Source organism: Taudactylus pleione, unplaced genomic scaffold, assembly GCF_031769625.1.
Source record: "Taudactylus pleione unplaced genomic scaffold, aTauple2 ptg000066l, whole genome shotgun sequence".
Taxonomy (NCBI): domain Eukaryota; kingdom Metazoa; phylum Chordata; class Amphibia; order Anura; family Myobatrachidae; genus Taudactylus; species Taudactylus pleione.
In genome coordinates, this window is record NW_028284468.1 from 1036322 (window position 1) to 1180500 (window position 144179).

Here is a 144179-nt window from a genome sequence, read left to right on the forward strand (position 1 = left end):
TTCCCGCTACACTCCCATAAGACGGACCATCTACGTGCACAACCTTAGCCACCTTAGCGCCCAATACATTTTCAAAACATTTCTGTTATTGTGCACCTTTTGTGCGCCTCAATCACAACTGCAACTATGGCCTGTATTCAATATTGGAGCGAAAAGTCAGTGCTGGACTTTTCGCTTCACATCGGAGCTTTTCTGGGGATACAGTATCTGGTGCGTGCCCGCTTTATCCCTGTATTCAATTTGGAGCCGGCGAAAACAGGGGCTGCGGAAAGGTAAGTATCGGGAAAAATATGGGAATTTTTGGGAATTCATCCTGGGACCCCCCTAATGATGTCCAGACATGGGGGATCACTGTGGGTACCCCCATTTAGCCCTGCAGAATGTGTTCTGCATTTTTAAGTAGCCACGCCATGTGCTTTTTCCCGACATTGAAGAAAAGATGCAGAAAAGCACTTAGGTTTTTTTTTTTCATTTTAAAAGTGTTCCCATCAAATTTGGGGTATATGAAAATGGGTACTAGCATATTCTTAAGTCCCTACACTAATTTTTAAAAAATTCAGCAGAAATGCACCTGCCGTTAATAGCCTATTCTAGAAAACACCTGCCACATACTTACAGAATACCCCTGAACCTATTTCGCTATTTTTAAACACTGTTCCCCATTTTTTTTTTACCTTAAAATTAAAATTATTTTTTTTGGGGTGTCCATATTTATATTTTTTACTTTTTTTTACACAGTTCGTTTTTAGGGGCTATTCCCAGGGGTGCAGGCTATTTTTTTAAAGCCTGTACCCCTAAACCCCAATTCTGCACTTTTTTTCGCCATGTAAAACATGGTAAAAAGTTATCCCCGTTTTTTTTCAAAGACTTTTCGAACCTGCAAAAAGTCTTTGAAATTGAATATGGGGATAATTGAAATAGGCAAAAATGATGTCATCTGCGATCAATTATGGCTGATTCCGACTTTTCGCTGCCTAATTGAATACCCCCCTATGCTCATACTCACCGACATCTGAGATTCCCTTCCCAGCAGAAGCAGGTGGGCATTGTTGGGGGCAGGGGCGGACAGGTCACGTCATTAAGCCCCACACCCTCGCTGGAATTTGTTATGAACGCTGCATATTTAATTAAGGGGCTGGGATAAATTACAAGATTCTCATAGAATCATGTCATAAGAATCCGCCGCCTACGCCTGGACCCGCAGATCCCCGGGAATATTCTCCCCATTCTGCCCACTTCACAAGGAAGTGGGCGGAATGTGGGAGAAGTGCCTACACTTCCGGGGGTGCGGGGGTTGGCCGAAAAATCGGGAGACTTCCGCAGGTCCAAGGAGGGTAGGCATGTATGATGCTGCTGCTGGGAGCAGACACAGAGAGAGGACATTGACCCTGATTCAGAGTCGGACGCTCTTTGTGAGCACTCGCTCTGAATCAGGACGGACTGTTTTTTTTTTTTTTGGGCCGGCCTCCAGGCCGCTTGCCAAGCTGTGGGTGACCACCCACAGTTTTAGCAGGCGGCCAGGTGATGGCTGCGATGGTCGCGACCATTGGGCTAGTGACAAGACCCTTGTGGTAGGGTCTCGTCCACCGCAAGCCCCAGTGAGCTTCCTGCTCTAATAGAGCAGGAAGCGCACTACTGACATCACGGGTGATGTCAGTAGGGCCACTCCGTTTGCCCAGCCACCCCCCTGCACACCTAAAAAATGGGGCGAGCTGTCAATCACAATCGACAGCCGCCCTGTCTTGTAGTGAGTCCCGCAGCGAGTGAAAATTCACTCGCTACGGGGCTTGCGTACTGTCCGGCCATCGACCTGCTTGCGAGTGCAATGCACTTGCGAGCCGGTCTGAATCAGGCCCATGGTGTGCTGTCCTGCACTGCAGCAGCAACAGGGCTGACAGCCGTGAAAGTGCCATTATACCTTCTTATTTCTGAGAGCCATTGTGCCGCCTGCCCTCTCATTTGCTGTTCACTACTGTGTATAACGGGAGACAGCAGAGGTAGTGACGTAAAAGTGCTCCACACTTTTACTATGCTTTGACCTTACTATAAGGCAATACTACTGAATGTTTATACCTATTTATTTAAAACAGACCCTGATTATAAAATGTATTTTGATATGCTACTCTCTTAGATATACTGAATACATGCCTTAACTGTAAATAGTGCTAGAAGGCTATACCACTGAATGTTTATACCTATCATAATACTGTCAAATACAAAAAGGGTTTAAACATATATGGAAAAATAAATGCAAATCTAATAAGCTTTTCATTTAAAACAGACCCTGATTATAAAATGTACTGTGATATAAAATCTGGGATATACTTGTCTGTAATATACTTATCTGGGATATACTTATCTGTAAGTATATGAACTCTGGGCCTGTGCACTGCTGATCGCAGACTCCCGATTATCGGGAATCTGCGCATGCGCAGGACCCATTCTGCGAATGTGCAAAATGAGTCCTGTGTTGTCGCATGCATACTCTTCTACGCCTCTGCCTGATTGACAAGCAGAGGCATTTTTAAGGGCCGATGTGGGGGCCGATGTGGGGGCGGAGTCGGCTGGCGTTTCCCAGAAATGGGGGCGTGTCCGTCCTGTTTTCCAGGAGTGTCCAGCCCAGGGACTGCGTCAATGCAATGTCCTGGGCTCGCAAGTCGACCAGCCTTAATAAGTTGAGACTTACTCAGGTGGCTGGCGGCCAGCCACCATCGCGACCATCAAACACTGCTGGACGTGATGGTGATCCCAGCCTCTGTCTCAGTGCTGGGATCGCAATGCAGCAGGGGGTGTCATACTCCTCCTGCTGCATTTGCATAATAGCAAGGACGTAATTGCCTGCGTGCAGCTTTGCAATTGCGATCCTTGCTGAATCACCCCCTCTGTGATTTACCTGTGATGTACTGATGACCCATACTGCTGATTAATTTTTACATGCATACTTTTAGATTTAATAGTGTTTTCAGCAGTGCATGTTCTATTTGAGTAGGTGTTGGTACCCAGTTTTATATTTTGACTGAATAACCAATCCATTTGATTACACCTAATAGTGTTGTCACCAGTGTATACCTGGTTTGTGCTTACATTGATACTGAGTATTATACTTTGACTTCAAATTGCACATGTTTGTGACCCTGGGCTCTATTTATTAAAATGCAGATTGTAGTGTGATATTACCGACTGAGGGCCTGATTCAGACCCACTCGCGAGCGGCTGTCCGCTCTCAAGTGGGTCGATGGTGTGCACTGCGCATGCGCACGATGGAGGGAACTCCGTCGTGCGCATGCGCGAGACGCGACGAGCGAAGGACTTTCCTTCACTCGTTGTGTCTGATCAAAGGGGGCGTGCTGTCCATGTTGATTGACAGCACGCCCCCTTTGGTGGGCGTGCCGGGGTCGTGCCTGCCAGACGGAGGCGTTCCCAAGGGAACGCCTACTGTCAGAAGCCGGCCCCACTGACATCACTAGTGATGTCAGTGGGAGTGATTTTGGCTCTGATTGAGCCAAAATCACTCCTGGCCTTGCGGTTGAGAAACTCAACCGCAGGCTTCTGCTCGCACTGGCGATGGTCGCGATGGTCAAGACCATCGCGACCATCATCCTGCACGCTCGTATAGGCTGTGGGTGGTGACCCACAGCTATACGAGCGTCCTGGAGGACGCTCCATATTTATGGAGGTGGGCCCTGATTCAGAGCGAGCGCTCTGGTCAGAGCGTCCGGCTCTGAATCAGGCCCTGAGTTCGCATTGCGAAATCAGGCAATATCACAGGGATTTATTGCGATAAAGCTCTGTCCCTGCGAATCCCCTCCGCAGCCTTATCACTGTATTTTTCAGAAAAAATACAGTGACAAGGTGTCAGCGCATGCGCCGATCGGCTGCCATTACTTCCCCCCCGCGCGATCGAGGGGGTGGGGGATGGGTGGGTTAGCTTTTCTATTTCCCTATATTTTGTCACTTATATTTTCGCTTTCTTTCACAAATCTCTTCTATTGTCAGAATATTCTGACATTAAGAGAATCCTATTGGTTTTATCTTTTTTAGGGCAATCCGTCCAGGGTTATACTAAGATCCATGTTGATATTTAAATTATTGAATTAACTTTGATTGATAACCCACCAGGGCATATGGTCCTCTTTGTCTCTGTGTTTGTACAGTATGTCATAGGTGTAGTGCCATGTAGGACTAAATGTTTGTAGATGAACTAATACAATGGCTTGGTTTTATCAAGCTATCTGAGACAAACCATTACCCACCATTGTCTGTTACACACTCTACTAGGCATTATACCACAACGCTACTCTGCTAATAGGTTATGGGTCCAGTGCCCAGACTCTCAGCTTTGTTATGTCTATACTCTGCTAACAATAACAACACTGTCAGTATATCAATAAGGCATGTGCACAATAGTGGAGTCTGTCCTGTCTTACAGCTCAGTGCCAATATTGTCAGAACAGTTGTGTAACACTCATCTCTCTCACAATGTTTGATTTCATGGAAACAGACAAAGGGGGAGATGTACTAAGCCAAGGAGAGAGATAAATTACCAACCAATCAGCTCCTAACTGTCATTTTATAGGGTGAGATGTATGAACGAGCAGCTAACAATCGGTAATTGTCTGGACCTGCTTCGCCCATTTTGTGGTGAAACAGGTCCCGACACCGGCGGCATATATTATAATTTGTTTTGCAGAAGAGAGTGTCATTTCATCTGTACGGCAAAGTGCGCTCTCCCTCTTTCGGCTGTGTGGCTGGAGCTTGCATACATTCAGCGCATGTGCCAGTCATTTTTTCCCAGCGGCACCCGCGGCTTTGTTAAAAGAACATACAAAATAACTTTATTGGGTTTTTTTGTATGCGCAATCCATGGCTGTGCAATGAAAGTTGCAGCTGTCGGTACATTCAGTGCCACTGACCGTTCATACATTACCACACCAACTGCCACTTTAATTTACCCTTGTAATTTACCCTTTAATTTACCCACTGCACACTTCAGTTGGGGTCACCATAGTATGTGCATGCTCAGGTTGCCATGGCTATACGCTGCACCTCTGGAAGCAGGTGCTAGGGGATTTTGTATCGTCAGGAAAAGCCATGATCAAACAACTCATACTTTTCATCAAGGTGTGGACATACTTAATTAAATAAACCCCACAGTGTGTTGTGAGGGGTAGGGTATGGGATGCTGGCGCTCGGGATCCCAGCATTCAGAATCCCGATGCCAGCATCCCGACAGGGTTAGGATACCGACACCTGTTGGTCAGTATCCTAACCTTCCCCGTCTCCCTAACCCTAACCCTCCCTTCGTGCTGTCTGTATTATGACCACATCCCGTTGTGAGAGTGTAACCTTTACTCTTCATCTGGAATTTGCTTTCTAGGACCCAAACGAAAAACAGTCAAATTAATAAATGAATTAAATTATTATGCAGATCAATGTGACGTTTATTCAGGCTCCTGTGTATGACAAAAAATAATAGGTAATGATCTTCTATAACACAATATGAACCTTTGCTGAATGGAATTTACACAATGGGACCAAGATGATCCAAATCAATTATACCTAGAGTCGCTGTATGTTCTAATCAGGGGTGATTAGGGAGACTCCCCGTGTTGGCAATCTGGCATCAATTTACTAGATGTCCAAAAGTCCTCTCTGTGTTTTTTGTTATTTTGAGTAGACCTTTTTTTATGCAAAAGATTCACCCAAATTTAGCGATTTGGGATATGGAGTATTACAGTAACATAATAAAACTCAGTGATGTTAAAATGAATGAAAATAAAACTCAGACGTCCGGGAACAAAACAATCAAATGAAAGAAATTATTAGTTTAATTTTGCTCAATTTGATTATAATGCATGAAATCTAAGTGACTTTGGCCCTCATTCAGAGCCACTCGCTAGCGGCAGTACGCTCGTTCCGAGCGATGTTCGCACATCTGCGCATGCGTACGGTTTTTAGTACGCATGCGCGAACCAGTCAGTGCGGCCGAAAATCGTTGGTACGCAATATAGCGAGGGCCTGCTATTTTGAGTGACAGAATGAGGCATATGTGGGTGGTAACAGGGGAAGGTGCTTGAAAACGGGGAGTGGAGATCCGAACGCAGGCGTGCTTAAAGGTCAAAACGGGCGTTTTAAGGGAGTGCATAATTAATACAGCAGCGTCATTGACCACGTCACTTGGTTTTTTTTAACTCAGAACTGCTCGCAAAATAGCGGTTGAAAACACCAACCACAGAATAGCGAGCAGTTCATACGCTGTACGATGTACTCGATTAATCTAATAAATAGCGGACATGACGTATGGTGCGTGCGGCCAGGGGGCGTTTTTATCAAATAAACGAGCGTATGTTTTGCTCGCTTGTTCAGACTTAGAGGTGGGAACAGACTGCAATTTGCGAACGGATCATTTGAATAGCCACCCCTTGTTTTTGAACGAACGACCACAAATAGCGAACGGCTCTGAATCAGGCCCTTTACCTCCCAATACTTTAAAAGTTTCTTAAATTGACACATACGTCACATTGTAAAGTATCTTCTGCCAACTACTGCATTTAGCTGACAGAGGGCCTGATTCAGCAGCGCAGGCAAGTGTACTGCTGAATGCAGATTCTCGATTTTCGGAGACTCTACGTGTGCGCAGGAGCCATTATGTGAGTGTGCACAATGGGTCGTGCTAAGATGCACGAAAGCCCTTGAATGCCTCTGCCTGATTGACAGGCAGAGGCATTTAATGAGCAGTGCGGGAGCGGCTGGCGTTCCGGAAACGGGGAGTGTCCGCCCCATTTTTCGTGAGTGGCCAGCCCAGGGGCTGCATGGACGTACACAGTGTGCTGGGCTCGCAAGCCGGTCAGCCTGAGTAAGCTGAGGCTTACTCAGCTGGCCGCCTGCTCGGCGCCATCCACCATCGCGACCATCGACCACCAATGGTCGCAATGGTGATCCCAGCCTGCCACCTCTGTCATACACCTCCTGCTGCATTTGCATTATTGCGAGGATTGAAATTGCAAAGCTGCCTGTGTGCACTACACACTACAATATAAGCCTGTGTGCACTACACACTACAGTATATGCCTGCATGCACTACACCAGGGCCGCAACTAGGGGGGGCTAGAGGACCTACTGGACCTCTAGTGTCTGTTAGGCCAGCGCAATACACACAGAGTTCCTGGCAACGGGAATGCTGGCGCTGCCGGGAGAAGATGCTGAAAGCTGCATCTTCTCCCGTGAAATCCCCTGGCAACGAGCATAAACCCCCTGGCAACGAGCATAAACCCCCCTGGCTACGAGCATGAAAACCCATAGCAACGAGCATGTAACCCCTGGCAACGAGTATAAACCCCATGGCAACGAACAAGTAACCCCTGGCAATGAGCATAAACCCCCTGGCAACGAGCATGAAACCCCTGGCAACGAGCATTATCTCCATGGCATCGAGCATAAACCCCATGGCAACAAGCATAAACCCCCTGGCAACAAGCATGAAACCCCATGGCAACGAGCATAAACCCCCTGGCAACGAGCATAAACCCCCCTGGCAACGAGCATGAAAACCCATAGCAACGAGCATGAAACCCCATGGCAACGAGCATGTAACCCCTGGCAACGAGTATAAACCCCATGGCAACAAGCATAAACCCCCTGGCAACAAGCATGAAACCCCATGGCAACGAGCATAAACCCCATGGCAATGAGCATAAACCCCCCTGGCAACGAGCATGAAAACCCATAGCAACGAGCATGAAACCCCATGGCAACGAGTATAAACCCCATGGCAACGAGCAAGTAACCCCTGGCAATGAGCATAAACCCCCTGGCAACGAGCATGAAACCCCTGGCAACGAGCATTATCCCCATGGCATCGAGCATAAACCCCATGGCAACAAGCATAAACCCCCTGGCAACAAGCATGAAACCCCATGGCAACGAGCATGCAACCCCTGGCAACGAGCATGGAAATGGTAATGAGCATAAAACCCCTGACAACGAGCAGGTAATTTTAAAGTAATTAAACCTTACTGTGGGGTATAAAATGGTGTCGGGCAAATATGTAAGTGGCACTTTGGTAGTAGGCATTACAGTGTGTGGCAAAATGTGTAACGGGCATTATGGTGTGTGGAATAATGTAAGTCACTATACCAGGGACATCTGAGTAGTGCACTGCCTTATGGAGGAGCAAGGACAAACTCCCGGTACGGGAAGGGAGGGGGTGCAAAATTGCTGCCTTGCACCGGGTGACAGATATCTTAGTTTCGGCCCTGACTACACACTACAGTATATGCCTGCGTGCAGCTTTGCAATTGCAATCCTTGCTGAATCAGACCCAGAGATACAAGTACGTCTTTGGATATGACCTACCTGGAGTAGAGACTGACACTTTTATATCCTCGGCAATAAAGAAATCAATTTCAAAATTATTCTGACGTAGACAATACACCAATCACATCTGAGGTGTCAACCAGCCCCATTACTACTTCAAATCAATACATTTTCACATTTGCTATATGAAGAGACATTTTAAGAGCTGCATAGCAGCATACCCCCATACTATGTCCTTGCATCTCCATATTTCTGGTGATATCACTGGAAAGATGGCGCCCACAGTGGTCGGTCCTAGGTGCAGGGTCCGTTTGCACCGCACACCCTACACTCCTGATAGAATTGACACTGGCTCTATGGGACATTAAAGGTAAATTCTGAAAGTAAAACAATAAAGCCCTGCAGTGCATTTTATAACCTCTTTTTTGCAGCAATCACATTGATCTGCACACAATGGTGACAGCATTATGGACGGATGTCTTAATTTAGCATCTGGAAGTGGGGAGCTGAGTAGATTGAGGCATTCCTAGATAAATAAGGTTTGGGTGCATAAATGTGCCTCAAATTGCCCCCACATGCACATATGTTTACAGGGCCAGTCTCTATGTCGTGAATCACTACAAAGACTCCCTTGCAAAAGGACTGCTGTTTTAGGGGTGCTTTGGGGTGTCTGTAATCACAGGAGCTTGCCCGTACTTTAGGTGGGTCAGCTTCTTATACCACCCAGACACGTTTGATGCAGGTGAGTGCTTTTTCAGCATACAAACCAGGGGTGGTTTAAAGGTGCCTACACACTTAGCGATATTTTACACGATTTGCCCGACACATCGTGATGACAAATCGTGTAAAATATGCCCAAATCGTGAGTATCCACTTACGATCATGATGCCGATGCGCGTCCCCGCAGGTCGTACATCGCATCTTCAGATCGGCCGTGCTGTAAGTCAGATCTGACATACTGTGACAATACACTGGAATAGTTAAGAGGCACAATAGATCGTTTGTCAGATCGGACAGTTTTTAACACCAAATCGTGCCCACGACTGCCGGGGAGCTGCTGGGGAGAGTTCAAGGGGAAATCGGACACAATGTCGGATTGTGAGCACATCGCCAAGTGTGTAGGCACCTTAAGAGAAGAGGGTGCCCGTGTGAAGCTACCTTGCAGGTCCCCTCCTCTCTGGCAGTGCAGTAGACCCTGGCTTTGTGGCAGAGTCTACTGTGCATGCTAAGGTCTCTAGGAACATGGCGTCCACACTGTGGACCTGATTCAGAGACGGACGCTCGCTCTGAATCAGGGCGTTTTTTTTTTTTTTTTTTTGTGCGGCCACCTGGCCGCTTGCATAGCTGTTGCAAGCGGCCAGCGGCACAGCTATTGCAAGCGGCCAGAATGATGGTTGCGATGGTCAAGACCATCGGGGCTTGCGACGAGACCCTTGTGGTACTCCCAGAGAGCTTCTGGCTCTAATAGAGCCGGAAGCTCTCCCACTGACATCACTGGTGATGTCAGTGGGGCCACCCACAAACGGCAGGTGTTCGCATGGGAATGCCTCCGTTTGTGAAGCCACCCCCCCGCCATGCCTACAAAACGGGGCGAGCTGTCGATCAACATCGACAGCTGCCCCTTTTGTAGTGAGCCACGGAGTGAGAGAATTTCTCGCTGTGCCCACCATCGAACCCGCTTGCGAGCGGGTCTGAATCAGGCCCTGTGTTCCTGGAGACTTCTCTACATGCTCTACACAGGAAAAATAGGTGCTGCACCATTTTCCTGATTTCTGTCTGCAGCGCTGGCCAAAGTGGGTGCAGGATGTGGCCGCTCACTATACATACTGTATGTCAAATGATACAAACACTGATGTAGTAAATATAAGAAAATAAAACAGAAGCGTGACAACAAAAACAATGTCCTTATAATCTCTAAAACTTAAATAAGAGTCAGAGAGCATAGAGCAAGCAATACTTTAGTTTTGGATATATTGTAAATTATTATTTTAATAAAGGGACTTGTTCTGTAAAGATAGTAGCCAGACAGGACTTTTTTAAAACTCTTTCCAACATGTGTATTTCCATAGAAGAGATGTGCGCAGACTCCGTGTTTTGATTTTGGTTCTAAATTATCAACATGTTTTAGTTTTGGATTTCTTTAAAAATTTACAAAAACAGCAACTTGGACCTGTTATTGTTCCTACAGTATTAATAACATCAATAACATTAATTTCCAGTCAATTTCGACCACCTCACATCACCTGAAATCACAAAGGAGGGACTGAAATGCAATCCCAAACTCCCAAGATCCGGTTTATACAGTAGATGCGAGTTCCGAACTTGGTGAGAAAGTGATCCAAGCTGGGATTTGGTTTGTCTTTGAACACTAAAGTTTGGGTGTTTTCAGCAAAACCGAACTGCTGATCTCTAATTTCCAGCTACAATCCCACTAAAGCAGGTAGTGAATGTGGGCCTCGTGACGTGATAAATAAGTGCAAATAGAAATATTTTACCCTTTGTTAATGACCTTTATTGATTGCATTACATTTTATATTACACATTCATTCCTAGTCTGGATACAGCAGGACTCCAGAGAAAGATGAGTCATTAAGATTATCTCCATAGATACCACCAAATTCTTCCCCATATATCTGCAGCCAAACCTCATCCCCAATGTCTAGGTGCAGCAAGATGGAGCCGGAGGCCTGGTCCACATTGTTAGTCTGGAACTGATCAAAGGTGAACATGACGGGTTTGTTGTTCTTGTACAATCCAATTTTGACATCCTTCATATAGACAGTGAGGTGGTACGTGAATAGGTAAAGGCCCTTAATGGGGCAGCTGAACTTTCCTGTGGTGTCATCATAATGGCGATATTCATTATAGAAGACCTTGGTGAAGCGTATGGGCACATTAGGGGTTGGAACTCTGGTGAGCATCCCCATACTAAAGGCTGACCGATGCAAGAAGGCTTTCTCCCCTGATGGGCCCTGGGCACCTGGAAAGCCGCGTGGCCCCTCAGGTCCTGGGGGTCCATGTTCACCGAATTCTCCCTTTTGTCCTTTTAAACCTAAGAATATTATTAGAATTCACATTAGTATTTTATGTGATGCTATAGTATATACCGAATTGGTAATGTTCCTATAGGAAAGGAATTGCAAATATATTACACAAATCTTGTTTAGCTGCAATCGTTACAGAGTTTCTTACGTTCAGACATGATGATTTCCTTATTGAAGAAAACCACATTCATATTTTCACTTATTTATATCCCTATTGATAATGAGATCATTTGCAAATGGTAGTTATTCATTGTTCTGCTATTGTCTGCTGGAAGGAAAGCTCATTCATTATTGTTATAATAGAACTTGGAGGCAATCATAGCTTTTTTTAGCTGTAGTATGTTGCTACATAAAATCCCCCCAACACATTTAACCCTCAGGGCCCATTCACAATTGGTACAACAATCAAATGTTTCTCTGTCCTCCTGTGATTACACACGGCTGTTTTCCCAGGATGGGAATCGAGTACAGGTATATGGCTTGGGTAGTTATGAATGACACAAAAAGAGAGGAAGTGATATCATCACTGACAGCAACCATAAACATGGGCCATACTCAATTAGAGGCGAAAAGTCAGAGGCCGGACTTTTCGCCATCATCACCATTTTTCCAGGGGATAAAGTATCAGGCGCGTGCCCGCTTATCCCCGTATTCAGCTAGGAATCGTCGAAAACGGGACCCGGAGGAAAGGTAAATATCGAAAAGTCCTGTCACTTTTTGGGGAAATCAGCCTGTCACCCCCCAAAAAAATGGTCTGACATGGGGGATCACTATGGGTACCCCCGATTTTGGCTTGCTGAAGGTAATTGGGGTTTTTAAACAGCCACGGCAGATGCATAAATGCGTCTTTGAAGAAGTGGTGAAGAATAGAATTTAGCTTTATTTATTTTTTTAGATAACAAATCCCATCAAATTTGGGGTACATAAAAATGGGTGCAAGCAAATATTTAAGTCCCTAAAATGATTTTGAAAAAGTCTTCAAAAATCCACCTGCCGCAACCACCCGCTAGAAAACAGCTGCCGCATACTTGGGGACCCACCCTGAGTCAATTTCGCTAGTTTTTAAGTTTGACCCCCAATTCTTTTTTTTTTTGCCCCCAAAATGAAACCACTTTTTTTGGGGTGTCCTATGCTTATTTTTTTTTTTAATTTACACACAGATTGATTTAAGGGGACATTCTAAAGCCTGCAGGGTACTTTTTTAATTCTACACCCCAAAACCCCAATTCTGCACCTTTTTTTTCACCACCTATGCAGTGAAGAAAACGTATCCCCGTTTTTTCACAAAGACTTCGCACCTGCGAAAAGTCTTTGAAATTGAAAATGGGGATAAGTGAAAATGGCGAAAATGATGATAACTGACTTTTCGCTTCTATTTGAATATGGCCCATAGGATTATTATTTTCTTGGAGAACCTTAAACCTGTACCTGTAATTTGAATGATTGATCAGGGAGCTTCTCCCTACATAGAGAATCTACATCTAGGTTGGGGCACCACGGAATAATGGAAATCAGAATTGTATACACTGAGAGAACAAAGGTATTCCTATAGTAGGTTACACTGGGGTAACCAGAAAACTGTTTACAAATGGACATTTTCTTAGCTAGGCATTAAAACTAAACTGTATTTAAGGAATGTTCCTGGTTTAATGGGAGTTCACAGAGTGTTTACAGCTCCAGAAATAATCTTGATTTCTATATGTTTTCTAGTTGGTTGTGACCAGAGGCCATGATCTGTTACTTTCACTGTGATGTGTTTTGCACCATCCAGTTGCTTTTCATATTGGAAAGAGCATTAATATGCCTCCAAGAAAACAATATATCCAAATGTACAGATAGGACATGAAATGAACACAGTCCTGATGCCTCCCATTATTCTCATGAGTTTGGAGATATATGTATTGCTCCCATAGGCAAACGCAGGGGGGGTTTCCGTCTGCCTGGAAACCCCCCTCCCCAGCCCACACCATGACCACAATAGAAATAGTAATGTAATAGAATTTTACTAGTGCTGCATGTTCTTCACAGTATCACAAGTGAAATAATCATCACCACCTGTGGATCTTTTAAAATGTGTCAGCTAGTAATAAATATACCTGTGCACCAACTAGGACATGTGGAAAACATGCACTGTTAGGGGTGCACTGCTATAGACCATCAATAGGGTTAATTATTAATACTGTATAATAATACACTATCCAGTACATAAGGAGACCAATATGTACATATATGTCCAGGGCAGTGCTAGGTTCTTCTGCTGCTACCCCAGACTCCCAGACTTGCTCCAATGCTCAGGAATGGTGCCCACATCTGAAAAAAAAAAACATCTCAGGCAGGATGGACCTTCTGCCGCATATAATGGTTACTGTGATCGCTGGTCCTGTATATGCTGGAATTATGCAACACAATACACTTTGTATGTAACATATTAAAGCTGGATAAGTGCTCATTATGCCCTCTTCATGGACTGGCCACACTCACTCTAAAATCAGGCATTTGGAAACCCCCCTCTAGAAATCCTGTGTTTGCCACTGGCTCCAACATGCAGTTTAACAGGAGGTCTGATTTTTCCAACAACACTTACTGACCTGGCTCTCCCCGGTCTCCCTTATCTCCATCCTTCCCATCTTTACCATCCCTGCCTGGAAGGCCATTGTGTCCAGGATATCCTGGTGCTCCCCCCATCCAGTTAGCGCAAGGATTCTGCTTGGGTTGTGTTGGGTCATCTTCAGCCAGAGAGCAGATTGGCACCAGTAGGAGGAAAATGCACAGAGAGTGTAGAGGCAGCATTGTCCTATACAACAATTCATAGAATTCATGCATTACTTATAGATGTAACACACATAATACATGCAACACGTAGCACACATATACAGGGCTGCCCATAAAAGGGGACATGACAGGGGGCCCTATCATACCAGGGTATCCTGCTGATTCAGTCATGTTGCTCTTGAAGGAAGGCCTCATGCTTCGTGACCTCATTGTCCTGGTGCTGGTCACGTGACATGTAGACTGTCTACCATTGCTCATTTCTCAAGTGAGAAGAAGACTGCACCACCCCACCATCAATATATAGTTCTGCTACTTAATATTGAAAAGTAAAAACAAAAAAATTCTTATTGGCGCTGAGTATCTAAAGTCACAGCAGCTGTGATCTGGCGTCTGCTCCCACAAACATACGATAAGTAGTGAAATAATATGAAGAGCACAGGGCTTGTGATGAGTGAATATGTCTTTACTTTAGCTTCACAAGTGCTGTGCTTTCCATATTATTTCACTGTTACTTAATAATATAGCTGCCATCAATTTGTTTTTTTTTTACAACAGTGAAGTAAATGCTACACTGCCATCTACAGTTTACAGCTGATCTTTTACTAACAGTAACTTGGTACATCTAGGGCCCCATTTACTAACGAAGCTAAATACCAGCTGCGTTTTTCATTTAGTATTACTGTGATACGAACGAAAATGCCACTGGTATTTATCAATACTTACCCCTCAGGCCAGGTCCAGCGAAGTCCTCCTCGTCTACGAGGTTCTCTGCTCGACTGCTGGCAGCCTAATGCTGCCAGCGACGGGCTTCTGCGTTATGCACATGCGTGACAGTTCGTCTGCGTATGTGCATGACACGGGGACCCGGCAGTGCCACAGCTTAAAATGTTATATTTTTTTGTCATTTGCTTTATCCAACCCAAATCATAATGAAATGATTGCTAGACACTTTAGGGGTAGATTTATCAAAGCTAAGCTTTCTGTTCCTCTACTGTGTTAAGATTCGCCATCTCAGGATGGCGTAATCTGGAGTAAGAAGCCCCTCCAAACGAAAGCAGCAGGGAAGTTGCTTCCTGCCCATCATCGGCACTCACTCTGCCCACTTGTCAGAGAGCAACAGCCAGTGTACCTATGGAAGCCAAACTGTGATTTTTGGGATTAAAATGTGCATCTTGTCTTCAGCCCGGGGGCAGCGCTGAGCACTAGTTCTGTTGGCTCAGACGCTGCCCCCAGGACTCCTACGGTTGTGCGGCTGTGTGTGACAGCCGCACGCCAGCCGCCCCCTTGTATGGCTGCACACGCCGTCACAGGAGTCTGTGTGCTGTGGTCGGCCGGCATTGATTAACTCAATCCCAAGTATCCTAGTAATCCGGGGAATTGAAAAAATTAGCTGGGATTGGCCTCCCTAAATGTACCTACAGTATATGTAATTGATAGTACCAGCATATGCCATGCTCCATTAAGTAGTATAAACAATAATATAATATATATATACAGTATATATGTTTATAGTTTATACTACTAAAGGTAGCATGGTATATGCTGATACACCACAATGACAGCCCGTCCGCTTAAGCTCCAGTCCCCGATCCGCTTTTCGGACCGCTTCACCGGACAGGTAAGTTTTTGTGAATACCACCTTAGAACTACTATATATCGCATTAATATGATGCAGTATATAGTGATAATTACCGGCGGTAACCCCTTCATATTGTACATGAATAGACCCCAAAGTACCAAACCATAAGCTACTAATGCTGGGTACACACTGGCAGATATATTGGCCGATCAATTGACGCTGCTCCTATATATCTGCAGACATATTGGGGCATCGTGTTGTGTGTATGGGCAGTCAGATGATGGTTGTTTAGTGTTTATGAACAACCATCATCTGCAGATATACCTGCAGATCACTCGATTATATCTGTTAGGTGTGTAACTGTCTCTTTACAGGCTGTGTTTGAAAAATTACAGTTAGGAGCTGATTGGTTGGTACTTTATCGCTTTCCATTTTATCTCCATGCTTAGATAAATCTCCCCCTTAATTTTATTAATTATACATTGAGATATAACACTTTGGAAACTCATCGCTCAAATATTTGGGAGTAGGATCTAAAATGTTGTCCAGGGGACCGTATTTTATGGGCAACCCTGCACATAGACATGCACCTTTCTGTACAGAAGGCTTTTACATTAATGTAACAATGCTTTGAAAATCTCACATGTAAATTTCACATACGGAACATGAAAAAAGCTATTCCTAGTGTAATATTGTCCAATAAACACTACAAATAATCTGGCGATAAGAAAACGTCTTACCAGGAGGAAAGTTGGTGCCCAGCGTTCTGTCTCTTACAGCAGACTTTTAGCTACGCTCCAATCTTTACAGAACATGTGCTACTGTCAATTAAAACTAATTCCCTGCTTTGCTGCGGAGGAAGATTATTTAAAGATCAGTATTTAGATCAGGAATTCCTGGTCTATATGGAGCAGATTGAGAAGCACTAAGGAAATAATTGTTAGAAGAGCTGTTTGTAACAGTTACTGAATTATAAATTCTATAGCATCTTTGTCTAATCATTTTCTCTTTGCACTTTATATTACTGCTTTTTGATGGTAACGCTGCTGTAGTTGCCTTGAAGTATATGTATGGAAATTGGAGAACTTGTCTTTGTTATCATACCAAAATATGGGGTCTATTTACTAAGCAGTGTCAGAGAACAGAGTGAAAAGTGATAAGAAAGTGATAAGGTGCCAGCCAATCAATTCCCAACTGTCATTTTTCAAACACAGGCTGTGAGATGACAGTTGGGAGCTGATTGGCTGGTACCTTATCACTTTTTTATCACTTTTCACTCTGTCTCGTAACACTGCTTAGTAAATAGACCCCTATCTCTACTCCCTGCACATTGTTTATTTTTAAAAGCATATGGCAATGTGTACTGTGTATAAGTAATTACCCCTTTGTTGGGGCAACCTGGGTTCTGGCTTGGTGTGAAAGGGTCAATCCAGGTTGTGTGTCCTGGGAATCAGACCCTGGTCACTACCTGGGTTGAACCCGGCACTGACCTGGGTATCGGTGCTGTGTGAAAGGTCCTACGCACAAGCCTTGCAGGGCTCCCAAGGTTTAAGGCCAGGATGTACTAAATTGAGAATACGGTAAAAACCCAATTTCGGGGTTTTACCGTATTTTCCATATGTATCATTGGCTGGCCACCGGGGCTCTGATGCGGTACAAGCCCATTGGCTTCTATAGGGTAACGCCAGCAAAAGCTGGCATTACCCTATAGAAGCCTATGGGCTTGTACCACATCACGCTGGTATGAGGGATCCTCCCAGCATGCCCCGTGACCGCCACGTCGTAAACCCGGAAGTCCACGGCGCAGTGCTAATCGCAAAGTACAGCTCTTATCGGAGGAGCTGTCCTTTGCGGTACTGATCGCATATGTTGGTGCATACGCGATCAGTAACAATGCGATGTCTGGCAGGATGTACTCCGCAAGGTTAGTACATCCTGCCCTTAGTGTGAACAGGGTCTGCCCGGGGACAACCCAGGTCCGAGGTGCAGTGTGAAAGGGGTCGGACCCGATATTTTGGCGTGAAAGGGGCATTAGTGTGTATCAGTATGAACCAGTGTGTATCATTCTGGGGTGCACTATAAACATACTTGCCTACACTCCCGGAATGCCCGGGAGCCTCCCGAAAATCGGGTGGTGCTCCCAGCTACCCGGAAAAGTACACAAGTCTCCCGCACCTCCCTCCATCACCAGAACCCCCCGCACCCACCTCCACCTGCTCGCAACCCCACGCGGTGCCCACTTATAGAGCACTAGTGGGAGGTCCAAGGTGAACCGCTATGAATCGCGTCATCGTAGCCCCATCCCCGCTATACAATGCCTGTTTTTTCTGCACTGTATAACGGGTGAGGCCACGATGATGCAATTGTACAGCCACGCCCCTGCACCGCCCACTTTCCGGACTGCTACGCCCCCTCTCTGCCGACCTGGCTGTTAATTGTAGGGGCTCAGGCTTGCCAGGATCTAAAAATGTATGTATAAAAATTAGGTGCAAACAATAAAGTACAATAACCAATAGTTAGCTATATAGCAGCTCCCAATGGTAGTGCTGGAGACACTACTCAATTACGATCAACAAAAACCAAATGAGTACATATATGTATATACACCCAAGGGAGCGCTGAATTAATTGAGCGCTCCCTTGGGTGTATATACATATATGTACTCATTTGATTTTTGTTGCCAGGATCTGTCTGATAAAATGTTAATAGTCTTCACCAATAACTCGACAAGATAATGTAAATCAGAGACATCACTTTTTTGGTAGGAACAACGGGGCATGACGATGTCACAATCAGGGAGCGGTCAGGTCTCGAAGAGGGAGTGACCACTCGTGGGCAATAACTAGAACTGGTGGAACCACTACTGGGGGCACTGCACTGGTGGGACCACTACTACTGGAGGCATTGCTGGGGGAGGACTACTATTACTGGGGGCACTGCTGGGGGGTTAGTACTGGGGTCACTATTTAAGGGGGTCTACTACTGAGGACATTATATAAGGGGCACTGCATAGGGGGATGACTACCTGGGGCACTGCATAGGGGGACCACTTCTGGGGGCACTGTATAAGGGCACTACTGTATACTGCAAACTGTCTAGGGGTGGTGGGAGCAAATTTTTTTTCTTTTGCACTGGGGGCCAAATTGCGTATAAATGGCCCTGTAATTATTTTACCAAAATGCCGAGGGGAGGGGTTTTTTTATGGGGGGGGGGGGGGGCAGCAGAAAAAATATTGTCAGGGGGCAAAATTTATAGTTACGCCACTGGCCTGATTCACTATACAGTTCTGTTGTGAATATATGCTAATGTCTGCAACTGCTCACCCGGCATAGAGACGCCCTCTACTGCTTTGTTACATCCGTAAGACCTCGCAATCCTGCGTATACATCGGTAACATCGGACCCTTACGCAGAATTACAGCAGGTCTGAGCTGTCTCAGAAATTGCAACTGTCGTCGCACACAGTGAGTACACAAGCTGCGAATGCCGTCTAATTTATGCACGCCCAGGAAACGGTGTTGAAACGGACAAACACGCCTGCGTTTCTCCAACCACTCCCGTCATCAACCCCAAGCGCTGATGTCCTGTCACTCACTCTGCGTACGTGATTGCAGTGCAACCGCAATACTGGCCGGCGCAATGGGCAGTACACACCAGCGGCCGATCTGCGTACACTGATGCAGTTCCAATCCATGATGAATCAGACCCTATGTTCATTGCTGGCTCATTTAAATCCTGTGTAATCAGCTTCATTCCTGCTTAAGTTTCAGCTTATTCACTGCAGTGTGTCATAGTTATTATGTTCTTTGGGCCCTCTGGGCCTGATTCAGAGCCGGACGCTCTGACCAGAGCGCTCGCTCTGAATCAGGGCCCTCCTACCTCAACTTGGAGCGGCCTCATGGACGCTCACATAGCTGTGGGTTACCACCCACAGCTATAGCGAGCGTCCATGATGATGGTCGCGATGGTCAAGACCATCGCGACCATCGGGCTTGCGACGAGACCGTGCGGTAGGGTCTCGTTGCCGCAAGCCCTGGAGTGATTTTGGCTCTATCAGAGCCAAAATCGGGAACGCCTCCGTCTGGCAGCCACGCCCCCGGCATGCCCACCAAAGGGGGCGTGCTGTCAGTCACCATCGACAGCACGCCCCCTTTGGTGCAAGACCCATAGCGACAGCTTGGCTGTCGCTATGCGGGTCTCGCGCATGCGCACGACGGAGCTCCCTCCGTCGTGCGCATGCGCATTAGGGCACCATCGACCCGCTTGCCAGTTTTGGGAATAGAGTAAAGTTAGGTGCACACCTACACAATCATCGGGCCGCTCTTTCGTCCCTGCATAGAAGTCCCACAGACAGAGAGCCACTCTGTCAGGTGGTGGCTGCCTCCCCCTCCTCGGCTCCTTTTGCAGCACGGCGTATGTGATGTCATGCCGTCACCGCCTCTGCATAGTGCACTGCAGGCTTGCCTACCGAACCTCCCAAATATCAGGTGCCACTCCCGACCCCCCGGAAAGGCAGGCAAGCCTCCCGGCTGCCGTCTGCCCCCCGGACTACTGATAGAAGCTCCCGCAGCGGGGGGGGGGGGGGGGGGGTGATGACGCGATTCGCCTGCTTCACAATGCCTTTAATTTCGGCATTGTGAAGAGGGGACGGGGCCACAATGATGCAGTCGTGCGGTCCCGCCCCATCACGGAGTCATTGCCCAGCCACGCCCCCTAAATGTCGGCAATTATGGTGCACTGAGGAGCAGCAAAGAGGAACAAGGCCAGGGCGGGCACGAAAACGCAAGCACAATGGTGAGCTGCTGCTAGAGGGATAAGCTTCTGGTGAGAGAAAGGACACAGGATCAGGGATACAGGGGGACATGCAGCTGGTGGGAGAGGAGCAGCGGCATAACTAGGGTCTTTGGTGCCCAGGAAAGGATGAAAAATGGAGCCCCCCCCAACTGGGTGCACATGCCAAAGGTGTGCGCACCAGAATATGGGCGTGGTCACATGCCACAAGGAGCGTGTCCACTGAAAAATTGTGGCGTGTCAACATGACACGCCACCATTTCTCATCATTCTGGGAACATTCCTTTCCATATGCACCTCGATGCCCCAGTAGTAGTGTCCCTTATGCAATGCCCATTATAGTAGTGCCCCTTATGCAATGCCCACTGTAGTAGTGACCCTTATGCAGTGTCCCCAGTAGTACCTTTGAAAAAGCTGCAGGATATACAACAAAAGTAGTCAGGTGAGCACTTTGACATTACCATTCCAACTCTAGAGGCTCTGTGGACCTATTGTGGATGTTTAATTTTGTTTAACTACAGTATCTTGGAGTGGGACTTACTCCATTTCTATACAGCCGCTTTTAGAAAAACACTCTCGGCAGCACCTGGAAAGTTATCTTGCATAACCCCTCTCATCCCCAGTAGTAGTGCCCATTATGCAGTGCCTCCAGTAGTGCCCCTTATGCAATGTCCCCAGTAGTGCCCCATATGCAGTGCCCCAGTAGTGCCCCTTATACAGTGCCCATTACACATAAATGACAGACACACACACACACACAACACTATACTTACCTGCTCCTGTGCCCGGCGCTGTCCTACTGCTCCTCCCTCTCGGAACTATGGGAGAGATGTTATGATGTCTCTCCTTTCACCCACTACGGGAACTGGAAGGCAGGGCTCAGAAGTGAGCTCCGGCAGCCGCTGCAGGGAATCACCTGCCGGGCGCCCGCTGGTAGCAAAATCTCAGCGGGCGCCCAGCAAATAGAGTAGGCAGCAGAGGCACTTCTCCAGCTGGGCACTGGCCCAGGGTGTAGCAGCCAATAAGAATCTGCCTTACTATTATTGGCTGCGATGACCTGGCTGGTGGCAAACCCACACCCCACCGTGGGGTCCGACACAGCTCCCAGGCACGTGTCCCACTCGACCCCCCCCTGGTTACGCCACTGGAGAGGAAACACAGGTGCAAAGAGCTGCTGCTAGAGGGACACGAGGGGATAAGCTACTGGTGGGTGAGGAGACACGGGCAGGGAGCTGCTGTTGAGAGCCATGGGGGGGATAATATGCTGGTGGGAGAGGAGACACAGGGACAGGGAGCTGTTGGTGGGGGACACATGTGCAGGGAGCTGATGAGGGGGGATGCAGGGCAGGGAGCTGCTGGAAGGACATAAAGGAGTAAGCTGGAGAGACACAGGGGGATAGTGTTGGAGTGAAGACATGGGAATGGCACTGGTGAGATGTAGGGGGGGCTGATGCTTTTGAAACACCGGAAGATGGTGCTGAAGAGATGGTGCGGGGAATAGCGTTTCAGAGATGCAGGGAGATAAAGCTGGTGAGACGCAGGAGGATGAAGCTGGTTAGATGCAATGGGGATGAAGCTGATGAGACACAGGGGGGATTGCTATGATGAGTATCAGGTGGGGGGGAGGGTTGGCACTATAGAGATGCAGGGGGATGAAGCTGGAGAGACGTAGGTGGATGTTGTCTCTCCAGGATGTTTGATCAGGGAAGTTCACATTTTGCCCTACCCCAACAGGTATATTACTGGGTATTATCTGGTTGAACCTCTTGTATTATTCCTACCCAAACAGGTGGCTACTGTACCATGTGATCTCCTATATGCATACTGAATACTGGCTCAAGACACTGCCTAAAGAGGCTCGATTTCTTCAGAGGTCCCTCATTGCAGAAAACCAGCATACACTCACTTTAAAGTTTCCTATATACAACAGTGCGTAGATAGTGTGTATATACTCTGGCCTCTCAAGAGTAGCTCCGCATAGTGTGTGTCATACTTACCAACATTCAGCTCCCTCCTTCCGGGAGGGAGCTGAATGCCTGCATTCTGTGAGGTGCGTGGCCGGGCTATGATGCCGTTTTGGGGGCGGGGCCAAGGGCGTGACCGCACGATTGTGTCACCATGGCCCCACCCCCTCTTCACAATGCCGCAAAAAAGGCATTGTGAAGCAGGGTGCGGAGCCACGATGACGTGATTCAGTGCGAATCGCATCATCGGGCCCCCCAACTGCGGGGGTTTTACTAGTAGTCTGGGGGTTAGGCGGCAGCCGGGAGGGTTGCCTGCCTTTCCGGGGGGTCAGGAGTGGCACCCGATATTCGGGAACCTGGGTTACCCATTTCCACAGCAGCTTACACGGGTCCTTCCAATGTAAAACTCTGCTAGGTACCCGGGAAGGATTCCAGGTTTACTGGACCCAGGTGGAGCCACTGACATAAATCCCAGGTCATTGGTCCAGTCACCCGGGAATCCTTTACCGGGTACCTAGCAGGTTTTTACATGGGAAGGACCTGGATGAGCTGCAGTGGAAACGGGTAACCTGGTTTGTCCAACCACGCTCCCGTTTACAGCACGGGGGGAGCATGTCATCTTCATGCGTCTGAACTGCACCCGTGTGCAGTGTGAACAACGCCGATCCGGTGGTAACTTGGATCGGCGATGGGGAGGAAAAGGGGTCTGTCCCGTGTCTGACCTGGCTTAGAACTGTGTTCCAAATCCCGGGTCAGACCTGGGACTTTGGTGGAAGAGTGGTATTACTTTGTCTGTCATACTCTGTTCCCAAATCTGAGGCAGGTCCTTTGTACCTTATATTACTTCAAAAACTCTAAATTATAATAAAAAAGTTCAGTAGTAGTGATCATAACAACACTTGCGACATAAGTCACATGACTCTGGCTTTCCTGGTTTACTTCATAGAAAAACCTATGCAAAACATGTCTAAACCGCACTCTATCAGTAGCTCTCCTAATCATAATTCTAAATCTTTAGACGACTGACAAATACTAATACTACGTCACAGGAAATTAATCTGCTTTCTAGTGTAGCAAAACTCTCCACTACTGCACATTACAGATTGCCAGAGACTCCCATTTATTAAATAAAGACGCATATACTTATTTGGCATAAGAGTTCACAGCTATTTTTTAATTGAGTCATTTTTATGGTATTATCTATGTATAACAAAAAAAAAGAATAAAAAACATTATAAAACAGTACTTGTATACATATCACAGTGAGTAATTACACTACACATCATTCAAGCATACAAAGTACAATATATAAAAATCAGCAAATTGTATACTATAAATGTCGATCAAATAGAAGTAAACAGTGTAATCTGTGGAGAAACTCAGGTAACAGTATAGCAAGTACAAACATGTCATGCACACATAACAGAAACATAATATGATGTATCATATAAAATGGAATAGCATACAGAATATGATAGATGTGAGAGAGAGCTACTGAAGGCATAGAGGTAGTAGGGTACTGACAGCAGTAGGGCAGTCAATATACACAGACGTCCAATTAGAAAGACTCTGGGGCTTTAAAATACCGGGACTGATGCCTTACGAGAAATGTACTGTACGTGAAATGTACTGTACATGTATTTTTCATGAGACACTCTGGAATTAACAAGGGATTTCCAAACCATAGTCATGTCCTAAAGGTACCATCCAGGATTAAGCTATAACCACCTTTGCCAATTTGCAAAGTTTGACAACATATTATTGAATAGTGTATTTATGGAGAATTTCAGGAGGTAATATTCCAAGAATACAAACCCCAGGCATTAACAGAGAGTAAGGAACTCCTGTACTAGTAATTGCCTGAGCGATACTACTCCAAAAGGCACGCAACAAAAAGCAATCCCACAATAAATGCCAAAAAGTACCCTGGGTGATATTGCAATTGGGACAAATATAAGTAGCTCTCCCAGCAAATCTCATAAGTCTAACGAGTGTGAGATACTGTAAGTTCTATGCTGGATAAAAAGCTGTACTTGCTGGAACCGAATGGAGGCAGTAGAATTCAGAGGAGATGCTAAGGCAAGAGTCTAAGGGGTAAATTTACTAAGAATCGAGTCTGGAAGTGTTTTTTTTTTTTTCAACTCGATTAGCTTCACCCAAACTCGGGTAATTTGAGGCTCCTGAGACTCTCAAATTTACCTAGAAGGGAGTTTAGCTGAGAGTGAGATGGCCGATGATGAAGCAGAATGAGATTTCTCTCGAGAGTAGCAGGTTTTGCAGGAGATGACTCACCTGAGACTGCAGTGTCTTCTCTTGTGTTCTAGCCTGTAAAAATACGGGCTAAAAGTTTTTAAAAAAAATGACATAGGCCCCCCCCAAAAGGCTAACCAGCCCCGGACTTGCCAGCCAGTCCTGGTTCTTAAAATTACAGGAAACAAAACGAGTAGGGTTCCACCGTAATTTAAGAACCAGCACCAGGCAGCAGGGCCAGACCTGGTTTTAAACATAGGGATAAAAAATTTGGCGTGAGGTACCCCTATATTTAAAACCAGCTCTGGGCCCTTTCTAGTGGGGGGCTGATGCCACAGCCAGGGGCGCCCTTTCACCAGGCCCCCCAGCCAATTTTTATTATCCCTATATTTAAAACCAGCTCTGTCCCTGCTGCCTGGTGCTGGTTCTTAAATTGGTTTTAAGAACCAGGACTGGCTGGCAAGTCCGGGGCTGGTTATGCTTTAGGAGGGGGGCCCTATGTAATTTTTTTCTTTAACTTTTAACCTTTTTTTCACAATTTACAGGCAGAAACATACATGGATCACAGTGGTCTGTGTATGTTTCTGACAAACTCACAGATCACAGGCAGGTGAATTTATTTCACGAGTTTTTACAGGAGAGTTTTCCCATCTCATGAGAGTTTACAAACTCTCTGCTTGGTAAATTCCAGAATCCTATCTTCACCAGTGAAAAGGTTCTCAAGTTTTGCCGATGGTGAATTGAAAAGAGTTTGCTAACTCTCCAGTATTTTCCCGTAGCAATTAGCAAAAGAGATCTCTCTCCCGAGTTTGACATTAGTAAATTTGAGAGTGGGAAAAAATGTCCAAACTCTCCCGAGTTTGCAAACTCTCCCAAACGCTCACTTTGTAAATTTACCCCTAAGAGTATTCACTCATGGAGCCCATGCCTGCTACCCTTTTATCCCTGTGGCCAGGGAGGTCTTCACTATGATGGGCAGACAATGAGAGTGTTCTACTTGAGTCAAGGGACGACAAAAAGTTTTTAGCAGGAGAGTCTGTCCATCCAGACCATAAAGGAAACCATACTTTTCAGTTTCCTAAAAACTGAGACTAAAGATTGTTGAAACGCATAAAGGAATTTAGGTTGGCCCACCATCCTAATCAAACAGTGACGGGTTCCAGTCACTGTGAGGTGTAATTTAATCCAAGAGCGAGATTTCACCCAGAAATATACAAATAATGGTTGTACATTCAGGGGCACAAAATCCTATGAAGAATTAGTAACCCATATGCCTAGATATTTAAAATGGTCAACCCATTGAAGAGGAACGGGCACACGAGTAGACATTGGGCATGATCATTGAAGTGGAAGAATGTGGGATTTATCCCAATTAATCTTCAGACCAGACTAGCTACAGAATTCTGTGATAACCTGAAGAAGCACCAGCATAGAGGTAACGTAATCTGATAAAAACAACAAAAGGTCATTGGCATACAAAGCTACAGTATCAGTTCTATTTCTCACTCCAAGGCCCACAATGTCAGGATGACAGCGTAGTACACATGCCAATGGTTGACTTGCCTGGGCAAAAAGGGATGGTGACAAGGGACACTCCTGTCTCGCCCCCCTGGACAGAGAGAGTGAAGCATAACCATTTACAGAGATCCAAATACTAAGGGCAATGTAGAGCAACTGGATTCATTTAATGAAGCCATGACCAATCCCAAAAGCATGCCTAACCTCCAACAAGAAGGACCACTCCACAGAGTCAAATGCTTTAGTAGCATCAAGTGAGACTATGACTGAGGATGATTCTTCCCTATGCAAATGGGTAAACAGTCGCCTAAGGTTCTCAGAGGTAGATTTCCCTGGCAGGAATCCTGTCTGGTCTGGATGCACTATAGTAGTGATAACCTGACTGAGACGAATGGAAAGAATTTTTGCTAAAATCTTGGCATCAGTGGGTTTTAAATATATGGGTCTATAAGATTCTGGTAACAAAGGGTCTTTACCAGGCTCCTAGACAACCACTATGACCACCTCAGATATAGAAGCAGGAAATGTGTTTTCCTCAAACGGGGCATTAAAAAGATCTAGCAATTTAGGGATTAAAACAATGCATACTTTTTGTAGACTTCTAGTGGGGATGCCTTCAGCCCCTGGGCCTTACCACCCAGGAACGAATGTATAGCTAATTCAATTTCCTCTACCGTGAGGGAGGCATCTAAAAAAATCTGTAGCCTCTGCAGAAAGAGTCGGAAGACCAGTGGCTGTGACAAAATCTAGCAAGTCAGTTTGCATAAAGGATAAACCAAAGGTGTAAACATCCTTAAAGAAAGTTAGAAATATATCAGCAATCTCTGGAGTGGTATCAATCAAGATAGTCAATTTCGCAGTAGTGTGACTAAATGAGTTGATTAAATGATCCAAATAGCTGCCTGTCTTATCAGCATTAGAGTAATGGGAATGGGAAGTGAACAACAATCAATGACATGCCTTAACCTGCATATGAACATCTCATTCTTTTTGAGTATTCAACCATACAATCCTAGAAGACTCCAACTTCTAATTCAGTTAGGCCAGCTCCAAAGCACAACAGTTAGTTTTCAAGTTCAAAATCTTTCTGTCTATAGAATCAGTTTAACTCAGCTGTCCTCTTCAATAATGACCCCCTCATGAGAGCTTTAAACATGCCCCATACAACATCAGTAGAGGCCCAGCCCACCAGTAAAAAATTCCAACCATGATGCTTCCAAGTCAGACTCTGGCCCCCATCTGTAGCAACCAAGGGGGATAAAATTTCCAGAAAGCTTGCCCCTATCAACCTTCATGTCTAACTGAAGGATAAGTGGGGAGTGATCTGGTATCTCTGGTCTTATAGTCTATGAGAGTTATATGAGGTAACAGTTTTCTAGAACAAAGGTTAAATCAATCCTGGAAAACAAGTGATATGAGTGAAAAAAAACAGGAATATTGTTACATACCAGGGTGTATCTCAGGCCAGGGAGCAATCCAGCCCAAGTCTGCCACAAAAGCTGCCAGCCCTTTGGTACCCCGATGGGGGCGAACTGAAGATTCGTGCCATCAGTCTAAGATAGGATCTAAAACATTATTAAAGTCTCCAAGACAAACAATTGGGGAGTCAGATGCAAGCGATACAAAAATTCAGCAGCCCGCTTCAAAACCTCATATAAGAATGGAGGAGGAACATAAACTGCCATGAGAAACATATGAGTCTAATATATAGTAAAATCTAGAAAAGCATAGCATCCACCTGGATCTATTTTAACAGCATTGCACACAAAAGGCACAGTTTTATTCACAAGGACAGATATACCCCGAGAGAATGTATATGGACCATGGAATGCCCACCTGAGCCATGGTCTCTTAAGAGACAAAAGTTTACCACCCATCAAGTGAGTTTCACAGCTGCTTAAGAACCAGGGAGCGCCTTATTTTATCATTGATACCCTCCACATTCCAGGTCAATATTGTAAGCATGTGTGTGAAGCAGCAAATGCAGCAGAATATCCCCTATTAGCACAGACAGAACTCCCACAGCAGCAGCGATGAGTAGCCAGTATGTGTTCCCAGTCTGAGAAGCAAAGGACCTCACACCCATACCCAGCATGTAGCAATACACATCACAGCAAAACAAAAGGCAGTATAGCCCAATCCCAAGATAATATATGTCACATCAAACTGACAAAAAATAAAAACAGAAGCTAGCATCGCAATCCCCAAATCCCTCTTCCCCGTATACCGGCAGAACACAGTAAAGTTAAAAAAAAATCTTCAGCCGGAAGTCGGGGTCCGCGGCTGCAAGCTGTGACAGGCAGCCAGGTAGGTGGAAGAGGGGAGCGGAGTGGGAGGAGTACGTTGGGGGATGACACAGAATTACCGCAGCTGTAATCAGTGCTGTGCATGCGCCGCTTTTGTGAACGTAACGGCTCATGCGCAGCACTGATTACAGCTGCGGTAAGTTAGAGCAGGCAGGGAAAAGTATCTATTTTTTTAAAAGCTGTCATTACAAAAATGACAGCTTTTCGGAATAGATACTTATGGAGTAGAGGAATGATGAATTCCACCGGTAATTAGGTAGAACTCCATGTGAGTTCTAAACCTAATTACCTCCATCAATTTTTTTGTGTTGATGAATAGGCCCCTCAATCTGATACAATAGGCATCAATAGAATGGTGGAGGATTACTTTAATGATAGTGTACAAATTAGCATGTCACACAGTCCCGTTGAATACTGGGAGGAAAAAAAGGCATTTAGGAGCCCCTTGTACAAACTAGCTTTGCTTTACTTAAGATGCCCACCCTCCAGTATATACCGTACTTGGAAAGAGTATTTAGCATAGACAGGAACCTTGTGTGTGATCAGTGTAGGAGGCTACTTTCTAAAAATGTGGATACACTGATGTTCATTAACATGAACTACAAATTCTATGAGGATGACACCCCCAGAAAAGGAACCTGGTCATGAATCCCTACTGTGATCTGCTATCAGAGACAGGCCCTAGACAACACCAGACGGACGATTAATTTGATTTCCTATATAAATAAACATAAGATACCAGCCGTGGTGTTGTCACTTGATGCAGAGAAGGCCTTTGATAGGTTATCTTGGCTTTTTATGTTTCAAACTCTACAAACGTACGGTTTCTGTGGTAGTTTTCTGTCGGCCATTAAGGCTCTATACTGTAAACCATCGGCTATAGTATCAACTAATGGCCTCTCCTCACCGTTTTTTGCTTTGGGTAACGGTACAAGACAAGGTTGCCCACTTTCGCCTTTGCTCTATGCCCTGAGCATTGAACCTCTTGCGGCTAAAATTCGGAGTAATCCTGATATTAAGGGGGTACCTGTTCGAAGCTCACAATACAAAATCTCATTGTTTGCAGACGATTTACTGCTTACTATGACATCACCTATGACTTCGCTCCCTAATTTGCAGGCCGAGTTAAACGCTTATGGTGTATGCTTGGGACATTGAGTAAATAGCACCAAATCGGAGGCCTTGGCATTCAACCTCCCTCCTCCATCACAGAAGCTTTTAGAGACTAATTTTGCATATTTTACATATGGTGACCTAAATCTTTCAGATATTTAGGGATTACTATCACCAAGAAATATGAACATTTATTTCAGGCTAACAGGCTAACTATATCCCTCTACTGCAATTAATTTAACAGGATCTGTCCAGATGGGCTCCACTCTGCGTGTACTGCCCCGCACTATGTGTCTGACAAATTTGGAGCAGCTAGCATAACCAATACTCTATCTTCCAATAATCCAGTCAGATGTGATCTGAAGAACTGAGTTTATTATTCGATAGAGGAACTTGCGTGGAATGATAAGTAATGATGATAAGTGATGATATGACAAGTGATGAGATGAGTGATGATAAGTAATGGCAAGTGATGTGTTGGTAAAATATCAGATGCTGTACCAGGTTGAGCATATGTAATAATGACTGTCTGGGACCATGTGAAAAAGGAAATGGCTGCTTACAGCTCCTTTAGCCCAGAATGCATTGCTAGACTGCTATGGAATGCTAAGAAGGTCAAAATAGATCAGATTTAAACTGCTGCTGCCCTGACCACTAGGTGGGGCTGCTAATGTAAATCAGTGTAACATAACAAACCCTATGCTGAAGGCATGACACTCCCTGTCTGGTATCGTTGATACCACAAATTTAAACTAAGTAGATAACAGTAAAAACAGTTCAGACACTGGTCTGAGAAACAATTTAGTCTCTCCTGGCTTACAGATCTTGACCTCGACCTTACGAACTTTTCTGTCCTTGCTCGGGAACGTCTTGGTGACAATACTCAAAGGCCACTCATTACGTTGTGACTGACAATCTCTGACAAGCACAATGTCACCAGGTTTTAGGTTGGGTTTGGCAACTTGCCACTTGGTCCTTGGCTGCAGGGTAGAGATATATTGTCTTTTCCACCTGTCCCAAAAGGTGTTTGCTAGGCTTTGAACTTGCCTCCATTGTCATTTGAATAAGTCTTTGTTGGTGAACTCTCCAGAAGGAGCATAGATAGTCCCGGTTTTCTGAGTAAGAAGAGTAGCAGGAGTAAGTAGAAGCAGATCTTCTGGGTCATTAGAAACTGAAGTCAAAGGTCTAGCATTGATGATAGCTGAGACTTCAGCCATGAAAGTTGTTAAAACTCTCGTGAGTAAGTCTTGCAGAACCTACTTGTAGGTATATGGAATCAAGGATTCTGCATATGATGCCAATCATCCTTTCCCATGTACCTCCCATATGAGAAGAATGAGGCGGGTTGAAAGTCCATGTACAACTTTGCTCACTGAGGTATCTCTTTACACCTTTGGTGTTGATGTTTGAGTGAATTTGTAGTTCTTTGGTTGCGTAAATATTTTGACAGTGATGCCAACCTATACATTCAGTCACTCTTATGCTGGGCATACACGGCTAGATAAAATGCCTGTCAGACCGACAGACATTTTATCTGGCCGGCTGCCAGCCGCAGATGTCGCTGGCATACACTGTGAGAGAAATCTCATAGTGTATAGCCCAACATCTACGCTCCGCCCCCGGGGGAGGAGACATTTCCCTGTTCCTTCCGTAGGAAGGAACACAGGAAATGTCTGTCTGTCAGCTGCGCTGGGCATACACTGCCCGATGCGGCCGACAGTTTACCGGGTAATATTGCATCGGACGGGCATGCTGGACAATCCAGCATGCCCAACCGAGCAATATTTAACCCTCGGTCGCCCCCCCACACGCAACAATTATCGCGGCGATCCGCCAATATCGGGCGGATCGTCCCGGTAATTGTAGCGTGTATGGCCGGCATTAGAAATGTGGCACGTTTAAATGAACGGGCTATATGAGTTAGGCAGGTAATTGCTCTAAGAAGTGATTTCCAAGTTGAGAATCTCTGGAATCTGTGTAGCTCAAGTTGACAATGTGAGATCATGGTATGGATCGTTGTCACAGCTAGCAATGCAGCACAAAGTTCTAGCCTGGTTATGGTATGCTCTGGAAGTGGTGCTAACTTCACTTTGTCCATGACAAATCCAATATGACACTGGCCTCTAATATCCACAGTTTTAAGATATGCAACAGTGGTAATTGCTTGGATTGAAGCATCAGAAAATACATATAGTCTCTGGTTTGGTACTTCTGTAGAAGGCACAGGAGCATATGAATGTGGAATATAAAGGTTGGTTAAGGTGGACAGAGAACTTTTCCACTCCTCCCACAAATCTCTTTTCTGAGGAGACAGTGGCGCGTCCCAGTCAGATGACTCACAGGTTAGGTCTCTGAGCAAGGCTTTACCTTGGATAGTGACAGGAGCAACAAATCCTAAGGGGTCGTACAAGCTGTTTATAACAGACAAGACACCTCTGCGGGTGTAGGGTCTTTCCTCACTGTTCACTTGGAAGGTAAAGGAGTCAGATTTTAAGTCCCATAAGAGTCCAAGGCTACGTTGAGCTGGTGGAGGATCAGTTCCTAAATCTAAGGGCCTGATTCAGACCCACTCGCGAGCGGCTGTCCGCTCGCAAGTGGGTCGATGTTATGCACTGAGCATGCGCACGACGGAGGGAGCTCCGTCGTGCGCATGCGCCAGACGCGACGAGCGAAGGAAAGTCCTTCGCTCGTTGTGTCCGATCAAAGGGGGCGTGCTGTCAATGTTGATTGACAGCACGCCCCCTTTGGTGGGCGTGCCGGGGGCGTGCCTCCCTGACGGGGGCGTTCCCACGGGAACGCCTCCCGTCAGAAGCCGGCCCACTGACATCACTAGTGATGTCAGTGGGAGTGATTTTGGCTCTGATAGAGCCAAAATCACTCCGGAGCTTGCGGTTAAAAACCTCAACCGCAGGCTCCGGCTCGCAATTTCGATGGTCGCGATGGTCTCGACCATCGCGGCCATCAAAAAGCACGCTCGTATAGCCTGTGGGTGGTGACCCACAGCTATACGAGCGTCCAGGAGGACGCTCCATGAAAATGGAGCCCGGCCCTCATTCAGAGCGTGCGCTCTGCTCAGAGCGTACGGCTCTGAATGAGGGCCTAAATCCCTTAAGTCACTGGTATAATCTTGAGAAAGGAAGGTTTCCATCAGTCTTTTGCTGTTGGAAGCTATTTTGTGAAGCCTGAGATTAGAGCAGGCAAGCATTTCCTGCGCTCTCCTGAGGAGGCTGATTGCTGTCTCATCCGTTGGCATAGATTTTAAACAGTCATCTACATAGAAATCTTTTTCCACAAGTTGTCTAACATCAGAACCATACACTAGCTCGCCCTCTTGAGCTGAACGTCTGAGTCCGTAGATGGCAACTGCAGGGGAAGGGCTGTTACCAAAGATGTGTACCCTTATACGGTACTCTGCAATATCTTTAGAGGGGTCATTGTCTCTGAACCAAAGGAATCTTAGGAAATTCCTGTCACTTTCTCTCATGAGGAAGCAATGAAACATTTGTAGAATGTCAGCTGTGAAGGCAATAGAGTCCTTACGGAAACGTATGAGTACTCCAAGGAGTTTGCTGTTAAGGTCTGGTCCTGTCAGGAGAACATCATTTAAGGAGATGCCTTCGAACTTGGCAATGGAATTAAACACGACTCTGATCTGACCTGGTTTCTTTGGGTGGTATATTCCAAACATTGGTTAGTACCAGCATTCATCTGTGTCTTTAAGAATGGGAGCTATCTCAGCATGACCGTTCTCAAATATTTTGTCCAGGAAATAGAAGAAGTGATCTTTCATTTCTGGCTTCCTGTGGAAGTTGCATTTTAGTGAAGAGAAGCATTTAAATACTTGTTCTCTGTTGTTATGTAAGCACCGTCTGTGTGTTTTAAAGGGTAGAGGTGCAACCCAACTGTTGGCATCATCTTTGACTAGTCCCTTTTTCATTATTTCCAGGAATAGATTGTCCTCTATGGACATTGCGACTTGGTCATCCCTTTTTGTTCTTTGCAAGACTGTGCAAGCCAAATGTTCTTGGTAGCTGTCACAGATGTGGTTGTCACTAGGAGAGTCTATGACAGTGCAGTGTGGTAGCTCCTTTATGAGGAAGTGATTGTGACATGGTTGAAATAGAGAAGGGCGTCCGTTTTCTAAAGTACAGGTAAGCATGCTGTTGACAGTAGCTGGTTTATGCACATTTCCAAGACATACTTCTCCTATTATGACCCATCCTAGGTCTAATTTTTGAGCATAAGGAGCATTGTGTGGACCGTTAATCTGACTTCTGATTTTGTGGACTCGTAAGATATCTCTCCCAATGAGTAGAATTATCTGGGCTAGTGGGTCCAGTTCTGGTATCAGATGTGCTATACGTTTCAAATGTGCATGATGGATAGCTGCATCTGGTGTAGGGATTTCAGACCTATTATCAGGGATCTCATTGCATTCAGTGATAGTGGGTAAGGGAAGGCATGTCTTTCCGTCTAAGGACTCGACTTGATAGCAGATTTCTCCCCATTGTCTCAAAACTCCCTGCACAAGTCCTTAAGGAGTATGGAGTGCTGGGTCCTTTGATATTAAAGGTCTCAAAGAAGGTTGATCTGGCTAGAGACTTGTTACTTTGATCATCTAGGATTGCATAAAGTTTGACGGCTTTCTCTGGTTGACCGTTAGGGTAGACTCTGACTAAACAGATTTATGGGCAAGATCTGCCACAAATAGTGTCTTTGCAGACTTCAGTACCTTGTGAAGTTATCTCTTGTATGATTGCAGAGGTGTCTCTTTGCTCCACACTGAGCTCCCCGCCATGCTCTGTGTCACCATAACTGTGTTGTAAAGTCAATGGGGAAGTTCCAGGGTGTAGAGCTGTCTTGTGTTCTGTGCTGTGACATTCTATGCAGTTAACACTAACCTTACAATCCTTCTCAAGGTGGGTTGTAGAAGAGCAGCACTTGTAGCAGATGCTGTTTTCTCTTAGGAATGCTTTGCGGTTCTCCAGGGACTTTTCTCTGAAGGCTCTGCATTTCAGGAAAGGATGCGGTTATGCAGGGGACACTGCTTGGCAGGATCTTTATCTTTGTTCTCTTGATGAGTAGAATAGGTAGACCTGTGGGAAGAGTCTGTATAATGCACATTAGTCTTGTGAACTGCGACTGACATTTTGCGGGGGTTAGGTAGAATAGGGGTTGAGCTAGTCAGGGTAAATGAAAAACTAGGATCATTCCTGGCCTTAGCTTGTTGGTGCATGAAGTCCACAAAAACAGAGAATGGTGGAAATGGTACGTTGTGCCGCTACTTATATTTGGAACCATGGGTGAGCCATTGCTCCTGCAGATTGTAAGGTAGCTTTTGCACTATAGGGTTAATACCTCTGGCTGTGTTGAGGAAGGCAAGTCCTGGTAAGTCTCCCTCACACTTGGCTACTTGAAGCTCCATTAGTAAATCACTTAATTCTCTCAGTCTCTGATAGCTTTTGTTAGGTAACCTAGGGAAATTATCAATTCTTTTGAATAGTGCACTTTCTATTATCTCTGGTGAGCCGTAGCACTCATTTAATCTATCCCAGATCATTTTAAGGCCATTCTCAGGTATTGATCACTCTTAACCTTCTAGCATGTTCAGCGGATTCATTCCCAAGCCATTTAATTAAAAGGTCTATCTCTTCGCTATGTGAAAGGTCTAACCCTCTCATTACATTTTGGAAAGAGGATTGCCAGGCTCTGAAGCTCTCAGGGTGATCATTGAACTTTGAGAGTCTGTTTGTGACCAGCTCACTGCGAGCAAGAAACTTGGCAAAGTCTAATGTGTCTTGATTGGCTCTAGGAGATGCTGTTTGTGCATTAACATGGTGAGTAAATGGTGCGTGGTCATACCTGTTAGAATTGTATGGTTCTTGTTGGCTTGTATCATACCACTTTTGTGTGTGGGTAGTTGTGCCTTTGTTGTAGTTTGCAGATTCAGACACCTGGTGTGGGGGAAGGTTGTCCCTCATGGGTTCCCTGTGTCTAGATTTCTCTTGTTTGCAAGTTTGCAGTTCACTGTTGACTAGTGGGGGCACTGCATTGTGTGTTTGGCTTGTTTCACTGACAAAATCTGAATGCATGCTTTGTACTGATTGAGGTTTGCTGTCCATTTTGGATGCTTGATTTACATATTCTGATGTGCATTGCAATGAATTCTGCGATCCAAGCTCTGCATCAAGCACATTGATCCTCCTTATATTAATAAGGTCTACAGACTCTAAGAAATCTGCTTCAGCCATGGCGGCTGCTGCCTCCTTCTCTGCAGTGAGCTTCTCACTAATTGCTTCTAGGCATTGTTTCTCCATAACTCTTTCTGTATCCAGACGTGACCTCTCCATATCTCTTTCTGCATTCAGATGTGACCTTTCCATATCTCTTTCTGCATCCAGACGTGTTCTTTCTGCATCTCTGTCTGCATCCAGATGTGTTCTCTCTATTCCTTTCTCTACTTCTAAACGTGATTTTTCTATTTTCAATTGCATCTTTTGTTCAGCAAAGGTGGCCCGCACTTTTGCAGCTTCCGCTTTTGCGCGTGCCATTATGGCTGCATCGCTGATAAAGATTTGGAGGAACTAGAGACTTGGGACCTTGTTTTGTATGAAGATGTCATTTTCTGTGACATGATGATGGAATGGAAATGCTTTACTGTGTAGAGGCTGCTGTATTGTGATGTGCAGATAACTGAGCTGACACTGTAGCAGGTCTCTGAGTAGTCAGGGTCTTGGGACTGTTATTAGGCTGTTTGGCTGTGCAGGGACTGTTGTCTTGCCATATGCAGGTGGCTGTACTGAAAGTGTGAAATTCCTGTGTAGTCAAGGGCGGTACTCCTATTGCTGAGCTGCCACGGTTAGACTGTATAGAAACTCTTGTGTTGTCATATGCATATAGCTCTGGCTGGCAGTGTAACAGATCTGTGAGTCGGTATGTGCCCCACTTGCTGACAGAAAATGTTGCTGACGAAGTCACATATATGCATCACACGCTGGGAGCCCAATGTTTTACTGTACTGCCCCGCACTAAGTGTCTGACAAATTTGGAGCAGCCAGCATAACCAATACTCTATCTTCCAATAATCCAGTCAAATGTGATCTGAAGAACTGAGTTTATGATAAGTAATGATATGATATGATGAAATGATAAGTAATGATGATAAGTGAGGATATGACAAGTGATGAGATGAGTGATGATAAGTAATGGCAAGTGATGTGTTGGTAAAACATCGGATGCTGTACCAGGTTGAGCATATGTAATGATGACTCATGTGAAAAAGGAAATGGCTGCTTACAGCCCAGAATGCTTTGCTAGACTGCTATGGAATGCTAAGAAGGTCAAAATGGATCAGATTTAAACTGCTACTGTCCTGACCACTAGGTGGGGCTGCTAATGTGAATTAGTGTAACATAACAAACCCTTTGCTGAAGGCATGACACTGCATCTCATGGACCGGTCATGTTAACGCAGTTAAGATGTCCATCCTTCCTAGGTTATTATATCTATTCCAAACGCTCCCAATTGTGGTTCCGACCTCTTATCTTCGTGAGGTTTAATCATTATGTGGCTCTTTCGCGTGGTCAGGTAAAAAACCGAGACTTAGTAGGACCTGACTGTCCAAAACGACGAGTAATGGTAGTTTGGGCCTTCCCATCTTTGATAGATATTTTCTGCATCGCAACTGAGCCACATTACATCATGGCATTCGGAAGAGGGGAGTAGGAAATGGGTAATACTTGAAAATGACTGGTGGGCACCCATTCGGCTAGTTCCCTTCCTTGGCTTCCCCCTAATTTGAGACCAGCCTCGGTTCGAGAAATTCCTTGTGTAAAAGCTGTCCTACAAGCTTGGGATAAACTAAATAAACGCCTACAATTGGCACCATATCCATCCCCCCTGACCCCATTATGGCGCCATCCTCACTTCCCATTGGGGTGTGTGTACTCTTATATGCATCCTTGGATATCGGCTGAGTTAACTAGATTTATGAATATTCTAGGCTACTTTGCCCCCCAAAATTTTGCAGACCTGAGCGAAAAATATTGTTTATCTTCTAATTTTCAATTTGCATACTTACAAATTTGCAGTTTCATTCGCTCACTTAGCAAACCTCACAAAATGCGAGAACCTACCACTTTCGAGCACAAATGCATTTACAACCCTGGCTGCAAGGGATCGTTATCTATTTTGTATTTGATGTTAGCACCCTCATCTCTTGAATTTAAGGAGCCATTTAAGCAGACCTGGGAACGAGACCTAGGGATTAGTTTGGACGATGATAACTGGGCAGATATTAGACAATGGGTGACTAAGTCCTCAATTAACACTAATGTTAAGGAAAATTACTTCAAAGTTTACTTGCGCTGGTACATGGTTCCTGCAAAACTACATCAGATTTTCCCAGGGTCTTCGGACTTATGTTGGAGACAATGTGGCCAAACATGTTCCTATTTACATGTATGGTGGGACTGCCCTGTGAAATCCAAACTTTGGGACGAAGTCACATCTTTGGTGTTCAAGGTGCTCAGTGTTTCTCCCCCTAGAGACCCTCTACATATGCTTTTATGCAAACCCACTAGCTCTCTCTCTAAACCTCGGAACAAACTTTGGGCCTGATTCAGACCCACTCGCGAGCGGCTGTCCACTCGCAAGTGGGTCGATGGTGTGCACTGCGCATGCGCACGACGGAGGGAGCTCCGTTGTGCGCATGCGCGAGACGCGACGAGCGAAGGACTTTCCTTCGCTCGTTGTGTCTGATCAAAGGGTGCGTGCTGTCGATGTTGATTGACAGCACGCCCCCTTTGGTGGGCGTGCCGGGGGCGTGCCTGCCAGATGGAGGCGTTCCCAAGGGAACGCCTTCCATCAGAAGCCGGCCCCACTGACATCACTAGTGATGTCAGTGGGAGTGATTTTGGCTCTGATAGAGCCAAAATCACTCCTGGCCTTGCGGTTGAGAAACTCAACCGCAGGCTTCTGCTCGCACTGGCGATGGTCGCGATGGTCAAGACCATCGTGACCATCATCCTGCACGCTCGTATAGGCTGTGGGTGGTGACCCACAGCTATACGAGCGTCCAGGAGGACGCTCCATATTTATGGAGGTGGGCCCTGATTCAGAGCGAGCGCTCTGGTCAGAGCGTCCGGCTCTGAATCAGGGCCTTTGTGGTCATATCTATAATGCTACCAAACTGTTGATCACCACAAACTGGAAACAAACTGAAGCCCCGGCAATCGCCTCATTGTTAAATAAAATATGGTATTTGGCTTCTATGGAATATATCACTGCACTCTTTCACGATTCAGTGAATAAGTTTCATTCTACCTGGGGCCCTTGGTAATCTGCATTTCATAGACAGTTGCCCGGAATGGAGTGATTTTGATTTATTGTGAGTAATAAACTATACCGAAGTTTGCCTTTCTTTAATCCCACCCACCCTTTTTTCTCCTTTTATTCTTCTTCTGTGTACTTTTGTTTATTTTGTTTGCTTTATGTATTTTTGTAACAAATCAAAAATTTGATTGATGTGGATTTTTGTGAAGTTTTATTTTTTGGATATATTATTTGATATATTTGAATTGTTGATTATTCATATAATTTTTTGTGTATGTTAATATTTCTGATGTATACATCTTCAAAAATTATAAATTAAAAGAGATTATAAAAAGAAAAAAAAAAAGAAAAGAAGAAAATCGAGATCCCATACCAACGCACGCAGAATCGAATCAATGATAGGCCCAGCAACTGCCCTGTACACCGGAACACTCGAGAATGGACTTCAGCTATTTACAATTATCTTGATATCAATATATCAATTCATCTCCTTTAATCTCTTCTTATCAATTCTGATGAAATCAAAAGACAACATTCCCTTGAACACATCATTTAATTTCTTTTCTCCTCTCTCATTGATAATGACACAGACTTTCTTTGCAAACTCCAAGACATGGCAGAAAGAGGATCCGAGAAAAATGTAATTTTTTCTCTGTTGTTTTTCTTTTCCCAGTCCTTTTTTCTCCCCTTGTTTGCCTGCAGTTTAAGCTAACATGTCACAAAAGAAATACATTGCCTTGCACCTTTACCTGAAAAAACACAGTCTTCAATGATACCGTTACCTTAGCCAACAACAGAATCAATCACACATATCCCTGTATCAGGAGTGTCAAAGCTGGATAATTGGCTGAGACAAGATCAGTTTAAAATTGAAGCGTGCGCGACGCCATCTTGCGAATGGCAGCTAGACTCCATTTTAGAAACAAGAATCTGCAAGACGCCATTTTGCGACCAGCGTCACTTTAAGTTACAACTCACGAGCTAAGAACAGATGGCAATCTTTTTGATAATCTACCAAGGGCAACTAGAAGAACAGCCTCATGCGAAAAAGTAAATAGAATAGACAATGCACCAGAAACTGTTAAGTCCATCATAGATGGAATCTCATGCATAAACACCGCACATTACGCACAATTGAGCTGCTAACATGACGCCCAGTAGCGAATGCACAATTATTAGCATCATGCGATTGCATCTTTCACCATTTCACATACACACATTATGCTTAAGACCCCGAATGAAAATACCGTTTAGTAGCTAAATGCGCACGCATCTGTCCTCAGTTAACTAGCGTCTTCATATCAAACCCCGTACACTCACACATTACATATTCACTTACAAGGTTCCATTAGCGTTAAGGTATAAGATTTTAAGTTTGTTCAGTTAATATAAACGCTGTGAAATAAAGATATTTGGTAACTAAGGTTTTATACATGCTAAACAAGCCGTGTTTGGTTTCATACTGATGCGTACTCTTTCCACAGTATTCCGGTGTTATCGGTGGGGAGATTGCATCATGCATTCTCGAGTTATGGATCGCAGAGACTTCAAACAACAAAATGTATTAACTATTAGGATGTTACAGGGGGTGGGAAGGGAGAGACCCCCAGTTGTTAGAGGCTGGGTGAGTCTATTTGAACCAGCCTGTTAAATGCTCCGTAACAGATGGATCCCCCTTGGGAACCAATAGCATCAGCAACAAACGTCCCTATTGTTTTGCCTATTCCTGGGGGGGAATAAATATGTGTGCTCCAACACTGGGTCTTTAGTCTTCTTGCTGAATGCTGACTGAGGTGTTTCTTGCTGATGCCTAACATCTGGTACCGGAAGCGCTGCATATGTATTCTGTACATGGGTCTGTATAATTCCTTTGCGCCTAAATTGTGTCTGGATCAATTGCGTGTAACTGACTGTACTTTTACTTGAGTAATACTTGTGCTTTGGAACCACAGATTCCAGGTCTAAGTCTTTATTTACTGTATGACTGCGTACGCAAATTAGCGTCATCCTTAGAAGGTATAGGCAGTATATTAGAAGGTATAGGCAGGATATTAGAAGGTATAGGAAGGTGTGTATAGAGGTTCAATTTTAATATCATCAGGAGTCTCAAAAGGTAAGTAAAAAAATACTTTACCTTGTGATCACTCTGAGACAGACCCCAAGGTGGGCGATGTCCCATTATCCTTTTCTGTTATTCTATAGAATACTGCGCTAATGTTTGGTTAAAATAGCAGCTATAAGAACTAGAACAAGGAGCGCTTGTAAATTATATGTGCTATATAAAATTAAAACGTAAATGATGTGTGAGCGCAATACCTGTAAGGAAAAAAACGGTTAGTACATATTCATGTTTATAAAGCTCTTTTGTTTGTATATGTTTTGATAGTCCTGTGCGGGGAGATCAAGGTCCCGATGTTACTGGCAGTTCGCCTCACTTAGGTGGCAAAGAGAGCTGTCTAGCTGTCCCTATATCTGCCTACCTTGTCCGTGATGCGCTGATCGTGCTGGCTGGTTCCTTCTTTATCTGTCTCGCTTGTTCGCCCGATGGCGCTGTATGATGACATCACTCCCGGTTCACAGGTGGTACCTATCCTGGCCGGCAGGACACTGAGAGCAGCAGTAGATTCTGGGAGGGAGGCAGGGCGCCGGAGCTAGAGAAGGCATGCACGCGCGCGCGCGCCGGCGCGCGACCGAGAAGGGGGCGTGGTCATCGGAAAAGGGGGCGTGTCTATAAGACGCGTCCCCTTTTCGTCACTCTTGGGGGCGTGCCCGGCACTTACGGACACGCCGGGCAGCCCCCAAGCCCTGCAGACAGGGAGAATAGATGCCGGGCGCATGCGCCCGGCGTCTATTCCCCGGCAGTGACAGGGTCACCGCATGTTTCTCCACCTGCGGGACACTGCGTCCCGCGGGTGAGAACGGCTCCCGCAGGCTGTGAGGGCAGTGCGCTTATTGCCCTCCTCCTGGAGGGCAGGGTGCTTTTTGCCCTCCAGAAGGAGGGCAGGGCGCCGCGCCCCGCTAAAACAGCCTAGCGGGAACGCTAATGTCCCTGGGGCTTAAGGTTGACGAGACTCTACCTTAGGGTCTCGTCGTAAGCCCCGATGGTCGCGATGGTCTTGAACATCGTGACCATCACCCTTGTCGGTCGTTAGAGCTGTGGGTGTTAACGACCGACATGGAGGCGGCCCTTCAGGATGCAAGCGGCCGCCCTGTTTCAGAACGACCGCTTAAATCCTACGACCGCCTCTGAATGAGGCCCAGAGTGTAGTTGACTGGAGAGGTGAAGGACCTCATTCAAAGTCGGTCGAAACGGTCGTACGGGAAAAGGGGCCGGATATGCAAATGATTCCCTCGCAAGTTGCGTCCCTAAGTTCGGATCGGTTACTGGCCGACCAAGGGGAGGAAGCGGTCGGATGACAAAAAATACGCCCCCTTCTCGTTCGCATTACACGTCATCTCCGGGCATATAAGGATTAATCGAGACAATCGGTAACCATCGGAACTGGTCGTAGAGCTTAAGGTTGACCATACCCTCTTTTAAGCTCTACGATCATGTCAGTGTAAAAACCTCCCATGTCACATGTGCCATGACGCTACTTTGCTAATTATGCACTCCCATAAACCGTATGCACTCCCATAAAACGCCGTTCGCATAATTAGGCACGCCTGCGTTCGGATCTCAACTCCCCCATTTTCAAGCACCTTCCCATGTTACCACCAACAAATGCCTCATCCTGTCACTCAAACTACCGACCTGGCTGTGTTCAAGGAGAGAGACATTTCTGATCGTAGCGGCTAGTCTGCGCACGCGCATTGCAAACTTTACACATGCGCAGTTTAGCGAACATCGGAGGCGTACGACCGTGCGGCCGCTTCGACCGACTCTGAATGAGGTCCGAAGTCTCTAGTTATATCCGGTAAATTGAAATACTGCAATTGCCAATCAGCGGCCTCCAGGTGGGACCTATACAGAGGATAATTTACTCCCATGCACAATCCAAGAATATACGGCACTGTATGAATGTAAGATACACTGTATGTGCACAAACTACCAATTGAAAAAATCTATGATCTCCATCAGTGGCCGCTATACACAAAATATATACAGACTCTAACTGGGTCCTCATATGTAACAATAATAATATTGCAGATCTCGTTGCTCTGTCTCTGTGGAGACACATGAATATATACCAAAGGTTATATTCTTTAATGTTATTTTGTTTTCTAATTTTAATGTAATATAAGCCTAATAATTTGTTTCAATAGCTTTACTACTCAAGAACAAGCTGTTTTCCTGAATTAGAATATGGAATCATTGGCCCTCATTCAGACCCACTCGCAAGCGGGCGCACGTACGTTAGGCGTACGTACAAAAATATTTAAATTCAATGGCTCGCTCGTATTTTCGTTCGCATCTAAAATTCCTCCCTAAACTCTGACGACCCCTCCTCTAACTAACGAGCGTACGAAATAGCGAGCGTACATCCCCGAAATGGCTTGAAAGGAACGCACGCACAAGTATAAACAGGAAGTGGCCTTGTCAGATGTCGATTACCTGCTCCTTTATTCTGCCTACCTCCATCAATCGTATCATGCCAATCAATGTATCAATTAGCTTAATTGTTTGTTTTTTTCAACACAATGCAAGAAACTTTACTCTTGTCCGTGTTTGTATTTACCCGCAGAATACGTACGGATGAAACATTCGCTTTTATTGTTCAAAAAACATGTGAACCACAATTAAACAATTGTACTATTGCTGTGGATCCCCGCATATTTCCCTGGGTTCATTTCTTTATTTAAATTTGCTTACGCATGTCACTGCATCAAGCCTATCATAACTCTCCAGAGATTTCTGGCCCTGTCGAACACATGACTCATACACTAACCAATAAAATTGCTCCTGTTAATTTCCAAAATACATTAGCCAATCAGAAAATTTTTACACACTTTATCAAAAATGATTTTTAAGAAAAACACCATTGCCATCATGAGAGCCTCCGCATTCACCAGGCGCGAGCTGCTGGTGCTTACGGAGGTCATGGATCGCCGGATCACCAGCCAACCTCAACCCATGACCAACCGGCAGAAGCGCTCCGCGTATGCGGAGGCACGGTCCCGCCTGCGGTCCTTCGGCTCACGCCGCAACATCGGGCAGCTGGAGCGCAGGTAGTCCGACCTGCAACGGCGAACGCCCCGCTTGCTGGCATGCTTTCGCATGCAGATCCTGGAAAGTAAGTGTTATGTATTGTGGTTTTAATGTTTGTGTTTGTGGGGCAAACTGCGTGTGCATGTTTTCCTGTCTGTCCTATTTATTATTTGTACTCATATCTGCGTGTGCATGTTTTCCTGTCTGTCCTATTTATTATTTGTACTCATATCTGCGTGTGCATGTTTTCCTGTCTGTCCTATTTATTATTTGTACTCATATCTGCGTGTGCATGTTTTCCCTCTATTTCTGATTTATTCATTCTACTGCTATTTGGCTTATTTGTTGTTTTTTTTTTTTTTTTTAGTTTTGTTGCCCGGATTTGTCCATAAACTAACCGCAATTTCTTTGTCATATTTTAGGGGGACAGCCAAGACTCCGCCGTCACCGTCCGTCCAGACGGCGTTCCCGGCCACTATCCCCAACCCCCAGCCAACACTCCACCCCAAATCTTTCCCCTATTCCCCACTCCTCCCCATCCTTCCCAGACCCTCTCCCGGAAATGTCGGGCCTCCTTCCCCTCCGTCCCACTTCCCCCTCTCCTCCACCCACCCCTCTTCCAATTACCCCCTCCCCGGAGTCCATCATAACTCCTCCCCATTCTTTGGGGAATGACGGATCCTCCGAGGAGGATCATGGAGGTATTTCCGGAGCTCCCGTTTTGGCTCCCGGTATGTTTTTTTTTTTTTTTTAAAGCACAAACTGTTTGTATGTAATCATGTGTCGTGCCTTTCTTCGTGTTTTTGTGGCTTGACTTTTGGTGATTTTGAAGGTTTGCCTTTACCTCTTCCTGGTGATTTCAACATACACATATCATACCTGTGGGAATTTGTACCTAGGCCTTGTATTTTTGCCAGCCCCCCCTTTTTTTTTTTTTGTTTGGGTTTAGGAGTGATTTGGTTGTGTTTTTTTTTTTTAATGTGGATTCCCTATTGTTGTATTAACCCACACACTTTTCTCACCCACAGAGGAACAGAGGCGTCGGCAAGAGGTGGCGGATTGTGTGGGGCAGATGCGGCAACATGTAATCGGCATTCTGGTGGCCCTCGACCGGCTGTCTGGCCTCCTTCGGCAGTAGTTTTTTTATTTTTGTTATATTTTCAAAATAAATTTATTCAGACAAATATACGTTGTGGCTCATTTTTAAAATCCAAAACCAAGATAGTTTAGCATGACATAAGTAGACTGTTCCTGCAAGGATTTCCCTTTTTTAAAAGTTAGATTGTGTTTTGTCTTTGTATGTCAAACAGACACAAGAAACACATAACAGTAACAATGTCATTTCCCTTTTTGGGTGTAGTGTCAATTACATATTTCTACATTTTACAGGTTCCTAGTTGGTGCGCAAGCTGCTTAGGCCAATCTTACAAATCCCAAGGTTGGGCCAGGCTTCCTTTTGGTGTGGGTTGGGAAGCTGAAAACATATTTCAGTTTAGCTCAACTGGCGTCAGTACTGGTTTACCCCTTAGTCAAATGTAACTTGTGTTAACCTGGTTACACTTGCTGTTAACGTCCCAAAAAAGGAAGACCATTTCACTCTCCAAACATTTATTCACAACATAACAGAGAAAACAAAGTGGTCACTCCCAAAAAAAGAACACAGTGATAAATTCAAATACAACACATACCAAGAAATAATTAAATAAAAACAAAAAATCAAGAACTGGTTGACGAAGGACCATGCCAACATGATTCCACAAACATGGCGTTGCGATATGGGTTCCAGAATATATGCCCAAAAGGACCAGATCCAGGTTTGGTAAGGGTAGCAGGAAGTAGTGAGCGTTGGAGTGCCAAAGATTATGTGAACAAACAGAAGATGGTGAGAAAAACAAAACAAAATTAGATGTTCGCAAACAAACACAAACACATTAGGTATAAACACTGTAGTTTTGTTCAAACTTACCTAAAAAATCTGGCCACCACATCATCGCGTATGGCCCCCCCACATACTGACCTTCGACCAACCTCGGGGGGGCCATCCTCAGGTAAGGCATCCTCTGGCTGCATTGGGACACCACTCCTTATGGCAATGTTGTGAAATATCCCACACAGGACCACAATTTTAGACACCATATCCGGCACATACATGAGCTCGCCACCAGAGCGGTGGAGGCATCTGAATCGGCCTTTTAAAAGGCCGATACAGCGCTCCACCACTTGCCTGGTGGCTGTAAGTGCGGAATTATATGCACTTTGTGGCCCTGGTGTGGGAGCCAAATAAGGAGTGAGCAGCCAGGACATGCAAGGGTATCCACTGTCTCCTGTGAACAAAAATATACCACATCAGGAACACTGTGTATCAAGCTTAACATTGTTATGTACTAAAGGTCTCCACTTACCCAGAAGCCACGCATCACCAGCTTGTAGGTTGGTTAATTTCTGCCATATCCCTGATTGCCGGATGACGAAGGAGTCATGAGCACTTCCGGGTAATTTAGCATTCAGGGACAGGATCTGGAGGGAGGCATCACATACCACCATTACATTCAGGGAGTGATAGTGTTTACGGTTTCTAAATATTGCCTCCAGCCGTGCTGGAGGCTGAAGTGGTATGTGAGTACCATCCACAACCCCTATGATGTGTGGGAAGCCAGCTATTTGGTAAAAATTGGCCTTGGCCACACTAAGGGCACCCATATCCAAAGGCATTTTAATAAAATGATGGAGGTGCTTGAAAAGTGTCTCCATCACTGCCCTCAGGATCCGGGAAAAAGAGGATTGGGAGATGCCCGCCACTATTCCCACCGTTGTTTGAAACGATCCTGAGGCACAGAAATGTAACACCGCCATAAATTGCGTCAGTGGTGGTATTGCTGTTGGACTGTCAATTTGCCGCTCAAGATCACTTTCTATTAATGAGAGAGTGTCTATGATGATTTTGGGAGGTAGACGGTAGCGTCTTAAAACCTCATCATCGGGCATTCCAAAAAGGGTGACACGTGTTCGAAATATCTGGGGCCTTGCATGCCTACGATGCCTACGCCTGGGACGAGTTTGAGGTTGGTCGTCTTCCGGGAGCAGGGCCAGAACAATTCGCCCCAGATCTACCTGAAATTCAAAGTTTACAATGTAAGGCTTTTGAGCCACCCCAAAAGTAACATAAAACAACTTAGCTTTCTGATACCATCCATAGCTGCTTACATGCCGGGGTATTGTCATGATACGTATAAACTGTAAAAAAGCCAAAAATGAGACATCAAAAATTTAGAGGGTGAATTTTTGTTTGTCAAATTGTTGCAAGCCAACACATAAAATAGGCGAAACACACATTTGGCCATCGATGAAAACGACATTGCACACCGTACGTCAAATAGGGTTCAAATGGACCCCAAAAATGGAAAAGGGAAAAGCAAAACTGGTTTACATGATGAATAAGCCTCGAAAAATGCGTTAATTAGTTCGCAAATGCAAGTCACTACACCAACAGTCAAAAATGCGTTAATTAGTTCGCAAATGCAAGTCACTACACCAACAGTCAAAAATGCGTTAATTAGTTCGCAAATGCAAGTCACTACACCAACAGTCAAAAATGCGTTAATTAGTTCGCAAATGCAAGTCACTACACCAACAGTCAAAAATGCGTTAATTAGTTCGCAAATGCAAATCACTACACCAGCAGTCAAAAATGCGTTAATTAGTTCGCAAATGCAAGTCACTACACCAACAGTCAAAAATGCGTTAATTAGTTCGCAAATGCAAGTCACTACACCAACAGTCAAAAATGCGTTAATTAGTTCGCAAATGCAAGTCACTACACCAACAGTCAAAAATGCGTTAATTAGTTCGCAAATGCAAGTCACTACACCAACAGTCAAAAATGCGTTAATTAGTTCGCAAATGCAAGTCACTACACCAACAGTCAAAAATGCGTTAATTAGTTCGCAAATGCAAGTCACTACACCAACAGTCAAAAATGCGTTAATTAGTTCGCAAATGCAAGTCACTACACCAACAGTCAAAAATGCGTTAATTAGTTCGCAAATGCAAGTCACTACACCAACAGTCAAAAATGCGTTAATTAGTTCGCAAATGCAAGTCACTACACCAACAGTCAAAAATGCGTTAATTAGTTCGCAAATGCAAGTCACTACACCAACAGTCAAAAATGCGTTAATTAGTTCGCAAATGCAAGAAAAAAAATGGACTTACCCAACTCGAATATATAAGATTTCCAAAAAAAAGGTCTTTGGGTCCGAAAGCCAAAACAAACTAAAAAAGATGAAATTAGTGTAAAAAAAAAAATAGCTAACCAAAAAACAGAAGTAGACACCAATTGGCCACAAATTAGACTGCACAAAACTTACCAAATCAGGAAAGGATGGGGAAAAAAGCAAAAAAATGCGAACGGAAAACCAAAACAACTGTAGCAAAACCAAACAAAAAACCAACTCTGCCAAATCCTCCAACCGCAAACAACCAAATCCAACCAACTTAACCGCCAACAATCCAACAACCCAACCTCGACTCCACACACACCAAGCCATAAATAGTGTTTATTTTCCCGCACAAATTAAGGATGAATCATAGGGACGCACAATCAATGATGCGGCCGCAAACAAAGGACGCATGTATAAATACGTCACGAAATCACATTGAATTTCTGGTTGATTTCATTCTGGAAGCAGAGACATGGCTTCAGACCAGGGAAACAATGGCCAAAAATCCGGCGGTAAGGCCTTCATGCATTTTGTCTCAATGATTATTTTAAAACATAATATTGGGCAAGTTGTGAAGTGGCTAAATCTGCATATTTACCCAAATAGGTGAGGAGGATGACATGGAAGAGACTGCTGGCCCCAGTCAACCCGCCAAAGCTGCCAAAAAAAAAAGGCAGCCACATTTCACAAGCAAGGAGATGGAGGTTTTGATCCAGAAGTGCGTTGACATCCTGCCCCAGGCAGCCAGGAATATGAGCCAAAGCCAGAAGTGGAGAATGTGGGAGGAGGTCGCCGTTGCTGTCAATAGGGTGGGTGATTATGTCCGTCTAGCCCGGGATGTCAAACGGCGGTAAGTAAACACTTTCCCATCCTATAAACAAACCCCATTGTAAAAAAAAGGATAATGGTTCCAATTTCATTCCACAGATGGGCAGACTTCAAATATCGTCTCAAGCAAAAACTTGCCGACAGGGCTAGGCATGCAAGGGGGACAGGTGGGGGTCCCACCCCTGTGTCATTGGAGTTGACAGACTTAGAAGAGCTGGCACAGGGGTGTGTGCAGGCTGTGGAGGTGTTTGGCGTGTCCAACATGGATACGGACATGCCAGACTTTGCGGCTCCTCATGTTGGCCAAGGTAAGTCTTGTGATGTCACCAACTCTGAAATGCTATTGTGCCAATATGTAGATTCTAATGTGAGTCTTTTCGCAATTTTCCTAACAGAGACAGAGGCGGATGAGTCTGCTCCAGAGGGGAGCCTTGGCCGCAGAATTTCTGCTGGCTCTGCAGGGGAGGAACCAGTACATCCGGCTGAGGACCCTGCAGAAGCCAGTCCAGGGCGTGCCCCCTCGCAGGCAGTGGGCCTCCTCACAGAACTCAATTTTAAATCGGATTTCCATACGGAGATTCTGCAGAGGATGGACGCCAGTCTGATACGGGTGGCTGAGGCCCTGGAGCAAAATGCTGCGGCCAACGTGACCATTGCTCAGGCCCTGGCGGAAAATACCAGGGCCAACATCCGCATCGCCGATGCCCTGGAGCAGCTCGTTCGCCAGCACATGGTGGAGCCGACCTCCCTTCCTGCCGGAACATCCGGATCCTCCACCTCTGGCACAACATCAGCCAATCCTCCAAATGTGCCTAGCCCTGTGCCTAGTCCAGAGGCCACAACATCTGCCTCTGGACAGGCCAGCCCGATGGCATCCCGGACCCGGTCTGGCGCCCACCCTCACCCAGCCAAACGGGCGAGAAAACGGTGACAGCAATGGCGACTTTTCCCACACTCCTTCTGTGCTTGGCTCATATTCCTTTCTGGTCAAAACTTCCCTCTCCTTTCTTGTGAAATTTTTTTACATTTGGTATTTACGTTTATGTTACCAGTTATGGCTTTTTTTTTTTTTTAACAAATATCTTTGCCACAAAAAAAAGGCAACAAAATATTAGGCCAATTTGTTTGTGTTTAAACAATAAATTTAAAACCAAAAACTGAGATTGTATTGTGACATTATTGTACAAATGGGTTACATTTAATCCTGGCCCTAAAGGCAAAAACTGACCCTCTTAAAAAAAAAAAAAGGCCTCTTTAAGGAACGTTTAAAAAATCACATAGCGATGCAAATTCCACAGTAAACCAAAAAAAAGGGGAGCTAATTAAAACATGATGACATTATTGTTACAATAGGCCATAACCAACAAATTGTGGCCAAAATAAAACACCAAAAATGTACGCTAATTGATTGTGTAATCATGACATTAGCAGCTCTGATTTCCACCTGCGTACGCTTTTGTGCTATCCCAATAAACTGCTTTCCAAACACATACCAAGCCGGTTTTCAATCCAACACTAATTACTTTACTGACCAGCCGCGATTAATCGCAGCACCATCGTTGAGTCCCGGGACGGAGGAGAACGCCATCGCCAATGTGGTCGAGTAATCCTGACCCTAAGCTGTGCGAGCATTTTGAAGGGAAAGCGGATGTTCCAGTGACGTATGAGACGGTTCGAACACATTTGACGTTCGCATCTGCTAATGTATGTACGCCCCAAAAACGCCTCGCCACGCCTGCGTTTTTTCATCTCCACCCCCGTCAACACCCAAAAACGCCCTGTTCTGTCAATCACATTTGACATGTCACTTCCTGTACGCTATTTTAGGAACGAGAGAAAAAAAACTCGCAATCTGCCGTACGCACATGCGCAGTGTAACACCGACGCATGCGCGGTTAGTCAACATCGGAACGCAACGAGCGTACTGTTGGTAACGTGCGGCTCTGAATGAGGGCCATTATTTGAATAAAATATATATGTATATAATGGTACTGTTTTGATGAAACTTCTTTGGGTATATTAGTGCAGTTATTTATGATTCTCCTGTGTTTTATGTGGGGCTGGCATACCTCTTTTTTGAACTGCAGAAGGTATACACCGTTTATCTAAAGTGCAAAATAAACGCTTGGGGAAAATCTACATTTAGGGCCTGATTCAGCAGCTGACACATATGCAATTGCAGCTGCAATCGCCTACGGATCGCATGTGGCAAAATTATGCTAATGCTTGGCAAAGCACAGCCTACATAAACACGCCCACTTCTGCCATCTCATATCCGTCCAGTGTTGCTCTTCTGCATAACCATCGGCAGGGGCGCAGAGAGGGGGGGCAGCGGGTACTAATTACCATGGTCCGGGCTTGTTAGAGGGGCCCGGTGGGGGCCTGGGTCCGGCACCATTCCCCCACTTCTTACATCACAGCAGCCCAGCACACGCTGCTGTGTGCTGGGCTGCACTGGGAGACTGCTCGCGGCTGCTAAGAAGCAGCTACAGCATTCTTCTATGTCTGTGGGGGGAGCAATCAAGCTAATTGCGTCCCCCACTGATTATGCGCTGGGCTGAGGGGGCTCACTGCGCCGCCCTCGCCATCGCGCTGCAAAACTTTTCTTCTTTTTTTTAACCTATGGGGGCGTGGCCACACCTCCCGCGATTAGGTCACGCCCCCTTTTTGCTGGGGCCCGGCACGGCTCTTGGCAGGTCTGAACATCGGTACCATCGACATACATCGGGCTGCACCCAACAGTTACAAACAAGTCTGACTAGCTGCAAACAGTGCAAGTCTCCTCGCATGCAGAGAACTCTCATGCAATCACAGTGGCTAATTTATGCACGCCCATGAAAAGGCGTTCCAACGGACAGACAGACCTGCGTTTTTAAGACCACACCTGTCACCACCCCCAAAAGCTGACAGCCTGTCACTAACTTTACAATGGATTCCGCAGTGCATTCACAATCACAATGCGATTGCTGCGCAAGCGCAGTGCAGCCTATACGCATGCGTGATGGCAAACAATCGATCGATCTGTGTCTGTAAATCGCTATTGCATTCACTGCTGAAACATGCTCTTAGTTACAACTCTAACCGGTGAACTGTGGCAAACGCTATTAGGACTAAAATGTGATAACATAACTAGTGAGATACTGTATAGCAGTTATTTTATGCTTTGTACTACAACACTTATTCACTACTATTGCACAACATTTTTTTTATTTTACATTTCGCTGGCTATAATTATTTTAGGAACATGTAATAAAAGTTATGTTTTAACTATACTGGATCTATAAAGGGTTAATTGTAACAAACATTTTGCTATAATTGTTTGATCAGTGCATACAGTACGAGGAATACTGGGCCTGATTCAGACCTGCATGTGAGCGCTGAGCGCTCGCAAGCAGGTCGATGTTGGCCCTGTGCGCATGCGCACGACGGAGCCGGCTCCGTCGTGCGCATACGCGAGACCCAGATAGCGCCGGGCAAGCCGTCGCTCCGGGTCTCGTACCAAAGGGGGCGTGCTGTCGATGTTGAGTGACAGCACGCCCCCAGGGCCGGATTAAGGCTTGTGGGGGCCCCAGGGCAACTAAGTTGCGGGGGCCCCCTTCAAGCCACACAGAGCTGAACCCAGCCCAGCCGTGCCCCCAGTAGCAGTCCCCCCAGGAGTACCCCTAGTAGTAATCCCCACTCTATGCTCTGTCCCCCAGTAGTGGTCCCAGCAGTGTGCAGTGTCCCCATTGTTATCCCCAGCAGTGCCCCTAGCAGTGCCCCCCCTCTATAGAGTGTCCCCCAGTAGTAGTCCCAGCAGTGCCCTTAGGAATAGTCCGTCCCCTCCCCCCCAGCAGTGCCCTTAGGAATGGTAATCCCCCCCAGCAGTGCCCTTAGGAATAGTAATCCCCCCCCAGCAGTACCCTTAGGAATAGTAATCCCCCCCCGTCAGTGCCTTTAGGAATAGTAATCCCTCCCCAGCAGTGCCCTTAGGAGTAGTAATCCCCCCCCAGCAGTGCCCTTAGGAATAGTAATCCCCCCCAAGCAGTGCCTTTAGGAATAGTAATCCCCCCCCGCAAGTCCTTTAGGAATAGTAATCCCCCCCTCCAGCAGTGCCTTTAGGAATAGTAATCCCCCCTCCCGGCCAGACACACACAGACACACGCAGGAAAAAAAAATCTCCATTTACCTTAATCCCCGCTCCTGCATCTGCTCGTCTGTCCAGCGTCCTCCCGGGCCGGCCCGCTCTGCATGAGCCACTGCGGGAGCCGGAAGACGGAGGCTCCAGCAGTGGGCCGCAGCGCAGCAGCCGATGAGAGTCTGTCTGACTCTCATCGGCTGCTAAAACAAACACACAGCTGCCGGCGCCGGCGGCTGTGTGTTTGTGCTGTGTAGTGCGGACGGCACTTATGTGCCGTCCGCACTACCACCTTGCCCCAAGCTGATGCAGCAGCACTGACTGTGCTGTCGCAGAGCGCCCTCCTCCCGGGAACAGGTGCCGCCGGCCCTGTGTGGGGGCCCTCTGTGTGTGGGGGCCCAGGGACGACCGCCCGTCGCCCCCCCCTTAATCCGGCCCTGCACGCCCCCATTGGTGGGTAGGCCGGGGGCGTGGCTGCCCAGACGGAGGCATTCCCATGGGAACGCCAACCATCTGGGGCCGGCCCCATTGACATCATAAGTGATGTCAGTGGGAGTGCTTTCGGCTCTGTTTGAGCCGAAAGCACTCCAGGGCTTGCGGCAACGAGACCCTACCACAAGGGTCTCGTCGTAAGCCCGATGGTCGCGATGGTCTTGACCATCGCCACCATCTTCCTGGCCACTCGCTATAGCTGTGGGTGGTCACCCACAGCTATACAAGTGGCCAGGAGACCGCTCTAAAAATCAAAAAGGACGGCCCTGATTCAGAGTGAGCGCTCTGTCAGAGCGTCCGGCTCTGAATCAGGGCCACTGTCCCTCTTCTTTTTTGTTGTACCAGCAGTATTACTGCACAAATGACACACCGTTGCGCCAGACATAGAAATGATAAATAAGGTCTGCACTGACCTGAGCACCAAATGGGAAAACAATTCGTTATCTACAATATAACACCTTAAGAACTGTCTGCTGTAAGGTTATCTGTTTAAAAAAAAAATGTCAATTTGTGCGCCCATACTGTAAAACATTAGTACTGTACAACGTATTGATTGCCAGCTAAGCAGTTATAATATTTGCATGTCTATTATTGTTGAAGTATCCTTTTATCTTTCTGTATCTGATAAACTCAGCAAATAATAAAGCTTTTGCTTTTATCCCATAACCCATTTATCTGAAGGTGTTTGCTACCAATCATCACACACACCGATCACCATTCATCCAGTGGGTGCGGAAATAAATGTCTTCCACTTAGCTGACTGTAAATATCCTGGAAGGTTTTCTTATCAGAAGAGTGTACATACTTTATGAATGAACTACTATTTATTGAAGGAACATACATTTTTGCCTTCCATAAACAGCACTAGATACATAAAGAGTGCACTATTGGCTGGCCTTCAGTATAGTAAACCTACAGGATATTTACTGCACTGTATCTTGCTCTATACTTTCTGTTTTTTAATTCATGTTTTTCTAATGTCTTTTTGTGTGTCCTGCTGTGTATATTCACGTCAGTTTGACCTGATACGGGACCTGTTAATGTGTCTTCCAGGTAAACACACATGACCTGTGCGCATTGCACTAGAGTACTTTTATTATAGATCAGAACGCTGCTAACCACAGATTCGCACAAAGCACCATTTGCATACCTTCCACGTTCTGCAGAGCCACACATTAGGAAATCTCCCTCTTTTTTCATAATGGTGCAGATGCAGAGATAAATGTATGTCACTTTGTGTAGCATATATTGAGTACATTCCCGCCTTTTGCTAGAAAAATGAAAGCACGGCAGTACGGGCAACGCAGAGTCACACGCATTTTGATCAAATCTACATGTATTTCCCGGTGAGGTAGAATGGAGGTGCGACGGGGTGTTCTCTCACAGGCAAAGTTCAGGAAGAGGGTGTCCTCACAAATGCGCCATATTCAGAGCAGCATATAAATTATTTTATTGTTCGGAGTTATTTCTTTTGCACTTAGTATAGGGCTGGTGCAAGGACTCATCGATGAGGAACTAGTAATAAATCAGGAGCATATGTTACCCATATAGAGGCGGCTGCATTTCAAGAGGATGACAGCTTTGCTGTATATATTATTTTCCCTACACTGGTGTCAGAGGCAAAGCCGGTGATGACATTACCAGGGGCGCCAAGAGGTGGTGTTGTGCGCAGCAGGTACTACTTACTCAGGCTGGCTGAAGGGGCCTGGGTCAGCTGCTGATTGGGTCAATGTCCCCCTTTGCAGCGCTGGTTCAGGGATGGATCCAGGGGGCCCCCCCCCGTAACACACAGTGATGCTGCGGTGATAGGGGAGAAGCTAGGTTCTGTCTCACTGTGATGCAGCCAATCAGTGTTTGGCATTGCTGTGCAGGGCACGGCGGGAGAAGACAGAGTTGCATTGTCGCGGTAACCACGTGTTGAGCTCAGTAAATCAGTGCTGGCCCTGGAATGACAGCTGGAGCCGGAGCTTTGAGGCAGAAGCAGTGCCAGAGACTGGCTGCACTGACCTTACTACTACTGGCGGCCTACCTGTTCAGGTAACGGTGAAAAGGGCAGATTATCCAGTGGGAAGGCAGAGGAGAAGTGTTACAGGTAACTCCCCCCCCCCTCACCCTGGAGATGCCCATGTGCTGAGTTTTTTGTTAATTGTCTTGCCTCCCAGATTATCCACAGACCCCCTTTCCCCCAGTACCGGGCTCATCATAGCTCTTGACAGGTCTGGACATTACACCCAACCAAACCCTTCAAACATCACTATTGCACTTCCCAGTTTGCACCTAATATGATGATACACACTTTATATACTTTACAGTTCGTTTTTGATTACAGACTTTATATTGTAGCTACATCCATTAATACCTTGCTGCCTTCCCTTTTTATTCCAAAGTGGTTTTACGAGGCTGAAGTTGGCTTCTTATTCGGCCAGCTTCTTATTAATTTCTTATTCATTTCTTATTCACTTCTTATTCAAGCTCCAGCTTCTTATTCAGAAAATGTTACATTAAAATATTTAAATAAAGTTAGATCACTAAACTAACACAATGTAAACTAAGAATTATGTCCCTTACACAGTCTACAATTATTATTTTCCTGGCACAATAAGGATTTGGGCATGAAAAGGGCAGTAAAGTGGGCACAGGCACTATATTTTGTAATTTTGAATAAGAAGCTGTAGTTGTGCAGGGGTTAACTAGCTTCGGTCATCAAATGTTACACTTGAAACCCACAGAGGGTGGTCTGGTACATATGACCCACTTGTCATTTGCCTTGACCAACAAGGATTTTGGCATTAATAGGGCAGTAAACGGGCACAGGCACCAGATTATCTCATTTTGAATAAGAAGCTGTAGTTGTGCAGGGGTTAACTAGCTTCGGTCATCAAATGTTACACTTGAAACCCACAGAGGGTGGTCGGGTACATATCACCCACTTGTCATTTGCCTTGAACAACAAGGATTTTGGCATGAATAGGGCAGTAAAGCGGGCACAGGCACCAGATTATCTAATTTTGAATAAGAAGCTGTAGTTGTGCAGGGGTTAACTAGCTTCAGTCATCAAATGTTACACTTGAAACCCACAGAGGGTGGTCTGGTACATATCACCCACTTGTCATTTGCCTTGAACAACAAGGATTTTGGCATTAATAGGGCAGTAAACGGGCACAGGCTCCAGAATTTGTAATTTTGAATAAGAAGCTGTAGTTGTGCCGGGGTTAACTAGCTTCGGTCATCAAATGTTACACTTGAAACCCACAGAGGGTGGTCTGGTACATATGACCCACTTGTCATTTGCCTTGACCAACAAGGATTTTGGCATGAATAGGGCAGTAAAGCGGGCACAGGCACCATATTATCTCATTTTGTCATTTTGACTAAGTAGCTGTAGTTGTGCAGGGGGTAAATATCTTTGATCAACAAATTTGACTCTTGGAACCCACAGAGGGGGGTCAGGTACACATGACCCACTTGCCATTTCCCTTGACCAACAAGGATTTTGGCATAAATAATTTGGGCAATGGACTAATGATCCGGATCTCGGTACCTGCACATAAACACAAACGAACAGCCACCTACACGGCTTCACTATACTGACTTCTTTCTTTAGTGTTTACCACACACACTGGCATCACAATGGGGGTGCGGCAGGGCCGGTTCTAGACATTGTGGAGCTTAGGGCGAAAGTTCACAGTTGCCAACTTTTTTTAGAAGATGTTCCTCTGCTTGCGCTTAAAGTGCACGCATTTCTGGAAAGGGGGTGTGTCCTTGCGGAACACCCCCAATTCATCAAACTGTAGGGCGTGCCCAGCACTTACGAAGGTGCTGGGCTTCCCCTCAAGCTCTCCCCTCGTGGCGATTAATTGCCATGTGCAGTAATGCGCCTTACACAGTAATGCCCTTTATAAACACATTATGCCACATGCAGTAATGCCCTGTATAACACATTATGCCACATGCAGTAATGCCCTGTTTAACACATTATGCCACATGCAGTAAGAATTTGTATAACACATTATGCCACACGCAGTAATGCCCTGTATAATACATGTCGCCACACGCAGTAATGCCCTGTATAATACATTGTGCCACATGCAGTAATGCCCTGTACAACACATTATGCCACATGCAGTAATGGCCTTTCTAACACATTATGCCACATGCAGTAATGGCCTTTATAACACATTATGCCACATGCAGTAATGGTTTTTATAACACATTATGCCACATGCAGTAATGCCCTGTATAACACATTATGCCACATGCAGTAATGCCCTGTATAACACATTATGCCACATGCAGTAATGCCCTGTATAACACATTATGCCACATGCAGTAATACCCTGGATAACACATTATGCCACATGCAGTAATGCCCTGTATATTACATTGTGCCACACACATTAATGCCCTCTATAATACAGTATCCCCAATTCAAATTACACCACACATTAGTCCCTTATTCATGACACACAGTGGTGCCCCTTTTACACAATGCTCAAATTAGTGCCCCTTATACACAAGGTCCACAGTACTGAGTAGTAGTGCCCCTAATACAATGCCCACAGTAGTGGTGCCCCTTATAGAATGCTCACAGCAGTGGTGTCTCTTACACAATGGCCCCAGTATTGGTGCCCCCCATGCAGTGCCCTCAGTAGTACCCACAGTGTTAAATGCCCCCATTGGTAAAGTACCCTATAGTAGTGCCTCCATTGGTAATGCCCCCAATAGTGGTGCTCCCTATAGTAGTGCCCACATTAGTAGTGCCCCCAGTAATAATGCCCCCCTATAGTAGTGCCCACATTAGGAATGCCCCCTATAGTAGTGCCCACAGTTGTAATGCCCCCATTAGTGCCCCCTATAGTAGTGCCCCCAGTAGTAATGCCCCCTTATAGACATGCCCCCAGTAGTAATGCCCCCTTATAGACATGCCCCCAGTAGTAATGCCCCCTTATAGACATGCCTCCAGTAGTAATGCCCCATGTCTCCCTTCTGAAAAATAAGAAAAATACAAACACAATACTTACCTTAGGCCACGCTCCTGCATCCGCTGCCGTCTGGTCCGACCGCGGCTCCACCACGGATCTATGGGAGAGATGTCATGACGTCCCTCCCATAGTGCTCTCTGCTGGAGCCGGAGCTCAGGAGTGAGCTCCGGTTCCACGGTTCTATGAGAGAGACTTCATGACGTCAGGACGTCCCTCCCATAGTGCTCTATGCGGGAGCCGGAGCTCTGGAGTGAAATTCGACTGCCGCTGCAGAGAGGGAGCCGGGTGCCTGCTGATAACAAATATCAACGCGGGGGGGGACTGGTGCTGGGTTTTTTTTTTCTTATGGGATTTTTATTTTTGCCCTCCTGGGGAATCAGTGGCGCCCTCTAGGGGCCGGCGCTCTGGGCGACTACCCTGTTAGCCCGCCCCTAGAACCTCCAATGGGGGCGGGACGCACTGGGTGACACCATCCGAAGGGTTTGACACCAAAATAGCAGAGCTGCTTTGCTATTTTGGCGTCACCATGGTCGGATGGTGTCACCGTGATGCCAGGACGCGGAGAGAGGCAGGGAGAGACTGTGGGCTGCCCCAACAGCTGCAGGAGGACTGGGGAAGCCCACTGTGTGACGAGAACGGGAGGCGGTAACGCACCCAAGATCGGCTCACATAAGGGGTGTCGCTTCACAGGCGAGGTCACGCCCCTTCCTGCAAAGCCACGCCCCTTCCGGGAGCGCACGCCTATGGCGCGCAGGAGGACTCAGAGCATCCGCACCAGGTGACACCAAGGTAGGTGACGCCTCTGACCACACACACCAACTTAATTACTCATACATACATCAGCACCCTGCCAACAGCAATACAGGGTGGATGTAGTGCACTCCATATCACCATGCTACCCCTATGCTCCCCAACAATGCATCTACACCAATAATGCAATAATTGTTACAGGACAAGGGAATAATGCAGTTACAAAACATTACAATAATCACAAACAGGTACCTTACTACAGCCTACTTTTTAATGGAGGCCTGATTGTAGTAGCTGAGATGACGAGGTAACAAGGTTACAAACCTCAATACATTCTTATCAAATCAGAAGAACAGTACTACAGGGCTTAATCATCTTCTGCTGCCTCAGGCCTAGTGCCTGCCTTCTAGGGGATCAATGACACTATGTAGGGCCTATTGTCCGCCTAACAATGGGTTAATGATGTGGATCCCAAATTAACCCTATAGGGCCTAATGCCCCTTATACCTTGTGGGACTAGTGCCCTCTCTGGCTCAGGCTTATTGTCCGCCTAACAAAGGCCGTCCCTGCTGATTAGGGCTTAACGCCCACAGTGGCCACGGGCCTGATGCCTGACAATTAAAATAGCATGCAATTGAATGAAAATACAATGCAATTAGATTTACCAGTCCAGTAGTCTTTGGCTGAACTAAGCCTAGTTCATCCACAATTACTATGTGTTCTTCACCCGAGGTGGGCCAACTCCCACGATCTCAGTGCTTCCTGTAGTCTTCACCTTGAGCTGGCAAACTCCCACTGCCACAGCAGTCTTCACCCAGGTAGCAGTGACCAAGGTCCAGGGGCAGAACTATGGTGTTTGGCGCCCAGGGCAAGATCAGAAGTTGGCACCTCGCTTATTTATGTGACCTGGGCCTATTGCCCAGGGTCAATTATAGCCTTAGGAGCACGGGCCTAATGCCCACCTATTTGTGCCACAGGCTTAAGGCCTCATGACCCCTACGTGCCTACTGCCTAACAATCTGATGGTCTAGGGAGGGGTTAATGATGGTAAGGCCTCAAAGAGGGTCTACCTGTCGGGTGGGAGAGGATGCAGTGAGGATCTTCATTTGCTCTTTTACTTCCCAACCACCACAGTACTCTCCGGTCCTCAGCCGCATTCTTCTGTCGCTGGCCCATTCTGGCCAGTAGCGGCGCTGCCAGAGCTCTTCTCTATTGAGCCCGGTGTCTCCTAGCATCTTCTGCAGCCGCTGGAGCTCTTCTCTTTTGAGCCCTGTGTCTTCTGGACTCTTCCACGGCCGCTGGAGCTCTTCACCCATTTCCGCCAAATTGACTCTTCCTCCCAGAGACATGTGACGCTAGACGCCACGGGCGTAGCCAGCCATGATGCGGCTTACAACAAATGGCTCACTGTGGCAGATTTCTACTGGCTGCTGGTGCACGCCGTGATTGGCTCAGATTGTCAAAATTGTCACCACTGTGATTGGCTCAAATTCAAAATGTCACCCCTCTTCAATGGCCGGCGGTCCATGAGCTGCACTCAGCTATTAGCTGGCGCCACATGTCAGCCATTGCTGGGCCTTGACCAGCACTGAAAACAGACATACTGTCCCAGCATCGGACACTTATGTGTCCTGCAGGGGATACATCTCACCGGACTGCAGGACTAAGGCGCTGGGATCAAGCATTTGGTCACAGCACTGGCAGCGGCTTAACTGGGGTATATGGAGCCCAGGACAAGTTTAAAAATGGACCCCCCCTATGTGCGTGTGACAAAAAATGGGCCCGGACACTTAAAAATGGGGCGTGTCAACATGACACACATCCCTATCTCGTCACTCTGAGCATTCCATATGCACCTTAATGCAGTGCCCCTTATACAGTCCCCCCTATGCAGTGCCCCCAGTAGTGGTCCCTCTTATGCAGGCCCCCAGTAGTACCCCTTATACAGTACCCCTAGTATACAATGTCCCCAGTAGTGATCCCTCTTATGCAGGCCCTTAGTAGTGACTCTTATACAGTACCCCTAGTAGTGGTCCCCCTTATGCAGTCACCCATTAGTTCCCCTTATACGGTGCCCCCAGTAGTGATACCCCATATGCAGTACCCCTTACACAGTTCCCCTTGTCGTAGTCCTTCTTATGCAGCCCGCCATTAGTTCCCCTTATACGGTGCCCCCAGTAGTGATCCCCCTTATGCAGATCGCAGTAGTGGTCCCACTTATGCAGGCCACCAGTAGTGATCCCCTTATCCAGTAGCAGCCCCCTGTAGAGCCCCCCCCCGATGCAGTCCCCCAATAGTAGTTACCTCCATACGTTAGTAGTAGTCCCTAGTAGAGGTCACCTCCCCCCCTGATGCAGTACCCCCATTAGACAAACACACAAGGAAAAAAAAAAACTAACTTGAATCCCCGCTCCTGCTCACGCCGCCGTCCGCACCACCGCAGTCCTCCCGGGCTGGCGCACTCTGCATTATGGGAGAGACGTCATGACATCTCTCCCATAACCCACTACAGGAGCTGGAAGGCGGAGCTCATGAGTGAGCTCCAGCCCAACTCTTGCAGTGTGCCCAGCAGCAGCAGACATTGAGAGTCTGTCTGACTCTCATTGGCTGCTGTAAATGCACTGGCGGCTCTATGGGCTATCCTGAGCCCGCCTCCCACCCTTCGCCTGGCGTTATTAGGTAAGCGCTCAGGGGGAGAGAAGGGGCGCGGCTGTGCAGCACAGGACAGTGCTGGGCGCAGGGAAACCTAGCGCCGTTCCTGAGTAAATGCTGACTGCACTCTCACTCAGAGCCAGTCGCGAGCGCACGGTGCTCGCAATCGGCTCGATGTTTCAGTATGCGCCGCATAAAGCAGGTGCATGTGCGAGACCAGCTGAGTGACTGAAGGTCAGTCGCTACGGGGCTCACAATAAGACGGGACGGCTGTCGATGTTGATTGACAGCATGCGTTCCCTTAGGAACGTCTGGCGTTTTTAGGAGGGGTTGTTGACATCACTAGTGATGTCAGTAGTGGACTTCCTGCTCTATTAGAGCAGGAAGTACACTCGGGCTTGCGGCAGCTAGACCCTACCCCAGGGTCTCGTCGCAAGCCCGATGGACGCGATAATTATGACTGTCTCCAGCCTGCTCGCACAAGCTGTGGATGGTCACCCACAGCTTTGCGAGCGGCCGGAGATTAAAAAAAAAAACACCTGCCCACATGCAGAGTGAGTGGCCGCCAGCAGCGACCGACTCTGAATGAGCTTCTCACTGCGGTCGGCACTACACTGTTTAACTAGGATGGGCCAGTACCGTGGCCGGCGGTGCGGGGGCGTCACCGGCCGCGGCGGCCCTGCCCTAGTTACGCCACTGAGCACTGGACATCGCCCTGGACATCAGCTCCCCCCTCTGCTGGGCCTGTCAGATGGTGCCCAGGGCAAGGTGCCCCACACGCACCCCCTTATTACGCCACTGCCGGTGTACCAGCTTTCCGAGAGATTCCAGAAACGTGCTGAATAGTCTGGGGCTGGTTAATGTGATGGCAGGAGGACACCACGCTAAGTGTGTCTCCCTGCTATATGTTACCCCCTTCCTACCTATAACCAGACTAGTGCTGGATAATGTGATGGCAGGAGGACACCACGCTAAGTGTATCTCCTTGCTATAGTGTTACCCCCTCCTCCCTATAACCAGCCTTGTGCTGGATAATGTGATGGCAGGAGGACACCACGCTAAGTGTGTCTCCCTGCTATAGTGTTACCCCCTTCTCCCTATAACCAGCCTAGTGCTGGATAATGTGATGGCAGGAGGGCACCACGCTAAGTGTGTCTCCCTGCTATAGTGTTACCCCCTCCTCCCTATAACCAGCCTAGTGCTGGATAATGTGATGGCAGGAGGATACCACGCTAAGTGTGTCTCCCTGCTATAGTGTTACCCCCTTCTCCCTATAACCAGCCTAGTGCTGGATAATGTGATGGCAGGAGGACACCACGCTAAGTGTGTCTCCCTGCTATAGTGTTACCCTTTCCTCCCTATAACCAGCCTAGTGCTGGATAATGTGATGGCAGGAGGACACCAGGCTAAGTGTGTCTCCCTGCTATAGTGTTACCCCCTCCTCCCTATAATCAGACTAGGGCTGGATAATGTGATGGCAGGAGGACACCAGGCTAAGTGTGTCCCTAGTATAGTGTTACCCCCTTCTCCCTATAACCAGCCTAGTGCTGGATAATGTGATGGCAAGAGGACACCATGCTAAGTGTGTCTCCCTGCTATATGTTACCCCCTTCTCCCTATAACCAGCATAGTGCTGGATAATGTGATGGCAGGAGGGAACCACGCTAAGTGTGTCTCCCTGCTATAGTGTTACCCCCTTATCCCTATAACCAGCCTAGTGCTGGATAATGTGATGGCAGGAGGGCACCACGCTAAGTGTGTCTCCCTGCTATAGTGATACCCCCTTCCGCCCTATAACCAGCCTAGGGCTGGGTATCGGTATAAAAGGTGAACCCCACACAGATTTTTTTTCCTGTATTCCAATACCAGACCATGCTCAGAGGTGTGGGGTTTTTACTAATTTAGGGAAAGACCCCAATTGTCAAATTTGTTGACCAACGCTATTTAACCCTTGAAAAACTACAGGTAATTATTCAAAATTAAGAAATATGGTGCATGTGCCCAAATTAATGCCCTATTTATGCCCAAATCCTTGTTGGTCAAGGCAAATGACAAGTGGGTGATATGTACCAGACCACCCTCTGTGGGTTTCAAGTGTAACATTTGATGACCGAAGCCAGTTAACCCCTGCATAACTACAGCTTCTTATTCAAAATTACAAATTCTGGAGCCTGTGCCCGTTTACTGCCATATTCATGCCAAAATCCTTGTTGGTCAAGGCAAATGACAAGTGGGTCATATGTACCAGACCACCCTCTGTGGGTTTCAAGTGTAACAATTGATGACCGAAGCCAGTTAACCCCTGCATAACTACAGCTTCTTATTCAAAATTACAAATTCTGGAGCCTGTGCCCGTTTACTGCCCTATTCATGCCAAAATCCTTGTTGGTCAAGGCAAATGACAAGTGGGTCATATGTACCAGACCACCCTCTGTGGGTTTCAAGTGTAACATTTGATGACCGAAGCTAGTTAACCCCTGCACAACTACAGCTTCTTATTCAAAATTACAAATTCTGGAGCCTGTGCCCGTTTACTGCCCTATTCATGCCAAAATCCTTGTTGGTCAAGGCAAATGACAAGTGGGTCATATGTACCAGACCACCCTCTGTGGGTTTCAAGTGTAACATTTGATGACCGAAGCCAGTTAACCCCTGCATAACTACAGCTTCTTATTCAAAATTACAAATTCTGGAGCCTGTGCCCGTTTACTGCCATATTCATGCCAAAATCCTTGTTGGTCAAGGCAAATGACAAGTGGGTCATATGTACCAGACCACCCTCTGTGGGTTTCAAGTGTAACAATTGATGACCGAAGCCAGTTAACCCCTGCATAACTACAGCTTCTTATTCAAAATTACAAATTCTGGAGCCTGTGCCCGTTTACTGCCCTATTCATGCCAAAATCCTTGTTGGTCAAGGCAAATGACAAGTGGGTCATATGTACCAGACCACCCTCTGTGGGTTTCAAGTGTAACATTTGATGACCGAAGCTAGTTAACCCCTGCACAACTACAGCTTCTTATTCAAAATTACAAATTCTGGATCCTGTGCCCGTTTACTGCCCTGTTAATGCCAAAATCCTTGTTGGTCAAGGCAAATGACAAGTGGGTCATATGTACCAGACCACCCTCTGTGGGTTTCAAATGTAACATTTGATGACCGAAGCTAGTTAACCCCTGCACAACTACAGCTTCTTATTCAAAATGAGATAATCTGGTGCCTGTGCCCGCTTTAGTGCCCTATTAATGCCAAAATCCTTGTTGGTCAAGGCAAATGACAAGTGGGTCATATGTACCAGACCACCCTCTGTGGGTTTCAAGTGTAACATTTGATGACCGAAGCCAGTTAACCCCTGCACAACTACAGCTTCTTATTCAAAATTACAAATTCTGGAGCCTGTGCCCGTTTACTGCCCTATTCATGCCAAAATCCTTGTTGGTCAAGGCAAATGACAAGTGGGTGATATGTACCAGACCACCCTCTGTGGGTTTCAAGTGTAACATTTGATGACCGAATCTAGATAACCCCTGCACAACTACAGCTTCTTATTCAAAATGAGATAATCTGGTGCCTGTGCCCGCTTTAGTGCCCTATTCATGCCAAAATCCTTGTTGGTCAAGGCAAAAGACAAGTGGGTCATATGTACCAGACCACCATCTGTGGGTTTCAAGTGTAAAATTTGATGACCGAAGCCAGTTAACCCCGGCACAACTACAGCTTCTTATTCAAAATTACAAATTCTGGAGCCTGTGCCCGTTTACTGCCCTATTCATGCCAAAATCCTTGTTGGTCAAGGCAAATGACAAGTGGGTGATATGTACCAGACCACCATCTGTGGGTTTCAAGTGTAACATTTGATGACCGAAGCTAGATAACCCCTGCACAACTACAGCTTCTTATTCAAAATGAGATAATCTGGTGCCTGTGCCCGCTTTAGTGCCCTATTCATGCCAAAATCCTTGTTGGTCAAGGCAAATGACAAGTGGGTCATATGTACCAGACCACCCTCTGTGGGTTTCAAGTGTAACATTTGATGACCGAAGCTAGTTAACCCCTGCACAACTACAGCTTCTTATTCAAAATTACAAAATTCTGGATCCTGTGCCCGTTTACTGCCCTGTTAATGCCAAAATCCTTGTTGGTCAAGGCAAATGACAAGTGGGTCATATGTACCAGACCACCCTCTGTGGGTTTCAAATGTAACATTTGATGACCGAAGCTAGATAACCCCTGCACAACTACAGCTTCTTATTCAAAATGAGATATTCTGGTGCCTGTGCCCGCTTTACTGCCCTATTCATGCCAAAATCCTTGTTGGTCAAGGCAAATGACAAGTGGGTCATATGTACCCGACCACCCTCTGTGGGTTTCAAGTGTAACATTTGATGACCGAAGCTAGTTAACCCCTGCACAACTACAGCTTCTTATTCAAAATGACAAAATATAGTGCCTGTGCCCGCTTTACTGCCCTTTTCATGCCCAAATCCTTATTGTGCCAGGAAAATAATAATTGTAGACTGTGTAAGGGACACAAATCTTTGTTTACATAGCGTTAGTTTAGTGATCTAACTTTATTTAAATATTTTAATGTAACATTTTCTGAATAAGAAGCTGGAGCTTGAATAAGAAATGAATAAGAAATGAATAAGAAGTGAATAAGAAATGAATAAGAAGTGAATAAGAAATGAATAAGAAGTGAATAAGAAATGAATAAGAAGTGAATAAGAAATGAATAAGAAATAAATAAGAAGTGAATAAGAAATTAATAAGAAGTGAATAAGAAATGAATAAGAAGTGAATAAGAAATGATTAAGAAGTGAATAAGAAGTGAATAAGAAATGAATAAGAAATGAATAAGAAGCCAACTTCAGCCTCGTAGTGGTTTTTGCCTTTACTAGGGGATAAAAGAGCCCTATACCTGTCTATTAGTGGAGTATTGCTTTATCATCACTACAGATAAGGTGTTTGTATTAGCTTTTATGCAGGGCTATTTTTCGGGTGGAACGCTTCGGAACGCCATTCCTGAAGGTCTTTTGAAAAATGACGTAATCAGGGACGGCGTTCCGGTACCGGAGCCGCCTGCCAGCAGGGCCGGAAGGCGCTGTGGGGGAGGATCACACCCTGAAGCAGACTTACATTGCTGCTTCCAGGCGGGGAAGTGGTGTGGGCGTAGATTCCAGTGCTGACAGGAAGCTGGGGGCTGAGCAGGAACAGTGATCCATTGTAGCCTCACCTTAAAACCACAGTAGTGTCTAAATCCCCTTCACGGAGAGGACCCTGACGTCATCAGCCAGTGTCCAGCGTCATTCCCTACCATCCAAGTGGGCATAGAGGGGGAATATAACCATGTGGCAAGCATATCGAGCCACCGAGCCCAAAGCGTGGCAAGCACAGAGATCAGCCCCGTCCCAGAGTATTTCAACCCATTGGCTTATTATTCTATCACTAAAATAACCTTATTTTAATAACACTCATTAAAAAAAAATAGCTTGAGGGCCCCTCGGGGGTTAAGAGCCCTGAAGCTTAAGTTTCACAGTAGATCTGCCTCTGGTTCCACTATAAACAAGGAGACTTTGGGCATGGGATCCACCTCATCTGTAACTAGAGCTTTATTTTCCAGAAATTAATAAAATAGGCATCTGAAGACATGCCCAGAATACAGAAGCTACTATATGCCTTGTATCAACTTGCATCATAGTATTAAAACCCAGTAATGAATATAGGGCCTGATTGCAAAGGCAGCTTTGCAATTGCGATCCTTGCTATTATGCAAATACAGCAGGATGTGTATGACACCCCCTGCTTCATAGGCAATCTCAGCACTGCGACGTAGGTGGCAGGCTGGGATCACAATTGCGACCATCGGTGGTCGATGGTCGCAATGGTGGATGTGCCGGGCCTCCGGCCAGCTGAGTAAGCCTCAGGTTACTCAGGCTGGCTGGCTTGCGAGCCCAGGACACTGCATTGATCAACGCAGATCCTGGGCTGGCCACGCTTGGAAAATGGGGAGGACATGCCGCTGTTTCCGGGAATGCCGGCCACCCACGCACTGCCCCCTTAAATGACTTAAATGAGGCATTCAAGGGTCTATGGGCCTGATTCAGAGCCGGACGCTATGTGCGCTCGCTCGTTCAGAAAAAAGGGGTGGCTATTTAAATTAACCGTTTGCTCTTTGCGGTCTGTTGACCCCTCCATGTCTGAACGAGCGAACAAAACATGTGGATGGTTTTTTGTACAAAACGCTCCCTGGCCGCTCGCATCATACGTCATGTCCGCTATTTATTAGATTAATCGAGTACATTGAAAGGCGTATGAACTGCTCGCAGTGCTTGTGGTTGGTTTTTTCTACCGCAATCTTGCGAGCAGTTCTGACTATAAAATAACCAAGTGACGTGGGCAATGACGCTGCTTTAGTAATTATGCACACCCTTAAAACGCCCGTTTTGACCTTTAAGCACGCCTGCGTTCTGATTTCCACTCCCCGTTTTCAAGCACCTTCCCCTGTTACCACCCACATATGCCTCATTCTGTCACTCAAAAAAGCAGGCATTCGCTATATTGCGAGCACACGATTTCTGACCGCAATGACTGGTTTGCGCATGCGTATTAGAATCCGTACGGATGCGCAGATGTGCGAACATCGCTCAGAGCGAACAAGCAGCCGCTAACGAGCGGCTCTGAATCAGGACCCATTCTGCACACTCGATAATCGGGAATCTGCGATTAGCAGCTGAATCCGTCTCATAGGGTACATGGCATATCTCTTTCTGCTTCATGTTATTGTTATTATACATATTTCAATGGAAAATCCACCAGCTTTGGTAATTTGTGTTCCGGTTACTAAATTTTATTTCATTTTATCATTGGCAAGAAAATCCTGCAGATTTACCACACTTATCTGAGAGATGGCGGAGACATCACCCAAGCTCTTCTACATGTCCTCATAGGACAAGTCAGAATAAGGAGAACATTGTATTATGAAATTAGAAAGCGCCCGCCATGTAGGACTACATTTGCACATTTATACATGATTTTATACTTGTTGCAATCCTATCTAATATAGCAGTGGTTCTCAAACTCGGTCCTCAGGACCCCACACAGTTCACATTTTCCAGGTCTCCTGGCAGGTGCACAGGTGTAGTCATTACTCACTGACACATTTTAAAAGATTAAAAGGTGGATCTAATTATTTCACTTGCGATTCTGTGAGACCTGGAAAAAATGCACCGTTTGGGGTCCTGAGGACCGAGTTTGACAAACTGTTTAATAAAGCAACCTTATAATAATTGATCAGTTGTTCTCATTATAAATTATGATGCCTACAACATCCAGGAACAAGATAGGCCATTTATGAAAACTAGTGCAAAGGTAACTCTGCAAAAAAGGGTCTGTTACTCCTTAGTAACAGATACTTTCATTTTCTAGGATGTTGTAGAAATGATGATTTAGAATATGATTGGCTGCTATTGGTTACAGCACCATTTGTGAGCAGCTATCAGCATTGTACCCCAGTGTGCACAAATAGTCAGTAAGCTTTTGTCTTTGAATCCCCCTTGGTACAGTAGGATTGTCCTTACTCTCTGTCACGTTCAGGATATGGTGGTCCCCTGTAGAGGGATTAAAAGATGTGGACCCAGGTTGAGAAAGGAATCTGAGGTGAGGGCAGGGGCTGGCAACTTTTAGCCTGGGGGGCAAATGCATGCAGGTGGCCCTGGCAGAGGAGTAGCGTGTAGCCAGGGTGCCCGAAGCACGTGCGTTCTTAGGCGCCCCCCCCTCAAGTGTTCCAGGGAGGAGGCGGCTCCATATGGAATTAATGTAAAGTAAAAATAAAGATATGGGGCAGCCCCCTGTAGTGGTGCCCATATGCAGGGCCCCTTGGCCCCAGAAGTGGACCCCATTATGCAGGCCACCAGTAGTGCCACAAGTAGTGTTCCTCCTATGCAGTGCCCCTCATACAGTGCCCCCAGTAGTGCTCTCCCCCTTGTAGTGCCCTAGCAGTCCCCCCCTTTTAATGCCCCCAGTAGTAGTCCCCCCATTGTAATGCCCCCAGTAGTAATCCCCCCTTGTAATACCCCCAGTAGTAATGCCCCTTGTAGTGCCCCCAGTAGTAGTCCCCCCTTGTAATGCCCCCAGTAGTAGTCCCCCCCTTGTAGTGCCCCCAGTAGTAGCCCCCCCTTGTAATGCCCCCAGTAGTAGTCCCCCCCTTGTAGTGCCCCCAGTAGTAGTCCCCCCTTGTAATGCCCCCAGTAGTAATCCCCCCCTTGTTGTGCCCCCAGTAGTAGTCCCCCCCTTGTTGTGCCCCCAGTAGTAGTCCCCCCCTTGTTGTGCCCCCAGTAGTAATCCCCCTTGTAGTGCCCCCAGTAGTAATCCACCTTGTAGTGCCCCCAGTAGTAGCCCCCCCCAGTAGAGAGACACGTAATAAAAAAAAAAAAAAAAACACTTAACTGAAACCCCGCTCCTGGTCTCGCCGCTGTTCTCAGCTCCTCCGTCCGTCCTCTCGGGCCGCTTTGCATTATAGGACAGACTCTCATCAGCTGCTGAAACAAACACACAGCTGCCGGCACCGACGGCTGTGTGTTTGTCACTGTGCAGCGCTGACCGAACTCCGCCGGTCAGCGCTACACGCGCGGAGCAGCTTTGTCACAGTGACACAGACTGCCCGCGGCCCGCATGGCGCTGCAGCCCGGGGGGCACATGGCACCCTGCCCCCCGGCCCAGCCCACCACTAAGCGAGGGCCTGGATATATGCCTTCCTCATCCACAAGTACCGGATGTTGGCTGGACCTGACCAAAGGCGCAGAGTCTAACTTACTGGGAGGTATTCACAAGTGACCTCTTCATGCAGGATTTGGGCTTAAACTGCACCCAGCAAGCAGGTCATAGCCCTTTGGTCAGGTATCTGGCACAAGTGGGAAATGGAAGAATACTATCGCATGGAAAACACAGGAGAATGATACTGGAAGTTTTGCACTTGGATGATGTACTGGGTACACATCCTGTTGATCCAGACACAGGGTTGACACATGAGAATGGCACTAAAGAGATTGTACTTGGTTGATGTATTAAGTACACACACTGCTTCAGACGCAGAACTGACACAGGAGAATGGCACTAGGAGTTTGTACTTGGATGACGTACTAAGTACACGCGCTGTGGCTTCAGACGCAGAACTGACACAGGAGAATGGCACTAGGAGTTTGTACTTGGATGATGTATTAAGTACACACACTGTGGCTTCAGATGCAGAACTGACACAGGAGAATGGCACTAGGAGTTTGTACTTGTATGACGTGCTAAGTACACACGCTGTGGCTTCAGACGCAGAACTAACACAGGAGAATGGCACTAGGAGTTTGTACTTGGATGACGTACTAAGTACACACGCTGTGGCTTTACACACTAGGAGTTTGTACTTGGATGACATACTAAGTACACATACTGTGGTTCCAGACGCAGAACTGACACAGGATGATGACACTTTGGAGATAGTATGCGGATGACGTACTGAGTACACTCACACACCATGGGTAACACTAGGAGAGTATCACTCTAAGAGAGGAGCTTGTAACCAGGAACGCTGCTACAGCAAGTATACACTGGAAGTAACGACGTTGTACAGGTAACTTCCTTTTGTCTGGAGCCCGGCTAAGTACCCTAAGGTAGCAGTCCATTGGAGGATAGTGTCAGCTGACAGCAACCAATGCTACTGTTGGGTAAAGAGCAATCAGGTGATGTAGACTGTCATGGCTGTGCCCATGACGATAACCGCAGGAACCAAATCATGGAGTGAGCACATGGATATCCTAGCAGACCCCAGGTATAATCCTCAGTGTGTCACTCGCCGACGCACCTGGCGTCTGACCACTCGAGAGGTCAGGGCAAACTGGCGCTTAGGTGAGTAACTGCCAATCCTAGGCCGCAACCTTACACTCTCTTTGCTGCCCAAGGCCATGTTGTAAATTAACAAATTTGCACTATATAAAGCTTATTTTAAAGCTTAATTTGGACTGTGCTACACTTTGGCTTGGAAAGTGTACCTGTCAGCCACATACAGTTCAAGGAACCATTTTGTGGGCGGAACCAAGAACAACTGACAAGGGAACCTAACAATTCACTGTGACATTTCTGAAGCACATGTTTCAGATTCCTGCAAATTGAAAATTAGGACCAAACCCACACTCCAGAGACACCCAAATCATACCCTTTTCTATTGGCACCAAGCCCCTATTCGAGAGATATATATTTGAAATGTTGGCAAGTATGCCATCAATATACTGTTGCAAATTCATGGAAGGATAGTGTATGCTAGGCCTGTACTTTGGGATTGACTAAGACCCAGTACAGAGGTGCAGAGTCTTAATGTGTTGGTGGTATTCACCAGAGACCCCCGCAAGGAGGTTTGGACTTAGCTGCATCTGACACGTAGGTCGCGGTCCTCTGACTTGGCTCCCTTGTACAGGTACTGGTGTACACTGGAGCTAAGTGGAATATGTTGTAATGTACAAGCATAGTCAACAGGCTGGGTCAGAACCAGATGGCCGAAGTGGTACCAGGGGTCAGATGGAAACAGGTCAAGAACGAAGCCAATGTCAGAACTAATAAGAACACTGGAGAAAGGTTGGGAGCCTATACTCAAAGGAGAAGTGTCCAGGCTTCTCCTTATATAGTGACAATTCAAATTTTCCGCCCACTGTGACATCACTATTGGCACAGCTGTCTCTATAAATTTATTTTTGAGCAGCGCATGCAGCCCTATGGGAGCCACGACCATGGGGAGGAGGTGCAGCCAGCAGCATAGGGGAAGCTGGGGCCTTCAGCAGCAGGAGCCGGGACTCCCCGTCCGCTGCACAGATGCTGACCAGCACTGCTGAACCCGATAAATGATAGACGGGATCAGGCGTACTGTAACACATACATGACTATTCCATTTGTTCCTAGCCTTTGTTTAATCATGTATTTCCTGTTACACTGGGGGAACCAGTGGCAGCATTTTGGCACAGTCATTAATTCCTGGTGAAATACTTGGCAGCAACCTTATGAATATCGGCTCAGCCGACAAAATGGCTGCCTCAGTTGTATGTAAGCAAAAGTGCATTCTTTGCATGGATATGTGATTTACTGGCTAACAAAAGAAGCGAAAAGAAAATATACGCACAATAACAATAAATACATTTCAAGAATACATAAAACAACTTATAGCTGTTAGACCAAAAACCATATTCTGTAACAAAACGAAATAAAAGGAAAATTAAAAGCTATAAACAGGCACATATAGGGGCAAACTAAATGGGCCTGTAATGTCAGCACAAAGTTACCTATCTGCTGCAGCTAAACAGCACTGTCCTAGTCCAGGGGCATAACTAGGTATTTGAAGGCCCCATAGCAAAAGTTTGTAAGGGCCCCTACTTACCACCCAATGGTGAAAAATATACATAACAGATGTAACTTTAACGAGGAAGATGGGCCCCCCTCAGCTCAGGGCCCCATAGCAGCTGCACCTCTTGCACTTATGGTAGTTATGCCCATGCCAGCAGCAAATTCTCACGGTGGTCGGTTTCATTCCATTCAGGATGGGAAGCAAGTGTTAATCAGGTTTCTTCCATAATAATAATCAGGTACGGTGACAGGGGGGACTAAAGGGACACCCGTACTGGGCCCCAGGGGGGCCTGAGGTCCAGGGGGGCACAAAATGGGTCCGAGGATGACGGACACTGTTCCAGCTGGTGGACCGCGGTTGCTGGGTCCCGTAGCCGCTGACCAGCCCTGTCTCCCTTGTAGCCTGGCCCGGGCAGCATTGGGCTCTTCCAGGTGGCTCAGTTGCGGCCCGGGCTGGGCACGACCTTTCACTCTGCAACGCGGCGGCATGACGTCACGTCATAGGTCACGTCGCTGCACATCTTCCCTGCCCATCAGGCCGCTGCTGCAGTGGTCTGGATCTTAGGCTGCCGTTAGGAGATAGATGACAAGGATTAAGTGCTGGAGGCAGAGGAAGGTAATGGGGTCTAGGGACAGAAGAAGGGGGAAGGGGGCAGAAGGTAACGGGCTGGGAGCAGAAGTTGACTGTGGCAGGGGGCAGAAGGTGACGGGCTGGACGCAGCAGAAGGTGATGGCGCCTGGGGATGGAGGAAGATGAAGGGGGCTAGGGGCAGAGGAGGGTGCTGGGGGCAGAAGGTGACAGGGGCTGCATGCAGAAGGTGACAGTGCATGGAGACAGAAGATGACGGGCTGGACTCAGAGGAAGGTGATGGTGCCTGGGGATGGAGGAAGGTGAAGGGGCAGAGGAAGGTGATGGGGGCTGGGGAAAGGTGATGGGGCTTCTGGGCTGAGGATGGTGATGAGGGGCTGAATTTGAGGAAGGTGATGAGGGGCTGTGGACTGGCTGCAGACACCATCCCTCCTACCCCTGAGGCATTCACAGCACTGTCATCAAGAAGACCTTGGAAGAGACGGCAGACAAGAACTACAGCCTGCATCATTCAGACAGTGTGGTAAGTCATAGTGTATTTTTACTTAATTTAAAGGCTGGCATATCTTTCAGCTAACATTATCATGCTTTACATATCACACATGCAGGGGAGGGATGTGCAGGACCGGGGGTGGTGGTGAGAAGGTGGGGCCCCAAGAAACATCAGCGTACCAGGACCCGAGATTTCTGTTGCCGGCCCTGATAATAATAATAATACTACTGAGTGCAGTCAGATCTTGTGTGATTTTAGATTGCAATAAAACAAGTTTCCATAGTATCAGCTTGTGTTTGTTTATGTCAGTGGGCTACAATCTAGTGCTCCACCAATTTCCTTTTTCTGTTCTGCATTTGTGGCAGCTGCAGAATCTCCCCAGGTGCATGCAGCTGACTGTAATACTAGACTGTCTTTCTCTGTAGCACGCTTCATTTAATTTCTGTGGTCTACCTTTGGTCAGGTATCTGGCACAAGTGGGAAATGGAAGAATACTATCGCATGGAAAACACAGGAGAATGATACTGGAAGTTTTGCACTTGGATGATGTACTGGGTACACATCCTGTTGATCCAGACACAGGGTTGACACATGAGAATGGCACTAAAGAGATTGTACTTGGTTGATGTATTAAGTACACACACTGCTTCAGACGCAGAACTGACACAGGAGAATGGCACTAGGAGTTTGTACTTGGATGACGTACTAAGTACACGCGCTGTGGCTTCAGACGCAGAACTGACACAGGAGAATGGCACTAGGAGTTTGTACTTGGATGATGTATTAAGTACACACACTGTGGCTTCAGATGCAGAACTGACACAGGAGAATGGCACTAGGAGTTTGTACTTGTATGACGTGCTAAGTACACACGCTGTGGCTTCAGACGCAGAACTAACACAGGAGAATGGCACTAGGAGTTTGTACTTGGATGACGTACTAAGTACACACGCTGTGGCTTTACACACTAGGAGTTTGTACTTGGATGACATACTAAGTACACATACTGTGGTTCCAGACGCAGAACTGACACAGGATGATGACACTTTGGAGATAGTATGCGGATGACGTACTGAGTACACTCACACACCATGGGTAACACTAGGAGAGTATCACTCTAAGAGAGGAGCTTGTAACCAGGAACGCTGCTACAGCAAGTATACACTGGAAGTAACGACGTTGTACAGGTAACTTCCTTTTGTCTGGAGCCCGGCTAAGTACCCTAAGGTAGCAGTCCATTGGAGGATAGTGTCAGCTGACAGCAACCAATGCTACTGTTGGGTAAAGGGCAATCAGGTGATGTAGACTGTCATGGCTGTGCCCATGACGATAACCGCAGGAACCAAATCATGGAGTGAGCACATGGATATCCTAGCAGACCCCAGGTATAATCCTCAGTGTGTCACTCGCCGACGCACCTGGCGTCTGACCACTCGAGAGGTCAGGGCAAACTGGCGCTTAGGTGAGTAACGGCCAATCCTAGGCCGCAACCTTACACTCTCTTTGCTGCCCAAGGCCATGTTGTAAATTAACAAATTTGCACTATATAAAGCTTATTTTAAAGCTTAATTTGGACTGTGCTACACTTTGGCTTGGAAAGTGTACCTGTCAGCCACATACAGTTCAAGGAACCATTTTGTGGGCGGAACCAAGAACAACTGACAAGGGAACCTAACAATTCACTGTGACATTTCTTAAGCACATGTTTCAGATTCCTGCAAATTGAAAATTAGGACCAAACCCACACTCCAGAGACACCCAAATCATACCCTTTTCTATTGGCACCAAGCCCCTATTCGAGAGATATATATTTGAAATGTTGGCAAGTATGCCATCAATATACTGTTGCAAATTCATGGAAGGATAGTGTATGCTAGGCCTGTACTTTGGGATTGACTAAGACCCAGTACAGAGGTGCAGAGTCTTAATGTGTTGGTGGTATTCACCAGAGACCCCCGCAAGGAGGTTTGGACTTAGCTGCATCTGACACGTAGGTCGCGGTCCTCTGACTTGGCTCCCTTGTACAGGTACTGGTGTACACTGGAGCTAAGTGGAATATGTTGTAATGTACAAGCATAGTCAACAGGCTGGGTCAGAACCAGATGGCCGAAGTGGTACCAGGGGTCAGATGGAAACAGGTCAGGAACGAAGCCAATGTCAGAACTAATAAGAACACTGGAGAAAGGTTGGGAGCCTATACTCAAAGGAGAAGTGTCCAGGCTTCTCCTTATATAGTGACAATTCAAATTTTCCGCCCACTGAGACATCACTATTGGCACAGCTGTCTCTATAAATTTATTTTTGAGCAGCGCATGCAGCCCTATGGGAGCCACGACCATGGGGAGGAGGTGCAGCCAGCAGCATAGGGGAAGCTGGGGCCTTCAGCAGCAGGAGCCGGGACTCCCCGTCCGCTGCACAGATGCTGACCAGCACTGCTGAACCCGATAAATGATAGACGGGATCAGGCGTACTGTAACACATACATGACTATTCCATTTGTTCCTAGCCTTTGTTTAATCATGTATTTCCTGTTACACTGGGGGAACCAGTGGCAGCATTTTGGCACAGTCATTAATTCCTGGTGAAATACTTGGCAGCAACCTTATGAATATCGGCTCAGCCGACAAAATGGCTGCCTCAGTTGTATGTAAGCAAAAGTGCATTCTTTGCATGGATATGTGATTTACTGGCTAACAAAAGAAGCGAAAAGAAAATATACGCACAATAACAATAAATACATTTCAAGAATACATAAAACAACTTATAGCTGTTAGACCAAAAACCATATTCTGTAACAAAACGAAATAAAAGGAAAATTAAAAGCTATAAACAGGCACATATAGGGGCAAACTAAATGGGCCTGTAATGTCAGCACAAAGTTACCTATCTGCTGCAGCTAAACAGCACTGTCCTAGTCCAGGGGCATAACTAGGTATTTGAAGGCCCCATAGCAAAAGTTTGTAAGGGCTCCTACTTACCACCCAATGGTGAAAAATATACATAACAGATGTAACTTTAACGAGGAAGATGGGCCCCCCTCAGCTCAGGGCCCCATAGCAGCTGCACCTCTTGCACTTATGGTAGTTATGCCCATGCCAGCAGCAAATTCTCACGGTGGTCGGTTTCATTCCATTCAGGATGGGAAGCAAGTGTTAATCAGGTTTCTTCCATAATAATAATCAGGTACGGTGACAGGGGGGACTAAAGGGACACCCGTACTGGGCCCCAGGGGGGCCTGAGGTCCAGGGGGGCACAAAATGGGTCCGAGGATGACGGACACTGTTCCAGCTGGTGGACCGCGGTCGCTGGGTCCCGTAGCCGCTGACCAGCCCTGTCTCCCTTGTAGCCTGGCCCGGGCAGCATTGGGCTCTTCCAGGTGGCTCAGCTGCGGCCCGGGCTGGGCACGACCTTTCACTCTGCAACGCGGCGGCATGACGTCACGTCATAGGTCACGTCGCTGCACATCTTCCCTGCCCATCAGGCCGCTGCTGCAGTGGTCTGGATTTTAGGCTGCCGTTAGGAGATAGATGACAAGGATTAAGTGCTGGAGGCAGAGGAAGGTAATGGGGTCTAGGGACAGAAGAAGGGGGAAGGGGGCAGAAGGTAACGGGCTGGGAGCAGAAGTTGACTGTGGCAGGGGGCAGAAGGTGACGGGCTGGACGCAGCAGAAGGTGATGGCGCCTGGGGATGGAGGAAGATGAAGGGGGCTAGGGGCAGAGGAGGGTGCTGGGGGCAGAAGGTGACGGGCTGCATGCAGAAGGTGACAGTGCATGGAGACAGAAGATGACGGGCTGGACTCAGAGGAAGGTGATGGTGCCTGGGGATGGAGGAAGGTGAAGGGGCAGAGGAAGGTGATGGGGGCTGGGGAAAGGTGATGGGGCTTCTGGGCTGAGGATGGTGATGAGGGGCTGAATTTGAGGAAGGTGATGAGGGGCTGTGGACTGGCTGCAGACACCATCCCTCCTACCCCTGAGGCATTCACAGCACTGTCATCAAGAAGACCTTGGAAGAGACGGCAGACAAGAACTACAGCCTGCATCATTCAGACAGTGTGGTAAGTCATAGTGTATTTTTACTTAATTTAAAGGCTGGCATATCTTTCAGCTAACATTATCATGCTTTACATATCACACATGCAGGGGAGGGATGTGCAGGACCGGGGGTGGTGGTGAGAAGGTGGGGCCCCAAGAAACATCAGCGTACCAGGACCCGAGATTTCTGTTGCCGGCCCTGATAATAATAATAATACTACTGAGTGCAGTCAGATCTTGTGTGATTTTAGATTGCAATAAAACAAGTTTCCATAGTATCAGCTTGTGTTTGTTTATGTCAGTGGGCTACAATCTAGTGCTCCACCAATTTCCTTTTTCTGTTCTGCATTTGTGGCAGCTGCAGAATCTCCCCAGGTGCATGCAGCTGACTGTAATACTAGACAGTCTTTCTCTGTAGCACGCTTCATTTCATTTCTGTGGTCTGTATGTGGGAAAACCGAAACATACTCTACAGCTAAGAATGCTCATAAGGAATATAAATAACAAAGATGAAAGTCATTCAGTGTCAAAACATTTTATTATAATACAGATTCCCCATGTCTTACCTTTAAAGTTATTGAACATGTACAGATGGGTATAAAAATAGGTCATATTCCACAGAAATCACGTGAGAGGGTTTGTATTTTTTAACCTAACACTATCCCCCCATTCATTTTAATGAAGCTATGAAATAGCCCCTTAGTTTTCTGTTATACACTGAATTACAAACCTCCCGTCTCGATTCCTTTTTATTAAAGCTCCATTTTAAACATTTCAACAGTTCATTGTACTCTGATAACCTTTATAGTCTCTCTCTCTCTCTCTCTCTCTCTCTCTCTCTCTCTCTCTCACTCTATATATATATATATATATATTTATATATTACAGTATTTATATGTACCACAATTGTGCTGATAACAAATTGCTGATTTAATTAAGCATAGTTATTAAATAAAAGCCAATAAGCATTGTCGATGTTTCAGTTCCATATGAACCTTCATCAGGATGGCTAAATGTTCAGCATGGTAATAGAGAAAACATTATCCAGGCACATGGAAAGCCTGGGAGCATGGGTTGCTCTGTCTGCACTACATGTAGAAGCATGAATAGCATATCAACTTTTGTGCACCCTCATCTGGGTTATCATTTTATGATTAAGCACCGTTTGATTTGTACGTCTGACCATGTAATTTGTGACCCTGTGGATATACTGTATGTATGTTAAACATACAAAAAGAAAATGTAGAGACAGAATAGCTGACTATAGATTGTCAATCCGCCAGACATGTTTAAGTGGTGAAACAGATAAACCGGTTGCTAAATACATCCTACAAGCCAAACACCAGATTATGCTGCATGCTAATTGCCAACCGCTGCTTCAAAGGGATGGCAATAGGGCTAGGAAGCTTGGTGGGTACATAAGATGGACACTGTTTCACCAAGAGGGTTAAATTAAACAAACCCTCTGGTAATTTTTAAGACATTTGAAAATTATGAAAGTGTAGTATATATGCTAACTGTTGTAGTCAACCTTGTAACTTCCATTTGTATTTTATTTGTTTTGTTTTTATAGTTTAGCATCTGACCCTTATTTATTTTGTATATATATTGGTTTTGGTATGTTTATGGTGATCATCTGATGTAACTGTAGCATTTTATTATGTTATTTGCAAGGATATACTATAATGGAGAGAGCTGCTATAGTTAGTGAACCATTCCCATCCAAATATGTCCAGTACACTAGATTCTACATTTTCAGAGTGCCAGCCCAGCTTGTATATGCTTTGCTGTGACAAGGTGAATCTAAAATAAAAAAATAAAAGGGTATCTCCTAGTGCAATGATTGATATATACACCAAAATGTAACTAATATAATCCAAATTGTGTGTCATTGCAGTATAAACACAAAAGTAATATGCTCATTTAAACCTCTAGTGGACTTCTCCAAGGATAATATGTCTCCTTCAGATTCTGTAAGGATGTCTCCCCACTCTTATTGGGGTATCAGCTCAAAGGGAAAATTATAGCAATCACAGTGTAATATGTATAAACCCCCAATATTTATTAGTAAAGAAAGGGACATACCATTGAAGTCAAATTTGTGATGCATACTAAGATGAAATGCGTGAGTATTATAAAATCTGTTATCTCTATCTTGAAACTGTGGAGTCACTGTGGATGACTCATTTTGGTATATTGGGATTTATCAGTATTTCCCTTGTTGAAGTAGACAGTGCTTTTCCATTATTCCCATAAACCATTTTTATTCTTTTTTTTATTGTACGTGTGAAACTTTTTCCTTCTACAAAAGAATTGTTCTCTGTGTATACATACTACTCTATGATAGAGATGTACGGTTCATTTTTCCTGAAAAATGAACACACCTGAACTTTGGAGTTCCGAGTCGAATCAAGTCCGGGCATGGATCACTTTTGGAGTCCTGAGTAGAACACAGGGCCTGATTCAGAGCCGCTCGTAAGCGGCCGCTCGTTCGCTATGAGCGATGTTCGCACAACTGCGCATGCGTATGGGTTGTTGTGCGCATGCGCAAACCAGTCATTGCGGTCGGAAATCGTGCGCTCGTAAAACAGCGAGGGGCTGCTAATTTGATTGACAGAATGTACCGTTTGTGGGTGGTAACAGGGGAAAGTGCTTGAAAAGGGGGGAGTGGAGATCCGAACGCAGGCGTGCCTAACGGTAAAAAGGGCGTTTAATTGGAGTGCATAATTAGTAAAGGAGCGTCATCGACCACGTCACTTGGTTGTCTTTTAGGCTGAACTGCTCGCAGTGATAGCGGTAAGAAAAACCTACCACAAGCACTGCGAGCAGTTCAGATGCCTTTCATTGTACCCGAATAATCTAATAAATACCGGAGATGACGTGTGATGCGAACGGCAAAGGGGCGTCTTTACAAAATAGCGAGCGCATTTTTTGTTTGCTCGCTCAGACATAGAGGCGTCAACAAACCGCAAAGAGCGAGCGCTCAATATAAATAGCCGTCTCCTTTTTTGGAACGACCGTCCGCAAATAGCGTCCGGCTCTGAATCAGGCCCAGAGTCCCGACTCGGGTCTGCTGTAATTTCGGAACTCGGAATTAAAATCCGAATCTCAGGTTTTGGATTGCATGTAAACAGGTCCAAATTACTTGACTTTAGTTGTTATTATCAATTCTAAATAAATCTACAACCAAAACTGTATCCGAACCAAAACATTGGAAGGTGGTTTTGCCAAAACCAAAACTGTAACATTGAGGGTGGTGTTGCCAAAACCAAAACATGGGGTTCCGCACACATCTCTACTTTATGTTTGCCAGCCAGAGTGAGGTACAGTAATCAGCACCACTGACAACTAATTTACACTAACATAAACAACTACAGTGCATTTTGCAGCTAAATACTAAACACCTTTAATTGAAAGTCTTACTTACTCCTCTGTATCTTCAGTATAATATTTTTATAATGTTATAATACAATATTTTTGCACAATCCACATTTTCCAGTCTTTCTAAACACATCTGTTTACTCTCAACCTACAAAGGTTGAAAGGAGTAAATAATGTATATGGGAGACAAATGACAATGAAATATTGTTTCTTCTCTTAGATGCCGATGAAGCACCAGCCATGGAAGAGCAGCCAGAGTCTGATAATGAAATTGGTAACAGAAAACATGCACTTCTCAAGAGACAGGCTGGAAAAACTGAACACCAATATTATGGGTTGGTTATGTATGTCGACTGTCATAATGTCGGCATTCATCATATCCACTTGCGACTGTAAACAGTGATGAAATGTTAACATGATAGAATATCAACATATTGTCCCTGGTGGCCCAGTGGTGACTTACCTGCTCCTGATGGCTGCAGCGGCTCCAGGGGTCATGTGACTAGGACTTCCAGGTCAGACCTCCGATCCTGTGGTGTTGAGGTACCCTAATCCTCCCTCTAGTGCCTAACCCTAACCCCTTCCCGTAGCCTAACCCTAGCCACCTGCCCGCACCCTAACCCCAATGTCGACATGCGGACAATGTCGACGTGTTGCCTGTAGACATTTTGACAATGTTGACATCATACAGTAATTGTCGACATTGTGGTGTTGACATTATGAATCTTGACATTGTCAATGTTGACCTTTTGAATACATATCAAAATTAAAACAGTAACAGCAACTGAGACATAATTAACACCACCATGTGCATTTGGAAAAACAATTAGTCATACCTGCTCAAATGAGCAGCATCAGATTAAGGGCCTGATTCAGAGCCGCTCGCTCGCGCTGTGCGTTCGCAAGCAGCCCGATGTTCTGCATACGCGCATGTGCAAGCTTTGTTCTGCACGTGCGCAAACTACACACTGTGAACGCAACCCTCTCACTCGCCCAGCAAAGGCAGCCCAGGGTAATGAGTGACAGGAGAGGCCGTTTGTGGGTGGTAACAGGGGCAGGACACTAATAACGGGGGGCTGGAGATGCGAACGCAGGCGTGCCTGGGTATTTCAACGCTGTTTTACAGGCGTGCATAATTAACAGGCAGCGTCATAGCTCACGTCACTCTCAAAGTGCTTATGCCTTGATGAGCGTTCGCTTCCCGTGGCGTCACTTTGACAAATTTGCATACGCATCCAGCGAGCGTACGCAGATAGCGGGTCTGAATTGGGCCCTAAGTTTTTGATGTTTCTAGATTAACAAAACTCAGGCTTTGCTTTGGGGCAGGGCAGAGAGGGCATTTACCTGATTGTTCAAAGGACACCATGAAATAGCAATTCTTCTGATTCCAATACAAATTTCTTTGCTACAACTTCATTTTTTTTCTCTACATACGTTTTATGCTATATTTTGTCTAATTATGATTAATTATTATTAGTAATAGTAATAATATTGTTTTATTTTTATCTAGCTAAATGCTGGGAGCGCCATTTTTTTCTGTTCTGATCTAATTTGCGAGAGCATGAGAAAGCCACTCTGTATTGGCTTGTAGTGTTTATCTTTTTTGCTGTTTATCACTGCAATAAATTACATGATACACTGCCTTAATGAATTTAAGATTTGGACGGCTCAGTATACAGGCGTAGATACCATATTTTTGTGTGCAGCATTTTTGCTCATAGCCTATGCCTATTTACACAGTGGTGCGGAGGTGAGTGCACCTGGGACATTACAATGTGTATCATCTTAGGTGAGGGTATCTGTGATTCACTGGACTGAGTAGTAAAGTTTATTTACCCCCCAAACAATTAAAATTGTATGGAGATCGGAAAAATCCAGAGGTATGGTAGTGTGTGTGCGTGTCATGTGTTACTGGTAAGTCACATGATGCATCTGTTTTCTATGGGGGTAATCCTTATGCCCTAATGGGAGACAGCTTCCACAATGGTGAAAACCTTCTTTCTGTTTGGTGTGGTCTATGGTTTAATTGGGTTAATGTGGTTCTTAACTTGTTTGGAGTTAATATCTGGTGTGTAGAGTTCATCTTCTTTTAGAATAGGCCAGTATTTGGTTAATAAGTTCTTGATTTTATGTGCAGATTAAATGTATACCTCATTCTGTTGAGACTTTTTTGGTGTAGACTTCCTTTTATGTGAGTAATGTGTATCTGTGTCTGTAACGGCTTTGTCCATCAGTTCTCTGTTGTTATTTTTATCTAGTAACTTGAATTTGAGTTCCTCTTTTTGTTTTTCATAATCTGTGAAATCAGTTTCTATGGATGTTGTCCACTTGTTGAGAGAACGTAACTGTTGATATCAACTGTCTTGTTAAAAGTCTTTGGGGTCAATCCAACAGTTTGCGAAGGGCGTGAGTTGCTGTTGCCACGGTGTTAAAACACCAGCAACCACCTCTCGATGCCAGCTCCAAACTCGGATTCGCACAATTTTGCTCGGAGACCTCTAGGTCTGCGAGCTCTTTTGTGCGAATTAGGGCTGCCGTCATGTGCGACTGCTGTTGCGGTGACTCGCACCCGCGAAATCATCGTAGACAATTGGATTTAGCCCATAGCCTCGATTTTGTGTCTTGCATGTGAATGTCCACTGCAGCTGAAAACCAGGCACCAGAACTCCCAGGACCAGTAGATACCACAGCAACACCTGGCTTCTTTATGTCAAAATGTCTGGAAATGTAGCTGCTACCTCAGTGCTGATCATCATCTTTAGATTAGTGTCGAATAGCCTGAAACAATGTGAGGACGCAGCTAAAATGTCAGATGTGAACCCTGCATGGGTGTCGGAATGGGCTGGTGGGCAAGGGGGTGGTTGGCCCCTTCAAACATTTAAAAGGCGCAGCGGCCACGGATGCTCAGTTGTTGTGCATTATAATAATAGGCTGTACGGTCCCTGCATGCACGGAGAAGGAGGTGTATTGTGCAGTCTTCAAGTTAAAAGACCGCACACTACACCTCCTCCTCCGTGCAGTGCAGGAGCCGTGCAGCCTATTGTCACAAAGCACAGCCCCTGACTGTCCACGGCCGCCGCTCTAGTTCTTGAGCGCCCAGTAACAGGTAAGTTGGAAGTTTAAGGGAGGGATGGGGTAGGGCTCATTGCATGAAGGCAGAGGCATCGGAACAATTTTATGTTGCCCCCCCAACATAAAATCATTCCAACACCCCTGGAACCCTGATATAAAATACAACTTTCAGTTCTTCATCACTTATACACCGATACAAAATTTCCTCCTGCACAACGGGCTACATTGATCTAGGAGCTGTGAATAAAATCTTTTTCGAATTAAAACATTACTAAAGTATTTGAGTACAAAACAGGACCTGTGATGGAACAGTCAAACTGTGGTTGACCTTGTGAAGGTTGTCAGGAGAAAGGACATTCATCCAATGGTACCTGGAAAAACAATGTCAATGTAGCACTACTTGTCCAATACTTCTATGGTGATCAACTAATAAGTTGTGGAAGTATACACCAAGGGACATGTTAGTGACACAGGCTGAAACATGACAGACCCTGGGACATAGCATATGATGTCCATTGCCTGTACTCTTCCCAGTTCAAAAACATCAACGGAAGTTGTCCTGACTGTGTGGCCAGTGTCTTAGGAAGCAAGGTCCTGGTAACAGTAAAGGACTACTTTATCAGAGTTTATTTAGGAAATATTGTAACATGATCACAATCCAATCTTCATTCCATATCAATCTGCCACTCATGCGAGACTCCTATCCAATCCGATACATTCATATATTTGAAAGTGGTGACTTTAGTTATTTTATAACGGTACAACAAGAGTCACTGGACTTCAAAGCCTTTCACACTAGAATTGTTAGAATTTGTTCACTTCAACTCCAGGACTCCAACTTGAGCTCCTATATGGAGATGCCCATTGAGTGTGTTTATACAGAGCATCAGAGAAGAGAAACCGAAAGATTGCCTAAGAAAAGAGGTGTTTTAAACCTCTAGGATGGGGGCAGGCATGTATGCAAATTACTTGTTGGAGTTAGCCTATGGTAATCAGGGGCGGGTTTGTAACAGGAACATTATATAAAGGGCCAGAAGTGTAGGCCAAAGCCTCTTTGTTCCAGATTCTGGTCAGTAACAGAGATTAGCAGTGTATAAGTCTGATTACATTGGTGATTGTTTTCTTTAGTTTTGCTTTATTTCTTATTGTATATCTCTATCCCTGCTGTATTCTCTCTCCCTATTCTGCTGTCATTTCTTTCTTCACAGTTTATTTTTCCTCTCTCTCTTTCCTGCACTGATTAAGGTTGCCCCTGTTACTGGCCCTGACCCTATTTAAGCATGCCCCCTCCCCACCACTGCGTACCCCCTCCTGCCCGCTATCTTCCCCCTGAAGCTGAGCAGAGCCGGCGCTGGGGAGCGGCCTCTGCCGCGGATGTGGCGGATGCTGCTCCTGGCGCCGCAGTGACCAGGACGCCAGGCACGCGCCAGCGTCGGGGAGCGGCCTCTGCCGCGGACGCGGCAGATTCCGTTCCCGGCGCGGCCGTTGCTAGGGACCGGCGCCGCGGGGCGGCCCCTGCCGCGTGTGCGGCGGGTGATGCTCCCGGCACCTTAACTGTGCGGGGGCGTAGTGCACGTCGGCGCCCGGCTCTAATGAGTCCGGGCCCGGTCGTGTCTCCCACTGTAGGAACGGGGAGTCGCGGGCGGGCCCGCGCGCGCTCCCCCACCTAACATAAGGGACACAGCCTTCGGTAAAAGGAGGAGGTCCCGGCGGGGGGATAGGCTCTCAGTTAGAGGACATGCAGGGTCCCCTGGGGGCCTCCCCGTCCCTCGCTCGCAGCAGGGCGCCCGCCATGTTAGTTAGGCGGGGGCGGGGCTTAGTCAGGGGGTCATCCGTTTTGCAGACAGCTTGCATCAAACTCATGCTCCCATGTCTGGGGGTGGGGATTCAGTGGCCTCTAGTTCTAGTATGCGGGTCCCAGCCCAGTTAGCCCCTGCAGTCTTAGGTATTGCTGCCCCCCCCCATTGCTGTGCAGCCAGACCCTTCAGCTATAGTGTCTGCATTGTCAACTCTGGCTGCTGTTTTTGCCCCTTTCTTAGCATCTCCGCCAGCAGGCTCTTTGCTTAATCAGACTGTCGCGCCTGCTAACGTTACTTCTGTTTGGGTACAAGGGGGGTCCGATGTAGATCAGTTGGTGCAAGCATTGAGAGCTTTTGCACCAAGTATGGTCCAGCAGAGTTTAGTGGCTACCGCACTCAGAATCTAGTTCTCTGACGTCTTCTTTCGCCTCCTCTGTATCTAATGCGGACAGCGCAGGCAGAGCGCGTAAGCGAGCAGCAAAATATGCAAAATTGGAGGCAAGGTGTCGCTCGAGGCGCAGGCATCGCACCCCTAAGCGCAAGCAAGTGGAAAACGGTGTGGAGGGTTCTGCGGGGGTACACTGCGACAACACCGCTGTGTTGTGAGGTTTAAGGGCGACTTGCCGCACTAAGATCTGCAAGGGAGATTATGTCGTTATTTTTGCTCTTACGGAAAAAACCAAGAAGGCATTTAAAGTAGGGGTGTGCACCGGCCACTTTTCGTGTTTTGTGTTTTGGTTTTGGATCTGGATCTTTCTTCGTGTTTTGGATCTGGATTGGTTTTGCCAAAACCACCCTTCCGTGTTTTGGGTTCTGGGTTTTGGATCTGTATTTTTTTTTAAAAAAGCATAAAAACAGCTAAAATCACAGAATTTGTTGGTTTCTCTGCTCCTATGCTATTATTAACCTCAATAACCTTAATTTCCACTCATTTCCAGTCTATTCTGAACACCTCACAATAGTGTTTTTATGTCCAAAAGGTTGCACCGAGGTAGCTGGATGACTATGCTAAGCGACACGAGTGGGCGGCACAAACACGTGACCCATCTAGGAGTGACACTGCAGTGGCAGACAGGATGGCAGTTAGAAAAACTAGGCCCCAAACTGTACATAATGCAAAGAAAAAAAAGAAGTGCAAGATGGAATTGTCCTTGGGCCCTCCCACCCACCCTTATGTTGTATAAACAGGACATGCACACTTTAACAAATCAATCATTTCAGCGCCAGGGTCTGCCACACAACTGTGGCTGAAATGATTGGTTCGTTTGGGCCCCCACAAAACAAGCTGGCAATTAATGTGTCCCTGCACAAACTGGCTCTACGGAGGCAAGATGTCATCCTCATCCTCCTCATCCACCGATTCCTCACCCTCTTCAGTGTGTACATCCTCATCCTCACAAAGTATTAACTCGTCCCCACTTGAATCCACCACCACAGGTCCCTCTGTACCTTCTGGAGGCTGGTCTCCCTGGAAGAGCTGATAATTCATTTTGATGAACATCATCTTCTCCACATTCTGTGGAAGCAACCTCCTACGCCTTTCGCTGACAAGGTTCCCGGCTACACTAAACACTTTTTCGGAGTACACACTGGAGGGGGGTCAACTCAGGTAAAATAGAGCCAGCTTGTACAGGGGCCTCCAAATTGCCTCTTTTTCCTGCCAGTACAGGTATGGACTGTCTGACATGCCTACTTGGATGCTGTCACCGATGTAATCCTCCACCATTCTGTCAATGGTGACAGTATCATATGCAGTGACAGTAGACATGTCAGAAATTGTTGCCAGGTCCTTCAGTCCGGACCAGATGTCCAAACTTGGTCCTGCCTGCCCTGCATCACCGCCAGCGGGTTGCTTAGGATACCTAAGTTTTTTCCTGGCAGCCCCAGTTGCGGGAGAAAATGAAGAAGGAGCCGTTGACGTGTCACGTTCCGCTTCAGCTGACAGTGTGTTCACCAGCAGGTCTTTGCACCTCTGCAGGCTTGTGTCGGCCGGAAAGAGAGACACCACATAGGCTTTAAACCTAGGATCAAGCACGGTGGCCAAAATGTAGTGGTCTGATTTCAACAGATTGACCACCCTGGAATCCTGGCAAAGCGAATGAAGGGCTTCATCCACAAGTCCCACATGCCGAGCAGAATCGCTCCGTCTTAGCTCCTCCTTCACTTTCTCCAGCTGCTTCTGCAAAAGCCTGATGAGGGGAATGACCTGACTCAAGCTGGCTGTGTCTGAACTGACTTCACGTGTGGCAAGTTCGAAGGGCTGGAGAACCTTGCACAACACGGAAATCATTCTCCACTGCGCTTGAGTCAGGTGCATACCCCCTCCTTTGCCTATGTCATAGGTGGATGTATAGGCTTGTATGGCCTTTTGCTGCTCCTCCATCCTCTGAAGCATATAGAGGGTTGAGTTCCACCGCGTCACAACCTCTTGCTTCAGGTGATGGCGGGGCAGGTTCAAGAGTGTTTGCTGGCGCTCCAGTCTTCGGCACGCAGTCGCTGAATGGCGAAAGTGGCCAGAAATTTTTCGGGCCACCCAAAGCGTCTCCTGCACGCCCCTGTCGCTTTTCAGAAAATTCTGCACCACCAAGTTTATTGTGTGAGCAAAACATGGGACGTGCTGGAATTTGCCCAGATGTAATGCCCGCACAATATTGGTGGCGTTGTCAGATATCACAAATCCCCAGGAGAGTCTAAGTGGGGTAAGCCACTGGGCGATGATTTCCCTCAGTTTCTCTAAGAGGTTGTCGGCGGTGTGCCTCTTACTGAAACCGGTGATACACAGCGTAGCCTGCCTTGTAACGAGCTGGCGTTTCTGAGATGCTGCTACTGGTGACGCTGCTGCTGTTGCTGCGTAAGGTGATACATCTACCCAGTGGGCTGTCACAGTCATATAGTCCTTAGTCTGCCCTGTTCCACTTGTCCACATGTCCGTGGTTAAGTGGACATTGTGTACAACGGTATTTTTCAGGACACTGAGGACACTTTTTCTGACGTTTCTGTACAGTCTCGGTATCGCCTGCCTAGTGAAGTGGAATCTAGACGGGATTTGGAACCGGGGACACACTACCTCCATCAATTGTCTAAATCCCACTGCACTAATGGCGGATACCGGACGCACGTCTAACACCAACATAGCAGTCAAGGCCTCAGTTATACGTTTTGCTTCAGGATGACTGCTGTCGTACTTCATCCTCCTCGCTAAGGACTGTTGGAGGGTCAATTGTTTAGTAAAAGTAGTGGTGTTCCTACTTCCTCTCTGGGATGATGAACGACTCCCAGCAGCAGCAACAGCAGCAGCGGCAGCAGTAGGCATAGCAATGCAGGATCCTCCAGAGAAATCCCGGATAGGAGAGTCAGTCATGCCAGTGACATGGCCTGCAGGACTACTTCCGATCCTGACTAAGGAGGAAATTGACGAGGAGGGAGTTGACGGTGTGGTTTGCAGGCGCTTGGATACAACAGGACAACGGGATTTAGGTGTCCCTGGACTGCTTACGGTCTTAGCCAAAGTTTCTGAACTTGACAGTAACTTTTTATGAACGCGCTGCAGGTGCCGTATAAGGGAGGATGTTCCTAGGTGGTTGACGTCCCTACCCCTACTTATTTCACCTTTACATATGGTACATATGGCAAGACAGTTGTTGTACGGATTTGGATAGAAATATTGCCAGACCAAAGAGGTGGAATGTTTGGTCTTCTGCCCAGGCATGACAGTGATGGGCTTTTTCATCCCACGGACAACAACTGTCTCCCCCGGAGCCTGATTTAAACAAACCACATCACCATCAGAATCCTCCTCGCCAACTTCCTCCTCAGCGCCAGCTACACCAGTATCCTCATCCTGTTGTACTTCAACAGTGACATCTTCAATTTGCATATCAGCAAGTGGACTGTGGGTGCTCCTTTCAGCACTTGCAGGGGGCGTGCAAATGGTGGAAAGAGCCACCTCTTCCCGTCCAGTGCTGGGAAGGTCAGGCATCGCAACCACCACCACACTTGGACTCTCCTTGGGGATTTGTGATATCTTCTTAGAAAGCACAGTTCTTCGCTGTGCTTTTGCCAGCTTAACTCTTTTGATTTTTTTAGTGGGAGGAGGGCTTCCATCGTCATGTGAAGCTGAACCACTAGTCATGAACATACTAGGGATCGACCTTAGCCGTTCCTTGCCACTCCGTGTCGTAAATGGCATATTGGCAAGTTTACGTTTCTCTTCAGCTGATTTAAATGTCTTTTTCAAGGTCATTTTCCTGAACTTTGCCATTTGGGATTGTATGTGCCCTCTACTATGACATTGGGCATCGGCCTTGGCAGACGACGTTGATGGCATGTTATCGTCTATGTCATGACTAGTGGCAGCAGCTTCAGCACTAGGAGGAAGTGGTTCTTGATCTTTCTCTATTTTATTTTTATCGGAGAAAGTTTGGTCCTCCATTTATGTTATATCGATTTGATATATACGTGCGGCTAAACACAGAAAATATTTTTTTTTTTGGTTTGGACTGGAGTGTACTTTCGGGGGTTACAGCACCCTTAACGGTCAAGCCAGCCGGCCCTTTACTTATGACACAGGCGCACGCTTGGCACTACTTTGTTGATGCACGTGCGGCTACTGCGCACACAATTCACAAACACAGAAAATAATTTTTTTTTGGTTTGGACTGGAGTGTACTTTGGGGGTTACAGCACCCTTTAACGGTCAAGCCATCCGGCCCTTTACTTATGACACAGGCGCACGCTTGGCACTACTTAGTTGATGTACGTGCGGCTACTGCGCACACAATTCACAAACACAGAAAATAATTTTTTTTTTGGTTTGGACTGGAGTGTATTTTCGGGGGTTACAGCACCCTTAACGGTCAAGCCAGCCGGCCCTTTACTTATGACACAGGCGCACGCTTGGCACTACTTTGTTGATGCACGTGCGGCTACTGCGCACACAATTCACAAACACAGAAAATAATTTTTTTTTTGGTTTGGACTGGAGTGTACTTTCGGGGGTTACAGCACCCTTAATGGTCAAGCCAGCCGGCCCTTTACTTATGACACAGGCGCACGCTTGGCACTACTTTGTTGATGCACGTGCGGCTACTGCGCACACAATTCACAAACACAGAAAATAATTTTTTTTGGTTTGGACTGGAGTGTACTTTGGGGGTTACAGCACCCTTTAACGGTCAAGCCAGCCGGCCCTTTACTTATGACACAGGCGCACGCTTGGCACTACTTTGTTGATGCACGTGCGGCTACTGCGCACACAATTCACAAACACAGAAAATAATTTTTTTTTGGTTTGGACTGGAGTGTACTTTCGGGGGTTACAGCACCCTTTAACGGTCAAGCCAGCCGGCCCTTTACTTATGACACAGGCGCACGCTTGGCACTACTTTGTTGATGCACGTGCGGCTACTGCGCACACAATTCACAAACACAGAAAATAATTTTTTTTTGGTTTGGACTGGAGTGTACTTTCGGGGGTTACAGCACCCTTTAACGGTCAAGCCAGCCGGCCCTTTACTTATGACACAGGCGCATGCTTGGCACTACTTTGTTGATGCACGTGCGGCTACTGCGTACACAATTCACAAACACAGAAAATAATTTTTTTTTTGGTTTGGACTGGAGTGTACTTTGGGGGTTACAGCACCCTTTAACGGTCAAGCCAGCCGGCCCTTTACTTATGACACAGGCGCACGCTTGGCACTACTTTGTTGATGCACGTGCGGCTACTGCGCACACAATTCACAAACACAGAAAATAATTTTTTTTTTGGTTTGGACTGGAGTGTACTTTCGGGGGTTACAGCACCCTTAACGGTCAAGCCAGCCGGCCCTTTACTTATGACACAGGCGCACGCTTGGCACTACTTTGTTGATGCACGTGCGGCTACTGCGCACACAATTCACAAACACAGAAAATAATTTTTTTTTTGGTTTGGACTGGAGTGTACTTTGGGGGTTACAGCACCCTTTAACGGTCAAGCCAGCCGGCCCTTTACTTATGACACAGGCGCACGCTTGGCACTACTTTGTTGATGCACGTGCGGCTACTGCGCACACAATTCACAAACACAGAAAATATATTATTTTTTTAGCACTTGGGGGGAGCACCCCTGATGGACAGAGCACCCCCTGGACAACACTACAGCACCCCTTTAGGACTGGGACACTGCACAGGACTTTGGAGTGGACACAGCCCCTATGGAGAACTGACTGCACAACACAGTCCAGCCAGCCCCTATGGACTTTGAAGTAGTGGACACAGCCCCTATTAACAACAGCAGCACAGCACAACACAGCCAGCCCCTATGGACTTTGAAGTAGTGGACAACAGCAGCACTACACTACACAGTCCTAACTCCCACCCTCCCTCTTCACTGTCCACAGCCGAGTGAGAAAATGGCGCCGACGCGGGTACCTTATATAGGATCCAAAACCCGCGAGACTCGGAAGGCGGGATGATGACGTTTTGCCTCAATTTCAGATCCGAGTCAGGCGGGAAAAGTCGAGCCTGATTCGGATCGGACTCGGATCGGGGGGGCTCGGGGGGGTTCGGATTTCAGAAATCCGAACCCGCTCACCCCTAATTTAAAGCGGCTAGGGCAAAAGGCGGTATAGGTTTGGAAGCTTTCAAATCTTACAATAATTGGTTGGCCGGCTTTTGCGCTTTTTCGGCTTGTTATTTGGAGACGCGTCCTCAGGAACACCTGAACGTCATGAGGTATTTGCATTTAGTTCATAGCATGCAGTTATCTTCTAGGGGCATGGCTTGGCGCGCTTATGACGAAGAATTTCGTCGCAAGCAAGATGGCAGGCAAGTGATGGATCTAGGGTGGAAGGACGTGGAGGTGTGGCTGGAAGTCACGCAGCCTTCGCGTCCTGCCCATGAAGGGCCTAGCGCAAGCAAAGCGACTAGTTCGGTGCGTCAAGGCCAACAGCAGGCGTCTGGCAAATGTTTCGCTTTTAATAATGCCACGTGTACGCAGAGACGAAAATGTAATTTTCGTCACCTCTGCTTGCGATGTAGTGGCAACCACCCAGCCTCCAAATATTTCAAGCTGGTTGCCCAGCAGCAGCCTGTACAGCCTGCAAAAGGAGCAGGTGCTAAGTAAAGCCCCATCCCCTGTCCGTGTTAAAGCAATGGCGAAATGGTTGCGTTTGCACCCGGATTTGCAGGATGCAGAATTTTTGTTAAACGGTTTCAGTTTTGGTTTTGGTTTACCTATTTACAGGGCTGTCGACACGGGTTCGCCTAAAAATTTGAAGTCTGCGTTTGAGTTGCCTCACATTGTTAGGGATAAGGTGGCTGTTGAGGTTGGCGTCGTCAGTAAATGATGTCATACCAGTCGAGGTTTCCTCGGTGGTGTACCAGTCGTTTGACGATGCTTTGGACGTCATTAGGTTTTATGGTCCAGGCGCACTGATGGCTAAGATAGATGTTTGAGTCAGCTTTTTGCCTACTTCCTTTACACCTAGAGTCATTCCTGTTTATGGGTTTTCGCTTGGACGGCGAATATTACATAGACAAGTGCTTGCCTATGGGATGTTTGGTGTCATGTGCATATTTTGAGCGATTTAGCACCTTCTTGCACTGGTGCGTGGAATTTTCTTGCGGCGGTCATGGGATAGCCCACTATCTCGATGACTTTCTTTGTGTCAGCCCTGCCGGTTCTGATAGATGTCGTTTTTTGTTGTTTTCTTTGCAAGCGCTGTATTTCAATTTGGAGTTCCCATTGCTGCGGACAAGACTGAGGGCCCTTCCTCTTGCTTGTAATTTCTAGGTATCGAGATCGACACCTCGGCAGGCGCTTGCCGCCTGCCTCTCGATAAGGTTGACAAGTTGCACAATGCCATAGCTGAGTGCGCGGGTTCCAGTAAAATTACCCTGCGGCAGGCGCAATCCCTCCTTGGCCTGTTAAACTTCGCCTGTAAGGTCATACCAATGAGCAGAGTTTTTTCGCGTAAGCTGGAAAGGGCCACGGCTGGGGTCACTACGCCGAGACATTTGCTATGTTTATCCTCCGAGATTAAGCGGACCTCTCTGTCTGGGTTTCGTTTCTTCAGGATTTTAATGGCGTTCGGTTGTGGATGTCTCCAGCCGCTGACAATTTGCGGCTCCAGCTGTTCACTGATGCGGCAGGAGCCACGGGGTTTGGCTGTTACCTTGATGGCTCCTGGTGCGTTGGCCGTAGGAATGGGTGGCGAAGGGTTTGACTAAGGACTTGCTCCTTCTCGAACTCTTCCCCATAATGGTTTTGTCAGGGCTCTGCCGGGGATCAGCGCGGCCTTACCTCCTCGCCGGCTTCCTTTGATCTCCCGGGCGGTCGGGCAGCTGGCGCGGCAGCTGAGGACGCTGAGCATTCTCCTCGTGCGTAGGGGACTGCGGGCGGTACGGTGTCTGAAATCGGGGTTCCCGGCATGGGCGCCGCCATGTCAGTCGGCCCATGTGACTGTACTTCCGGCCTGGGATAGGTGAGCATCAGCTGATCGCTGTGCACCTATCAAAGGGTTCTGTGGGGTATATAGCCTGCATCCACCTTTCTGCAAACTGCCTGAACAACGGTTGTCTCCTAGTCCCTAGTTGAGTTCCGGTCCAGGTTCCTGGAGTTCTATCTCCTCTACAGTGTGTTCCATCTCTGCCTGTGTGCCAAGACGTTACTGTGATCCCTGTGCAACAGTGAGTTACCATCTGCCTGTGTGCTAAACGTGTCTCTAGTGAACTTCCTGCAACAGTGTATTACCATCTGCCTGTGTGCTAAACGTGTCTCTAGTGAACCTTGTGCAACAGTGAATTACCATCTGCCTGTGTGCTAAACGTGTCTCTAGTGAACTTCTTGCAACAGTGTATTACTATATCTGCCTGTGTGCTAAACGTGTCACTAGTGAACTTTGGGCCTGATTCAGACCCACTCGCGAGCGGCTGTCCGCTCGCAAGTGGGTCGATGTTCTGCACTGAGCATGCGCACGACGGAGGGAGCTCCGTTGTGCGCATGCGCCAGACACGACGAGCGAAGGACTTTCCTTCGCTCGTTGTGTCTGATCAAAGGGGGCGTGCTGTCGATGTTGATTGACAGCACGCCCCCTTTGGTGGGCGTGCCGGGGGCGTGCCTCCCTGACGGGGGCATTCCTAAGGGAACGCCTACCGTCAGAAGCCGGCCCACTGACATCACTAGTGATGTCAGTGGGAGTGATTTTGGCTCTGATAGAGCCAAAATCACTCCGGGCCTTGCGGTTGAAAACCTCAACCGCAGGCTCCGGCTCGCAGTTTCGATGGTCCAGGAGGACGCTCAATAGTTATAGAGGACGGCCCTCATTCAGAGCGTGCGCTCTGCTCAGAGCGTATGGCTCTGAATGAGGGCCTTTGTGCTACAGTATTGCCAGACTTCTTTACGTTGTTTGTGGATCACTCCACAGTGCCTTAAATCTTATGCATCTCTTATTAGGGCCACGGTTATTTGTGTCTCCAATTCCCACTGAGCTCGGGTACCTGGTCAAAGGACCGCGACCTGCTCACAGGGTGCAGCTAAGCCCAAATCCCGATTGGAGGGGTCACTGGCGAACACCATCCTGTGGGTTAGACTCCGCACCATTGCCCAGGTCTCGTCAACACTCGAGAGCTGTGGATGAGGAGAACATATATCCAGGCCCCTTGCCTTCGTTTCCTCCCGCAACCCGGACCCAGAGTTTCCACTTCCCCAGCGCCATGCGTGACAGGTTCTTTTGAAATCTGGGGGGACCGTTTACGCAATCGCAGCATCATTATCAGGTGCGACAACCTGGGTGTGGTCCATGCGATCAATCGGCAACGCGCGGCTTCCCTGCTGGTTTTGCGCTTGCTAGCACAGTTGGTGCTCACATGTCTGCGATGTAACATCTTGTTTAAGGCAAGACACGTGCCTGGGGTGGAGAATGAGATAGCCGATGCGTTATCACGTTTTCAGTGGGCTAAATTCCGATCTTTGGTCCCTGGTGCTGACGCTGACGCGGTGCTTTGCCCCTCTTATGTTTGGCAGGTGATCGAGCCGGCATGGAGGGCTTAGCAGAACAGTCTCTAGCCCCTTCCACATTGCGAGCGTACCGTAAGGCATGAAATGAATGGGAAGATTATTCCCATAGCAGCAGGCAGGCAGGTAGGAGTCAGCATCGTTCGATGTTTTCTTTTATTTGGAGTCTCCGTTTGGCTAGCAGATCCAGGGCTTCTGTGACACGCTCTTTGGCAGGCATTGCATTTTATTGTAAGTTGAAGGGACAGCCTGACTTTATAAAAAGCTTTCTGATCATGAAGGCTTTAAAAGGTTGGGCACGGGTCTCCCGGCCAGTAGCTGACCGTAGGAAACCTGTGGATGATCATTTGCTGCCGGCAGCGTTGGGGGCAGTTCACGGAATTGCTCTTACCGAGTGCGAGGCAGTCCTGATCCAATTGGCGTTTTCATTGGCTTTTTACGGCGCCTTGCGGGTATTGGAGCTGGTTGCATCTTCCAAATGGGTTGATGCCACCATGCTCCTCTCGGATATCTGTCAGTGAAAGGTCTGTGCTGTGTAGGATTCGGCGGTCAAGGACCGACCAGGCTGGTAAGGGCAGGTGGATCTTGTTGAGTCCGTCTCAGGATAAACGGATCTGCCCTGTGGCATTAGCTACGCCATTCGCATTAGTACGGCCGGATGTCCCTGGTTCATGGCTCATGCATTTGGACAGGACTCCGCTTACCAAATACCAGTTTGGTTGGTATTTGAAGAGGTGTGTATCAGGATTTTGGTACACACTCGTGTCGGATCGGAGCCGCAACTTCGGCCGCAGCTGCGGGTTTCTCGGCATCGGAAATTAAGTCCCTTGGGCGTTGGAAATCTGATAGTTATAAAAGTTACATTCGACGTAGGCGTTAAGGTCCTTTGTTTAAAGTCATGTCACAGTTTGTTCTTGTGACGTTTATATTTTATGCTTGCCTGGTTTTTGTCTTGTCTCATGTACTGTCCTGTCTTGTCTTGTCTGTTACCCCTGTCTGTCCTACTCGGGATTAGCTACTCGCCATTGCTGGCAATGGGAGTCTTGAGGGATTTTACAAATTTTACCTGAACTGACGGATTCAATTCGGTTATTCTCCATCATTTAATTCATAGTCCATCCCTCAGCAGGTTTTTATTTTACCTCTTACTGAGTTCACCTGCTTTTTCCCAATTTCCCCCCCACCCATTCTTCCCCTTTGTGTCTTTTGTTTGTCTTAGCCACTTTAAATAGTAAAGTGGCAGATACTCACTTATGTTCTATCAGATCCCACTAATACACCATAAAATGTTATTGTTTTATACAAATACTAATTTTCTTTACTGCCTTCCCCCACCTTTAGGATGGCTCTCTGTCACGCAGGTCATTTGGGTTATAGGCCACTCAGATATTTTCTGGGTAGGAGGCAACGACTTAGGGCGGAGGTCCACTGTAGAATTACGAGTTGATATTGTCAACGATTTGGCGAGGGTGCTGTCGGCTTGGCCCTCGTGTTAATTTGGTCTTGCATCATACCTCGACAGGCCTGGCGTGGTGTTAGGAGTTTTCCTGCTATTGACGAAGCTAGGAAGTAACTTAACTTTGCAGTAGCCAAATTTGTGATGGCCATATTATGACCGTGTCATTTACCATAAGAACATTCAATTTCGTTTTAGTGATTTATATAGGGCTGACGAAGTCCATTTAACGGAGGAGGGTTTGTCATTGTTTTATTGGGGATCTTTTTGAGGAGTTGGCATTTTTGGGGTAGTCTTTGGTATGGTGGCGGTGCGGCGGTTCTATAAGCAGAACCTTGCTGTGGCGGGAAAGAACGGCAGGTCACCAGTCCGGGTGCAATTATGATTTAAGGGCGCTCCCTTCTGTTGACTGGTAGTTGGCTGTACCAACCTAACGGGGGGGCAGTATCACCACCTAAATGGGTGGGAAGTCAAGATAGAGGCTGAGCGTTACCTTTTGTTGTTGATATGATTTACGTGGTTATGTGTATGCACTCTGGGCAATCTACGCCTGCTATGCCTTTTGTTGTTTGTGTGCGGGCATAGCAGATTTGGCTGATTTCTGGCCGTCCTTTCTTTGCCACCATACAACCTTAAATAAATAATAAATAATAAATAATTATTGCTCCAATAAATCGCCATCAAGTTATCTGCCAAATCCACGTCTCAGTGTCTTTATTTTATGTTAGTATGACACATGACAACACCTCATCCGATAGAAGGTTTAAGAGATCAACTATGGATGAAAATGTCAATATTTTGAAAGCTACATATCTAAGTAAGGCTGGGGAGACAATAGCCAAAGAGATGTGCCTCAGTGAACAAGATGATATTGTGGTGAGAGGGGCTGTATCTCACCTGAATTGCCCACATTCTGGTGGAATCAGCTCCCTCCAAGGAAGGCTGGAGTGAAACCTGTGCGTTCTGCATAAGTGGTGGATGTGTGGAATTCCAGGTTTTCACATTAACACAGACCTAGCTGGAATAATCACTGGAGCACCAAAGGGTTTAAAACTCTCACACACCTGATGCTCGTTGTCCTGATGCTGAGGAGCAGCCAGGAACTAGGGACACATTGTTGCAGTGCCAGGGTCCAATGGTTATGCTGGGAGAGCATGTTCAAATTGTGGCTGCAAGCCACTGCTGACTGATTAGCACAATGAGTGCTGAGACTTATGTTTGTTTGTTTATTTTATGTTATGTGCCTGTATGTGTGCAGGCCCTACCTCATGTATGCTAAGGTGCAGTGTCTGCTACCATTAAAAAGCCACTGCTTTACCAAGTACCTGCCTGTCTGGAGTCCTCATTACAATATCCTGTATACGGTGTTTTCCCTGACAAACAGGTCTGCTGTGTGTGCAGTTTCTATAAAGATGATCAATAATGTTTTCAGCTGTGCCTGGAACACTTCTATGGAGGAGACAACCTACATGCTTGTGTTCACAAGACATATTTGAAGAATTTCTCCTGCTGTTCACCTTCAGTTGAATAGGTGCATGGAACATCAAGTTAAAGTTGCAATCCCACTACAGCACCTTGACTTGTTTATGGGACAGTTTTACAATGCGTTGCTGATGTCAATCACTGTCTTCATTCAAGGTAGTCTCACCATAACCAATCTAGGCACATCCGGGGGCCGCTTCCTGCAGTTGGTGAATTGTGAAGATTGATGATGATGCTGAATCTATTCATTCAGGCGTATCATATTACTATTCAGTCACATGTATGTCATAGCATTTTGTACAAAACAGGACCCCATTTTGTGTTATCTCTTCTCTTGCTTATCCCACACATTGTTACCTTTGGTATAAATGATAGACCATTAAAAGGTCGACAATGTCTACTCTAGATAGACACCAGATGTTAGACAGGCAATAGGTTGACAGGTACAAAAGGTCGACAGGGACAAAAGGTCCACACACTAAAGGTTGATATGGAAGAAGGTCAACAAGTTCACTTGGTCAACATGATCAAAAGGTCGACACCAAAATGGTCGACACACAAATGGTTAACCCTAACCCTCCCTCCTGGTGCCTAACTCTAACCGTCCCTTCTAGTGCTGAATCCTATCCCTCCTGTAAGTGCCTAACCCTCCCTCCTAGTGCTTAACCCTAACCATATAAGTATAAGTGTCTAACCCTAACCTTATAAGTATAAGGGGTCTATTTACTAAGCAGTGTTAGGAGACAGAGTGAAAAGTGATAAGGTAGCAGCCAATCAGCTCCCAACTGTCATCTCACAGGCTGTGTTTGAAAAATGACAGTTGGGAGCTGATTGGCTGGCACCTTATCACTTTCTTACCACTTTTCACTCTGTCTCCTAACACTGCTTAGTAAATAGACTCCTTAGTGTCTAACCCTAACCGTCGGGGTAAGTGTTTAACCCTGACCCTCCAGTATGTGCCTAACCCATTTTCACAGTGACCTTTTGACAATGTCGACCATTTCTACCTGTCGACTTTCTTCCATGTCGACCTTTACTTTTGTCCCTGTCGACCTATTGCCTGTCTAACATCTGGTGTCTATCAACCTTTTAACGGTCTATCTTTAGTCCGGATACCATAACCTTTGTAGTGTGCCCAAGATGGCTGCCATGACTGGTGTGCCTGTGGGTGGGATTAAAAATACTTGGAACTGATGGTTATGTAAGGGCTCTGCTTCTATCTAGTACGTTGCAACTTCCCCATTTTGTGTCATCTCTTCTAGGCGTTGCTTATTCCACCCAGGGTAACCTACAGTATGCAGTGTCCCTGAAATGGCTGCCTCGCCCGATACCTTTTGTGGGTGGGTTATGTAACCTGTGGAATGTATTACCCAAAATGGCTGCACTAACCCTGCATTAAGTTTTTTGTCCCCCGTTCACTATGTTCACTGTTTTTCATTTTTCTTTTCCTCTTGCTTTAATACTAAACCTCCGTACTCTGCTTTTGATGCTTGTACAGCGGCTTTGAGTCCTGCGGGAAAAAAATGATATATAAATAATATTATTAATATTATTGTGGTCCTGCTGAAGTTTGCCATTAATATTAAGTGGTTATTGTTGCTGTTTATGTGTTTGATGAAGTCAAGTAGTGAATCTTCAGTCCACTTCCAAAAGAAAAACACATTGTAGATGTATCTACACTACAGAACCAAATTCCCCCCAAAGCTGTGACTTGACCATATTGGGTCAAGTTCCCACCTGCTCATGAACAGTTTGGCATAACCGACCAGGTCTCCATTGCTGTGCCTGTCTTCTGTTCTTGAATCACACATAATTGTACTTGAGAATAAACTTAATCCCAGTGAGTATGAAGTCAAGTTGTGCAGTGTGGAGTAAGTCCTCTGTCCGTAGGACGTATGCTATAATGTCTAAGCCCTGTGTGTGGTCTATGACGTGTAGAACAGAAGGTGGTTGATCTACGGCTCGCTTGCCAAATGCTGCCCGCCACCTGAATACGGCCCCCATCTGGGATTTCGCCAGACAGGAATTCAACAGCTCTGTCCCATTTTTTGTGTTACTGGCAACGTCATTGTGAGTGGGTCACAGGCAGCACTCCGCTGCTCTACCTCCAGTCACGAGGCATAATATCAATTGAGGGCACTAATGTGTGACATATTATGCATCTCATCGCACTGAGCAAAAATTACATTAAAAATATTTAAAAATACATTTATTTCAAGTTGTTTTTATTAGTTTTAGTGTCAGACAACCCTGTCCAATGGACAGGAGCAAGTGCCATGGTAGCTTCATGTCGTGGCTACGTCCCTTACTGTGCAAAGCCAATATTTGTGTTATTGAGAGGCTAGATGACGCGATTCAATGCAAATCATGTAACCCAACCTTTGGGGCACCTACTTCAGTTAGGAAATAGACAGTAGCTGGAGACTGACTAACTCTATTGGGAGGCCAGGAGATGCCCCCTAAATATGTGACTCTCTCGGTCATTCTGGGAGAGTTGGCAAGTATGCTGTAATTACTTAAGAAACCAATTCTACTGTACTGTATGTGGTGGCAGATGCTATACCTAGAAGGTACCCAGCCTTTAGTAAGAATTGTAGAAAATGTCCAGAAGAGTCCTGAATTTTGTGGGCTTTCCCACTCGTGATGTCCTTCGGGAACGCCTCCGTTTGGCCAGCCACTCCCCCGACCCGCCTACCAAACGGGGCAAGCTGTCGTTCAACATCAACAGCCGCCCCTTTTGGATGCGAGCGCTGGAGCGAGTGATTTCTCACTCGCTCCGGGGCTCACGCACGCGCAGTGTGCACGCCGCATGTGCGCACTGCCCGAGCCATCGACCCGCTTGCGAGCGGGTCTGAATCAGGCCCTCTATCCACTAATGCTGTGGGCTTGCAGGAATATTTTACATATCCAGCAGTATAGAGAACGAAATATATTCAGTTCCCGGAAACCTTTCCCAGTGATACACATTGTAAGATTCTACTGTAGTTCAATTTACTTATTTAACAATTTTATGATAGTTTTGCCTTTAAAGTTTCAAGTATTTTACTATAGTTGTGTAGAAGTGGCAGCGTAGAGTTCCCTTGTCCTGCACAGTGCATCAGACAGATTGCAATGAAAACAGCCAGCAAAGTCATTTTCACACACATGAGATAAAATACATTATTACTCCAAAGGACCTTGTTAAGCATTAACTTTTGCTAAATACAGTACCTCCTACAATGTTCACATCACAAATCCACCTTCATGATCCAACACAAACAGAAACTCTGAAAATAAACCTCTGTGGGGACAAGGTCATATTTGTAACACTTTTATCTTATGTGTCCTTTAGAAATATCCACTTTGCTTGGCCCAAAGTACTTTATCCTATATTCTCTCTCAGGATAACACATGAATCACAGCAATGCAGCTGCTTCTTTCAAAATAAATGAGTTTCTGATTCATCCACAAAAGGGCTCGTATAGAGATTGCCACTTTTGCTCACTGAATAAACATAGGAAAATTAATTTAGCAAAAATAAGCATACTTAGGGGTATATGCTGAGTGCCCTGCATTGCCCTAACTGTACACAATATAATATTGTTCTGAAGTGTCATATACACAATGCCGGTCGGACTGGGGCATGAAAGGCCCTCCAGGGAAATGCAGTTGCAGGTGCCCGTGAAGGTGAATGACTGTGTAGTCATGACTGGGTAATCTACAACCCGCGTGCCAAATGCAGCCCGCTACCTGAAGAAATATGGCCTGCATCTGGGATTTCTCCAGACAGGAAGTCAGCAGCTCTGTCCCAGTATTTGCATTATTGATTACGTCATTGTGAGTGGGTCACAGGTGGTCTCTGCTGCTCGACCTCCAGTTATGAGGCATAATATCACTTGGGGGCACTACTGTGTGGCATCTCATCGCAGTAAGCAAAATTTCATTCAAAATAATTAAAACATTTATATCAAGATATTTGTATTAGTTTTAGTGTTGGACAACGCTGTCTGATGGACAGGGGCATAGGGCCATGATCGCGTTACATGGTGGCTGCGTTCCTTACTGTGCAAAGCCAAAATTTGTAGCATTTTACAGCAGAGCATAGGGCCATGTGTCATTGAGATGCTAGATGATGCTATTTAATCCAAATTATGTTATCCAACCTCCAGGCCGCCCACTTCAGTCGGTAAGTGGACAGTAGCAGGAGAATGGCCAGCTCTATTGGGAGGCCAGGAGAGGCCCTCTCAATTTCTGACACCCACTGGGTGGGTGTGGGCATCCCACAAAGAATACGGCATAATATTATGCAGTCTTACTTAATGCAGGCACTGCAGTGTGTTAAGATGAACTGGTGTCTGTGTACTCAAGACCCATTGCACCACACAATACACAAAAAAACGAAGATAAACACAGAGCCCAAACACTAATTTAACTTATGTTTGTCTAGTTAGACTGGTGGAAACATATTACCACCATGATGCTAGTAAGAAGCTATGAAAATAAATAAATAAATAAATAAATAAATAAAAAACCAGAGCTTTATGTGAAAGAACCTTTAATCATAATTTCTGAATCTAAAGAAAAACATTTTTCAAACAATATTGTCAGTGCGGCATCATCACGTTTTTTGTTAAGAGGCATGGGTTTGATCTGTGTGGAGTTTGTTCCTTTATATAAATAAGTACATAAATCTAAATAAACCATTCTAATATTATCTAGTTACAGTATCTTAAGTTACAACTGGTATAGAGCAGATTATTACTACAAGGTTATGTTGAGCTGTAACTAGGCATTTTGCTGCCCTCATTTACCACTGATACTAAACCTCACCAACCACACTTACCCCTCATCAAATTCATTACCCACTTTCTGATATACCTCTCACACATAAATCAGTGTAGTATATGTATGTTACCTCTTATCCACAACTACTTACAGACACAATCTCTCAACAACTGAAATAGCCTTCACAAACTATCACCCCCTGACACTATACCTCCCTCACCACACTTACCCTCACCCAATACACCACCAACCAGTGGCGGCTCCAGAGGCGGCGCTGCAGCGCAGTCTAAATCTCAGATAAGGGAGCCACACCAACTGCCACCCCAAACGCTGGCACACATCGCTGGTTGGGACTCACTGGCAGTTGGTGTAGCTCTCCTATTTAAATTTTGGGCTACGCTGTAGCCCCACCTCAGGAGCCGCCACTGACACCATCCCACTGAAATACCTTTCACATCTATTAGTGCAGTATGTAAAATCTCTTATCCACTACTACATAGAGAAACCATCCCTCACCCACTGAAATAACCTTCAGACATTACCACCCCTGGAACTATACCTCTCCCACTGAAATCCCTTTCACATATTGCTGCTCCCTGGCTGCACATACCCACTAATATCACACATGCAAAAAAATAAATGTTGGTGTATGGTGATAGCAGTTAATACACCAACATCATCCGGCAAGGTGGCCAAAAACCCAACACTTCAAAACAAGCAAACATATATTTTTTTTTTAAATGTTGGTATTCTAAATATATCCGGTGATTTGATTAAGACCCCGAGTGCCCTCTATTTTGTACCTTCAGACATAACAAGTTTTTTGCGGGTCAAAATTACACAAGATGCAAAACAAATGTGATCTGCATGGCTTTATTTAGTGTCACGAACCACAGCTGTTTTTTTCTATCTCCCCTCCGTTCCTATTTCCCGCCCCCCCATTTCTCCCTTCCGTATCCCAGTTCCTCCCTCTTATTCCATGTTTCTCCCATGGTCTCTCTTACAGTCTCAGTATCTCCCTCTTTCCCTCTGTTTCCCCATCTCCCTCCCCAGGGGCAGAACTATGGGAGACAATGGAGGCGCCTGCCGCCGGGCTCCAGCACTGAAGGAACACCTCCTCCATTTCCCAAAATATATTCACCCCACTTAGGGCTGTAACTACGTACCCGGAGTGTACCATCACAGCCGCCCAATACATGGAACCTCTTCCCGGCACCTGAGAAGCCACCATACACTAGTGGAGAGCTCCGTGTCAGACCATCAGCTGCCGCCTCCGTCTATCTATAACCTGTCTCTACTCATTTATGAAGCTGCTCCTCAGCAACTTCTTTTGTCAGTGTGACACGTCCAGCGCCCCCCTCTTTGTCCCACTCCTCCCTGGCAGCAGCCCTAGCCGTGGACCCATGCAGCAGTCCTAGCACCCCCCCACACCCACAACTCCACGTCCCACTTCTCCCTGGCAGCAGCCCTAGCCGTGGACCCATTGCTGCAGTCATGGCACCACCCACAACTCCCCATCCCACTCCCCTATATTCTGTGTGCAACTGCGGGTGTATCTGCATGCAAAATGCTACATTACAGTGTCAGCAGGTGTGACAAGGGGGCACCAAATTATAACTTGCCTCCGGGCATCTGGGATGAATTTATGCCACTGTCTCTCCCTAATCTATGTCTCCCCCTCTTGCCTTCATAAGTCTGTAATTCGGCAAGTCGCTCACCGTTGTGTATGATGTTTCCAGGCTTTGGCCTCTCTTTTCCTCTCCCTACTCATCTCTCACCACCTACTCCCCATCTCTTTGTACCCCTGTCTTATCCCCCTTCCTTCTCTCATTTCTCGCATCAGGCAAACCTGAATAAATGCCCCTGTCATAGGAGATATTCCAATAGGCAATTTCTATAGGGGATGATTAGAAGAGCTGCATACTGTGCATACTGTAACAACTAACAGGATGCCACAACCACAGCCGCGACACGTCATCTTTAATGATTTATGGCGGCAAAAGAAGAAAATAATTGTAGGTTTATGCAGCTGTATTGCCCAGATTATGGTCATACATTAAGATAAACAGCCCCTCAGACTATTATCAGTATATTAACTGTATATTATTAGTATATTAGTGTGTAGAAGGGGCATAGTAAAATGGGACTCTGGGCCTGATTCAGAGCCAGATGCTATTTGCGGACGGTCGTTCCAAAAAAGGGGCTGGCTATTTAAATTGAGCGCTCGCTCTTTGCGGTTTGTTGACGCCTCTATGTCTGAGCGAGCAAACGAAAAATGCGCTCGCTATTTTGTGAAGACGCCCCTTTGCCGTTCGCAACACACGTCATCTCCGGTATTTATTAGATTAATCGGGTACATCGAAAGGCATCTGAACTGCTCGCAGTGGATGTGGTAGGTTTTTCTTACCGCTATCACTGCGAGCAGTTCAGGCTAAAAGACAACCAAGTGACGTGGTCAATGACGCTCCTTTACTAATTATGCACACCCATTAAACGCCCTTTTGACCGTTTGGCACGCCTGCGTTTGGATTTCCACTCCCCCCTTTTCAAGCACCTTCCCCTGTTACCACCCACAAACGGTACATTCTGTCAAATTAGCAGCCCCTCGCTGTTTTGCGAGCGCACGATTTCCGACCGCAATGATTGGTTTGCGCATGCGCATTACGACCCATACGCATACGCAGTTTTGCGAACATCGCTCAGAGCGAACGAGCGGCCGCTTACGAGCGGCTCTGAATCAGGCCCTCTGTTCCAGGTTATCCATAGATGAGAAGCATACCTGAGATATGGATATTGTACATTGCAGGTAACACTAATGGCAGTGTAGGGGCTGTAGGCATAGAGGGGTCAGTGACTGAGACACTGAGGGGATTTGGTACACATTAAAGATTGGGATGAGAAGCAGGCAATGTGCTGTGTGTCACTGAGCAGATACAGTACAAGGTGTGGCTGTTAAGTAATGAGGCTGTACTTAAACCATACTGTGTGGAACACTGAACTTAGACTATCCCAAAACAGTAGTTTTGCAAATTTCACTCCATCACACAGATAGTTTGCAGTCAGACAGCATTTGTAGAAGTTGTTTTTCCTGTCCGTCGTAAAAATGCTTAGTAGAGCAACTTGTTAACTTAAAATTTTTAGTTCAATTTAACAAAACACCCACCGAATATTTCTGTATGCTAACTGAGGCTTAAGGGCAGCGTATGGCCATCCATGGCCAGGGGGTAGAATCAGTACAGGACTGCCAGGACTGGAGTCCCGGGTACGCCCCTGTCTCCTACCCAGGGCAGGTGTCCAGGGCCACAGTGGCGTAACTACTGCCCCCGCGGTGGCTTGGAGGCGCTGGGCAGCTTGGGGGCGACGGGGGCAGTAGTAGTAACTACGGAGGGTGCAGCACCGGCGGATCCAGGGGGGGGTGATAAGGGCGATCGCACCCCCGTACACAGAGACAAGATTCCTAAAAACTCCGCCAACTTAATGACACGACTAGTGTCAGCCGGCCGGGCTTAGCTGCTGGTTCTGCTTCCTGTCAACAGTGCAGCGGCAGCCGCGGCGCAGCACCAGCGCATGGGTCTGTCACTGACACAGTCACAACTTGTGTCCGGGATGGCAGGACCATGGGCGGTGCGGAGGGGGTGGGCAGCGCAGAGGGGGTGGGTGGACGAACCGGCTGAGGTAATAACCTCTTCCGCGGTTGGCAACCCCTGTCCTCCTAAGTTCCTCCCCTCTCATCTCATATCCTCTGGCTGCGCTGTACCTTAAATGACATGGCAGCCAGGCAGTGGGCTGAGCCTACCTGGCTAAGCGGTTCCTCACCAGCGGCACCGCCGATCTTGTTCCCCTCACCACCTTCCTCTTCCTTTCCTCTCCGCTGCGCTTGACCTGCTGCTGATGCTGAGCCTGCGCTGTCAAATCATATGGCAGCCAGGCAGTGAGCTGTTTCTGCCCCTGAGCTGAGACGGAGCTGGAGTGAGGCTCCGCCTTCTATGCTCACAGCACAGCCACTCACTGACTGTGGCTGCCTAACACTGACGCCTGTGCGCCTGTGTGTTGCTGAAGCACCAGTCCTTCCCCTCCCACTAATCCAGGCCGCATGCTTCGCACCGCCAGGTATGGCAGCCACAGTCACGCTCCCAGATGACAGCAGCAGCAGCTGGAGCTGAAGGGCTGCTCAGGAGGCTGCAGCAAGTGTGCAGGGCCAGGCAGATATGGGACAGCAGCAGGTTAGTGTTCCTTGTCCATTCTCCAACAAGTGTTCCACACCAATACTGACCCCCATCCCAGTGTCTCCAATACAGCAAGCCCAGTATCTCCCTCCTTCCCTCCCCAACCAGCCCACTGCCCCCTACAGTGATCCCCCTCATTTAGTCTAGTGTTCCCAACTCCCACCCCTATATCACTACCGCTCCCCACCCTACCCAGTCTCCCTATCCACAACGTGTCCCCATCCAGCTAAGTGTTCCCCAAAATCTGACTGACCCCTCATTGCGGTGACTCCCACTCTGCCAGCCTAGTGTCTCCTCCCTACGTCCCCTAATCAACCCACTGCCCCTCAGCAAGAACACCCAGACAGTCTTGTCAGTGTCCCACCTCATTCAGCCCTGTGTACTCCCTTTTCTAGTCTAGTGTTCACTGGTGTCGCCCACTGCCTCTCCCTGGTGTCGCCCAATGCCTCTCCCTGGTGTCACCCACTGCCTCTCCCTGGTGTCACCCACTGCCTCTCCCTGGCATCTACCACTGCCTCTACCCATCACTCTTTCCTGACACCCTCTGCATCTTCCTGTCACCCACTACCTCACTGCCTCCCATTATCTTTTCACCTCATCCACTGCCTCACCCTCTGCTTATCCTTGGTGTCACTATCTCCCCGTCACACTCTCTCTCTGTCACCCACTGCCTTTCACCTTCTACTGACATCACCCACTGAATCTCTCTGTCGCTCCCTCTCACCCACTGCCTGTCACCCTCTCTCACCCACGGCCTGTCACCCTCTCTCTCTCACCCATGGCCTGTCACCCTCTCTCTCTCACCCATGGCCTGTCACCCTCTCTCTCTCACCTATGCCTATCACCCTCTCTTTCTCACCCACTGCCTGTCACCCTTTCTCTCTCACCCACGGCCTGTCACTCTCTCTCTCACCCACGGCCTGTCACCCTCTCTCTCACCCATGGCCTGTCACCCTCTCTCTCACCCATGACCTGTCACTCTCTCTCTCTCTCACCCACTGCCTGTCACTCTCTCTCTCTCACCCACTGCCTGTCACCCTTTCCGTTACCCACTGCCTCTCCCCGTCATCCTCTATTTCACCCACTGCCTCTCCCAGTCATCCACTATGTCACCCACTGCCTCTCCCAGTCATCCTCTGTCACCCACTGCCTCTCCCGGTCAGCCACTTCCTGTCCCCAGCGTTGACCACTGCCTCTCCGCAGTGTCACCCACTGCCTATCACCCACTGCCTTTCCCCAGTGTCACCCGCTTCGTGTCCCCTACTGCCTCTGCCCAGTGTCACCCACTGCCTCTCCTATTTGAAGGAGGGCGCACACTTATAGTTTGCAGGGGGTGCCAAACACACTAGCACTGGCCCTGCTGTCATGTTTTCAGAAGAGTTCTGTGAGATTGTATTTGTGGAGCATATCAGTGGGGGAGGATCTGGTGCACATGTGGGGCTGGGGGGAGCCTTTGTAATGAATAATTAATTCTTAAACCGCCCCCCCCTAAAAGTAAAGTCTAGATCCGCCACTAGGGTGCAGGGGGTGCAGTCGCACCCCCTGCACCCTCCATCTGCCGGGCACCCGCTGAGTGTGTTAACAGCGGGCGCCCGGCACCTATTCAAATCCCCGGCGGCAGCCGGAGGACAGAGCTCCCTCCGTCTTCCGGGTCCCGCAGGGCACTATGGGAGTGATGTAATGACATCACTCCCATAGTGCCGAGGAGCGGACGCCGGGGACGGAGCTCAGGAGTGAGCTCCATCTTCCGGGTCCCGCAGAGCACTATGGGAGTGACGTAATGACGTCACTCCCATAGTGCCGAGGAGCGGATGCCGGGGTATGGACGGCAGCAGCACTGGAGCGGGGATAAAGGTAAGTGTGTGTTTGTTTGTGTGCACGCGGAGGGGGGGAGCAACTACAGGCTGCTAACTACAGGGGGCTAACTACAGGTGGCTAACTACTAGAAGGGGCACTACAGGGGGCCCTGCATAATGGGCACTACTACAGGGGCACTACTTTAATGGGCACTACTACAGGGGGCCCTGCATAATGGGCACTACTACAGGGGGCCCTGCATAATGGGCACTACTAAAGGGGGCATTGCATAAGGGGCACTACTACAGGAGACATTGCAAAAGGGGCACTACTACAGGGGGCATTGCATAAGGGGCACTACTACAGGGGACATTGCAAAAGGGGCACTAGTATAGGGGGCATTGCATTTTTGGGCACAACTACAGGGGGCACTGTATAAGGGGCACTAATTTGATACACAGTTTACAGGTTATAAACTATGTTCCCAATAATCTGGTTCTACACGGACATAAAAACTGTGCAACCTGTCTTGAGCTGAGGTGACGGACTGGCAGGAGCAGAAAGGAGGGTTGGTGAAGTAGATCTGTCAGGGTGGGATGTAATGGGCATTACTGTTTGGCATAATGTGTATTTGGCATTACTGTGTGCACAATGTGCTATTAGGGGCATTACTGTGTGGCATAATGTGTAAGGGGCATTACTGTGTGGCATAATGTGTTGTATCTGGCATAATCTGTACGTGGCATTACAGTGTGGCATAATGTGAAATAGGGGCATTACAGCATGGCATAAATTTGTTATAAGCGCTTTACTGTATGTCATTATGTGTTATATGTGGCATTATTGTGTGGGATGTGTAAGGGGCATTGCTGTGTGGCATGTGTTGTAAGGGGCACTCCAGTGTGGCATAATGTGTTGTAAGGGGCATTCCGGTGTGGCACACTGTGTTATAAGTGGCATTACGTAGTGTGTCATAATGTGTAAGGCACGTTGCTGTATCATGTAACCACACACCGTAAACATAGTCTTTGGGTGTGTTTGATCTTTGGGGGGGGGGCGCCTGAAACTTTTTTGGCATGGGAGAGCAAAATTTATAGTTACGCCACTGCAGGGCCAGGTAGCTGCTGTTGCTTGCCGGTGGCTGCCAGGTAGACACAAGGTACGCGTGATATCATGACATCGCGTGCGCTACATCGCTGCACTGAGGAGCCGGCCACAGCCAGATGATATGGTCAATATGTGTGGGCTGCGGGGGATGGACGTGGGTGGCCAGAGGCTGGAGAGACAGAAGCGGGGGCTGGCTTGGGAGACAGAAGGGGGGCTGGCTTGGGAGACAGAAGGTGGGTGGCTGGAGAGACAGAAATGGGATGGCTGGGGAAACAGAAGGGGGGAAGCTGAGGAGACATAAGGAGATTGACTGGGGAGACAAGGGGGGCTGGCTGGGGAGACAGAAAGGGGATGGCTGGGGAGACAGAATGGGTGCTGTCTGATGAAATAGAAAGAGGTGCTGGCTGATGAAACATGGGGGGTGACTGAGGAGACAAAAGGGGGGCTGGCTGGGTAGACAGAAAGGGGATGGCTGGGGAGACAGAAAGTGGATGGCTGGGGAGACAGAATGGGTGCTGTCTGATGAAACAGAAAGAGGTGCTGGCTGATAAAACGGGGGTGGCTGGGGAGACAGAAGGGGGGCTGCTGGGGAGACATTATAGGTCCATTACTTTGCTAGGGGCTCTTGGTCCTCTAGATACACCCCTGTTTATGGGGCAGATTGTATGTCACGTGCACATGTGTTTGAGTGGCACAAAATATATAGGGCCCTATTTATCAATATTATTTTTACTAAAACAAAATTGAAAAAGGGTGTTTTCACACCCTTTTTACATTATTTTAGTATCACATAAATGTATTAAAGGGCTTTTGGAGCAGTTTTAATGAAAAACTACTCCAAGCCCTTTAATTTGCATATATTTAGTAAGCTGATGGCATTTTCCAATACTTGTAATGGGAAATGTGATCTACTCAGATTTCCTAAAAATTGTGAAAAAATATTGAATAATGCCCTGTGATAATAACTTCAACTTCGGGTGGCGTTATCCAAGCTTTCCCCTGTTTCCCCAACTCCTGCCCTGCTCTGACAGGTAGAACAGAGCCGGGAGCTGGTCCCTGTGATCAGCTTTGTGGTCTAAATAGCTCACAAGCTGATCACTAAAATATTTTTAAAATACCCCTAACACTTAACTGCATCCAGGGAGGGGTGATCATTACTCTGGGACTCCGGTCAGCTTGTCTCCTGGCTGGTTCCTGCACTGTGACCCAGGTCAGCTGCTGCATCCAGGATCACAGCACAGGAGTCCACATACCAGCTGACCGGAGTCTCAGGGAACCTCACCAGATCACCAGGCAGCTAAGTAAGGTGAAGAGGAAGGGGGGATCTCGGGGAAAGAAGGGGGGGCAGGGGCGGTCATGTGGGGGTTGGTGAGCTGGCGGTGCATAAGTGGACACCTTTTCACTGTATTTTCTGTGAAAAATACAGTGAGAAGTGTGTTAAGTGGATTCGCAGGGACAGTTTTATCGCAAGCTCTGTCCCTGCATGCGATATTTAATAAATCCTTGTGATAAATTCAAATATTGCATTGCGATATTGGGTGAATTAATCACAGTCAATCCACATCTGAGATGCGGATTGTGATAAATATGCCCCTTAGTGATGGTCAGGAGGATGTCAAATATTATGAACATCCTGAAAGGCGTTGCACATCAAAAACAAATGAGAATATGAAAACAATTTTGAAAATTGTTTGAAATGACCGTCGACTCAGCATCTAACTGATAAATCAACATTACTACAAAATAGCAACTTTGCAGGAAAGAATCAGAAGAAAGAGGCCAGAGACGTGGAAAAATGATCTCATCCTCCATCAGGACAACGCACCAGCCCACACAACTCTCTCTGTGATGCCGTTTTTGGTGAGAAACAGATTGGAGAGTTAGATCACCCTCCATACTTACCACACCTAACACCATGTAACTTCTTTCTTTTCCCTAAAGTCATATCTGTACTCAAGGGAACCCGTTTTGCATCAGTTACTGAGGTAGATAAGAGAACGATGGATCTGTTGAGACAGCTGACAGATAATGAGCTACAGCACGGCTGTGACAAATGGAAAATAAGAATGCAGCGGTGTGTGGATGCAGAAGGCGCAGTTGATTTACAAGTCCAGCATTGTTAGCAAAATCACTTTGTTTCATCTCCTCCTTTAGTTTTTCTAGCTTCTTTTCCGGTAATTTTAAGGGAATCACCTCAAGCTGGCAGTTTCTGAACTCAATTAATTATCTACTTCAAATGGTTTCCATAGCTTTCATGCTGAATAACAAAATGGACAGAAATTTTTCGGGCCACAGACAACATTTACTCTCATTTTTAAAAAAATTCTGAACCACCAAATTTATTGTGTGGGAAAAACATGGGACATGTTCAAATTCACCCAGTTGTAATGCTCTCACAATGTTACTTGCATTATCAGAAAAGACAAATCCTGAGGAGAGTCTTAGCAGGGTAAGTCATTTTGCTATGACATCCCTGAATTTTTCGAACAGGTTGACCTCTTAATGAAGTCGGTGATACAGAGAGTAGCCTGTCTGTGAATGAGCTGGCATTGTGTGTTAAGGTGCCCATACATGGGGCGATTTTTCACACAATCTGCCCATTTTCGACTGATTGTAATGACCAATCGTTTAAAAATTAGTGTTTTCATAAACGATTGCGATGTGTGTCCCCGGTGTCATGGATCGGCATCATAGATCAGATAGTTTTGCAGAAAGATTGCGACCCATCATGTATGATTTGACTCACATCGTAGTCACGTTTGCTGCAGTACGATGCGTACTACGATGTACGATGTCCCTGGACACTCCCCTCCTCCATTTTGTGGCAGACAATGGGAGAAGAGAGATGCAGCAGCATCGTGTATAGTGGAGTAATTGTGCCTTTAAAAAAGTGAGTATATTGCCGATACACCCTGAACCACCAATGCATAGCCCTGCCCTACCAATGTGCATTTTAACCCCGACCCACCAATGCATACCCCTGCCCACCAATGTGTATTTTAACCCCTGCGCCACCAATGCATACCCCTGGCACCACATAGTGTATTAACCCCTGACCCACCAGTGCATACCCCTGGCACCCCATAGTGTATTTAACCTCTCACCCACCAATGCATACTCCTGCCCACCAATGTGTATTCTAACCCCTGACCCACCAATGCATACCCCTGGCACTCCATAGTGTATTAACCCCTGACCCACCAATGCATACAGCTGGCACCCCATAGTGTATTAATCCCTGACCCACCAATGCATACAGCTGGCACCCCATAGTGTATTAACCCCTGACCCACCAATTTCTGCAAAATATTACACACCAAATAAACAAACTGCATTTATTGTGTCAAATGGTAATAACTATAAAAATTTAAGTAAATGCTCAACTTTAAAACCTACAACAATTTAAACTGTTTCAATATATTTCCCCAACAGGAATGACAAGTGCAAGAGAGAGACAGGTTGTCACGGGGTTCATCAAAATCTTCCATGGCCACGAGAGTTTGTGGCGAGGGAAAAGTCAGCACTACCGCAACAAAATCAAACGCAATGCGGCTATCCAGGAGCTAATTGCATTCAGCAAGACCTTTCATCCTGATGATGATGTCACAGTGGTGTGGTTCAAATCAAAATACAAAATCTCCGAACTGTATACTGTACGTGAAGGAAAAAAGGAAGCAGGAAGAGTCCCGGGCATCCAGAGCAGGGGCAGCTGACACCTATACCAGTACCTTGTGGTACTTTGACCTGCTAAAATTCCTGCATGAGCAGGAGCCGCAGTGACCTTCACAGGCCCTAATGGTGGTGACTGCAGAGGACCCTGGAGTGGAGAACCCAGATGTGGAACAAGAGTCCTCTTGTGAAGTCGTAAGTAGAATTTAATTTTACATTTCACATGTCCTCTGTAGTCCATTAGCGGATACTGGACCTCATTCAGAGTCTCTCGCAAGATGCGATAGCTCGCTTGCAAAAAGGGGCCGGGTATGCAAATCAAGCAATCGCTCTATGCGCTGTAAGGATGCCCTCTATGTCTTAGTGAGTGACGGCAGTAGGTGTACGCTGGACTTTAAAACCTCACACCTGTCACTCGCAGCACACGTCATCTCCGGGAAGAGTCTGATTAATCGTGAACATCGAAGGCCATCGGAGCTGCTCGCAGCGCTTGGGGTTGACCTAACCTACCCCAAGCACTGCGAGCAGTTCAGGCTAAAAAAACAACCAAGTCACGTGTGCAATGACGCTACTTTGCTAATTATGCACACCCATTAAACGCCGTTCTGACGGTCAGACACGCCTGCGTTCGCACAACCACACCCCCGTTCACAAGCACCTTCCCCTGTTACCACCCACAAATGGCATCTGTCACTCAAAGCAGCGACCTGAAAGTGGCTTGCGAGCTACCAAAATCAGATCGCAATGAATGACTTGCGCACCCGCACTGTGAATTATACGCATGCGCAGATTTGCGATTATCGCTCCCAGCGAGCGAGCGTGCCCTAGCGATAGACTCTGAATGAGGTCCACTGTCCTCCTGCCATGGTACTGCACCCACTCCATTGAAGTAGGCCACATATTGCTCCCTCACCTCATTAGCCCTTGCAGTTCCTGAGACTGAAGTTGGGGCCACAGAGAGCATTGGGAGTGTTTCCTCCAGTTGGTTCGGGTCATCCAGCACCGCTGTGTCTGATGTCGTCTGGGTAGAACTCTTATTCTGTAGGAAATTATGGAGGACACAGCAGGCCAAAACAACGGAATATATTTTGTCCATACGCAAAGTAATAGAGGTATGGAACACCCAGATCTGGTTACGTATAATGCCAAATGTGTTTTCCACTATTTGGCGAGCCATGGATAGTCTGTTATTAAAAATGTGCTTCTCTTTTGTAAGGCCTCGTTGCGCATACGTCTTCAGCAAATGCTCATGTAGAGCAAACGCCTCAACAGCCACAAAAACATAGTTTAGGCCGTGCTTCGTTTCCGTTTCGGATGGTAAATTCAGGCGGTTGGAGCTGAGTCTCTCATAGAAGAGGGTTTGCTTAAAAGAACCCCCATCCGAAGCACAACCATTTTTGCCCACATCCACAAAAATAAATTTAGAATTGGCGTTAACCACTGCCATGAGCACTATGCTGTTAAATCCTTTATAATTATAATAAAAGGATCCGCTGTGGGCAGGAGGGGTAATCCGGACAGGTTTGCCGTCTATTGCTCCACCGCAGTTTGGGAAGTTCCATCTCCATTCAAACTCCTCAACAATGGTCTGCCACTCCTCCACCGTTGTTGGGAACTAGAATTAAAAAAAATGTAAATTAAACTTTGAAAAACATGTAATTAACATTATACAATTATCTCTCTCCTCCAACAGCTTTCAACCCCAAATCTGGATTTAATGGTCAGCCTGCAAATTGCCTCTCAAACCCAGCCTAAAACACCACATCCTGCGCCTAAACGATGGAGATACCAGCGGCGAACACAGGATTAACCGGTTGAACTTTTGAATGAGGTCAGGCAGGCTTTGAACAAACCACCCAACATGTTCGACCACCTGGGCACGCACATAGCCAGCAAGCTCCAGGACATGGAGGAAAGCCAGTAGTTACATGCCCAACGCCTCATGTATGATACTGTTATTTTGGGCGAATGAAAAAGCTGGCAACCAGTACTAGGCTGATGGATGACCCTGTCCCCCAGACAACACTACAGCCATTTAATTATGGCCCATCCACATCCTACCAGGTCACACCACCCTATCCCAGTTATCCTACTCCGCAAAAAAACAACCCCTCCACATCCTCTGAAGTGGTGTATAGTGCCATGTTGGCAGAAGATGAGGACCCCCCTTCATTTGCAAATTTTTAATTTAACATTATGTTAAACTCAGACAGTTTTATGCTTTCCAATATGTGCTGCGTGGAAACGGCGTTGATGAAGTGAGTTGGACAGAGTCCCGAAGCACATTGCTCAAGGACAGATTGTTGCATGCCGGGGCCTCAATCTGGACTTGTGCCATGTGCCTCGTGGCCTGTTCAATCCAGCATCTGATACGCCGTATACTATGCAGCTGATTAACTATTGGGAGACTTAAAACTGGTGGAGACAGCAGGTTTTCTTCAGTGCATTTTAATGCATAAAGTTGCAGAAGGTTTTACAATTTTAACAATCACCCAGTTTGTTACTTGTGGACATACGACTTTTTATATGGTAAATATACCTTGTTGGTTTGGTACACAAAATAAATCAGCCATGTTGGTTTGTAATTATGTACCCACAAACATTATAAATATATACAGCCATGTTGGTTGTTTTACTAAACCCCATTGTGTTTTAAAAAAATAAATAAATAAATTATTTCACAAGAAACAAATGTCTAATATTTTACTTACTTTGAAGTAGTGGAACTTCAGGACATTGACAATGGCATCACAGGTCTCCGGAATGATGTGCCCCAACGCCTGTGGAGAAATGAGGGTCCCGAATTTCAGGTCTTCATACGACCTCAGGTACCTCAGCATCGCAATCAGCCTTTCCTCAGCCGGAATGGCCATCCTCATGTTGGTGTCCTGCCTCTGGATATAGGGGGTCACCAGACGCAGCAACTCCTGGAATGTGGCGTCATCCATACGCAGGTAGTTGCGATAATCGTCCGGGTTCTCCCTACACTCCATCAGCAGGGGAATATGGGAGCGACTCTCCTCCTCGTCAGCCACTCCTTGGTCCAGCAAGACCGCATCTTCCTCCTCTCCTCATGCCCTACACCTTTCAGCCTCAGATAGCCATAGGCTAGCAGAAGCTTATGGCGATAGGAATCCATCAAAAAGTAGAGAAATAACACACTTTGCAAAAGGCAAGCCTTCAAACAAAGCAAAACACCCTAGCAAAGTACAGCGTTCAGCAGGGTATCAAACCAAGCCTCACTAGTCACTAGCAGAGTGTGCACAGATCTAAAATGGATGCTGCCTTTTATACTCCCTAGATAAGCCCTCCCCTAATGACATTCCAATAGATGCATCGTGTGTGTCTTTGCTGCATACGATTGATTGTATACGATTTTCAATCGTTTAAGATACATCGGATCGTATGGTTGACTCGTTTGTAGAATTGCATCATTTCTAAATACAAGTCATACAGAATGTTAAGGGAAGAATATTCAAGGGAATGGTATGAGAGATCGGATCGGATACAAATCGCTCCGTGTAGGGGGGCCTTTAGATACTGCTGCTGCTAAAGACGAATCACCCATCCAGTGGACTGTCACACTCATGTAATCTTTAGTTTGACCAGTACCGCTTGTGCACATATCTGTGGTTAAGTGGATAGTGGGTACAGTAGTATTTTCTAAGCATAGAAGTATTCTTTTTAACTTCCCAGTACATGTGAGAAATTACTGTTCTGGTAAAATGGAATCAAGATGGAAATTGGTAGCCGGGACATAGGACCTCAATTAACTGTCTAAAACCACATGCATTAATGGCAGATATTGGATGCAGATCTAATGATTGCATAGCCATCATGGCTTCAGTGATTTGTTGTGCAACCAGATGGCAGCTTTCATACTTGCTTCCTCTTGCAAAGGATTGTTTTACAGTCAATTGTTTGAAACTAGTCCTAGCATGCAAGGATTTTTCTGGGGCATCCTGAATAGGGGAGTAGTCAGTTAGCTTTCGCAAATTGGATGCAGGAAGACAACCTCTGTTCATTAATGAGGAGATTGATGATGAAGGTGTTGGCGGTGGATATTGCATGCGCTGGGATCTATCCATGCTGCTGGCAGCTGATGCTGGACTATATCCATGCTGCTGGCAGCTGATGCTGGACTATATCCATGCTGCTGGCAGCTGATGCTGGACTATATCCATGCTGCTGGCAGCTGATGCTGGACTATATCCATGCTGCTGGCAGCTGATGCTGGACTATATCCATGCTGCTGGCAGCTGATGCTGGACTATATCCATGCTGCTGGCAGCTGATGCTGGACTATATCCATGCTGCTGGCAGCTGATGCTGGACTATATCCATGCTGCTGGCAGCTGATGCTGGACTATATCCATGCTGCTGGCAGCTGATGCTGGACTATATCCATGCTGCTGGCAGCTGATGCTGGACTATATCCATGCTGCTGGCAGCTGATGCTGGACTATATCCATGCTGCTGGCAGCTGATGCTGGACTATATCCATGCTGCTGGCAGCTGATGCTGGACTACTGTTTTTACAGGATTTTTGCTATTTTCACAAATAATTTGCATGAACTCGCTGCAAGTGACATAACAGGGAGGAGGTTCCTATATGGTTAACGTCCCTACCTTTACTTTAGCTTTAAAAATGGTACAGACAGCTTGCCAAATATTGTCAGGATTTGGCTAAAAATAATTCCACATGAGATGTAGCTTTTTTGGTCTTATGCCCAGGCATGACAATGACCTTCTTCTTATCACACAAGAACTGCTGTCACTGGTGGCTGAGTTACTTTGACAGAAGCAACATCCTCATCATCAACATCATCATTAGTGTCAGATGCAAAAATATCTCCTTGATCTTGTTGTTTTCCATCGGGTATGGAAATGGTGGAAGAAGGCTTGCCTAGGAGTACAGTGGGCCTGATTCAGACTTGGGAATAGAGTGAGATATCTCTCTCAACTGATCATCTTGGTGACACCATGCTGTACTGCAGGTGGGGCAGATTTAAAATGTGCAGAGAGATTTAGATTTGGGAGGAGTGTTTCCAAAATTACATCTAAATTGTAGAGTAATAATAAAGCTGTGCAGTATTTGTGGGCTACATGCAAAAGCAACCAGTATTTACCACACATGTAAAAAAAATTATGTATTTACATACACCCCTTGCATTGCAATATGGTTTGTTCAGCTTCACAGTTGAGAGAGATATCTCACTGTGGACCTCATTCAGAGCCGGACGCTATCAGCCGTTCGCTCGTACGAATTCGATTGTTTTAAACCACGCATGCGTCCGGTTCTCATTGCGCATGTGCTGCCGGATCATTGCGGGCATTTTTCATTCGCTCGTATACACAGTGAACAGGAAGTGACCTATGTAATTTGATTGACAGAATGTTCCGTTTATGGGTGGTAACGGGGGTGGAGATGAGAAAACGCAGGCGTGGCAAGGCGTTTTTTTGGGCGTACATGTATTATGTTGTGCGAACGTCCAATGTGGACGCTATTTTGTACACATCACTGTGTGATCCAATTTCCATTGAGACTGCTCGCTCAGCTTGTGGTCTGGTATAGTCTACCGCGATGATGATGGTCTCCTCGTTCTTCCCCGGACTCATTGATGGTGTTGCGATTAATCAAGTGAGGCAACAAAAACAATTAACTTTTAATAGCTAAACAGCTTGTAAGGTGTTTAGCAAATAGACCTTTTTTAGTTGCTAAAAACCGAACGCAGGTGAACTACTCAGCTGCTAATTTCAATTAGCTAACAAATGTTCTTGTTTTTTGTGTGCTTTTGGCATATTTGAAAGTGTTTATTTTTAATGCAAACAATATTGTACGCATGTTTGGTTTTTTTCAATTTTATTTTTTGACCAAGAAAACACTCGTCCTTTTGTTTTTGGATAATTGTTAATAAAAACTCATAAATTGTTTTTAACCCTTTTTTTGACCAAAAAATATTAAATATTTCTATTTCCGTTGTATTGTTTGTAAGTTTGTTAGAGGGATTACCTTTTAACCAGTTTGTGAATAAATCAACAATAGAATTTGGCAAATTTGGTTCCAAAGTTTATGTTTTTTTTTATTTTTTGGGTTTAAAGTATTTTTTAAAGTAAACATATTTTTTTTCAGGGAACAAAATGTAGAAATCATTTTGGCCACACCCCAAAAAAATAAGTGGCATTTGAACACAAATAAAACAAATAAAAACAATTCACAAGAAAGGAGAGGGAGGTTTTTGGCATGCAGGAATATGGGGCAAACACAGAGATGGATTGTGGGGAAATTAGCCAGTGCTGTCATCGCCTTTTAGGCCGTTTGGCCAGGGGTTGGAGGGAGCCTGAACGGGTCCGGGAAGTCCTTCGGCTGGGCTGGCCAGAGGCAGATGTTGTGGCCTCTGGACTAGGCATAAGGCTAGGCAAATTTGGAGGGATGGTTGTTATTGTGCCAGAGGTGGAGGGTCCTGATGTTCCAGCAGGAAGGGAGGCCGGCTCCAACATGTGCTGGCGAACGAGCTGCTCCAGGGTATTTGCTATTCGCACGTTGGCCCCAGTATTTTCCGCCAGGGCCTTAGCAATGGTCACGTTGGCCGCAGCACTTTGCTCCAGGGCGTCCGCCACCCATAGCAGATTGGCGTCCATCCTCAGCAGAATCTCAGTCTGCTGATCCGTTTTACCATTGAGATCAGTGAGGAGGGCCACTGCCTGCGAGGGGGAATGCCCTGGACTGTCTGCCACAGGGTCCCCAGCCGGATCTACTGCTTCCTCCCCTGCAGAGCCAGAAGAAATTCTGCGGCCAAAGCTCACCTCTGGAGCAGACTCATCCGCCTGTGTCTCTGTGAGAAAAAAGAGAAAAGAGTAAAATTATAATCTAGATATTGTCAAAAACACATTTCTGAGTTGTTAACATTACAACATTTACCTGGGGCAACATGAGGAGCCGCAAAGTCTGGCATGTCGGTATCCATGTTCGACACGCCAAACACCTCCTCATCCTGCACACACCCCTGGGCCAGCTCCTCCAAATCTGTGAGCTCAAGTGACACAGTGGTGGGACCCCCACCTGTCCCCCCTGCATACCTAGCCCTATCAGCCAGTTTTTGTTTAAGATGATATTTGAAGTCGCTCCATCTGTTGGTTTAAAATTTGGCATTAATCCGGCAGTATTTTGACCTGTAACACTTTTTACTAAAATGTAGTTTTTACGTACCGGCGTTTGACCTCCCGGGTTGAACGTTCAAACTCACCCACACCATTGACAGCACTGGCTATGTCGTCCCACAGTTTCCATCTCTGGGTTGCACCCATATTCCTTGGTGCCTGTGCCAGGTTGTCATTGCACATTTGCACCAAAACCTCCATCTCCTTCCTTATGAATTGTGGCTGCCTTTTTTTTTTGGACCTAGTTTGCCTACTAGGGCCAGCAGCCTCTTCCATGGCATCCTCCACACCTTTTTTTTAAAATGTTAAAAAAAATTTTTAGTAAAATGTTTTAAAATGTAATGTTAAACATACGCATTTTCCCATAAAAAATAAAAACACTTACATGGTGCCTGTTGGCTAGTACTTTGCTGCTCTGTACTCATTGTTTTTTCTCAATGTAGCAGACCGATTTGGGCCTTCAGTGACGTTTTTAGACATGCGTCAGCATTGTTCGGCCGCATCATTCCTTGTGCGCTCCTATTGTCCGTCCTTAATTTGAGCGGGAAAATAAAGCCTATTTATGGCATGGTGTGACTCGAGTCGAGGTGGCATTTTATGATTGTTGGAGGTTTGGCGTTGTAGTGGATTGTTGGTGATTTGTGGTTGTGTAGAAGGAGTAGTTTTTTTTTTTTATATTTTAGCTTTTTTTCTTACTTGTTTTTTTTCCGTTAGCATTTTTTTTATATTTTTTTTTTTTTAATTTTTGAGTAAGTTTTTAAAAAATCCACCTAAAAAAATAATAGTAAATAGTTTCCACATTTTTATATATTTTTTTTTACAGTTATTTTGGCAGTGACCCAGTGACATTTTATAACTTTGAGATATTTGTCTGTTTTTGGTAAGTGTTTTTGGTTTCATGAATTTACCGATGTGTTGGTCTTAGCATATGTTTAGCTAAGTAATGTTTTTTTTTTCTGTGAACAATCATGTCTTACCTCTAAATGTAGCGTACTATTTAGCGAACTAATGTGTCCTTATTTAACTGTAAAAGTAGCGTACTATTTAGCGAACTAATGTGTCCTTATTTAACTGTAAAAGTAGCGTACTATTTAGCGAACTAATGTGTCCTTATTTAACTGTAAAAGTAGCGTACTATTTAGCGAAATAATGTTTTAGTGGTTTTAACTGTCAAAGTAGCTTACTATTTAGCGAACTAATGTTTTTTTTGTTTTTAACTGTAAAATTAACGTACTATTTTGCGAACTAATGTTTTTTGAATTTTTCTGTGTAAAATCATGTCTTACCACTAAATGTAGCGTAGTATTTTGAGAACTAATGTGTGCTCCCTTCTCTATTTTTTCGAAAACGATATTTGTTTTCAATCATAGTTTATTAAATTAATCTTAAAAATATTTTCTACTTTTGAAATGTAGGTTGGTTTGCACATGACACGTCCCAGGCCTGTAAGCATCTTTGGTTTGCTTGGAAAATATAAGTATATTTTTCTTAACACATTTGTCTAAAACAATAACTACCTGGCTTAACATTTCAGGTTGATGTTGGTCGTATTATATTGGCCATGGTTCCAGAACCCGACCAACCTCAACTTCGTCCCAGGTGTAGGCCTCGTAGGCGTGCAAGGCCACAGATATATAGAACACGTGTCACCCTTTTTGGAATGCCAGATGATGAGGTGTTAAGGCTTCCGCCACAACTCATCATAGACACTCTCTCATTAATAGAGAGTGATCTTGAACGGCAAATTGACAGTCCTACAGCAATACCACCACTTACGCAATTAATGTCAGTGTTACATTTTTGTGCCTCAGGATCCTTTCAAACCACTGTGGGAATAGTTGCTGGAATATCCCAATCCTCCTTTTCAAGGATCCTGAGGGCAGTGATGGAGGCACTTTTTAAACACCTCCATCATTTTATCAAAATGCCATTGGATATGGGTTCCCTTAATGTGGCGAAGGCTAATTTTTATCAAATTGCTGGCTTCCCACACATCATAGGGGTTGTGGATGGCACTCACATACCACTTCAGCCTCCAACAAGGCTGGAGGCTATATTTAGGAACCAAAAGCACTTTCACTCGATGAATGTAATGGTGGTATGTGATGCCTCCCTCCAGATCCTGTCCCAGAATGCCAAATTCCCCGGCAGTGCACATGATTCCTTCGTCACCCGGCAATCAGGGATTTGGCACAAATTAAACAACCTACAAGCTGGTGATGCGTGGCTTCTGGGTGAGTTGACACCTTCTGTTGAAACCAATGGAAAGCTTGTTGCACAATGGTCCTGATGTTTTTTTTATATTTTCACAAGAGACAGTGGTTACCCTTGCACGCCCTGGCTGCTCACTCCTTATTTGGCTCCCACACCAGGGCCACAAAGTCAGTATAATTCCGCACTTACAGCCACCAGGCAGGTGGTGGAGCACTGTATCGGCCTTTTAAATGGCCGATTCAGATGCCTCCACCGCTCTGGTGGCGACCTCATGTATTTGCTGGCTATGGTTTCAAAAATTGTGGTCCTGTGTGGGATATTTCACAACATCGCCATAAGGAGTGGTGTCCCAATGCAGCCAGAGGATGCCTTGCCTGAGGACGGCCCCCCTGAGGTTGGTCGGAGGTCAGAATGTGGGGGGGCCATACGCGATGAAGTTGTGGCCAGATTTTTTAGGTAATTATTTCCACAAATATTTTTTATTGCCACAATGTAGACATGTAATATTTTAAAGTACACTTTTAACTTTTTTTTTGTTTTGTTTTTAATCCATCAAATGACCCTAAAAATCCATGCCTACTACCTGATCAACACAAATGACTTTATGTGAACACATTGGATCTAACTTCGGGAACAATGATTTCTTCTCCTCATTTGTGGATTCATGTTGACATGCTACTTCTTCAAACAGTTCCTGATTCTTGATTTACTTTTGGGGTTTTTGGGGTTGTTTGGACTTGTGTGTGTGTTTCCAATGTTTGATTTTATTGTGTCAATTCACTTGGTGTTTATTATTTGTGTGCATTAAATTTTATTTTTACGCTAAACAAACATTTCCTTGGTAAATTACAAGCAAGTGTAACCTGGTCCAGAAAATGCAAACTTGCTTAATGGCTAATCCTGTAATTTCTTAAATTGTAAACTATTTACCTTGCTTTGTGGCTAAAAACAAACACCAAAGGTATTATGGTGAATCAGTATGTTTTCTAATCTAGGCCTAAGCAGGTTTGTTTTAATTTTTACATTACCCCCAAAAAAGAAAAAACTTTTTGCCGTTAATTCTACAAACCTATTGGTATTGTTAGGTGTTTAATGTGCCAGCTTACATACTTACTTGAGCTTTCTACAATCAAATTTAAATTTCTTAAAAACTCAGGGTAAAAGATTAGACTTATGTAAGGTTCAACAATGTAAGATTTACAGACAAGGAATGAGACTTAAATTAATCAAAATACATTTTTTTTTCCCTAAATAAAAGAAATTAGTGGCGCAGGAGTGACAAAATATGGTCCAATGCCACAAGCATGGCAACGACATGGCCCCTCAGAATCACCAAGCCAGCAGAAATTTCAGCGTTACGCCTCTGGTCCTCTGTGGGTTAAAAAATGTGCGGATTACTAAAATGACACCTTCATTTAGATGTAAAAAAAACACTTAAAAATCAGACTATACAAAAAAACCCCACAAAAAACATGACCAAAACAAAAGGAAGGCAAAACGAAAAGATTCTACAAATAAAATGGACAAAAACTGAGAAATAAAAAAAACTAGATTTCCAACTACGCAAAAATACGTCATTTGTTGGTAACGTAAACAAGAAAGACACAAGTATGTGTAAGGGGAAAACATCCTGGACATTGTTTCATAAAGATATATATAAAAATCATTAGAAATACTTTACAATTTTGAACTGCACAGGCAAAAGGACAACATCAACCAAAATTAAAATAATGAAAAAACAACCATAGTTTAAAAGGGAAACATACCGGTCAAAATGCTGACTGGGCCTGTAGCCCCGAAATCCTCCTCATCAGAGGTGGGCCAGTGGATCACGGATAGAGGAGGGGTAATTTGGGGGGAAGTTGAGGGTGAGGAAAAGAGAGGGGGGGTGGAGGGGAGGGTGAAGTTTGAGGGATGTGAATGTGAGGAGAGGGAGGGGACTCACGGTCGGCCTGGTCTGGGGTGGAGGGGGAATTTGGGAAAGAGTTGGCTGAGGATGTTTGGGTGGAAGTGGGGGATAGGGGACGAGCCCGACATCTGCGCCGTCGTAGTCTGCGCTCAGCCCCTAAATGAAGTAGAAAAAAATATTTTTATTACATTTTTCTATTTAAGTGCAAAAATTTTAGACAAAAAAGAAATAAAAGGGCTATACTGTAAACATGCACACGCAGGTAGGTCCAAAATAAAGAAACAGGGCTATATGGTAAACATGCACACGCAGGTAGGTCCAAAATAAAGAAACAGGGCTATACGGTAAACATGCACACGCAGGTAGGTCCAAAATAAAGAAACAGGGCTATACAGTAAACATGCACATGCAGGTAGGTCCAAAATAAGAAGCAGGGCTTTACGGTAAACATGCACACGCAGGTAGGTCCAAAATAAAGAAACAGGACTCTACGGTAAACATGCACATGCAGGTAGGTCCAAAATAAAGAAACAGGGCTATACGGTAAACATGCACACGCAGGTAGGTCCAAAATAAAGAAACAGGGCTATACAGTAAACATGCACACGCAGGTAGGTCCAAAATAAAGAAACAGGGCTATACGGTAAACATGCACACGCAGGTAGGTCCAAAATAAAGAAACAGGACTATACGGTAAACATGTACATGCAGGTAGGTCCAAAATAAAGAAACAGGGCTATACGGTTAACATGCACACGCAGGTAGGTCCAAAATAAAGAAACAGGGCTATACGGTAAACATGCACACGCAGGTAGGTCCAAAATAAAGAAACAGGGCTATACGGTAAACATGCACACGCAGGTATGCTTAAATTTTAAAATTACAAAAAAAACACTTACTTTGATGTATCTGCAGACGCAAATTGGCCAACAGGCGTGGGGATCTGCGCCTCAGATATTTCGGCGATAGCCGATGGAACGCAGGCGGCGGAGCACCTCCGCGTAGGCCAGATGCTTGCTGAGGTTGGTGATGGGGGGCGGATGGTCGGTGATTCTCTGGTCCATCACCTCAGTGAGGACCAGGAGCTCACGTCTACAAAACGCGGAGGCTCTCATGATGGCAATGATTTTTTTTACACAAAACAGTTTTAATAAAGGTCCTAGAAAAATTTTGATTGGCTAATGTACTTTGTAAATTAACAGGATCCATTCTATTGGTTATTGTATGAGTCATGTGACCTACACCCTCACAAATATAATGTGAGTTATGATAGGCTTGATGCAGTGACATGCGTAGGCTAATTTAAATATAAAAAATAAAGTTGTAAAATCGGCCTAAAAAAAACGCAAAACAATAGTAGCATTCACACAAACTTTTAATTTTGAACAACCATCCCCTTGGCCCAACCGTACGTATTCTGCAGAAGCAATGACACACACTAACAATAATAAAGTTTATTGACATGAAAAAAAAAAATGGATTGCAAACATGTGAATAACAATTAAGGTAATTAATATAGTGATTGCCATTAATCAATTCAAGTATGTTTGCTGAATGAAATAGCAGGCAATCGAAAACTGAGAGGGCCACTTCCAGAAGTGACTTGTACGAGCGTTCCCTGCAACCAAAGAGGAAACGGACGGTCGCTATTTTGAACGTTCGCTAGCTAGAGGAGGGGTTGGGAGACTATGGGGCGGAAAAATAGCTACGAGCGAACATATGACCAAACGCTTGAATTTAAATATTTCCGCTCGTACGGCGGACGAGCGAACAGCCACTTGCATCCGGGTCTGAATCAGGCCCTCTATTCCCAAGTCTGAATCAGACAAGGTGTCAGAAATGTCAGACTCACACATAGCACTCATGGACACACTTAAACCCTCCCCGGGATTTGTGAAGTTTGTGAACACACAGTTTAGATTTGTTTTGGTGAACTGATTTGCCTGTTTTAAAGGTTACACATGTAGACTTACAGTGAGAAGGTGTTTCATGTGAGGTTTCAGATGACGCCTGACTGTGTTTGGCCCCGGCTTCCTCAATAGGTATTCTAGTGCATGAAACAGCAGTGACAGGCCCACCACTTGCAAAGGGCGGCCATGGCCTGAGCCTTCCCCTGCCACTGCATGTGATGTATGGATTGTTGGCAATTTTACGATTTACAGCAGTAAATTTTCCCTGTATTATTAGAGGTGATGTTTTCTTTAACATTGTGAAATATTGTTTCGATTTCAGGTGCCCTTTCTTATACTTTATTCCCCCGGACCACCTTTAGTAAATGTTGAAGTACTATCATGACTGTTGGCCGCTGTCACAGCACTATTACAGGATTGCTGCACCTGCTCTTCTATCGACTGATCCATATCGACTCACAGCATTTCTAGTATAAGGCTGGTACACTCATGACATTATATTTTATAGCACACAAGTTTTATAATTTACATTTTTGATAACAGTGTTTGAGTACACAACATAGTGCATCACAGCTCTCCTAGTATAAAGGTGGCACGCTAAAGATTATATATTTTTTAACACACAAGTTTTAAAATGTAAATTTTTGATAACAGTGCCTGAACACACAACACAGTGCCCCTAATATAAGGATGGCACCCTAATGATGTTATATTTTTTAACACAAGTCATAATTTTAATTTTTGTTAACAGTGCCTAAACACACACAAGTGTTATTAATTTCTTTAACACACTTCAATTCACAGCACTTCTAGTAATGGTGGCACCAACTGAATGTTATTTTTTAACACAGTGCGTCAGCCCAAAGTCCACAGTGCCTCTAGGAGTTGTTTTTTAATAATGTCATAGTGCCCCTTTAAGTTAGTCAGTGCTTCTAAATGGCTTTTTTTTTGTTTAAGTGACAGTGCCCACACTGTGCCCCTTTAAGATAAACACAATGCTCCTAATGGCGTTTTTATATTACACATTACCCTTCATTTACTGGCTTGATAAACACAATGCTCCAGCTCCAGTCTGACTAGTCCCTACTCCTAATGGCATTTTGTGCCTCTGAGTGCTGCAGCCCACAGTCTCAAAATGGCACAGTGCCCCTTAGTTAAATAACAATAAAAGTAATACACAACACAGTGCTTCCCACACCCTCTCTCTTGCATCTCCTGTGTAAAATGATGCCCAATCACGAGTGAGAGACTTTTATATGCAATCCAAAAAATGCGAGATCCGGCGCCAGGAAGTTGACGTTTTGGGATCCGAATATGGCAGGGAGACCTGACCCCCGGCTTGGTTCAACTCGGAACCCCTAAGTTTGGGTGTGTTCGGTTTCCAAGTAAACCAAACCACACATTAATCATGGGCGTAACTACCGTAGGTGCAAGGGGTACAGCTGCTATGGGGCCCAGAGCTAAAGGGGGCCCTTCTTCCTTGTCATAGGGCCTGATTCAGCAAGAAACGCACGCTAGCAGATGCAAGAACCCGTCCGCTGCGAGAATATGCTAATCAATGTATACTCACGGAGACCGCAGCACAAGATGCAGACGTCCAGCCCCACATTAAACCGCCCATCTCCCTTTACTCAAAGACTGATCAGTATACAGGATAGCGTAAAAACATCGAGAACCATCGCATCCATACGCACAATAGTGTTTGACCTGACCTGCCACAGGATTTTGGCCGCTTCCTGTGTATAGCTTATGCAATGGATGCGTATGCCGCCGCACTGCCTTAATTATGCACGCCCCTATAACGGTGTCCCAACGCACAGGCACGCCTGCATTCGCCTGACAACCCCCCTGTCACCACCCACAAATGGCACTTCCTGTTAATCAATGTCGGTGGGGTCTGTGTACCATAACCCGATCGCACTGGCTAGTTCGCGCATGCGCAGTGTGATGCATACACAAGCGCAGATCGCAAACATCGCCCAAGTGTGTACTTTCTCTCATGTGCATTCCTTGCTGAATCAGGCCCTTAGTTACATGTGTTATATACACTTTTCACCACTGGGTGGTACATATGGGCCTTTGCAAACTTTTGCTATGGGGCCTTTAAATACCTAGTTACACCCCCTGTCTCTAATTAATACATTCCCTTACCCTTCTGCATATACTTACCGCACTGTGAAGAGGCCGGACTGGTCTCAACACACTGACTGCTGAGCTCCAGAGGAGAGACTCACAAACACAGATAGGCTGGCATGGGAGAGGACCTGAAGGGGCATGTACTAGAGGAGGACACTAGGGGGCAGATGTACCAAGCTCTAGAAAGTGATAAATTAGAGAGTGATAAACTTAAGGGGCATACACACAAGACGATATGCTCCATGAGCAATATTGCTGAAAGATTTACCTTGAACTTCCTGGAGTGTACAGTAGGACAAACGATATTGGGCGTACACACTGAACGATTTCACAAACGATGAACGATATATATCATTTGTCGTTAAAGATTGCCAAATTGGATGGTTATCTAGCTAAAAATACTGGCCAGAAGTTTTCTAGCTAATTTAAATACTGGGCGGTTTTTCAGGTGTGGTGGGCTGGACTTTCATGAGGGGATTTAATTGCCGGCGGCCATTTTAAAACCTTGCATTTATGCTCTGTGGCTAGTTTGGTTTGGTCTATACTTTCTGAATGCTGTTGCATTGCTAATTTGCTCTGGTTTGTTTTTGGCTTGCCTTAACAAACTGTGTCTACTTACTATTGTGATGGATCCCTTTCATTATCAAATGATGATAGCTTATGCTGGAGTTGCGCAGTTAGCTGATTGGGATAGGTCTCAGAATTGGAGAAGGGTACACTCATGCTGGATGAAGGAGTTGCTGATGCAGAGGGATTCTCTCTCACATGCCACGGCTTATGGAGATTAGGGAGGACAACCCGGATGACTACCGGAACTTTTTGCGGATGGATAACTCCACCTTCCAGCAAATTGCTGAGCTTGGTGATGACCTACATCCGAAGGCAGAACACCAAGATGTGGAGGGCCATCCCTGCCAAGCAGAGGCTGAACGCTACCCTGCGGCTCCTGACGACTGTCAGATCCCTGCCAGACCTCAAGTTTGGGATCCTTATCTCTCCCCAAGCTTTGGACCTCATCATACTGGAGACCTGCAAAGCAATATTCACCGTACTCAAGCAGCAGTACTTAAGGTTTTTGATGACATTTTTGATGTCTAAACAATGTTATATGTTATATGCTGCTGTCCACCACTGTATACCCCCAAGTGTTATTTGCTGCTGGCTTTATGATATATGCTGCTGTCCATCAGTATATGGCCCCCAAGTGTTATTTGCTGCTGCCCTTATAGTATATGCAGCTGGACAGATCTCTATTTAAATGTTCAACTTCAAACTTTTTTTTTCTTTTTTCATTCTAGTTTCCTTCATCGATCGAGGAATGGCAAATGTTTGCACTTGAGTTTGAGTCACGTTGGCACTTCCCAAATTGTGGGGGTGCCATTGATGGCAAGCATGTCTGGATAACACCACCTGGCAAAACTGGATCGATGTTTTTTAATTACAAAGGATTTTTTAGTATTATGATGACGGCCATTGTCAACACTAATAATGAATTTCTCTTTGTGGATGTTGGGAAAAATGGCCGTGCGTCAGATGGTGGTCCTTCAAAGAAACAATTTTTTATGAAAGGCTGATATCAAAAAGCCTCAATTTGCCTCCTGCTTTACAATGCAAAATGACTACATTTTTGTTTGTGTCGCTGACGAGGCTTTTGCATTGCATGACCATGTAATGGAACCCTTTGCACAAAGGGGATTGACAAAAGAGCAAAGGATTTTTAATTATCGCCTTTCAAGGGCACAGCGTACTGTTGAAAATGCCTTTGGCATTATGTGCAGTAGGGTCAGGATTTTCTATACAGCCATAAACTTACGTGTGGACAAAATTGAGTGGGTGGTATTGGTCTGCTGTGCCCTACATAATTTACTGAGGCGTAAGAATACGCCTCAAAGGCCAACAAGTACATCAACAAGTACATCACTGCCACATCATACAGAGCGCATAGCGGACACTGATATGTTTACCTTTGTGTCTACAGCACAGTTTCTAGATGTGGCCTCTGGACGTGCGAAACAGGTCAGGGAGAAATACCTGGCCTATTTCAATGGAGAGGGTACAGTGTCTTGGCAGGAAGAATGCATTACCTAATGTGTTATTTAAAATCTGCTCATTGTAACAAGAATAAAATGACACCTGCTTTATATTAATATTTCGTGTGCATTTTTTGTTGTTTATTTTTGGTTTTATTTTGGCTATAGGTTTTAAAATAAAAAATGTATATAGACTTTATTTCTATCTATCAGCTTTTCCATCTGTTACCTATACCCATATACATATATGCATGGATGTATGGATATTCATGTAGGTGTGGGTATGTAAATGTATTGGCAGAAGAGCCACATTTGGGTATCCTAGTACTCTTTATGCATATACATTTAAATATTTATTATTTCTTTACTAATATTATAATAGATTTATAATTTATGTTGGTATGTAGGTTTTTTATCAATCCTTATTTGCCTTATTTATTTTTATTTATATTTATTTTTATGTTTAGATCATTAGTTCTCTTTGTATCCATGTAAGAATATTAAATGAAACAAATATTGTGCTCTGTCTATATGTGTACCAATTTTATGTTGGTTATCAGGTGTTGCCAAATGAAAAGTAGTAGAGGACACTTTGATTGGCTATCTATGGCTACCAAGTTGAGAGTGATTGGACTCATTATGGCTCCTATTTAAGATGGAGGATTGGATAAGGACATTTAGCTTGAAAAAGTCCCAGGAACGGGACGAAACGCGTTGCTGTCCTTACCTACCCAAGCGCCTTGTCCTGCAACTTGTTGCTGCTAAGTGCTGCCAGTGTCCGCAGCATCTGATCCCGGCGCACAGTGTTTGATCCCGGCGCGAGGAGAATCCACAAGCCGCGGCCGCGCCTACTCCTACTTGGATCTCCTCTCAGCGTTCATTTGGCCCTAGTTTCCGGCAGGTATCCAGACTATGTAGCCTGACGGAGAGCCACTGCACCGGATCTTTGAGAGAACGCGTCTCTGAATATTTTGACCTGGTCAGCTATACACTGCCTAGCCGGTGAGACACTATATTATTTCTTCCCTTGCAATTGATTGAGACCTCTGGAACTGGCTAGTACCTTTATTCTGTCAGCATTGTGTGCCCGACGGGGTTAACACTTCAAGCACTCAAGCCATTTATTGCTATATAAGCTCCAGTTTCTTCTATTGTGGATATTTCAATTGACACATTGTTTGCAGACAAGCGTTACTTAATTTCAAACTGTGGATTAACTAGCCAAGTGTATCAAAACATCTTTCATATGCTCATTTGGAACTTTTTCAATGCTGGAATCGTCAGTTCTGATTCCTAACCAGTACAACTGTTATTATTATGTGTACATGTGCTAGTTATTCACCTTTTACTATTTTTATCCTTGATTTTTTGTCATTTATGTGTTCATTCTGATATATGTTCTATTTATTACCATCTCATTTGCATATTTTTGCATATATTAAATTTCTATCATATTTCTATTCATACTCATATTCATTTCTTACCAGCGCGGTATGTGTGTTTTTGTATTTGTCCATTTTTTTTTGTTAATAAATCTAAATACTTTGATTATTTTAAACAAATATAGGGCCTGATTCAGAGCCGATCGCAAAAGGCGAGTGCTCACTCTGAATCAGGGCAGCCACTTTTTTAAAAAAAACAGCCTCCTTGCTGCTCGCTAAGCTGTGGGACCATCGGGCTTGCGACGAGACCCTTGTGGTAGGGTCTCGTCTGCCGCAAGCCCCAGTGAGCTTCCGGCTCTAATAGAGCCGGAAGCTCATTACTGACATCACTAGTGCCCTCTCTAGCTATCCCTCCTGACCCCCATCCCACCTATCGGTGTACACTAATATATTGGTGCGTAGGGCGCAAATAACCACACAACAGAGGGATTTTTTTTTACACTTTTTTAACTAAATCAAAAGGCATCCAACAAAATAATTCTGGTCAGGATTCATTGATGTATATCAGGCCACTGAATGCCTCTAGAGCAAAGACTACTCCTACAAATTAAATTAAATCAGGCGATTAAACAATTGGTCATGTACAGTAGAGACCAAAATAGTGATGCCAACATAACTACGACCAATAAAACGATCCAGAATTTGCAAACTGTCTTCATGGTAAGAGCACAAGAAACAAAGAATCGCAACGTTCAGTAACGGGTAAATGAAGTCCAATATCCATCGTTATGTTACTCGGAATAAACTCCTAGACATCCTGGAGCAAAAGCCGAAGAAAATGGCCTGACCAATTTTTAAAACACAAGAAAAATCGAGATAGAAATATCACAAATTAAAAAATTCTTCCTCACCTTCTAGAGTTGTCTGTGCACTCAGCAATGCTAAGTAAGTAACTACTTTTCATCCACCACAGGTAACTATTTCCATACCTCTCAATCATCCAGTTTTAAGCGGGATAGTTTTCATTCGAGAGGACTGTCCCAGCGTCCCGCCATCCACATGTTCGTCCCAATGTGCGAGAAGTTGTAAGGTGCTTTATTTCCCCTTCCTCTTGCATTGGAACCAGGTGCCCCCAGTGCATGCTTCAATAAAATATGGTTTGGGATAGGAGAGAGGTAGCGCACTTGAGAAGTGTAAAACATGCCCACTTGGAGCGTGGCCATACCCTTTGATCATGACCAGTATTGCACACCACACCCTGAGGGAGCCACAGCCAAGCCCCCATGTCCTGATTCAGATGTTACTAATATTGGGAGGTGTGCATTTCAAACAATCATGGTGCATGGGTAATACTGGCCTGGCTTTGTCACTAATATTTAAAATAAATTTGGTCATCAACGAGTTAATTAAAACTTATGTTCTTAGTTATCATAGGTGATAATAGTAGTGGTGATTTTTTTTTATACACTTGCTAAGATTAAATGATAGGATCAAATAGTTCTTGTTGACTCTGTACATCATATTCTGCTACTGTATGATAGATTTACAAATTCCCATACAATGTACAGTCTCTATATACAGTATATATATAAAATCAAATGTCCTGACTGACTGACTCATTAACGCCCAGCCAAAACCCCTGGACCTATAAACATAAATATTGGGGAGAATATTCCTTCCATGACGTAGGTGCCCACTAAGAAGGGATTTTTCAAAATTCAAATCCTAAGAGGGTGAAAAAGGCTAAGGTGTCTATTTACTAAGCAGTGTTAGGAGACAGAGTGAAAAGTGATAAGAAAGTGATAAGGTGCTAGCCAATCAGCTCCCAACTGTCATTTTTCAAACACAGCCTGTGAGATGACAGTTGGGAGCTGATTGGCTGGCACCTTATCACTTTCTTATCACTTTTCACTCTCAGGGGTATTCATATGGGAGCAAAAAGTCCGTGCTGGACTTTTCACTCCACATCAGAGATTTTCCTGGGATAAAGTATTCGGCGCGCGCCCGCTTTATCCCAGTATTCAATTTGGAAGCTACGAAAACTGGACCCGGCGAAGTAGAATCGGCGAAAAAAAATGAAATTTACCTGGAATAAATTGTAGGACCCCCTAAAACTGTAAAAACATGGGGGATCACTATGGGTACCCCCGTTTTAGCCTGCAAATCAAAGTCGGGGTTTTAAATAGCGGCTGCAGGTGTTTTTTTTCCCGACATTGCAGAAGTGATGCAGAAGAGCACTTAGGTTATTTTTTTCATTTGTTTTAAGTGGTCCCATCAAATTTGGGGTACATGAAAATGGGTACTAGCATATTTTTAAGTCCCTAAAGTCTTTATTTAAAAATTCTGCAAATATGCACCTGCCGCTAATAGCCTATTCTAGAATACACCTGCCGCATACTTGCAGAATAGCCCTGAACCTATTTCCCTATTTTTAAACAATTTTTTTCCCATTTTTTTTTCACCCCAAATTTTCAATAATTTTTTTGGGGTGTCCCTATTTTTTTAAAACTTTTTTTGACACAATTTATTTTAAAATGACATTCCCAGGGATGCAGGCTATTTTTTTTAAGCCTGCACCCCTAAACCCCAATTCTGCACTTTTTTTCGCCACCTATTCAGTGGTGAAAAGTTATCCCCGTTTTTCTTCAAAGACTTTTCGAAACTGCGAAAAATCTTTGAAATTGAATACGGTGTAAAACCAAAACCAGCGAAAATTACGTCATCGGTGCAAAATTATCGCAAAAACTGACTTTTCGCTCCAAATTGAATACCCCTGTCTGTCTCCTAACACTGCTTAGTAAATAGACCCCTAAATGTTTCCTCCCCCTTTGCAATGTCCTGACTGACTGACTCATTGTGGCTGCAGCACAGGTCAATATTCAAACACCAACTGTCATCACAAGTGCTGCCAAACATCACTGACAGTTGGTGTGGCTCCTCTATTTGAATACTGAGGGAAGGGAATGTGTTACTACAGAGGTGAAAGAGGAAAATGTGTTATAATAACAGCAGTGACAGTGGAATGTGTTACTATAGAGGTGAAGGAGGGGAATGTGACACTAAACAGATATTGGAAGGGAATGTGTTACTACACAGGTAAGTGAAGGTGAGAGGGAGGGGAATGTGTTATGACATGGGAGAGGGAGGGGAATGTGTTATGTATATATTAAGTATATTGCTATGAGCAGATATCATTTATTCTGTATTAAAATTAAAGATCAGTGAATCTCCTGCAGTTTGGTCTGTTCATCACAATGTTGAAAAGATTTAAAATTGTTTAGCTAATGACATCATCAGTGGCAGCTCCAGAGGTGGGGCTGCAGCGCAGACCGAAATTCAAATAGGGTCGTCACACAAACTGACTACTATCTTTTGTCCTAAGGGCTAGCAGAACTATTTTGGTCATGGTACATAACATTATCCAATATGATAACTGGAAGTTATCTACAGTAGTAAGCAAATACTCTTTGTGTCTTTGTTTCATGTGACCATAACTAAATACAGATGCACACAATATTAAACACCATATCGAAACAGGAACAAACCAGTTAAATTTTTTAACTGTAACAGATATAAATACTGTATGCATGATGAAAACTTCTCAGGTTTATCTTTTCCCTCTACTGTATGTAATGCTTTGGAGAAGAACAAACACAGTGGTCGCGACACTGTCCCTGTCTAAACCACGGGAGCAGTTGTAGAATTTCTCTGTCATTACTGTATATACCCGATAAAGTCCATTTACTAATCTGCATAATCATAGGCCACGGTGCGCAAATGAAACGTTTCACCCATTTATACAGGTCCGAACATGGATCAGCATGTCAAGATGTCGACTAAGGGTGTAAAAAATTGGCTATTTTTATTTTAAATAAAGATTTGTGGGGGTCCCATGACAACTAACATGTGGGGGCCCCCACTAATCTAATTGTCAATATGATATGCTGGTGATTTTATTAAAAAATAGAAAGTGTAGTACAGTACAGTGTAGTGCCCCCAGTGCATATTATGCCATACAGAGGATATGGGAGAGCGGTGGTGCCACCCACTGATCTCTGTGTAGTGGCACCACTCGTACACCCCTAGTTACGGCCCTGCAGAAACCCCTGCTCACACATGCCACAGTGCCCCTAACGATGGTTATGTAGCTATGTGTGTGGAGGCCCCTGGGCGATCGCTCCCGCCTGCCCTATTGTTAATTGTGGACTAGGTGCTGTAATACAACTTTTATGGCATCCACATGCAAAAATAAGTTATTATGTGTAATCCCCCTTCAGTATGCAGTGTAGTGCAAGGTGTATTTGGAGTGATACACCTCCCATTGCTCCTGGCATTTCTCCAGGGTGTGGGCAATTCCTGAGAATGAGGTCCCTGCCAATGCAGGCTTTATAACAGTCACATACATAGATACAGGTGTAGATATAAGCAGTAACAGTTCTTGTTGAATAATGTGGATGCTAGCTCTTCTCATAAACATATACCTTCATTTTTCTATCCTCCTGGAAATGACTTTAAAGGACACAAATATGGTTACAGCAGCTGCTCCTCTACTCTACCTCCAGCACAAATACTTGCATACATTCCTTTAGCCTGTAGTTCTCCACTCTTACTGCTTTCATCTTTGCAGCTTTAATGGAGGACACACCCTAAGCAAGTGCATTATTCATCATTCCTCACTTGTGTGTTACTACACTCTGCCTCTCTTTGTCTCACTGCATACAATGTACAGAATGCATTTATTTTATTTATTATTTATTACCAGTTATTTATATAGCGGACACATATTCCGCTGCGCTTTACAGAGAATATCTTACCATTCACATCTGTCCCTGCCCCAATGGAGCTTACACTCTATGGCCCTGATTCAGAGCCGGACGCTCTGACCAGAGCGCTCGCTCTGAATCAGGGCCCACCTCCATTAATATGGAGCGTCCTCCTGGACGCTCGTATAGCTGTGGGTGACCACCCACAGCATATACGAGCGTGCAGGATGATGGTCGCGATGGTCTTGACCATCGCGACCATCGAAACTGCGAGCAAAAGCCTGCGGTTGAGTTTTTCAACCGCAAGGCCAGGAGTGATTTTGGCTCTATCAGAGCCAAAATCACTCCCACTGACATCACTAGTGATGTCAGTGGGGCTGGCTTCAGATGGTAGGCGTTCCCTTGGGAATGCCTCCGTCTGGCAGGCATGCCCCGGCACGCCCACCAAAGGGGGCGTGCTGTCAGTCAACATCGACAGCACGCCCCCTTTGATGAGACACTCCGAGCGAAGGAAAGTCCTTCGCTCGTCGCGTCTCGCGCATGCGCACGACGGAGCTCCCTCCGTCGTGCGCATGCGCAGTGCGGACCATCGACCCACTTGCAAGCGGACAGCCGCTCGCAAGTGGGTCTGAATTAGGGATGTGCAGGCTCGGATAGGTTCGAGTTTGCACGTTGAGTTCAGATTTTTCCCTCCAAAAAAACGGAACTCAGAAAGAGGCTAAACGTCATCTTACATGGACGAACATCATCATTCCTGGACAAAAGTCCAGGAATGATGATGTTCGTCCATGTAAGATGACGTTTAGCCTCTTTCTGAGTTCCGGTTTTTTGGAGGGAAAAATCCGAACTCAACGTGCAAACTCGAACCTATCCGAGCCTGCACATCCCTAGTCTGAATGAGGGCCTATATTCCCCATTACATGCTCACAAACACACACACTAGGGTCAATTTTGTGGGGAGACAATTAACCTACCAGTATATTTTTGGAGTGTGGGAGGAAACCCTGAATCCTCTTTTGCTTCAGTTATGCTATTTAGCTTGAAGTCAAAGTAATTTCTCAACTTAAACCACTATTAGTTTGCCAATTGTCATGTTCTGGTTGTCACACATAGGGGTCTTAGCCCCAGTTACCGGGGCTGGCGGTGTCATGTCATTGTCCTCCGTGCTATCCCTGGTCACTTCTGGCATTCCTGAGACATGTGCTGGCACTACTGCTGTGTGCCTGGCATTTATCCTCCTGTCAATTCCCATGGCGGCAGAGCATGGGTTTGGCCATCTTGGATTTGTCCACATTATCATTATTATTATCATTTATTTATATGGCGCCACAAGTGTTCTGCAGCGCCTTACAAAGTACATAGACAAATAAGTAACCATTGGCTTACAATACAATACAATACAGGACATGGATAAACATTGCTATATTAGCGACCTTTACGCCCGCATAAGCAGCCAAGTGTTAGTTGCCCTAGTGGGCAGTAAGAGAAAGAATTAAATTACAGTAGGGAGAAGCACAAGAGGGTAGAGGGCCCTGCTCGAAAGAGCTTACATTCTTTAAGGGAGGGGAAGGCAAACAGGAGTGACACAGAATGGGGTGGGCGAGGAGAAAGGAAGATGTAGCAGCAAGTTAGGATGAGAGCTGGAAGGCTTTAATGAAGTAGTGGGTCTTAAGAGCTCGTTTGAAAGATTGTAGAGAGGTGCAGAGTCGGATGGGGAGAGGGAGGGAGTTCCAAAGGTGAGGAGCAGCATGGGCAAAATCTTGAAGGCGGGAGTGGGAGGAAGTAATCATTTGGCATGAAAGGCGGCGTGTATTAAGTGAATGAAGAGAGCGGACAGAAGAGTGAAGGGAGATGAGATCAGAGATGTAAATGGGAGAGGAATGGGTGAGGGCTTTGTAAGTGAGTGTGAGAACCTTGAATTGGGTTCTGAAAGGGAAGGGGAGCCAGTGGAGGGCTTGCACAAGAGGGGAGGAAGATGTAGAGCTTTTGGAGAGGAAGATGAGCTGAGCAGCAGCATTGAGCACAGACTGGAGAGGAGAGAGATGGGATTCGGGGAGGCCAATTAGGAGAAGGTTACAGTAGTCCAATCTGGACATGACCAGTGAATGTACAAGGGTTTTGGTAGCATCCTGGGTGAGAAAGGGTCTGATCTTGGAAATAATCTTGAGATGGAAATGACATGACTGTGCGAGGTTCTGAATGTGTGGTTTGAAGGAGAGGGAAGAGTCCAGGATGACTCCAAGACAACACACTTTGGAACTAGATGAGATAGTTATGCCATCTATTAATAAAGAAATAGTGGGACCAGGGCCGGTTCTCCCATTACGCATGGTACACAGCTGTGTAAGGCGCCACATAGTGAAGGGTGCCTCAGCTGCGTACCATGCGGGCCGTGGGCAGACTGTGTCTCTGTGACACAGCTGCACCGCATGTGTAGTGGAGTTCGGTCAGCGCTACACAGCACAAACACACAGCCACCGGTGCCAGGCAGCTGTGTGTTTGCTTTAGCAGCTGATGAGAGTCAGACAGACTCTCATCGGCTGCTGCTCCCACTGCCAGAGCCGGACATCTTCCAGCTCCCGCAGTGGGTAATGGGAATGACGTCATGACGTCACTCCCAAAATGCAAAGCAGCGGACGGAGGAGCTGATATCGGCGGCGGGACCAGGAGCAGGAGCGGGTTTCAGGGAAGGGTTTTTTATTATTTTATTTTTATTACGTCTCTACTATGGGGAGGAAGTGGATTACTACTGGGGGCACTACAAGGGGGGATTACTACTGGGGGAACTACAAGGGGGACTACTACTACTGGGAGCACTACAGGGGGGGCTACTACTGGGGGCACTACAAGGGGGGAAATAATACTGGGGGCACTACAAGGGGGGGATTACTACTGGGGGCACTACAAGAGGGGGGACTACTACTAGGGGCACTACAAGGGGAGGACCACTACTGGGGGCACTATATAAAGGGCACTGCATAGGGGGTACCACTACTGGGGGCACTGCATAGGGGGACTACTACTGGAGGCACTGTATAAGAGGAATAGTACTGGGGCACAAGGGGCACTGCACAGGGGGACCACTACCGATGGCACTATAAAAGGGGCACTGCATAGGGGGTACCACTACTGGGGGCACTGCATAGGGGGACTACTACTGGGGGCACTATATAAGGGGTATACTGCTGGGGACACAAGGGGCACTGCACAGGGGGGACCACTGTCGGTGGCACTGTAAAAGGGGTACTGCATTGGGGGGCACCAAAAAATATACTCGCTTACCAAAAAATTTGGGCTAGGGCCGGCCCTGAGTGGGACATGATGTTATGTGGGACGGTGGGAAGACTATCAGCTCAGTCTTAGACATATTAAGTTTGAGAAATTGCTGGGACATCCAGGAAGAGATAGCAGAGAGACAGTTAGAGATACGAGTCAGTATGGAGGGGGAAAGATCAGGTGAGGAAAGGTAGATCTGAGTATCATCAGCATAGAGATGATAATGGAGGTCAAAAGAGCGGATGAGTTCACCTAGAGAGGAAGTATAGAGAGAGAATAGGAGAGGTCCAAGAACAGAACCTTGGGGAACACCTACTGTAAGAGGCTGTGGGGGTAAGAGGAGTTATGAGAGGTAGGATGACAGTCAGGAGAGAGCAGTGTCACGTAAACCAAGGGAGTGAAGGATTTGCAGCAGGAGAGGGTGGTCAATAGTGTTGAAGGCAGCAGAGAGGTCAAGGAGAATAAGCAGAGAGTAGTGGCCCTTGGATTTTGCAGCAAGGAGGTTGTTGCTGACTTTTGTGAGGGCAGTTTCAGTGGAGTGTAGAGAATGGAAGCCAGACTGAAAAGGATCAAGGAGGGAGTGGGAGGAAAGAAATGTGGTGAGGCGGTTGTAAACAATACGCTCAAGGAGTTTGGAGGCAAAAGGGAGGAGAGTGATTGGTTGGTAGTTAGAGAGAATGTTAGGATCAAGGTTAGGTTTTTTAAGAATGGGGGAGACAAGGGCATGCCTGAATGCAGAAGGAACAGTGCCAGAAGAGAGGGAGAGATTAAGGAGGTGGGCAAGATGGAAGCAGGCAGAAGGAGAGAGGTAGCGGAGGAGGTGGGTGGGAATAGGGTCGAGAGGAGAGGTGGAAGGGGGGAGGACTGGATAAGAGCCTTAGCTTCCTGTCCAGTCACAGGGGAGAAGGATGTTATAGTCGGTAAAATGGATGGGGAGGGGTGATCCGGGAAAGGAGGAGATGGAGATGGAATCAATTTTAGATATGAAATAGGTAACAAAGTTAGTGGCAGAGAGCAGACAGGGGAGACGAGGAGGGGGTGGGCATAGGAGGAAGTTGAAGGTGGAAAAGAGATGCTAAAATGGATCAGGAGGGGTGATCCGGGAAAGGAGGAGGTGGAGAACTGGGGGACTGGTTGGATATGATGTCCTGACATATGGAATTAATTTTAGATGTGAAATAGGTAGCAAAGTCAGTGGCAGAGAGCAAAGAGGGGAGACGAGGAGGGGATGGGCAGAGGAGGGAGTTGAAGGTGCACATGATTGCAATCTGCAAACCGGATTCCAGCAGCTGCGCTCACATGATCTGCTCAGCCTATAGGCACTGGGAGCACCCTATTTAAACTAGGGGTGAGCGGGTTCGGTTCTACTCGGTTCCGTTCGGATTTAAAAACTGAATCTTATTGGCTATCCAAAACTCTTGACAGCTGATAGCCAATAAGATTCGGTTTTTAAATCCGAACGGAACCGAGTAGAACTGAATCCGCTCACCCCTAATTTAAACCATCTGCTGTGTCCAAGTCTTTGAAAGAACAACTCTCTTCTCCCCAACACTTCTGACTCAGTGGCTTGCAGTTCTGTTCCAGTTTCTGTATATGACTCAATTTTCAGTGTCTTGCACTTACAAAGTGCACCTGCATCTGGTGTAAGGGTGGGCAATAAGCGGCCCCCCAGATGTTATAAAACTACACATCCCGGCATGCCCTGCCATAGTTTTGGCTAGGCCTAAATGTTGCAATGCATGCTGAGATTTGTAGTTCAACAACAGCTGGAGGGCCGCTTATTGCCCACCCCTGATCTAGTGCATACTGACTCCAACACTTGCTACCTATGTATAAGTGCTTCCAGCAGCTATTCAGTCCTCAAGCATCTACCATCTGGGCTGTTCTGCACTTCGCACCCATTCCAGCAGGTGTCACACTAGACGGTGGTGCCTACATCTATTAGTACTGTGCAGCACTCCAATATCATCATCTCCTGCA

General features: G+C 46.1%; 1 protein-coding gene and 1 pseudogene across 1 annotated transcript; one reads left to right on the forward strand and one right to left on the reverse strand.

Moving 5' to 3' along the window:
- Positions 1–10817: 10817 nt before the first annotated feature.
- Positions 10818–16524, reverse strand: LOC148534367 (adiponectin-like). Its single transcript, XM_088466806.1, has 3 exons — positions 16452–16524; positions 13949–14154; positions 10818–11368 (listed from the first exon to the last, which is right to left on the reverse strand). The coding sequence occupies exons 2-3, from the start codon at positions 14148–14150 to the stop codon at positions 10866–10868; spliced, it is 705 nt and encodes a 234-aa protein (XP_088322932.1). The 5' UTR covers positions 14151–14154; positions 16452–16524; the 3' UTR covers positions 10818–10865.
- Positions 15688–115462, forward strand: LOC148534368 (hepatocyte growth factor receptor-like; annotated as a pseudogene).
- The last annotated feature ends 28717 nt before the right edge of the window (positions 115463–144179 follow it).

What these genes read in the sequence shown, in the direction of transcription:
- LOC148534367 (XM_088466806.1), bottom strand. Translation starts at nt 14,150, where the DNA reads ATGCTGCCTCTACACTCTCTGTGCATTTTCCTCCTACTGGTGCCAATC. An exon ending in GGGAGACCGGGGAGAGCCAG is followed by an intron (nt 11,369 to 13,948) that starts GTCAGTAAGTGT and finishes TAATATTCTTAG; the next exon opens with GTTTAAAAGGACAAAAGGGA.